The sequence below is a fragment of the Dipteris shenzhenensis genome, chromosome 13, assembly GCF_047967505.1.
Source record: "Dipteris shenzhenensis isolate YYH24624 ecotype China chromosome 13, Dip_SZ_1.0, whole genome shotgun sequence".
NCBI lineage: Eukaryota > Viridiplantae > Streptophyta > Polypodiopsida > Gleicheniales > Dipteridaceae > Dipteris > Dipteris shenzhenensis.
In genome coordinates this window covers 24,998,146-25,112,418 of record NC_141608.1, presented here as the reverse complement: position 1 = coordinate 25,112,418, position 114,273 = coordinate 24,998,146, and the positions used below count along the sequence as shown (strand labels likewise).

Genomic DNA, 114,273 nt, shown 5'->3' with positions numbered 1-114,273 from the left:
GAAGAAGATCTAGAAGAATAAAAATTAGAAACATAAAAAGCTTGCTCACATATTCTCCCAAGTGAAAAATCTCAAGGAGATCCTACCATCACTCTAAACTAAGAATCAAGCGTAAGGGTTGAAATCTCTCAAAGTTGACTAAGAGTAGATGTATATAGAAAAATCACAAATCTATTAAGGCACCATAAGTTAACAAGGAAACTCTATAGGATCACCAAGTGGAAGCCATCAATAATACCTACAAGGTGTAGGTAAACATCATTGAAATTTGTGAATTTTTAGGCTTCACATTTATGCTTTCATTTTCTCTCTCATAAAATTTTGTAAATATTCTTATGGGTATTGGTCTACATTAATCATGAAATGGTAGGCTCTTAAAAATTAAAAGTGAACATTTCTTGAATTTCAAGTGAAAGCATCCCTACACATGCCATTCCTACTTTGAGTTGGGTGTAGATAGATTCATAGATTGAAATGGCACTTTGCACACATATGTGTTATCATTACTAGTAGTATATAAATGATAGACCACTTTGAATGCAAAACTATCAAGAAGTTACTCAAGTTTTGGGTTAGACCTTTCATCTCAAAAAAATTTGACTCCTATCTTTAGTAACTTCTTTTCAAATATGACATGCTCATAGTATGAAAAGGACCAAGAGGAGATATCAAACGGTCAAAAGTGGAATTATGGTCAACTATTCAAAAGTACGCAAATTGACTTGTTTCTACTCGTACGAATCATAAATTCTTATGAATGCCACAAGACTTTTAGTTGTAATTTGGCAAAATTTTGTGGAATGAAAATGGTCTCAATGCACTTGAGTTATCAAACCTCTATAATTGATTTATAAATAATCAACACTTTTATCAAAAGAAAACAACATTAAAGAAACCATACTAATGCTCCCGATCTAAGTTTTGGAAAACAGAGTCATGCTTGAAACTCTGGTAATGTGGAGAATGCATTGAAGAAATCTTATAGGACAATGTAGCAATATATATTCTTTTCATGTGTTTATGTAAATGATAGCCAATCAAAGATTGCAAACACTTTTAGAGGGCTCAGACACACGCATGGCACACTTTAAGAATTCAATTTTTCTTCATAGATAACTAAGGGGATTAGAAGAACTCCTGGAGGCCAGCTACCAAGTATAATGGTAGGGTTAATCCCATAAGATTCACATTGATGTTTGTCATGATACTCGAATATAGCAGTGATGTAAGGAACACATTAAAGGTAGCTTAGCTACCTATGTCTTTTGTTGAAGAAGATTCAATTTGCTATCTATATCGTTACTTAAAGAAAGAATAAAGTATCCATATGATGGTTCAACAAGGTGGCCCTTCACCAACATTGCATCTATATTGCAACTAGCAAACATTGAAGGAGAAAGGAAAGAAACTTTAGAGCTTAACTTGGTAGAATTACAAGATCCATATCCGAATGTGATCCTTGTCCAAACAATATATGCATTTAATCATATTTTTATTAAAATATAACTACACAAACCAACTTACAAGGATATGAAAAAGCTGAGTTACTTTCATAGCTACATGCATTTGGATGATGCGCACCATTCACATAGAAGCATTCACATAGAAGACATAGTGTTAACGTTAACATGAGCAACGATCATGAAAATTCAAATACCTGATGACAAAATCATTCAGACAATCATGTAGTTTTAGCAAGGAAATAATATAGACAAATACTTAAAGAAGAAACAATCCAAGCCAAGGCAAATTTTGTAGGTTTGGATCCTTGAAATAAACATCATTTCTAAGCTGAGAAAATGTGTGCTCAGATTCCATTGCAAATTATATCACCAGTGGATGCCAAGTACTAAGATTAACACTAAATCCTCCACACTATTATGGAGAAACCAAAATTTATTTTGCCAATAGTGGCATCTATACTTGCAAATGTGATAACAAGAGCACATTTGGAGAAAGTTGGTAAGAGGCTTCTAGTGCATGTCAAACCAAGCTGCACTAATTGAGTTCATGAAGGAGATATTGTTTGAACATTGATTGACTTTGAGAATGTACCTTTGGCTACTTTTGGTGATACTTTATTGGGTGGGAATACCATAACATAGACACCAAGTAAGCAATTTTGTAGCACTTAAGAAGCCATTAAATCAAGAGCAAGCCAAGTACGATGTTGACAAATATGACCACAAATAATTTGAGGAGAATACAATGAAAATATAACAGAGGCAAATCCATATTGAAATCTTCAATCCAATGATTCCACAAGAGGTAAAAATTCCACTACTCTATGAAAAGAATTTGATGGAGCAACATGAGCAAGTATAATGAGTTTCCTAGTTCCCATACCCCCAAGAACATTGATGAGGCATTGTCCAAAAAGGATTTAGAGAATGAGCGGAGATTAGTACAACTCTACCTCAAGAGGAAGCCCCTAAGATACGAGTAGATTTGGTGACAAGGAGGATTTTGCAATGGTACAATAGTACAAACACAAAACAAAGTAATTGATCAAGTCTCAAGCATAGCCGATACATCCATCCATGTCAACATCCTATCAAATCAATTGTATGATGAGTAAGATTCAACCAGTTCTATTGTTGAGCTTCAATATCCAACTTGCCAATCAATCATGCAGATACTATTGGAAATTTGTGAATGACATACCAATCAATGTAGCAAGAGTAAATTCTCTATGTACTTCACAATTCTAAAATTATGAAGACCAACAGGCATGTATTAGGATATTTTGACAAGGAAATTAGTGGCGACATGTAAAGTCACACCATGATTGGGATATGGATACTAAATTCTACATCATAAAATGGAATAGTGATGAAGCAGCAAATCCTTGCAATCTAGACAACATGTCATCAATAACATCTTCTAGCAAGACATTAGTAGTAGATATCACAACGTTGTTTAAAGACACTATTGACATAAACAATTGCCTTCAGGCTTTGGAAAGCATTGATAATTGCAATATATAAATTCAATGTAAAGTGAGATCACCTTGAGAGACTAACATGGGATGTGAGAAGCAAATTTGCTTTTGATATGCTAAAAATATTAACATGGGATGTGAGAACCAAAAGAGGAAAATATCTTAATTTCATGATTGATGTGGAATGTGTTACATACATTGGATAACTTTGGGTTTCTAGTAGCTAGCCCTAGGTCTAGGAGAGACCCTAGAAGGTGATGCCATTAGCCTAGGATGGAAGGCCCTAAAGCCAAGGTTAAAAGAATATCGATTGGATTAGAGGTTAAGGGGTAAATATCATTCAAGGTGTATATAGCCATGGCCAAGGCTATCTATTGGCATTAATGTTTGGGCCATGACATTCACTACCCAGTACCTTGATTGTGGATCTTGCCCATAGTCATTGAGTGTATGCATATACAACTTCCACATGATAATAGCTTCACATTGCAAGTCTATGATGTTATACACTAGTCTTAAATCCATAAAGACATTAGATAAGTGCTTTAGCTTTCAAGCAAGTCATGAGTTGCAATAACAAGGTCCAGCAAAGGTAGATAATTTTTTACGTAGGGTCTAGAGTCTTTTAGGAGTCCTTAGACCATGAACCTTAGCATGTAATGAGAGCACTTCTCATAGTAGCATAGTAGCTTTTTTTTTTGGAAACTAGACTTGACCAACATGTGTAGCAATTCCTAAAGAGAAACAAAAGAAACCAAGGCCATAAAGTCCTATATCACATCACATCAATGCATGTCTACATAGCCACAAAATCATGAGCCAATGGAGAACTACAAAGGAGCTTAATAAAGATTTGCTAAGAGAGTGAGCAACTAAAACATGTTGTCAAGGCTCTTGCAATAATAGCTAGACTATACAAAAATGGTGGTGGAACATGCAAGGATGTACAATTGAGTCTCAACAAACCTTTTGAAATCTTCCCACAATGGATGCGATGGAGCACAAGTATGATGGTCAACTCTGAAGAAAATCATGCACAAACAATGCTGACGAATTCATAGGGTTGCACATAAGCTTCTTTGTGAGTGTTTTGCAGTCGTGCCAAACGTCATTGTGCCCATATTACAAGGCATCAAGGAGGCATAATTGGTCATGCTTCAAGGATACCATGAAAACTTGGACTTTCAACTGACACCAAAGAAACGATTACTTGCTACCATTACTATAAGAGGCTAGGGATATGCATAGCGACATGTGGGCATATGTGTATTATTCCATGCCACATGAAAAGGATATCACACATCTTATGATTCATGCCAATGATACCACAAACACTTTGTGAAACCCAGCACATCCAAGTTAATAATGGACAAAAGACCTAGTCTAGTCATTTGTCAATCATGGCAATTATATTGGTGCACAAACAAATGACAACCACAAGGGACATATTTGTGTCAAGCCTCTATAAAGGCAAGGTGTAAAAACTTAGAGAGAATATGAGAGTAAGAACTATTTCACATCCTAGAGGATCTTGTGTTCATGATAGAGAGTAAAAGGTGAGGCTCATTCCTATAAAATAATTATTTAAAGGATTGACTGTGGAATTTGTCTCTTACCCATTTGTTAAACACAACTTTTGAAGAAGGGTTAGTAGGTCTTAAACTTGAGTAGTTGAAAGCACACAAGGCCACAATAATGATTCGTAGTTGAATCAAGAATCCATCTGTGAAATTTTAATGGTAGCAAGTTTCTAGGCCAAGAGTTGCCTAAGGGTAAGCGCTTTGTCACAAAGATGTCCACAACGAGTTTTGCCTCTAAAGAAGGCCTTGTTAATAGGATGCAATGGAATGGAAGTGGACAATGTGATGAACTTGGGTCCAATCTAATCACATGAAACTCAAGACGGTTGGTTACCATGTGTATTATCCAAGGTAAGCTGTCTCCATTTTCAAAACTTTTTGATTTGTATGCCTTCTTGTAGTGGGGTCTGGGAAATGTCAAGTGCCCACATCTAGCTTGCAATAGCTACTTACTTTCCCTAGATGTGAAATGGATGAGACCAAGCAATCGTATGTGCTATTTTGGAAGATGTGGAATGAATGAATAGCATGAGTTGAGTATGATGATGTGATTGATGTCTTTGGACTTAAGGAAAACAAGGCACAAGATAATTGGAGTTCATTGCACACAGGGTTGTACAATGATGGTCTCATAGGGAGCATTCTTACATTTTCCACTGGGAGCAAATTTTGAAACTACACACATGAAGTACATAAGGAAAACAAATCAAGAAGAACACAATGGAAGAGGTGGTAGCAACAACAATGCATAGATCTCTAATAAGACTCTGGTGGATGGTACGTCGAATGTATGATAGGAACATCCCTATAGTGGACTCATGGTTGAACTGGTGGGAAGTGTGGATAGTGCATTGAGAAAACAATATGATAGCAGTAAAAGGTAGTCATTTTGTAAGAAACCAATTGGGAGGGAATGTTTGTGTGTGTTATAACAAGAAACTCTTTCTTCTAGGGTGAAAGGAGTGGGGATAAGGTGAACATATTATGCACTAACATGGCAGAGTCATAACATGAGAGCTTCATATAGTAGAGGATTTGGATTTAGGAGTTATATATTTTTATATGTGACTTGTTCTCAAACGTTGTGAATTTAGTGCTCAAAAGAGGAAAGCAATATGCTTACACCATAGGAAAACATATTGGAGAAGGACCTTCTTTGAAAGGAGTTCAAAGGCCTCGGGTAAGGCACCAACACATCCACACCTGTAGAGTAAGGACAATATAGCATGTTCTCAAGACTCCAATTTTCAGAGGTCCATCCACGTTAGAGGGGGATAGGGAGATCTCACAATGCACTAAATGTAATTGTTGATATGTACGGGATGAGATCGCATAGACGATAGTTTGTTATGCACATAGTCAAAACCGTAAACCAAGCTCAGATGAATATAATTCTAAGAAGAGGTGGGGAATGCAAGGAGAATGTGATCATGTATCCATTGTTGTGAATGAGGAGCCTATAATGGAGTAGTCCCTACACAAGTCATTTTGGGCATTGAGGAGGATTCACGTGAGAAGGCATTGAAATGCCACAATGGAATTGGAGACTTCATGTGGTTTTGTAGTGGGGAAGTGACAAGCACCTACAGCCTACGATAAAGCGATAGCCCCATACCCTTGCTCATAACCTCCAAATGCCTATGGCAAGTGATACTAACATCACACAAGGGGTGGTCAAATCATCACAAAGGGACACAAGGAGTCCCCTACAAGAGCAATCCTCCTAGAGAGAGAAGAATGAGCAAAAATCCTTTTAGATTTTCTCAAGATTTTACATTCTTGTTTGAGCCACCTAGATTAGCTTAGACCTAGCTTGAGCACCAAGATGCCACTAACAAAACAAATATATTTTGGGAGAGAAACATATCAAGGAAGCAAACACATCGAGGCTCATATAGATGCTCATATAAAGTCCTCATCTACGTAGTGGGAAACAAGGCATCCAAAAAGTCCTCATCTACATAGTGGGGCACAAGGCATCCAAAAAGTTTTCAACTATCCACATTCATTACTTGAGTCATGTGCCTTGATCTCAGCATACATATCTACATGCCTTAAGAATACAATTCATTTAGAGACCCAATTCATTGAAAGACCATGCATATTCATGCACTATAGAGCAATAAATGTGAGATAGATCAAACATTAAAGGAAGTATACTCATGTGGATGCAAAGAGCTACAAAAAAGAGTTAAACTCTAAAGATTCATTGCTCAAATCCTAGATCAACCCATTTCCCTTAAGTCATTGCATACGCTCCCACCTCATGTGCACTAGCATACATACCAAACTAAGTTAAAGTGCAATAAGGGCCAAGAAAAGCAAGCAGATTGCAAAACTTTCATGCTCATGCCATTCAAATCTTTGCTCCAATCATATGACTTCAGCTAGTATAATTACAAGGATAAATGCTCCAACCATCAACGACATAGCATAAAGTTGGTAGTAGAATCCAAATTGACTTGGTGTGGTGCATAAGGCAAAGGCACACATTCCAAACTTCTTCCATGGAATCCTTGCTTAGGTGACTCATACGCGTAAGAATATTGACCACCTTATGTGTATGGGGAGGAGAGATCTAATTGCAAACAAGCACTTTGGTAATTACACTCATAATGAAACTCTCAAAACTTTACCTAGTTATCATTTCAAAGAATAACAATACTATTACCCATGTATTGGAATAACTATATAGGAAACCCTATGATTCTCTTCTCTAATACTTTGGATTTGAGAGGCTATTTTCTTCTCTAATCTAAGCCCACCCCAAGGCCTATCCTAGAGATTAGTTCCTTGCTACTATGCTCACAAGGTAGGGGGCTAGATGGGGATTACCTCTTAGGTGCAAGTGCCTTCAATCTCCCAAAGGGAGATTTTTTAAAATTCTTTTACTTTACTCACATCCCTTGCATGTATAAAACGAATTATCATGTTGCATGCATGTACTTTGCATTCTTTGAGCTGTGTCCACTATTCTACATTCAAAACTTGAATCATTTCATAATTCATTCATGTTTCATATGTCATGCGTGCATAAAATCATGTGTTTATGTCATTATCATGTTAGAAGAAACTTGTCTAATGAGTAAATATGTAGATAGGGTATGGTAGTTTCGAGAATCATGGAGGATGTCCATTCAATAACAGTTGTATAGCACTAGTTTGCATTAACATGTGGGTATTGTGAATTGCCATATGCAAACATTCAATGCAATTTTCAAACTTCTATAAGCACGAGTTTTTGCAAGATTGCATCAAGTCAAATTTTTGCTAGCTCTAAGCACAAGCCTAGTGCTTTGTTAACAAAGGCTCAACAAAGCTATTGAACTGAAGAGTAGATAAACATGTCTAAAAGAGAGATGTAGGGCACCATAGAGATCATTGATAAGTTGCAAAATTTTAAGACCAAGTCTATAGAGCACACAAATAGGTTACTAGAAGTAGATGTGCAAAACAGTGAGCTTGTTAGTATAGTGAAATGGGAGTCTAATGGGTTAAATCTTACATGAATAATGTTATGACATGGCTCCTAGAGGCTTGTGGTGCAAGACTATCACTTACCAATGATGTTAGGGCATCATAGACGGAGCAATGGGATACACTATGGGCTTGCATAAGAGTGGAGTCGTACATACCAGGAAGAAAGCCCTCAATGTTGAAAGTTGAGAGAAAATTTATGTATCAAAGTTCACAAGGAGGCAGTGCAATATTGAAAGAAAAGATGCATCGAGGTCAAGCACAAAAGCTACAATAGCAGGCCAGCCATATATAACAAATAGAGTTTGTGAAATGCGTCATAGAGAAGGAGAGATCCATATTGGTGAAAAGATTGGATCTGAAACATACAGGATAGTACACTAAACCTGTTTGATAACACAACAAAGATGGTATGCTTGCAAGCAATACAAGGTGACGTTGGGGCTTGTAGTAAAAGAGAGACACGAAGAGAGGTAGCCATGTAGATAGCACACCTTACTCTCATTTGAATTATCATTTGAACCCAAGAGAAACCCATATTGGACCATAATGCCATCCTTGAATTGTAAGATTGTGCTTCATTTCTTCCTCATGCTACCATTTGCTTAAGGATCCTTTAGACATTACGTGGATATTTCATTGAAGGGAAGTGTAGAGATGAGGATAAAGGTAGAATGCAAGCTAGACGATGCAATCATAAGGGTCAAATTCTTTTGCACCAGTGTGCACCATTTCATTCAGGCTCTCCTATGCCTACACAAGGCTCAATGGTTCCATACCAAATTGCACCCTAAAACTATTGCAATAGATGGTGCATGTCAAGTGGGTATCATTGATTATGGAATGGTACAAGACATTTTGAGGACCTCAAGAAGGACTTTAGAAAATTGAAGCAGTAATCCTTAGAGAATGAGTATTTGGCAAAGTAGATCCTCAAAAACAAACAAGACCATGCTCAAAGGCACTAGCTCGCACCAAAGTTGTGTTTTTTTGAAATGCAAGGTGGATACATCCCACAATCCAACATATATATATATTTAGTTGGATTGTTCATGAAAGAGATGTATGCATGCTTGACCAATATCTTCTAAAGTCCATTGCACAAAATATTGGTGACAAAGATGACTGAAACCAACCATATGGAGAGGATGACCCCTTAAGTCACAATAGAAAATCTCAAAATGTTTGGTTGTGATGGGGAGCTAGCCATGCGGCCCATTAGAGAGATGGATCTTGCACTAAATCTAGAGAACTGATTTCTCCGTTTGCAATCACAATTCATGATGTAATATGATCCATTTTTTGCACTAAAGAGATGGATCTTGCACCAGAGTGTGTGGACTAATGTCTCCATTTTTAATCATGATTCATGATGTAAAATAATCCATTTTTGGCCTACCATGATTGGAGTAGATGTGGCATATTGAATAGTAACGTGTGAATATCATACGTCATATTTCATGTAATAACTTGTAAAAAATTGAATTTAATATACCACATATTGTCTAAAACTTGGTAGTTTGAAACATTATGCCTTTGGTTCTTATCGACTCTATAAAACTTGAAACATCATTGCATGCAATAATTTAATAAAACTAAAACTTGACATGTAATATGCCCAATGCCCACGACTTGAAAATGTACTTTATGCTTTTGTTAACTTCATGCAAATAGCTATCACATATATGTAACTTCATACAAGCCCTATCCATCCTTCTCGATCAACCACATGTCACAAGTCTAGGGGCCCCCACTTGACAAGAGAGCCCAAATTGTAGTTAAGAGAATTCTGACACAAGAGGAAGCATAGAAGGAAGAGACCCATGATTAAGTAGCTTGTGCATAATGTGAGCACCGACAAGCACCTCTATAACATTTGCAAGACACAATCCAATGCATGTCAAAGTGGGCTGATCCAAGTGTCCATTGGAAGGATATGAAAAATGTGGTGTCTTAGGAGGACATTCTTTCGATTTGAACCCTAGAAGTAAAGGTTGATCACAATGCAAAGGGAAGCCAAAGAAGATGTTGGTGCTCAAGGTGGGGTTTACACACGGGGGAAAGAAACAAAGTGTGGCCCAACTAGTTGAATTACATGCTAGATCGAAGATCACAAAATGTCAACATCCAAAGTTCCATGCTTTATGGCAATGAGCATTTAACTTTCAAAATATTTATCTCAATTGTCAAAGGAGTCCCAAATTTCATTGTATTTTCAAAAGTCATCAAGACTCAGACCATCAGAGTCATCACAGTCTGTGGTTTCGAAGGCCAACAAGGTCTTCCTCATTCACATCTTGTACATCGTTGTCATGAGTGGTGTCACCTTCTACCTCTTGCTCCTCATCTGATTAGATTCTTTTGATAGTTTTAATGATTATTGTCATACTAATCACTTTGCTCCTCATCTCAAACATCCATCTTTAAAGTATCTAACAATGGAATATCTCAATCAAAAAGTATTCTTTTTTCATCAATGATCGTATGTGTAAAAGCATGTTCAAAACCTTGTTGGTAAAAGCACTCGTCACACCATAGATCCAACCCTTGTAGTGTATATTGTCTCAAGTGGTTGGGGCGATCATACAAACTTAAAATTCTAGAAGCATCATGTAAAATCTCTGCAAGCCATGGCACATGCTTGTACTAGTGTTTCAAGCCCAAGTTCAAGGTGTAGGTGCAAAACACTGATGTATCGAATACCGAAACTCCCTTTGTAATAGTCTACCAAATTTTTTATTTAGGACACTTTACATAGTTCCTAATGATCTGTATAACTTTGTCTAGGCATATCTCCCTTATTGTTTTTACCAAATATACACATGCTTGTACTAGTGTTTCAAGCCCAAGTTCAAGGTGTAAGTGCAAAACACTTATGTATCGAATACCGAAACTCCCTTTGTAATAGTCTACCAAATTTTTTATTTAGGACACTTTACATAGTTCTTGATGATTTGTATAACTTTGTCTAGGCATATCTCCCTTATTGTTTTTACCAAATATACTTGTTGTGTAAGTCCCAAATGCTCATTTTCTAAAATCAATGGACTTATTTAAGGCCTCCCCTCTTGCTAATACAATCATTACATTCAATAACAATTGTCTTTTCATATTTGTCCATCCATAAGAAACAATTGTGCACTTGTGTTATGCAAGAGCTAAAAAATACTATGCATGATATGATCTTTTTGCTTGATGTATGCTTTATCTAGTATTGAATTTTGGAAAGCATTATAAGCAAGTATGAAACCTACTCTATACCTTGTGATGCAATTCCATGCATCTTGGTCTACAATGGATAACTAGAACTTAATCGACCAACCAAGAATGTATTGAGCAATCTCCAAGAAATGGGTTCGAATACTCTATAACTCATGCTTTGACTTTTACTCCCAAAAATAAACTTTGATTCTCTAGAGTATAGATACAAGTGTTTCTTAAGTCCTTAACTATAGGATGCTTGCACCAAGATTGCTAAAATGGGCTTGGATAGCCTCACTACTTGTATAAGGTAGTATTATCCGAGATTGTGCTAGAATGATGGGACATGTTTCGTTGGAACTATCACTCATAACATCTCGAATTGTTCTTTATGGCCTTTTCCATCTTCCACTAGTTTATCTGTTAATTGTCACATAGCTACAACTACCCTTGGAGCATGGCAAAGTGTAATATGTTTATTTGTGGAACTTAGCAACTAGCCCCGAATACAAGGGGCACCTCTAGATATCTCCCTATGAAAAAATTTGCGTTTCTATTCAGCATGGCATGCAATTTAATTGTTACAAATCCCATTCTAGCCCAATAGACTTATGTTTTTCACCCCCACCGCTTATTATGTCCCTTGCGCTACTCGAGAAGCCTCAACGAGTACACATGTTGGCTAGAAATCTCAGAATAGAAGAAGCCATCGAAAAACATAATGCAAGGATTGGTAAAATCCTCGGTGGTGACATTTTCAAAAAATCAAAGAGAGGAAGAACCTGCAAGGTTTTAGCTCCAAGTCATCGACATCAAGGGGCCCATTAGTGCCAATAGCCAACACAAAGGAAAGTACCAAAGCTAGATCAAGATTTGACAACAATTAATGTTGTCATGCCATATGAAGAATCTGAAAGCAACAACAAGAAAAAAAGAAAAAGAGATCCAATGGTAGGAAGTATTCCCAACTAACAAGTATTTTTTGTTTCAATCCCTAAGCTTACACACGAGGCGTAAGTAGTGGGGTCGACAACTTTCAAGAACATCAAGAGCCACCACCAGTGAAACTACAACTACCTAGCAACTGCCACGTTGAGTCTTGAGATGCATCATAGGGAGCAATGAAATAAATGGCCAAATCAAAAGATAGAAAAATTATAACTAATTAATGAATTTAAAAAGACATGAGCATTTGACTTAACTAAAAGTGCAACTGCAATATGGCTAAGAACAAAGAACAAAGCTCACCTATGCAAAACCATCTTATAGACCTGACATTTCTGAATTAGAAATTACAGACACTACATTACAAGATAACGCAAGACATATTGTCAGTCCAATTCAGATATAACCATAACCAAGATATAAATTGCCAAGGCAGGGTGAAAACTGCGTACGTGGTCCAATCAAAAGTAACTCGCTCTGCAGAATCTGAATCCAGATACTGACTGTATGAGAGGTGGATCATAGAGTCCACAGAAGAGGTGAAACCTTGGGTGGAGTTATTTTAGAGCAACAACAAGACCCAGTAATGAATAACAGCCTTGATATCAATGACTAGCAGCTTACCCCAGAGCCCAGCACCATGACCCTGGGCCTGACACTAACACTGAACCCCCTGGGATACGAATTCCAAATGGCGTGTGACCAAACCTAAACTAGCAAACCAAAACTTAAAATCAACCAGCCTAAACAGGAAACAAGTACCCAATGGGGTTCGTCAATGATAAGAATATCTGACAAGCTGCTGTGTAGTTTACTTTCAAAATGTAAATACCTGTCTCTTGGTGCAGAGAATGAATGTCAAATGTATCCTGTGCAAAATTTCTCTTGTCAAGTTTTGTTCTTTTGATGTTACAGGATGTGTACATTGCTAGTCACAAGGGCAGCCATGTCAGAATATCTAAATGCAATTGCTGGGTCTTACACAATCAAATGACACATGCATGGAATAACACTGCATTTGATAACACATTTCTTCTGTATAATCATCATATACCGCAGTACGATCCACGGACAACCATTACTGAAAAGAAGGAAAAAGGGTCTGCTGCAGGAAGGTTAATGGCATAATATGAATGAACAGTCATCTACGTAAGGCCTGCAAAGCATAGCTGGTATAAGATCAAGACAAATCATCAGAATGATAAACATTTATCATTCAAGCAGAGACCAAGGCAAAGTGCCCGTTGTCCAATCCCACCAGGTAGACGGACATGGGAGATTACCTCTTCAAAGAATAACCTCTTTTAACATTTACTAGCCCACAATAAACTACCACTGCCGAAGGGGCATTGTCTGCCTTGCACCCCCTCCCCCCCAAAAATGATAGCCCGCTACAAAATTTTCTTGCACTATACTAACTCCTCATCTGAGTTCTCAAACTTGACAGAATACGACTGCAAGTCAATAGATCCACCTCTGTATGTACCACGCTTCTTCTTGGTTTTTTCATGCCTGAAGTTCCTGCAAAGGAACAGACCTTTGATTACAAGCACAAACGTTCTTTTCAATTTCATAAGAACTACACTATGATACGTTACAATTATTACAATAAAGCCACTGTAAACATCAGTGAAATTCATGCTGTAGTACATAATCAAAAGATGCCCTTTGTTAAAAATACATAGAAAGGCATAAAGTTCCAAGTGTTACCTTCCTCGAACAAGCCCAAGCACCTCTTGTGCCTTAGCACCATAGCCCTCCTCAGCTCCATCCTGCATGATTGTACAAGATCTTCGTATTTATCCTCATTATCTTCTGAAATGACATAAAATGGTATAATGAACATGAATCACAACATCTACCCTTGCACACTACATATTGCTTTCCAATGCATTCAATTACCAACCTTGGCCCAGTATGAATTATTTTTCAAACGCGGATCAGAGAATGCCACCTGCAGCATTAATATGAGAGACTGAATCAAATCATTGCTCCCTGAACCAAACCATGTCACTTCCCTTAAGTGTGTAAACCACATTCTGAAAATTTGTTACCAAAGGAAAGCATTTAAAAGACAGGACTCATAGGAGCCTCACCTTCTTAATATCCACTCTTTTGAAAGCCAAAGCCCCAGTAGGCTGCAAGACAATAAACATCATTCCTTTGATAGCTTGTCATAAAAGTAGAGGTCAATTTTCTACACCTCTCTCTCTCTCTCTCTCTCTCTCTCTCTCTCTCTCTCTCCAGACACTGTATCCCATCTTACTGGCTGAGACCAGTGGAGGGGGAAGCATTATGCCAATTCATGGGGTACCTCAACAAACTTGAGAAGATAGATGCAAGTTGGATACCACACACAGCCATGGAAGGCTACAAAGACCGTGGGCTGGTACAGAGATGGGGAGGAATGCATGGAGCTACCAGAAGACTCAAGTGGAATCAGAGAACTAGTAACACGGAAAATGCTAGTAAGTGTGTTTGTGTGTGTGTGTGTGTGTCTCCAGCTGTTTGCCGTAGATGTTTGTCTCCGCGGGAGTCTGTGCCTCATCTTCTTTGGCATTGCCACCAAAGTTCCAATAAAAGGGTATCAGAGAATAGATCAATACAATAAAAAGGAAAAAATAGGGGGAAGCAAGGGTATGTTTGTGTTTAAAAGGGAACCCAATAATCCAATACCCAATACTTTTTAGGGATGCAAAGGAATGCTTTAAAATACAAGCCAGTAATCCAATACCTAGCTTAATAAAATTGTAGACACGTTTGAAAACCAATTCATGCAGATTGTCAATGATATAAAGAACCTTAAAAATTAGCCAATATAAGGTAGAGAAATTATGAAGCCAAAATAACTAGTTATCTTTACATATATTACAGCAAGACGACTCGCTTCCTTGGGCAGCATTTGAGAATTCGCTTTCCTAATGCTACCTTTGGGAAGTTTTTTTGGCTTTTTGGGTTTCATCCACCCAGACAGGAGTTTGATTTGTTTTTCACTTAGGTTCGTTACTGGGCACTATGGACTCTATGGAAGGATAGAAATCATAGAGTCTTTGGTGATCTTACATTTTCCACTTTCTCTTTTTTTAGGCACTTTTTGCAGCAATCTCTCTTTGATTGTCTGCAAACTCATTATATAGAGCCTCATGTATACTTGTCATATAGTGAGATTTTCTGTTGATGTAATTTGGCATATCTCGTTTTTGGGATAGCCAAACTGTAATATAAAGTATCAAAATTTTCACCCTGTGTGTGTGTGTGTGTGTGCATTCCTCCATCGTGGATGAGTCTTTGCACAAACATAGGCCAAGCTTATATCTTTGAGGGGCAATTACAATTATACAGGAAAAGCATGAGCACAGCTGCAGTCAAAGGTCTAGCCCATGCCTAATTAGTCTTTACTTCATGCTTGAGAAAATCCTCAAATACTGCTGGGATGCACCTAGTATGGCAGTTGAAGGGCCAACATAAGACAAGTACAAAACATTGGCTAGGTTAAAAACTTAAGCACCTCTAGCTGGACTCACCCAGACACTAACTGTTCTTCACTACATACCTATGCTTCAAAGATGAATACCTTCCCATGTGTGGCTACTTCAAATACTCGTTGCAGCATGTTAACATAGATGAAGAGATACGAATGCATCAAAGATCAGCCTCCCATCTCCATCATAGATGGGGCAGCATATGGCAGCCATTGCAATCTGTTTATGTGGCAGAACAGCCACATATGAAGGCAGCGATGCATCCAAGTGGCATATTAGCCACAAGGGGAAGTCAGCATATGACATGGCATCAGCCATCTGGCACTTGGCTGTCTAGTTGGCTCTAGGTCGGCCTGTGTTCAGCTCCAAGCCAGCTAGGTCAGCCATCTATCAAGGACTGCTCAGCCCTGGCCTAGCCCTTTCATGGCTTTACGTGGTACATCATATACACAAGTGACTCTTCATCACTTGTAGAGTGCAAGCGTGATCAGGTAGTGTGCGGTGTTGCATTTGGTTACTTCACTTCCTGTCTTAGGAGTTATGTAAGGAATATTTCCCCCCCCCCCCCAAAGAAAGCCATTTTCTATTAAACTTGGAAAAACAACCATACCAATCAACAATCTCTGAGGTGCTGATCATGAGAAAAGAAACTGGTTGAAAAGAAAACCAGTCTGTTTCCAGACAACCCAACTCACTGCCTACACAACCTCTAAAACAGGAGCTAACAACCAAGAAGGAGGACCATGCAACCAGTGAATCCCTCGCGGTGTGAGAGTAAATAATATGCATTCAGGCCAAGCCTTACAAAAACGCTCCCGTCTTTCGACAGTCGCTCTAGATCCCGTCATCCTGCACTCCCATGTGGCACATAGGGTTAAGATGATATCCTGCCAAATGGCGACCAAACAGTGCAACAAAGTGCTCACCAAACTATAGTGCGCAACCTAGACGTTCCACACCGTAATGCTGGCCAGTGTCTCCCAAACACTGTCCCCTGCAAAGGAGAGGGGACAATGCCAAGCTAGTGGGGTCGCCACATGTGGCTCAATCTGGAGGATGCTCTAACCATGTATCCTGTAAGCTGGGGAGACCTCGTGATGGCGAAGGCATGACCTCCATCTGTCAACCAGCCACCATGCCCCACGTGAAGTCCCTCTGAATCCTTTGCACCTGAGCCACAATCCGTAGGGACCCATCCAGAACCTTTGTGCGATAGGACAGCTCCATAAGCAATGAGGAATCGACTCAAGAACTTTGTCAATGCAGCAGTGACACCGGCCAATCCACACACATCTGCTCCAAGTATGGGCCGATGGAAAGACCCACATGGGCAAACAAACCAGGAGAAATAAGAGATCTTCCTTAACCACAATCACACCTAGAATCTAGCTCTAGCCTCGTGAGACACCTGCTGCTTTGCCTACTTTGGACGGCCAAAACCACTCTCTCCGATCCCATGAACCTCACGAAGGAGACGACCCTCCCAAAGCCACAAGCACCACCCATGTGAATCCTAATCCGAAATGCGAGAAGGGTCGATGGACCACTCCTTGCCCAAACGGCCCACTACCAGGTACAACAACAAGTACAATGTGGAGATGTGGTACGACATATATGCGCTCCCTCATGTCTTTCTCATTTGGGGCCAGGGAGGTGACTCTATTATTCCAACAGTAAGAGCCACCATCCATTTGATAGTAGTGTCCAGTCCCATAGATCTTGAACGGTCTCAAGCGGCATCTCTCTCTCGCGCTCTCTCTCTCTCTCTCTCAAGTGACAGGATACACGTGGGAGTCTGCCCACAAGGAATTGAGGAGGGATAGTGGGGTACGAGGATCCGAAGGTGTGGCTATTCTTTTCAGATCACATCTGAGGCCACTCCTTTCTATGATACGAAAGGAGGAGCATGCACGACACATGTGGATTCGGGTCCAGCTACCAGACAAACAGCCGACTTTCATTGCAGTATGTTACTTTCCTCCAGACACATCATCCTATGCACGCGAGAAGTCACCACTGACGGACACAACCCATATGAGACTATTCATGATGATATCACGGAGTTCTCTAGACACGGGGACACTCTCCTCCTTGGTGACTTCAATGCATGTACCGGGAACAGATAGGTGGGCCTGTTAGATTTCGACGAGGATTCCCTCATAGTACAGGAGATGGATGCAGCAGAGTTGGGGATTGTGAGATAGTCAGCAAATGCAGATGCACCAATGACAGCGTATGGGACACTTACTCGAGCTGGGGTCTATACATGACTTGATCATATATAGCGGTCTCCGAAGATGGCCATCATTTGGCGGACTCACCTGTTTCCCACATGAAGGGGGGGGAGTAGTACGATAGAATATCTGCTCGGTCCACTTGCACCAGCCCCACGGATACATGACTTTATTATGCCGCCCCCCCTCGGAGCCGACCACTCATATCTCACTTTTTGTATATCAATTGCCACGCCAACCATGAGGAGGGCCCCCCTGCCACCCACTCGTGTTCAGATCCATTTTGACCGTGCTCTTGACCCGATGTACGTGAGCAACCTGGCTTCTGAGCTTCCAGTACTACTTCATGATGGGATGGACCTCGCACATGCATCAGACACTTATATCGGTGATACAGGATGTTGCCGCCAGATCCTTTCCCACGACATGATATGCACGTGTTCCAGATGGGAAGATGCCCCAAAATTCATGGTTTGATTATGAGTGCAGAGAGATAAGAGCCCACCTTACACGTGAGATAGCATTGGGACATTTGACTCCGCCAGAGGCACACCGGGTCTCATGCCGAGTGACACGGTGTAAGAAGCGGGCTTTCCTCATGCACAGAATGGATGAGGTGATCAGTTCTTTTCGCGGAGGAGATCCTACCACGGGATGGGAACCGGAACTCCTATCAAAAGGGAAGTCACCCATTCCCATCACAGACCCCGCAGTCTGGCACACATACACTTACTATCAGTATGATGTCCCATCTCAAGCACCACTTGATGTCCTCCATGCCCAGACCCACTACATGTCATCTGTTTACTTCGCAAAATGTACAAGCTGCCCTTCTTCGGCTTCATAACCGACGATCACCGGATCATGAGGGAGTACGCACTGAGCATTTTGCGCATGGGCAAGAGATCCTAACCCCGATATTAGCACAGCTGTTCAATCATGCCGTATGCCATGGCTTCCCACCTACCTGGAGCACCACCACCATAGTACCCATACACAAGACAGGTGATCCGATGGACACTGGGAATTACCGTACTCTTATGATTGGCCACACCTTGGCTAAGATATATGGATCGGTCCTAGAGAGGGAGATCAGCCAGCCACACAGAGGGTCATGGAAAACGGGCACTTGGGCAAGCAGGATTTCGGAGATAGCACTCCACCTTGGATCACATTTTCACCCTGAGGGCTATTATTGAGGCGGCGAAGTCAAGGCATCAACATGTCCACACTTGCTTCGTAGATTTTTTGTAAGGCTTTTGACACAGTCCCATGCTCTCGCATGATTGCTATAGGAGTTACGGCTCCTAGACATCATGATTTGGGGCATCATGAGTCTATATGAGTCTGTCAGAGGGAGGATACGTGCCCCAGGAGGCTTATCAGATTGGATTGAAAGCACCATCGGAGTTAAGCAAGGCTGTCCCCTATCACCAACTCTCTTCGGGCTCTATATTGACGAGATCATTTCTTTGGTCAATTGACTAGGCGGAGAGTGTTCGCTCCTGGCTGACCTGATGGTGCAAATATTGTTGTATGCCGATGACATAGTCCTCATATCATCCTCAGCAGGAGGGCTGCAGAGACATCTAGAGGCTTTGGAGGTGTTCTGCAGGGAGAGATTTGACTGTTAACCTTGGGAAGACCAAGGTTATGGTCTTCAACACCTTGCAAGCAGCATCCCGTCATCATAGTTTCACATACCGTGGTGAGCCTGTGGAGATAGTGCAGTCCTACACATATTTGGGGATAGAGTTCACTAGACCAAGTTTCACGATGATCCATGCGGGTACGGCACGACTCACACGAGGACGGGGTACTCTGGCCTGACTAGAGAGGAGATGCTTCCAGGCACACTTCCAGGACCCCCCGACGAAGGGCTGGCTCTTCGACACGCTGGTGAGACCGACTGCCATGTACACAACACCTTTTTTTCAGCGACGGAGTGGACGAGATTTGAGAGATTGCAGGTGACCATGGGATGCAGGATGATTCAGAGTAAACCCTCAGTCCCCCATCAAATTATATAGGCAGAGTTCGACATGACCCCTCTCCAGGTTGATGCCATCTTCCAGACAGTGACATTCCTCCACAGAATTTGGACCCTAGCCCAAGGGAGACTACTGAGGTTAGCACTTGAATCCTCCAGGCGACTAGTAGAGAGTGGTGTTGATACGGCATGGTACGCACGGATATCCACATGGTTTGGTAGTCACGGCATTCAGATGGACAGACTTTCCCCCTTTCAGAGAACCTGGACGCACTACCCGAGATGATCCCACGAGATGAGATCAACCGTATCATACGGTTGGATCTCCTCCAGCTCCATACATCTAGGGCTTGGGGGGAGAGGATCTCTCCACCAAGCTCCAGTTCTACAATGATCACTTCATGAGGGTCTCAAAGCACAATCTTGTCATCAGACCTCAATATCTGGAGGATAGGAGAGTTTCACATGCACTGAGGATCGCCATTGGTCAGATACGAGTCTCATCACATCAACTGCGGATTGAGATGGGGAGAGCTGCAGGCATACCCAGAGAGCAGAGGACTTGCACACTATGCCAGATGGGGGAGATCAAGACGGAGGAGCATTTTCTATGTGTCTGTCCGGTCTACTGTGATATCCGAGGACGATATCATTGTCTCTTTCAGGAGGGGCATGGCTTTGGTCCACTCACACGGTTGATACATTTTCATGATCAGGTTTGTGTTGGGCTCTACTTGCTTGAGATGCGCCGACAGAGAGACACACTGATGCGACAGACCAGAGAGCAGCATGGACTGATGCCACAAGTCACCGTCGACAGATCACAGACTTTTGTCACAGACTTCTATGCATCGGAGTCAGCTGCCAGTGTAGCTGAGGGAGAGGAGCTTGATGAGATGAGAGCATCATGGATCAATAGTAGGACTATCCACCAGGATGCAGTCAAACGAGTGGCGCACACTTCACGTATGACACGAAGAGAGCCCAGAGTATGCACGATCGAGGTTCAGCCTATCTCCTCCCTTCTCAGAGGTGACCGCTAGAGACGAGGCATCATGCTTGACGTAGCCCACACCCTCCCCCACGTCGCGAGACAGCTCTACAGACACAGATACGAGAGCTTCTCACATCTCATCAGAGTGCCACCAGGTTACCTGTATATATGGAACCTGAGCACGTACTAGGAGTGCTAGCCCTGAGCGCCTGACAAGCTTATGTCACTTTGCTACTCTAGTGTCTTGCTTTGCTCACTAGATGAGCATGTTAGCTTTTGCTTTCAGTTTTTCAGTTTTCAGTTCTCAGCAAGGGTCTTAGTGAACCCTTTGCTTCAGCTCTCAGTGGCTTGTATGAGGTACTTCTTGGGTTCGCACTTTGTCTCATAGGCTGCGAGGCCTCTCGCAGACGTTAATATATCTTTCTTTTTTTCTCTCTCGCATTCATACTTTCAGGAGGACCCTCACGTCCAGCATGCATATAGAATCCAGGCTTCCACTAGATTGGAAGCAGTATCTAACACTCTTAAATTTTCAAAAAAGAAAAAGGAAAAAACACTGTTGAATTTGACCGTGTGCATGACACTATTTGCAAGCATTAGTTGACAGCAGTTTCTACACAGCTATTGCATCTATCTCATACAAAAAGCTCAACTTTATAAAGAAAAGAATAGGACACATGAATATAGGAAAGCTTCCATCTCAAACCAATTAGGTAAAAGTACACATTTTATGAACCAGTTACCGTATTCCTATCATGGCTTGCACCATCCTGCTTGTTTGCTTTCACAGAATCCTCTTTAGGCTTCCCCACCACCGAGTCTACCATCTCTGACTTCCCTTCATCAGCACCCTCTACTGAAGGTTCAGTTTCTCTCAAATGATTACTGTCATTTCTTGCAGCTGAAATCACGCTGGCTTCAACATTCATATCCTCATCGATTGCATCCCTCTCTTTTCCACTCTCTGTGTTTTTCTTCTTCTTCTTCTTCTCCTTCTTTGCAGACATGCCCAGAACTCCTTTGCATTTTGCAGATGCGTCAACTTCACCATTTTCTTGTGTACTTTCTGTAGTCATTTCCTTTGAATCAACAAGTATAGAGTCACCATCATCTGCCTTCAGAGAAGACTCTTTCCTATGCTTTTTTACCCTGGCATTCTTTCCATCTCTTCCTATATTTTCATGGATCTCCATCACTTTTGAATCATCCTCCTCATTTTGCAATATTGATTTAACAGAGGGGATCAAATCTACTGTAGATTTTTTCCGCTTCTCCTTTACTTTCTTCTCTTTGTTGGCTGACTCCTCCTCAGGCTTCTTTTGAAGAGCACAAGACTCATCCACATTCTTCGCTCTCAGTTTTCTCTCTGATACCCCACCATTTCTTGTGAATTCTTTCTTGCTCTTCTGCTCCAAGATTTCTGTGGTCTTCTCTCCTCCATCTAAAGCTCCACCAGGTCTTTCTGTATGCCAATGTTTCTTTCCTTTTTGCTTTTCCTCTGTAACCGTAGCTCTTTCAAGCTCCTTTATATCAGCTGCACTGGCATCAATTTTCATCTTCTCCTTCTTCGACTGCCTTTGTTTCCCATTACATGCCACACTCTCTACCGCAGCGGCTCCTTTCTCATATTCCTGCGAGACAAGTGTAGACTCATTTGCAGTAGCATCATCTTTCTTCTTCCGTTTCTTCTTCTGATGTACAGTTTCCTCAATTCCATGCTGCAAAATTTGCCCCTGCATGTTTCTTCCAGGCTCCTGTAGTCCATCTCCAATCACCTATATGCACAAACAAGAAGCTTAAATTTAGCAGTTCAACCCACAATATGCAGAGAAAACCCAACATTTACAATAGCCTTTACAAGTGTTTCCCATGTTACCAAGATAACACGAGCAAAAAGCACTGACTGACCAATTCATACCATGCTATGACCAATTAAGCACAACTCAAAAAATTTCCCCAGAAACAGGACAAACGTGGACAGTTTCTGTGCCATCCAAAGAAAAGCTCCATGAATCTCCAAATATCAAAACAGTAACCCAACATAAAGGTCGAACACCAACCATAATTAAGCAGCCTTTAGATATCAAATCCCAGGATGTACAGGCTCATATCTTTGTATCCATAGACTTTTATAGAAAAGGAATGGAATGTTCAGCCAACAGAAAAGTCTTTGATATCGACATGTCTGCAAACAAACTATGTGAAATTGAATGCTCACCTTGATCAACATACCACAAGATAGTTAGATCAAGCACTATACACAACATGGTAGTAAATAACCATGGACTACCACAGTTCTTTAAGTAAAATTGCAAATACCTCCAATAACCTACAGCTTTCCAACTACCGCCCTTCAGGCTTTCAAAGCAGATTATAACAGAGTTGCCACAAAACATGTTTCCGGAGTTTAGCAACCTTTGCAACGTTTCATCCAAACAGAAAAAAGGCAGCTTGCCTGTGGACGAAACACTGTACGGGCCACCAGGCCACTGATACCCACCAGTCCCAGCCCTTCTGCCACATCAGCCTCACTATTGCTCTTCCCTAGGTACTCCCTCAAGCCTTCGCCTTTGCTTCCACCTTCACCTCCCTTCAGATCCTCTTGGCCCAGCCCCAGCTCTACGAGTTTCAAAACAGCTCTTGGGTTGCCAAGCCGCCTTGGCTGTGTTTTTGGGCAGCAAGGTTATCACTGTGAGAAAACAAAATGGAAGCAAGAGTGAAAGAAAGAAAGAAAGAAAGTTTATTAAAGTCTTCAGAAGACCGATGGGTCTATGAGACTGTGAAAATCCTGATACAACAAGCTGTGGTAGTGGAGCTACTAAACGAGCATCCATACCAATGCAAAATGCAAAAATGCAGAATGGCAGTACTAAGTCCTAAGTACAACATAGTCAAGTCCATGGTTGACTATATATCAATCTCAGCATCATCATCAACATCATCATCATCAGCAGCAGCAGCAAGATATCAGGATGGATGAGGCAGTGGAGGCATGAAGTCAGCAATGGAGTGCCACTCAGAGGTGCGGTCCTGGCCGTCTCCTGGTCGTAGCTCCGCATCTGACCAAGGCTACTGTGACCCCCGTCGGTCGCGCTCCGACCCTAAACAAGGAGGGGATGTCTCCAAGTGTGATCTGTGTGTTGATTCTCTGACTGAGCTGTCGGGTCACAAGCTCCGGGTGACAGACATATCGAGGCCTCGTCTCGTGGGGATCTAGCTGAAAGAACTCCGTGATAGAGCTTTGAGAGGGATCAGCCGAGGAAGAAGTATGCTCCTATCTCCGTGCTCGGAGTATCCTCTCGCGGTGTCTAAGTGCCTCATGAATGAAACCTGCCAAACACCGCTGGTCTGGATAGGAGAGGAAACGGGCCAAAATCCCATAGCTATCCCTGAAGAGGCAGTGGAAACGCCCTCGGATCTCATAGTAAACAGGACACCTGAAGATGAAATGCTCCTCTGTCTCAACCTCCTGTATGTCACACAGTGTGCATATGCGCCTCTCCCTGGATAGTCGCTATGCTCTGCCGCTCTCGATGTGAAGTCTGTGTGAAGAGATCCAGAACTGCCCAAGAGAGACCCTCAACGAGTGGGGTAGGTGAATTTGCGTGTATCCTGGTGGGTCAATGAAACCCTCCGCTGTGATATGTAAGAAGTGATCTCTGTAGAAGCTAAGCTTCACTAGGAGTTCACTCGGTCCCAACCAGGTCCGAAACGTGTGTGGCTGTAGTAGATCCTCATGGATAACCTGGTTGACCTCATGTGATAGGAGGGGAGAAAACGGAGCATCCACGCGGAAGGGAGGTAGTCTATCCATGTGAAGCCCCCGTCACTCAAACCATCTCTCTGTACGTGCATACCATCACCTCTGGTCCCCTCCCGCTCCAAGTTCCATAGAAGAGGATAGAGCTATCCATGGTAGCCTGCTACGCCCCGAGGTGTAATCCCCATATTCCCTAACTCGGTACAGATACGTGATGACCTGAAATGCAGCATCTAGCTATAAAGGTGGTGACCTAAACTCAGCCTGAATGATCTGACGAGGAATAGATGGCCTACCACGAATCATCCGTGATAACATGAGAACCTGTAGCCGCTCTACACGGCATTGTTACTAGGGAACGTGAGCGGCAACGAAACGTCGATCCCTTGGGGAACGGGAACGCCCAAATCCTAGGGAATGTGAACGGAAAGGAAACGCCACGTCACCATACCCATAAACAAACATACTATTCTATACATTAGAAAGCTTAAACTTAGAATCCAAGACTCAAAAACATTGCAATTGCTTTTGGAGTAAGCCTTAAGGACTCAAGACTCAGGACATAGTTCACGAATAATCATTGATAATAGAATCTAGATTAATCATTATAGCTTGCCAATGGCATACAAAAGCAAAGTCCATCAGAGACAAGGCACAAACATATGAGATTATCTTGAGTCTTGGAATCTACTATTCTATACATTAGAAAGCTTAAACTTAGAATCCAAGACTCAAAAACATTGCAATTGATTTTGGAGTAAGCCTTAAGGACTCAAGACTCAGGACATAGTTCACGAATAATCATTGATAATAGAATCTAGATTAATCATTATAGCTTGCCAATGGCATACAAAAGCAAAGTCCATCAGAGACAAGGCACAAACATATGAAATTATCTTGAGTCTTGGAATCTTGAATCTGGATACAAGAAAAGGAGAGTGACACCTCCTACTACTGAGGCTCCTAGAACTTCAAAAACTAGCTGCTACATGCATGATCCACTCAACACTATCAACATCAATGATCAATCTAAATCTGCAACATTGTGGTTACTGCCCCCTTCCTCCTCTTCATCATCTCCATCATCTGGATGATCTCCATCTTCTTGGTCATCTCCAACATCATCCATGGATGCACCCACCACAGGAACAATTTGCTGGCATGTTGCCTTACCATTCTTCTCCTGCCATCCAATGAATTCCTCATGGCTGTACCTAGCATTCATCTTCTGGAGAAAACGTAAGTTTGCATGCACAAATACAAGGCCACTTGCCTTTTGTGTCCCAAGTCTGTTCCCTGTGTGTGTTGGAATGCTTGCATGCACTAGGCTAGCGTAGGCTAGCTGTGCGTAGGCTAGCTATAGCGTAGGTTGTAGCGTAGGCTGCGCGATCGTAGCGTAGGCTAGCGTAGCTTGATAGGCTATAGCGTTAGCAAGCTGCTAGGTGTTGCATGCAGCCTTGCAAGTCGAAGCAAGCTTGCAAGTGGCGAACACAGAGCATGGAGGCCGACTGCAAGCAAGGAACACATAGAGCAGCGAATCGCACCGATTAGATTAGGATTAGATAATTTGCCCCAAATCGTTACCTGCATGAAGGGAACGGCTTAGGAAACATTCCCTAGACGTTCCACAAGGGATATGGAACGTTCCATAGCCGTTCCAGAGGCCAGACGTTCTCTTCAAGCTGAGTGAAGAGAACGCCGTTCCACGTTCCATAGCTATGGAATGGCGTTCCCTGGTAACTATGCTACACGGGCCCACTTTGTATCCGACAAGTCTGGCCCCCAACAAGGGCTGCCGTACATCCCCGTTGGGCGAACCAAGGAGTCAAAAAGCAACCCCTTGGTGCGTGGATCCTGAAAGTGCGAGTGGAAGCACTGCCTCTCTAGTCTGGCCAATGAAGCATACCCTCTACTCAAGCGTGCCTGCATCGCGGGTCTGATAGTGAAGCTGGGTCCGAAAAAGATAACCCCAAGATAAGTGTATGATGAAACTATCTCAATAGGTGACCCCTTAAATGTGAATTGCTCCTGATGCACGATGACTCGAGATGTATTGAAGATCATGACCTTGGTTTTACCCAGGTTGACCTTCAAATCATGAGACTCACAAAAGGATTGTAGTGCGCCTCGGTGTCTCTGGAGCCCCTCTGTCGAGGAAGACGAGAGCCACGCTATCTGCGTAGAGCAATATCTGAATCAACGTGCCCGCAAGAGAGCAACCTACACCCCCCTGTGTCTGCATCACTGTCTCAAGCTCGTCAATGTAGAGGCCAAACAAGGTAGGCGACAAAGGACACCCTTGTTTGACCTGATGGTGCTCATGATCTCGTCTGTCTATCCAAATCTTGCCCGAACTCTGCCTGAAACTCTCTTGCAAAGTGCCCTGACAGCCCAAATGATCTCTTAGTCTTAATCCAAGTCCAATAGGCGCCGTATGAGGCGGGCTCTCGGAACCGTGTCAAATGCCTTGCGAAAATCCACAAAGCAACAATAAACCCTCTACTTCCGTGCCCTCGCCTCCTCGATGATACATTTGAGCGTGAAAATGTGGTCCATGGTTCCACGATCACGCCAGAATCCGACCTGTCTTGCTACTCAAAGTCCTCGACACTCTGCAAATCTGCTAACCTCGGAGCCAAGTACTGATGTATAAATCTTGGATATGACATGTCCAGTCATAATGGTCCTGTAGTTCTCCGGGCTCATGGGATCCCCTGCCTTGTGGATGGGTGAGATAGTGTTAATGGTCCAAGTGTGTGGAAACCCCAAACAAGCAGCTTCATTAGAAAGCTTTGCTAAGATTGGGACTAGGAGGTTAATCCCATATGCAATGAACTCAGTGCATAACCCCTCATGATTCTTCGCTCGGCCATTATGAAGTTTCATTACGACATCCTTTACCCCTCCTCTAGTGAAGAGGGTGCAGGATGTGGGGCGAGGCATGTGTGAGAGATTAGGGATTGGTTGATTTGGGATGTCATAAAGTGTAAGTGCATAATCAAACCAAATATGAGTGTCAGTGAGTGGCGGAGGGGACCGTCCTTCTAGAAATCTCTACTAGGAGTTGTTACTAAACAAAATGTTTAGTAGCTCCTCCTCGTTCCGACGAACGAAGTCTAGTTTCTTCCTCCGTACCAGTCTATGGTACTCATGTAGCGTATCTGATGCGCTCGGAAGACTGTTTTTTGTTTCGAATCTGAGATGACGGCGTAAAGCCTTACACTCATCATCATACCAACTATTACAGGGTATGGTCCCAGGGGGTGATGGGCGGGTGGAGCCGGTGGTGTGGGAGAAAGCGTGAATGGCAGCCTCGTGTATGACAAGGGTAGCACGATCCTCTAAAAGGGGTGAGCAAAGAGAGAGTGAGCTGAACGTAGTTCACTCCCCAATGTCAACTAAACTGAAGTGAATGAAGTGTGAGTACAAGGAAAGAGATAAGGGTTTTGTCTAAGTCTATCTAATCACTAACCGTAGTTAGAGATTAGACCGTGGTTAGGGGAAAAAACCTCTAAAAGGGAAAAGTGCCCTTACGCAGTTATTACATTACATTGGCCACTGCCTAGAATATATTAAAAATTCTATTCCCCTGCAGTGCCAATGTGGTGTACAACGTAGTGATCAAACACCAAAAGGAGATAAGTTTAGGGCACTGCGAAATGCCTCAAACTTCTCACGTGGAAGTGCTTTAGTGAAGATGTCTGCAACATTGTCATGTGTTGACACATAGATCATACTGATCTCCCTTGCATGCAACTTCTCTCTGACATAATGATAATGAACCTCAATGTGCTTCGTACGAGCATGAAACACAGGATTCTTTGCCACTGCAATAGCACTCTGACTATCAGTGAGAATAGGAGTAGGACCCTCCAATATGAGACGAAGATCAGCGAACAAACATCGCAGCCAAACACACTCAACTGTCGCTGTGAAAGCTGCCCCGTACTCAGCTTCACATGAGGAAGTAGCCACTGTAGATTGCTTCTTGCTCAGCTAAGAAATGCAAGCATTGCCCAAAAAGAAACAATTACCACTAGTGGACTGCTTGGTATCATAGTCTCCAGCCCAATCTGAATTACTGTAAGCATGCATCTGCAAGTCACCCCCCCTGGGAAACATCAAGCCAAAAGACTTTGTGCCTTGCAAATATCTGAAGATGTGTTTTACAACTTGCCAATGTGTTGTCTTTGGGCTTCGCATATATCTGCTCACCTGAGATACTGCATACTGAATATCAGGCCTAGTATTGCACAAGTATATAAGGCATCCAACAGTCTGGCTGTAAAGTGTGACATCCATTGATTCACCAGCATCATACATAGTAAGCTTCAGCCCCGGCTCCATGAGAGTGGCAATAGGCTTACAATCATGCATGTTGAACCTATCCAAGAGTTTCTACACATACTTGGATTGAGACATAACGATGCCACGCTTGTCTTGTATAAACTGGATCCCTAAATAAAAATTTAACATGCCCAAATCTGTCATGTCAAATTCAGCTTTCAACTCAGCTTTGAAATCTGCAATTATATCCTCATTTGACCCCATGAGTAGCATGTCATCTACATAAAGAATGATGACTAGAATATCCCCCTCATCCTTCTTGATATAGAGGGTGCTTTCCGTAGGACTATTGTGTAATCCCTTACTTGCAGCCCATATAAAGCTTTGTTAAGCTTGCATACCTGAAGTGCATTGCCAGAAAGTTCAAATCCAAGAGGTTGCTTGACATAAACCTCTTTCTGCAAGTCCCCATTAAGGAAAGCTGTTTTTATGTCCAACTGCTGAACATTCCACACAAAATTTGCAGCCATTGCAATAACTGGCCGTACGGTGGTCATCCGGGATGTAGGAGCAAATGTCTCCTCATAATCTATGCCCTTCTTCTGTGCACAACCTTTGGCAACCAGCCGTGCCTTGTACTTGTCAATAGACACATCTTGCTTTCTTTTTACCTTGAAAACCCACTTGGTACCAATGGCATGCTTACCTGGTGGCAAATCCACAACATCCCAAGTCTGATTTTTCTCTATGGACTACAACTCATTGTGCATGGCATGCATCCAATGCAAGAAAATCTGCCCACAGTGACAAATACTGTCACAGCTATCAAAGGGGCTCAAAATGCACTTCAATGCTCTGTTGAATGCCCAACAATCTGCAAACAGAATCTGCAAAAAATGGCAAAAGTCTGCAAATGGACTCGTACTGAGTCCAAAACTGCTTGCAAACTTCCAAACTCTTTTACCTGCAAAATTGCAACCAAAATGCAAAAGCCCCAATTTCTTGCGGGAAATTGCATACGAAAGAGGGCAATTGAAAGCCCCAAATGTTACACAAATTGCACTCTGCCTGCAAAAGCCCCAAATTTCACTGCTAGATTGCAATGCAATTGCAAAAGCCCCTAAAATTATTCAAAACTTGCAGATCTACTGCAATGTCTCCTACAGCTTCAAATGTGCTCCCAAAAGCGAAGCCAAACAATGGCTGATGCACTAGTGAGCATGCAAATGAACTCTGCCTGCAAATGACGGACACCGAACACCTTCAGCCTGCAAAAAATCTTGCAAGTATAGAACTGTACGAAATCGTACGGACGTTCTGAACGGACTGTACGGACAAAGCTGGCGCAAAAGTACGGAATTGTACGGACAAAAACTGTCGCGCAGTACAAAACTGTACGGATGTCCGTATGAAACTGTACGGATGGTCGTATGAAACTGTACAGACGAAATCTGACGCATAGTACGAAAATCCGTACGCCTGTACGGACGAACTGACGCGCATGTGTACGGACGAGAGCGGGCGTTGTGCAGACTGTGTGGACAGCACGTTGCGTCGAAGCTGTGCAGACATCTGGGAGCTGAAGCTTGGCAATGGAGCAGGAATGCGAGAGCTAGAAGCAAGAGGCTAGGAGTAGGGAGCAGGTCCGGGAAGGAAGTGCTCTGATACCAAATGTGAGAAAACAGAATGGAAGCAAGCGTGAGCAAAGACAGAGTGAGCTGAACGTAGTTCACTCCCGAATGTCAACTAAACTGAAGTGAATGAAGTGTGAGTACAAGGAAAGAGATAAGGGTTTTGTCTAAGTGACAAAACCCTATCTATTCACTAACCGTAGTTAGAGATTAGACCGCGGTTAGGGGAAAAAACCTCTAAGAGGGAAAACTGCCCCTAACTCACTTATTACATTACATTGGCCACTGCCTAGAATATATTAATAATTCTAACACTCACTCCAAGGCCATGGCTGATATGATTATGACAAATTACAAAGCCATTGTCTAGACTCCTTGTGCTTCCTACTCCCTATAAGGAAGGAGATTGGGAAGCTTCCCTAGGTAAGTGGTTTTCTTGAGCAAGCTCTACAAATCATATGGTTTTCACTTGGAAGCCCGCTATTTTTCACGTGGGATCTCCTAAAGCCAATAAAGTTCCACTTTTCTCCAAGTATGCTATGTAGTACCAAGTTCTTATCTCTTCTCTAGATTGTCTTTTGAAGGTTCAACTTTCAAGTCCTAAGTGTTGGGATATCTCAAGGTGTATGCCTCAGGCACACCTTGGTTTCTATGTGTGAGTGCTAGAGGCACAGTTAGGTGCCCATAAGCACAGTTAGGTGGTGGTAGAAGCCACATAGGATGATTGAGAGAATCTAGGAGCAGATTGAGGAGATGATTGTGGAGCTCTGAAGTCATCAGTGATGTCAGTGAGCATGTAAGAGGTGCCTACATAAGGACCTCACTCTTCTTCATTCTATATGCAAGTATTCTGAGTTTGTGTTCACTCTATGCTTTCCTTTCAGTTTACCAACATGGTATCAAAGCCCTTTGATCCCCCTTGATCCCACTTCTGCCACATCATCTTCTTCTTCTCCATCTCTTCCCCTTCTTCCCAAATCTTGCTAAAGCCTGTTCTCCTCCGTTTCTCTGCCATTCTCCAAGCCCTTCCTGCTGGAGATACATCTCGAAGGGGCTAACCTCTTCCTGCAACGAATTGAAGTATCATCGCCACTGCTAGACGACATTGCATGAAAATCGGCGACTCTCTTTCCTGCGTTTTCTCTGAGTCTCCTTCATATTTCTCTAATTCCTTTCAAGGGAAGATTCTCCATGTCTTGAGCTATCCTGTGCTGAAATCTGAGCAGCAATGGCTGCATATTCAAGGTGAAAACTGAGAAAAACCAGTCGAATTTGAAGAAGCGAGCTATGGCCATCTAACGCGGATTTGCGCTCCTCCTCCTCAGTGGACCTTCTGTGGTATATGAGCTTTCTTTTGCCTCAGAAAGCCCCTTTTTCTTTGCTTTGGAGAGTGAGATACAAGCCTCCAAGTTCAGGCCTTTGTTTTTGACAGTTTTGACAAGGTTTTGAAAGTGATGCTACATTAGATGCTACTTTAGCATTTCTGAGGTTTTGAAGTTTTGAAAAGCATTAGTACAACTGTGGCTACAACTTTCTTTTAAGTTGCTATACCTGGTTTTGATTGGAAAGCTTTCATTTAGCCACCTCTGTGAAGCATGTAAGTGAAAACATCATTGATTGAAATTTGGTCACAAGTCTTTGCTACATTAAATGCTTATATTTTGAAGCTTTTCAGTTATTTTTCTAGCCTTGTATGAGAGAAGACACTGCCCAATACCTGGGTTAGACCCTCTCATGGCTACCATATTGAATATAGATAAGTTCAATGGTAAGGGCTTCCACACATGGCAGATGAAGGTGAAATTTGCATTGATGAGAGAAAACCTCTGGGGACTTGTCAAACCGGCTTCAACTTCTTCTTCAACAGCCTCCAATGCTGGAGAATCCTCAGCTCCGACACGCCCGGCAAGGGATCCCGCTAGAGAGAAGAAAGCATATGGTATCATTGCTCTTGCTTTAGGAGAGGATTATATTCATCACATCTCTGACTTAGAGTCTCCTTCAGAAGCTTGTCAGAAGCTTGACATGATTTTTGGTGCTAGCTCTCACATCTCAAAATTATCACTTAAAATTTCTTTCTTTGAATTGAAGATGGTTAGTGGCACTCCTTTGGCTGCCCATGTCAATTACATGCGGAGTCTTATGACTCAACTTGCTTCTATCAACTCTCCTATCACTACAGATGATGCTATGGCAGTGTTGCTTAAGAGTATGCCTGAAGATTATGATCATATTGCTACCACTTTGAAAAATCTTCCTAATCCTAATCTGTAAGGTCTTATCTCTGCTCTCCAAGAAGAAGAAAGACACATGGAGCTCCGGAAAGGCAATGACACAGCCTATGCCATAAAAATCCAGAAGGGCAAGTTTTCACCTTGCAATCATTGTGGGAAGACTAATCACCTCTCAAAAGACTGCTTCAAAATCAATCCATGCAAACACTGTGGCAAAAACAATCATCATGAGAAGTTTTGCAGAACCAAAAAGGAAGCAACTTCAAAGAAAGAAAATGCCAATCTACTTTCAGTTGATGCGCCTCCACAAGATGAGGCATCCTTTGAAGATTATGCTTTTTAAATCATCTCTATGTATGCTCCAGATCTCTCTTTTTATGTTGAGTCAAGGTACTCAGCCTAGATAGTCCTCCAATGAATGAAATAAACTATTGTGTTTTGTGCATTTTGTAAACACCTCTGATCACCTTATGATGTAGGCCATGTGTATGTGTTTTGCTCCATGGTACCTCCTGCAGACATTGTGTGCATGTACATGCAGGGGAGATAACCATTGGAAGGTCTTTTGTATTCCTTTTGTTTACCTTACACCCATGGGAACCCTTGCTAGCTTGAGATCCTAGCCATTGATAGATCCATGACCACCATGAGATGGCATGAGACACCTTGTGCTAGCTGTATCCTTGACATAGCCTGAGGCATTCCCTTGAGGGGGGGTTTGTTGGGATATCTTAAGGTGTATGCCTCAGGCACACCTTGGTTTCTATGTGTGAGTGCTAGAGGCACAGTTAGGTGCCCACAAGCATAGTTAGGTGGTGGTAGAAGCCACATAGGATGATTGAGAGAATCTAGGAGCAGATTGAGGAGATAATTGTGGAGCTCTGAAGTCATCAGTGATGTCAGTAAGCATGTAAGAGGTGCCTACATAAAGACCTCACTCTTCTTCATTCTATATGCAAGTATTTTGAGTTTGTGTTCACTCTATGCTTTCCTTTCAGTTTACCAACACTAAGTCCAAACAGTCAAATCCAAAAATTTTTAGAAAACACTTTTCCAAGTAGTGCAATGCAAGGATCAACTCCAGCATAAAATGGTGAGTAGGGAGTGGTTTGATTGGCCCCACTAGCGATCTTGGTGGGGAAATTATTGAGGCCATTTTGTTTCACAATAGGTTTAGCATTACTCTATTAAAGTCAAAGTCGATGTCTGACTCTATTAAAGTCAAAGTCGATGTCCCGACCTTGTTCAATTATGTGAAAGTGCAACCTCTTCCTCCATACAAGTAAACCTATTACCTGTGGCTTGAAAGATCTTGAAGTGGGCACAGTAAATATTAGTTTTGCATTTTGCAATTAGTTATTATCATTTAGACATGATGATTCGAATTGCATGTAGCAAAACAATGAGATTGCTATTGTAAACCACAATCCATGCGGTGGCCCACGTGCAACATCCCATATGAAAGGAGGAATTACAATTTAACAATCTACTGCTCGTTACAGACTCTATCTATCATAACTTTGATTCTTCATGTCAAAATAGGTAAATGGTCTAAAGTTAAAGATTGAAGTTAAACTCGAGAACCAACATGTCATCCTAAGCCTTTTCTCTTACTGTTAATTTGGATTCCACCTTAAACTAGACTATTTCAGCATTGCGGATGACATGGTGGATCTTTGCAATGGCATGGGTCGATATTACCAAGGAGAGAAAGAACGCGTATTTGCTCTGACATGGTGAAGATTTCGCAGTCTTAACACCGACTCCCAAAAGGTAGTGCTCCAAATCTTCTCACAAGCTCTACATCTCAAGTATATCCAAGATAGTTTGGCATGTTTAGAAAGAAAAGGAATATATAAGCAATGATTGATGAGCATGTTTTTCACTTTCAAGTCTATCGCCAAATCATAAATGTTGTAAATGATCATTGATCATTTTTAACATTACTTCTTGAATCTTACATTATTTCCCCTAGCAGCTACAAAGCTCTAGATGGTTCTAACTCCATTGAGTGAAAGGCAAAGCATGCTAACCTGTACAAGCTCTCCATTTGTAGCAACTGATGAGTCAGATCTTCAACAACACGCAAGAGAAAAGGGTGTTGATTATTTCTTAAGAGATGGTGGCTTTCGAGCATGGTGTACAACTTGATCCATGATGAGAGGATGTATCCCTACGGCAAATGATGTTGACATGCATCATCTCAAGCGTTCATGACACTATATTAATGAGGGTGAGCATAAGTAGCAAGAATACAAGGTGGGGACCGTCAACATCAATGCAAGTTGAGCAAAGATTGAGCATCAAGATTATGTTGAGGATCACAAAGAAGGATAGGCATAAGGAGAAGGCATTGACAGGTTGGCTCCTTGACGACTTAGACTCACGCTGAAATGAGATGGCGAGAATGAGAACCAAGAGGTGCTAGGACAAAAGTGGGGATCGAGAAGCACATGATGAAATTGCTATTATACACTCAATAATGCACAAGCATCAAGCTATAGATCATTCTAGAATCTAGATTTTGGGTGAATTGTCACATGTTAGCCTTATCATTTGTCACTTCAATTTTACATCTTCAGTATTGGCATCTACGTCAGAGACTTTGACATTGAGACTCGAGTCCTACATTTTGACCTTGGAAGAATATTTGAGTATCTTATGTTCATTTTGCTTCAAGATTTGACTTTGAATCTAGTAGTGGAATTCAATGTACTTTATGTTCATTTAAAGAAACAATAACGGAAAAGAAGCAATGCAATCATCATTATGGTAATATGCAGGTCCAACAACAACAATGGGGTGGATGTGTGTGCTTTTTTTTTTCCTTTTTTGGGAGAAGGGAAGGGGGAGGGGGGAGAGAGTTTAGTAAAAAATCTTCAATAAGACTAAAAGAACCAGATACAATGAGTTGAATGGGTGAAGCCTCTAAGCAGGTATCTACACCCAAGGCAAATACAACATAATATTAGAAACATTAATACATAAGAAAATGTTTGAGGATGGAATGACAAGTTTTTGATAGAGAATGTGGCTGTGTATAGCTCCATGCATAGCTTTTAAAGATGTAGTGCATGATTGGCAATAGCAACAAGTCGAGTGCTTGTTGAAGATTATGGAAAGAGACCTTGTTGTGACGACAAGACTATGGGCAGCAGTTGGCTTAAAATACTGGGCTTCATGGAGTCCAAAGGTGCAATTCCACAATGAAGATGACATACTGTTGGTTGAAGAAATGGCTCTATGATTGTCACCAACTTGATCGTGGATCTCGCAAGAAGAAGACTGGCCGATTGCAGTCTGGTATCATAGGAAGGACTTGTGTGGAATTCTTGGCTGCTTATGTTGCTCTCAGTGTGGGTTCTCTCACAGAGTTGTGGCGGGTTTTAATATAGCATGTTGTTCATGAAGTTTGCTCATAGGCTATGCGGTAGTAGTGTTTGATGGCTATGTGCGAATTGAAGAACTCTTAGTAGTGTTTGATGGCATAGAAGAGGGGTGATGGCTTTGAGTATATGAGGCAGATGATTGACTTGAAGTCAAAGAGATCCAGGATTGTTCATGGATTTTGTCAGGGAAGATATGAGCATGGTTGTTATACCTTGAGCTATCAGGATGTGTTCATGGTAGTTATGCAGTCCTGAAGTTGTCATTTTCTGGAGTTTTATGGTTCATGGGTCATCTAAATGTAACCAAAATGTGAGATCTGTCCGGAGGTATGTAAAGAGACGAGGATCTTGAATGAATGCCTTTTACCTTGTGATTGTGTTGTTCGGTTGTTTTAAACGTGGATGAGGGTGGCTGTGAAGGCGGATTGGGCTCTACTGCTTTTGTCCATCCAACGTTTAGCCGAAACGCGTGAAACGTGGCTGCCTCAGGCGAAACACCCGGCACAAAAGTTGACGCGATGGGCTTGTGACTTGTCACCTGTAGGCTATAGGCTACTAGGTTGCCTCTTGAATTTTCAGAGTGCCCACTGTGTATGTGTGTATCTAAGGTATGTATGCACTGTGTTTATGTAATATATATATGTTTTATATAAAATACATATTTATAGGCGTTTCTAGACGAAACGCCTGTAAAATTCTAGAAACGCGTTTCTAGAAATGTTTCTTGTGACACTGGCAGAGGTACATAATACCTTGGAATGCTGCATCAAGCTGTAGTGAAGATGCCCCAAACTCAGCTAGAACCATCTGATGTGGAATTGATGGCTTACTATGGATCATCTATGACAGCAAGGGAGAACCAAGAGCTGTTCCACTTAGGCCCAATCTGTCTCTGATAGGTCAAGGCCCCAATAAGAACTGCCATAAGAAAACGATATTAAACGTCTACAAAAGGCTAGAGGTCATTTGGCATTCAGCCAAGAGCAAGTCAGGGCACTCCATCGTGCAGACCAAGTTCCAAGACATGGTTGGAGAGCAACTGGGCTATATATGAGCAGCAGAGCTCTTCCTTGAGTAGGGTAGTCAAGCCTTTGGAGGCACACCGCAGTAGGGAGAGTTCCAACAGAAGTTGCTGCAGCATACTCAGCTTGTGGTGATCCCTTACCTCAGCTGAGATTTGCTGCAGGTGTTGGTACACTTTTGGAATAGGTTTTGTACTTCATCTACAAGAACAACTTGGTAAAGGTAAGCAGAAGATCGTTGAGGAGCAACCTCCCCCTTCTACTATGCAATATGGTACATGGACATAATAAAAGATTCTGAAATACAAGAAACTCCAAAAACACCAACAAAGGGACCTAGAAGGTGTGAAAAATCTCATTGATGGATATTCTAGTTATTCCAACATAGCATGCATCATTTGTGGGAGATATGCGATTGGACAAGCAAGTGCGCCAAGAACCTGAGTCATTTATAGAAGTTGTGAAAAGCCAAGAATGGCAGGACGCTATGCAGTGTGAATTTAACTCCATCATGAAGAATCAAACATGCGAGTTTTTAGAGGTACCAAATGGTAAACCAGCAAGCTATACAGAAGCGCATGACCAGATCCAGGGCTGGAAAAGAGGCTGAACAGAGATCAGAATTGCGCTTGGTTTGTAGAGGCTATGGGCCTGAAAGCACGCCTGGGACAGGTCGGGGTATGGGCAGGACTGCCTTGGCCAGTGGCAGCCTGCCATGTGGCCAGGCGGGGCCTGCAAAGGCCTTGGAAAAGGCTGCCCCCCAGTCGGTTTGTCAAAAAAAGCCCACAGGAGGCTGCACACTTAGGCTGACATTCAGGGCAATAAGGTGCAGGGATCAAGGTACAGAGACTAGGACAGAGGACCACGCTCTGGGGGGACTCTGCATTCTTTTGTATTGTGTCCATTGAACGGAAATATATCTTTTTGTTAGTTCTATATATCTCTTGAGCATCGTTATTTACTGGCTTGCACATATGGATGTTGAGTACACAAAGTAAAGAAGTTTTGGAGTCCGTAATTATGTGAATTCCTGGGCTATCTATCAATCTTCCACTGCGTAATACCCTCTGTTAGAGGATTAACATAACATGAGCCTTGTCATCATCTCCATCATCAGACATCTTGTCTCCGGCTTCCTTCTACTACTACAAAGGACCTGTCTCCTCAAAATTGAGAAACATGGAGTATTCTGTAGTTGTAATGGCTGTAGAGAAAACCTCGAAGCTCCTTGGAAGCATGTTGAGCCAATCGTGACAGACTGATGTGTGTCCACCTGGTAACCCCATGCTTGCAGCTGCTCCCTAATGATCTCCACCCTCACGAGATCTCTTGTTCCTCCATCCTCATTATGAGCAGCTGATTTTGGGGGGTAAGGATTCCTGCTGTGGTTAAAGTGTCATACAAGTCCTTAACATTGACTTTGCCTCAAAAGCCAAACTTCAAGCTAAATGTGCAAAATGACTGAGTCTGCTGTCAAGTGCCTTGATGCCTTCATCCTCCCACTCTTTGACAGCAACTCAATTCACAGGCGTAGTTAACCGCTGTGGCATCCACCTGAAGGAAATGGAGAGAGTGAGAGCTAGAGAGAGTGAGAGAGTCGAAAGCTTAGAAGCTGTAGTTGCAAAAATAGAGTGTAAAAGAGTACAACGCAAAGTGAGTAGGATAAGGTTTTGTCATAGTGACAAAACCTTAGTAGTCACTAACCGTAGTTAGTGAACTAACTGCAGTTAGGGGGAAAAACCTCTAAATGAGGGAAAAGTGCCCCTAACTAACTTATTATATTACATTGGTCACTGCTGAATTATATCTATAATTCCAACACCCCCCTGCAGTGCCAATGTCATGTACAAGGCTGATCAATCACCAAACGGATATAAGTTCAGGGCACTGCGAAATGCCTCAAACTTCTCACGTGGTAGTGCTTTGGTGAAAATATCTGCAACGTTGTCATGTGTGGACACAAAGATCATACTGATCTCTCCTGCATGCAACTTCTCTCTGACGTAGTGATAGTGAACCTCAATGTGCTTCGTGCGAGCATGAAACACTGGATTCTTTGCCACTGCAATGGCACTCTGACTATCAGTGAGAATTGGAGAAGGACCCTCCAAAGACAGATGAAGATCAGCAAATAAACGTCTCAGCCAGACACATTCAACTGTTGCTGTGAAAGCTGCCCTGTACTCAGCTTCACATGATGAGGTAGCCACTGTAGATTGTTTCTTGCTCAGCCATGAAATGCAAGATTTTCCCAAAAAGAAACAATTGCCACTAGTGGACTGCCTAGTGTCATAATCACCAGCCCAATCTGAATCACTGTAGGCATGCATCTGCAAGTCACCCCCCCTGGGAAATAGTAAGCCAAAAGACTTGGTGCCTTGCAAATAACGGAAGATGCGCTTAACTGCCTGCCAATGCATAGTTTTGGGGCTGTGCATGTACCTGCTCACCTGAGATACTGCAAATTGAATATCAGGCCTAGTATTGCAGAGATATATGAGGCATCCAACAGCTTGACTGTAAAGTGTGGCATCAACTGATTCTCCTGCATCATGCATTGTGAGTTTCAGCCCCGGTTCCATAGGAGTAGATATGGGCTTACACTCTTGCATGTTAAATCTGTCCAAAAGTTTCTGAACATACTTGGACTGAGACATAACAGTGCCACGTCTCTCATGAGAGAACTGGATCCCCAAATAAAAGTGAAGCAGCCCCAAATCTGACATATCAAAGTGGGTCTGCAAATCAGTTTTGAAATCTGCAATTTTGTCGTCATTGGACCCTGTGAGCAGTAAGTCATCAACATAAAGAAGGATGACTAATATTTCCCCCCCATCCATCTTGATGTAGAGGGTGCTCTCAGTAGGACTATTGTGCAGCCCCTTGCTGTTCAAAAAGGCATGTATCTTGGCATACCATGCACGAGGGGCCTGTTTCAGCCCATATAAAGCTTTATTAAGCTTGCAGACTTGAAGTGCATTTGCTGTAATTCCAAAACCCGGAGGTGGTTTGACATACACCTCTTCCAGCAAGTCCCCATTTAAGAAGGCTGTTTTGATGTCCAACTGATGAACATTCCACTCAAAATGTGCAGCCATTGCAATTACTGATCGGATGGTAGTCATCCGGGATGTAGGAGCAAAAGTCTCCTCATAATCTATGCCCTTTTTCTGAGCATAGCCTTTAGCAACCAGCCTGGCTTTATATCTGTCAATGGAGCCATCTGGCTTCCGTTTGACTTTAAATACCCATCGTGTGCCAATAGCATGTTTACCCTGTGGCAAGTCCACAGCATCCCAAGTCTGATTTTTGGCAATGGACTGCAACTCATCGTGCATGGCATTCATCCAATGCACATTACCTTGTGCCTCTTCAAATGTGGCAGGCTCCTCTTCATCAAGGAGAGTACCTGCATATGCTGATTCCACTGAATTAGCACCTTCCATGTGCCTTGCTGCACTGCGAGTCCTGCCAGGTAACGGAGCATCAAGTTTACTCTCCCGGAGAGTCTGTAACAGCCAGTTTGGGACTGTTTTTGCTGCATGTATGTCTGCAATTTCTTGCTGCACCACTTGTTCCACTGCCTGTGGAGGAGGCATGACATCCTGTGGCGGAACTGAAGCATTTGAAGGTTGCTGTAAATTCTGATTTGGATCAGAAAAATCAGCAGGGGAACCCAAAGCAATGGGTAGCAACCCTTGAAAGACATCTTCTGAAGGTGAAGGCATTTGAAAATCAGCCTGAGTGTGAGCTGAATTTTCAGAAAATATCACATCTCTACTTACAATGATTTTGCGTGTAGCAGGATTGTAGAGACGATACCCCTTGCTTTCTGCACTGTATCCAACAAATATGCATTTGATGGCTTTATCTGACAATTTGTGCCTAAATTCAACTGGCACATGTGCATAGGCAAGGCATCCAAAGACTCGGAAGTGTTCCACTGAAGGCTTCCTGTCATTCCAGACCTCAAAAGGAGTTTTTGTTTTTAAAGCCTTAGTGGGAGCCCTGTTCAAAATGTAATTGGCACACATCAAACCCTCTAACCAGAATTTATGAGGCATGTGTTTGCTTTTCAGCATACATCTGTCCATCTCCATGAGGGTTCTATTTTTCCTCTCAGCTTTGCCATTTTGCTGAGGGGTTAGCCTGACTGTGAGCTGATGCACAATACCCTTTTGTTTGAGGAAAGCATCAAATTCTGCAGATAGGTATTCCCCACCTCTATCCGTGCGTAATGTCTGGATCTTGAGCCCGGTTTCATTTTCAACCATGGCTGAAAAGTGTTTAAACACTGTGAACACTTCAGATTTCTTTTTCAGCCCATAAACCCAAGTAAAATTGGAGTAGTCATCAATAAATGTGACAAAGTAGAGATGACCACCCAATGAAGGAGTCCTCATGGGACCACAGACATCACTGTGTATAAGCTGCAATTTGCGAACAGCTTTAACTGAACCATCCTTCTTGAAGGGAAATCTATGCATTTTACCTAAAATGCACCCTTCACAGGCATGTGGAGGAGGTATCTCAAGAGGTGGCAATGCATCAACCATTGAAAATTTCTGAAGTGTCATTAAGCTGTTGTAATGCATGTGGCCATATCTGGCATGCCATAATTCTGCATTTTGCATGGCAACTGTAGGGGTAGAAATTGCCAAAGCATGAGCTGCTCTTTTCTGAAAAATATCAAGCTGAAAAAGCCCACGCAGCAGAGTACCAGATAACATTAAGGCATAGTTAGCTTCCCTGTCCCGGACAGCACATTTGTCATCCTCAAAGATGACCTGAAATCCCCCTCTGTTAAGAGTGGACACTGAAAGGAGATTTTTGGTTATGCCAGGCACATATAAGACATCAGAAAGTCTGAAAATTGAGCCATCAATTGCAGTGAGCTCAACTTCTCCTGTGCCACGTACTGAATATGAGGAGTTGTTGGCACAAGTGACTTTCTTACCAACAGGAGGTGGATGCAAGGAAGTAAAGAGAGACTTCCTCGAAGTGATGTGCTTGGATGCACCGCTGTCAAAATACCATGTGTTCAGTGTTTCATCAACACTGAAAGCAGATGCATCTGAAGGAGAGTCAAAACTGCAAGTCAAAAATGCATATGTATCATCACTGCAAGAAGCTGTACTATCCCGAGCATCTGGAACAGCCAACCTAGAATCAGAAATGCAAGATAAAAAGGCATAATCTTGACCAACAAAGTTGGCTGCAGCATCCCCACTGTCAGATGCACAAGGGGCTGAATCTGAAACAGCCATTCCTGAGCTGTTTTTCTTTTCCTTTGCAATCCTTTTCCTGCATTCTGCTATGTGATGACCTGGCTTTTTGCAGTAGTGACAAAAACCCTTCTTTTTGGGCTTGCTTGCATCACTTTTAGCCTTTTGTGAAGGCTGTCCTGACCCACTGGAAGGCTGATTTGCTGCTGTTTTTGCCTGTCCCTTTGTTTTTTATTTGAATTTTGAGAGCATGGCTTGTTCACCTGCACGTGAAGCCAAATTTTTCCTGGTCTGCTCTTCCTGAAGCAGAAGTCCTATCAGCTCATGAAAAGAAAGAGGATTTGCACCCCCCCTCAATGATAAATTCAGCGAAGTGTGAAAGCTGAGATAAGACTCAGGAAGAGAATTCAGAGTGGTTGTAATCATCTCTGAATCAGGAATAATTTCATCTATGTTCAACAACTGCTCTCTGAGATCCTGTAGCTTAGTGAGATGGGCTGACATGGAGTCACCCTCCTCCATATGTGTATTGCTCAACTCTCTTTTTAAAAAGGATACCCTGGCATCATTCCGTGCTGCATACATGCTTTCCAAAATATCCCACGCTGCCCTGGAGGTCTTACACGACCGGATATGCGGAATGATTGATCTTTTCACTGAAAGAGAGATGCATGACAAGGCTAAGGCATCCCGTGAATCCCATCTCTTTTGCTCAGGAGTATTGACTGTAGCTGCACCAACAACTTGTCCTGCAGCTGCACCTTGTGCACGACCTCTTCCACCTCCTTGCTGAGGAGGGGTAGCAGGTGCAATATCTGCTGGTCGGATTTCATCCCCATTGACATAATCCCATAAATTGCGAGAAATCAGAATATTACGTACCATGAAACTCCAGAGGGAGTAGTTGGTACCATCCAATTTGTCTTCCTGTGAAAGACCACCGAACTGGAACTCATTCTGATTTGATGGGCCATATCTGAAAAAGAGATTGAAGCAGATACAAAGCTGAATTCCCTTACTGGGAATAAAATGCACGACTCCCAAAAACACAGCCAAGCACGGGCTGTATATGCAACTTAGATTTCTGCAGTTGAGCTGTCAGAAATCTGTCCAAGCATAAAACACTCTCCAAAATCTGCCAAAAGTGTTCCAAACACTCCAAGAAAGGCAGTATGTACTGAATACTCCAAAAAATGCTCTCCAAACACAAAAGCCTTAATTTGTGGCTAGAAATTGCAGCCAGAAAGGGGTAAAAATGCTAAAAGCCCCAAATCTGCAATTTTAATACAAAAGCCCCAAATTTCAGACTATATCTCCAATTTTTCTCCAGATGTAGCTCCAAAATTGCACAGTGATTGCAATGTCTGCAATATGCAAAATGCCCCAAATATACTCGCAGAATACTTAGCCAAACAATGGCTGTCTGCAAAATTAGCCTGCCAAAGATCACCTGCTAGTTCTCTTGTACAAACCAAGGAGGTACCTGCTGCTGTACTGAAGCAGATTCAGTACAGATTTACTGTACTGAATACTGTACGGAAATGCCGTACAGTTTGTACGGCACTGTACGGCTAGTACGTCGACAGGTACGTAGACTATACAGAAATGATAACCTGTACGAAAAACAGGTACAAATACGATACGGCGTCGATGTACGGGAGTTGTACGGCGACGGTGTACGGTACTTCACGGAACTGTACGGCCTTCACGATGTACGGCGACGATGTACGGTGAACAGGTATGTACGACGGCGTACGGTGTACGGCACTTCACGGACGACGGTACGAATGTGGTACGTCGATGTACGGAAGCTCGGAGCTGTACGGCAGGCGAAATTGTACGGCGAGCTCGTGTACGGCGATGTACGTCAATGGACGACACTTGTACGGCGTCAGAATTCCGTACAGTCGTACGGACTGTACGGACAGATTGGCGCAGGCTGAAAGTCGAGGCTGAGTGTTGGAACTGAAGGGAGCAAGGAGCACCAAGCTCTTGGACCTGCTCTGATACCAAATGAAGGAAATGGAGAGAGTGAGAGCTAGAGAGAGTGAGAGAGTCGAAAGCTTAGAAGCTGTAGTTGCAAAAATAGAGTGTAAAAGAGTACAACGCAAAGTGAGTAGGATAAGGTTTTGTCATAGTGACAAAACCTTAGTAGTCACTAACCGTAGTTAGTGAACTAACTGCAGTTAGGGGGAAAAACCTCTAAATGAGGGAAAAGTGCCCCTAACTAACTTATTATATTACATTGGTCACTGCTGAATTATATCTATAATTCCAACACCACCGTCCTTGGGCTTAAGTTCCCTTCCTTCTATCACCTTCCATATCTTTCTTGCCACCAGATGGCTTCGAATCTTAACCTGGTTGCACGACTGTTCCATAAATAATTAGAATTCACAGGCTACTTCTCCTTCTATGCCTTTAGAGTGTGCATTAACAACAAAGGGTCACCCTTCCTCATCACGGGTACATACAGCATATTTGTTGTCTTAATGTTTTGCATCAAATCGTGCATGCACTTATTGCTAAACCAAAAGAGTAGCATGTATGAATAGAATCTATACGACTAAAACAGCCAGAAGATTTTACTAAGTCCATAGTCTGAATCCACAGACAGTATATTAACTAGAAAGATTCCAATTCAGCTCTGCAAGCATATGACAGGGCCAAAAGAAAATCCAAAAGCAGACTTAAAGGACATATCAAGATTCCACCTTCACTACACAAGTTTTCCAGGCAAAAAAGGTTTTGACAAAATTTCTGCACTGCACAAAGTAGAGAAACATGTAGTCCTTAAGAACATAAAAAAGAGTTTGTCCGTCAAGAACTTATACCCTTAGGTTACACTAATAGAGCTAGGCTCCCTTCATAACTGTGATGAATTGCAGAATCATAAAGTTTGATGCCTCACACAGAGCTTATCTTTACCTCAACTGAGAAGGCTAAACTTTGAAATCCCTGGTTGTTCTCTTCATTGAGCTCATCTGTCGAGTTGATTACTCTCTCAGATAACTTATCGGCAGTTTCTGATTTCCTTTTCTTCTTTTTTGAGGTTCCACTGCCAACAAGTTCAAGGCAAGTCTACTCAATTCCAAAGATGAACACTGTCCAGAAGTTAGAATGGCTGATCTAAATTTAGTTTGGATAACAAAATTACACTTAAAAGCTATCAGACTGCAATTTGATCCAAAGAAAACAATCAGCAAGTAATCTGGTACAATGAACATCAGTCAATAATCAACAAATTCCATTACTTAAAAATTAAAGTCACTTGAAAAACATTATTTAGCAAGCATGGCCCTGCATGGTCCACAGGATGCCATAGATCAAAAGCTCCAAATGTTATGATCAAGTTAAGATAACAGGACCTTGGAAGGGTCAGTTGGCATTTTCCCTTTAGAGGACAGACAATTCTAAATAATCTGCATTGCATTTTATGTATATGGCCGAAGGGATTTAATGTCAAGGTCATCGATGAGGGCAGTTTGCATTCTGGAAATTGTTAGGCCGTTTATCAGTTGGTATCAGACACGCAGAGTTTGAATTTGCGTTAAGGTTGAGAGGAAGTTCACATTTGTTGGGAGATTTTACGTTGAAAGGCTCAAAAGATTCAAATAAGAACCATAGTGGTCGAGAAACCACATACAAGTTTCTTCACGAAGGCAAAGATTGCTTGGGTTGAAGCGATGTGAGCAATAGCAGAAAATTACTACGGACAAAGGATCTCAAGTTAGCACTAGACTAAGTGCAAGGTTATGTATTTGTTGATGTAGATTTTCAGCCGAAGCCAGATTTCCTGAGACACATAGTCTCCTATCTCAAGACTCGATTGAACCTTCTAAGTTTATGTCAGAAGGAATACCTTAATCACCTGATCTCTGGATATGACAGCATATGGGAGATACAACCACGGAATCACATGACTCTTTGCAGAATCTACTCGCTATTTTTATCAACTTTACAGGTGACGATCATATGGTTCAGAGTGAAATATGCAATCATACTGCACATAAGGATCCACGAGGGTTGAAGAGAATGCAGCTATGTGACCGGATATGATCAGTGGAAAATAGGTGATTGTTGTCGAGTCTCCATCAACATTATACGCTTATACTCACCTCAGTGTTCAACGATTAAATTGTAGCTCAAATTCCTAAGGCTCCGGAACATGTGAAGAATCAAACTTGTTGCCTACTTTAGAATAGTTCGTGGCTTTGTTGGCGAGTTTAGAGTCTAGTGACCAGAACCTACACAGGAGAAATTGGAACTGGGGAGCTCTCTATTTTTTCTGTTTAGTTTGTTTTAGTTTGGTTGTGTTGCAAAAATTTGCAAATCCTCCAGCAGGGTGAAATTAGAGTTGCAGAGTTTGGCACATGTTGGTATATAGGGCTATTTTTGCAGATATTTCCCTAGCATGGGGAAAGAATAATTGGTTTAGTGGACGTAAATATTTCAGAGTATGCATGTATAGCTATGAAATTGGGATTCAAGGCAAAGCAATTCCAATGGAAGTTGAGGAAGAAGGTTCATGGGTGGATCCCGTAGAATCGGGAGTCCCGCCGACACAACTAGTGTCGCGCCCTATGGCCCATACATTGTCAGGTAGGATTGCTTTGTTGGAGGATGCCTTGCAACAAATTTTGACTCAACAACTACATGCTAATGTAGTGCAATCCGAACTTAGAAGGGTGGTTCAAAGTATATCCACGAGACCATCCAAGGAAGAAAAAGGAAAGGCTCTTATAGAGCTTGAGACTAGATACATACGGTCGAGTCTGGGAAGGCTGAAATACCAGATATCGCCAATTATAGACCAAAAAAGTATTCTGGTCGGATCACAGACCGTAGTTCAAATATCATAGACAGCCGGTTGCATGAATGGGATGAAGCATTTGCCATTTGTGAAATCAGGAAATGATATGACGAAAATCTGTGAGACCGAGACAATGGATAGGTAGTGGATCAAACAACAAAAGGATAATGTGGCATCCACTACCTGGGAAGGGTTCAAGAAACAGTTTAAAAAACTTTTCTTGCCACTTGACAAAGCATCTCAAGCTTGGGCTCAATAGAGGTACCTTTGTCAAAGAAATTTGTCAGTGTCTGAATATATTGACAAATTTAGGGAACCTCTTCCTCAGTCGGTGCAAGTAAAGGATTTTATTTTTTGACTGAATGATAGAATTAAAATGGAAGTTCGAACTAAGTATATGCAAACACATTTAATGAAGCAATAGATATAGCCCTGAACTACGAAGATGCCAAAAGCAAGCCAAGTGGGTATTTGCGGAAAGGGACTCGGTATGAGTACCCGAAAAAGAGTGGGTCTAAAAAGAGGTGGATTAGAAAGTCTGGTGCCCCACAATTAAGTGGACAAGCCAGGGAGGTAAAGCCGACTGGGGCTCGTTCAAAACCAAGTACCACCGTTGAAATGAAGAAAAGCGACTCCTATGGCAGCCCAAGCTTTGTCAAAATCTTCTTTACCTAAAAAACAAAGGCATATGCTTTGGATGCCTTCAGCCTCATCAGTGGAAAGATTATCCACGAAACAAGGATTGTCGGATGGCTCAGATGGTGGTCTTAGAATGCGACATGGAATGGAGGTAAGTCCCAAAGCCGACTACATGCAGATTTAGCTAGCGGGATCTTCTTAGAGGTTAAAAGTTAAAACATGTGTTATCATGTGTGTATGTTGCTAAGTTGGTGAATAGTGTATCCTGTCCAAGCCCATAGCAACGGGGGATACAACTTTTAGTGATACAGATTTATTAAAATGAAGGAGCCAGTGGTCAATCATGATGTTATTGTGTTGCTTGACTCAGCGTCAACACACAATGTAATTAACTCCAAACTCGTGAAGAGGACAAAACTAAAAACTACTCCATCTAACTATCGGTGTACAGTCAGAATGGTAGATGGGAGTTCTACCGAAATATGAGACCAAAGGATTACCTAGTTAGACCTTTTGATTCAGGGCTACGCAGACAAGCTGGATTTTGAATTGACCAAGCTTGCTCATGCAGATATAGCCCTAGGAAAGACATGGCATTCCAGGAAGAATCCAAACATTGATTGAAAAAAACAAATTTACCAATTTATGATGAATGATGTGCAATACGTTTTGCGAAGTGAAAGGATTTGTCTCAAGTACTGTTGGTTTCCATGATGGAAGTTCGAAAAACTTAGAGAGATTTGTCGTTTCTTTGTATGGCATCGGTAGAGTCGATTAACGATCCATCGACTAGCACTGATGCTACCCAAGATGGGAGATGGCCAAGTTGGCTTATCAGATCACAGAGAAGTTCTCTACTTGTTTTAAAAATGAGTTACCTTATGGTTTACCTCCAGAGCGGAATGCTCAACATAAGATTGAACTTATGCCAGTTAGGGACAGAACCCGTAAATAGGCCCCCCTATTCCCACCTTTCGCTTCACCAGTGATATTGAAGAAGGACAAAGATGATATCTTTCATCTCTAAATTTATTATCGAGGATTAGACAATATCACTATTAAGCACAGGTATCCAATGGCTCGGATTGATCATTTGCTAGATGCATTACATAGAACCACAATTTTCAGCAAGATAGATCTTAAGAGTGGCTACCATTAAATCCGGATTCGATCCGAGGATGTGCATAGAACCGCTTTCAGAAGCAAGTTTGGACATTACGAGTTTCTGATAATGTGATTTGGGCTTACCAATGCCCCGGCTACTTTTGTCATGCTTGGGAATGACCTACTACGCCCATATATAGGGAAGTTCATAGTATATTTTATTGACAATATTCTTGTTTACAACAAGAGTATTACTGAGCATCTTGAACACTTATGAAAAGTGTTCAATACTTTGAAGAAAGCCAATCTTTATGTGAATAGAAAGACAACCGTGCTATAGATGGTGAAGCCTGAGTATTTGGGATTCATTATTACACCTGATGGGTGAAAATGGCTCCAAAGAAAGTGATTGCGATATTAGCGTGGCCCATTCCTCAAAGTCAGACCGCATTGCAATCATTCTTAGGATTTGTCCAGTTTTAACAAAGGCATATCAAAGGATATTCCAAAATAGTGTAGTATCGCCTTTGACTGCGCTGACCTCAGATAAAGTGCCATTTGTGTGGAGAAAAAATCAATAGGAGAGTTTTAATGCCATGAAGAAGGCCGTAGTCTCTGGTCCGTTGTTAAATATTATTGATTTCCAAAAACCGATGCAAGTGGCATTGCAATAGGTGTGGTTCTTCTCCAAACGGGAAAGCCAGCAGTCTTTAAAAGCAAGGAGCTTTCTCCTTCTCAACGAAATTGGCAAACTCATGAATTAGAGTTCTACGCTATTATACATGCTTTGAAAACATGGACGCACTATTTGTATGGATCAAAGTTTTTCGTGGATGTATGCCACGACACTTCAAAGAATTTTTGTAAACAACTTGACTTAAGAGCCGCCAAGCTAGGTGGGCAAAGCTCATGCATGAGTCTAATATGAAGATTCGGCTTCGAAAAAGGGAAGGAGAACAAAGTTGCTAATACATTATCCTGCATAATGCATAATGTGAGTTTCACTGTATTAGAGAGTGCTCTAATGACCAAGATTAAGAAAACTCAGAAAGTGGACGAGTTTGTCTAGAGCCTTTGGACTAAGGCTCATGTAATTAAACCCGGGGAAAAAGATGACCTCGCATCTAGAAAGTCAAACTTACGCAAGATATACCATAGCGGGGTATGGTATGATAAAATGTAATAGCAAGGTAGTTGTACCTAATCAAAATGATTTCAGGCAACGGGCCATTCAACAATGACATGATAGTCCATTTGCGAGACATCCATGTGTCGAAAAAACATATGATCTTGCGAGATTTATTTTGTCCAAAGATGATTCTTGTGTCAAGTAGGTAAAGTAGAGCGAGCGAAGCTATCTAGCCTTTTACAACCCTTGGAGATACCATCAAGCAGATGGGATAGTATTGTTGGAAAGGTCACCTCCCCATCTGCAAGCCCCCATATGAGGAGAGCATGGGGGGGGTGAACCTAGGGTTCGAGGGAGTGCCACATGGGCAGCATCCTGGCTGCCATGTGGCTGCGTCAGAAGACACCTTAGTGAAAGGGAGATGGCAGGGACAGGATGTCTTGGATCTGCCCTGGCAGAAAGGATCTGATGAGGAGCATGATTGCACGGTGATCCAGAAGAAGAGGCGCTTGCATGACGGAGTCCTTGGCAAGGTCTATGGCCTGCAAGCAGGGCTGGCAGGTGGCGGGGTAAGCAGTCCTAAGGGGCTGGGCCCTGCATGGAACAAAGGGCCAGCAAATGGCCCTAGATAGGGCTGGATAGGCAGCCAACCAGCCAACCAACTGGTCAGTTGGTAAGGGCTGCTACAGACCAGCCAGTCGGCCCAATTAGGGCTGGCTGGTCGGTTGGTTCAAGGGGGACTTGAGCCCTATAAAAGGAGAGGCCCTGGGCCTCATTTCATAACATTCAGCAAGAAAAGGAGCAGACAGGAGCAGCCAGAAGCCACTCCCTTGGGCCTCACACTAGGGGTGAAGGAGAGTGGAAGGTGTGCTGCAGACTGAGTTCCCTAGAGGCTGGACCTTGGCTGTCTTCTAGGGCAGCAAGGTGTTGTGATCATCATATTCTCTCGAGCAGCCCTCTGACAGCAAACAGGAGCAGCAAGAAGGCAAGCCTTGGGCCTATCCACAGGAGGTGAAGGTGACCCTGAAGGAGCTGCAGGCTGAGCTTGAGTGGCAGCCCAGTTAGGCTGGTTTCCAGACAGCAAGGTGGAGAGGATCGTTCTGGACGGAAAGTCTACAGACGCTCGAGGTGGAGCACGCGGGCTCGAGTCTAGAGATAACTGGCAGATAGGAGAAGGACCTTGTGGTAAGATCAGAGGACCACACCGTTGGTGGGACTCTAGATCTATCTCTTTTGTATTGTGTCCATAGCTTTGGACAGAAATATATTATTTTCGTGGTTTCTCTATCTGGCTGGTTCATTGTCTATTGATGAGTCTACACATGTATTTTATGCACATAAGTTAAGAAGTTTGTGATTCCACACCCCACACGCACACTGTGTGAGCTCCTGGGCATTACTATCAGTCTTCCGCTGTGCATACCCTCTATTGGGTCATTTCTAACATGGTATCAAAGCCCAAGTAGGAGGCTCACAAGTGTGGGAGCCTGAAGGTAGGGATCTTGCTGAAGGACGACCCTGATTCAGAAGCTCTTGGGAATCGACTTCCACAACTAGAGGATTGTGCCCTTGCGAGAAGGAGGGTGACTCAAGTTCAGTCAGGTGCGTTTAAAGTTCACGGTCCAGGTTATCTGGAGATGTACTTCTGTTGCAGACCTTGCCAAAGGACGGATGGGTTGAAACAGACCCTCAGAGCATGGTGCCTGGAAGACTGCAGGTTGTTCACTCATTATGAGGGGGACAATTGGAAGATTGTAGAGGCTGGGCTGCTCAAGTTTGAAGGCGGGAACGTGACTGAAGGAGGTGGTGCCAGGAGGTGGTACCAAAGATGGACCTGTGTACGAGGATGGTATGCAGAAGCAGAACCAGACCTGGTGGAGCAGGAGCCACTGGATGGAAAGCCAAGAAGAGAACATCGTCATCGACGTGTTGGCATTGGGCCGAGATGTGTCGGTGAGAGGGGGTGTTGAAAAGGCCACCTCCCCATCTGTAAGTCCCCATATGAGGAGAGCATGGGAGGGGTGAACCTAGGGTTTGAGGGAGTGCCACATGGGCAGCATCCTGGCTACCATGTGGGTGCTAGTCAAACAACAAAGAGTGTCCTCATTGGGCCACAGACACCATTGTGCACTAGCTGCAATTTCCTTTGTGAGAATTTTGGACAATTCTTTTGAAAAGGAAACCGATGTATCTTACCCAAAAGACAACCCTCACACACATGTTTAGAAACTGTGTGAGTTTGAGGTACATCATTTGCCATGCCTTGTGAATGTAACTTGGCAAGAGCTCTGTAATTGAGATGACCCATTCTCTCATGCCAAAGATGAGTTTCAACAAGCTGTGAATCTGAAATAGCAAATGCTTCAATAGAGAGTGCAGCTGAGTGATCATCAAGGTGATAAAGCCTCTTTTTCAAAGTGCCAGTGAGAACTATGGAATTGTCATCACGAAGATCATATACTAGGCATTTGTATCCATCAAAAATCACTCTGAAACCTGAAGTGGCAATTGCTGAAATTGAAATCAAGTTGACTTCAATTCCGGGCACAAAAATAACATTAGTCAGAGTGATAGGATGGCTAAGGGGGGGCTTGAAATGGATGTGAGCACAGCATAGGAAGCATTATTAGCACATGTGACGGTCCCCCCTCGAGGTGCATTAGCTAAGGAATGAAACAACTGTCTGCAAGATGTGACGTGCTTGGAAGCACCACTATCAAAATACCAAGACTGAGAAGCATTAGCAGTAAAGAATGCATCAACTTGGGAGGGATCAAAGGAGCAATGGACAGCCCATGCCCAATCATCTTGGAGAGCATGTGCATGTGAAGCATCTGCTGGCTCGTGTTATTCAATTGCATGTGAGGCATTAACTGTCCACCTGCTTTCTTTTTCTCCGAGGCAATGCGCTTCTTGCATTCTGAAATTTCATGCCCTGGCTTGCGACAATAGTTGCATCTTTTCTTCTTTGACTTATTTGCTGTATTTTTAGATGCATGGGAGGAATTGCCACTGTTAGGCGCATATTTAGGCTTGCCCATAGGCTTGGAAGCCTTGCCTTTTCCTGTCTGCTGTGAAGCAAATGCATGATTAGGAATAATAGCTTGCCTATTAGCACGACTTTGCTCTTCCTGCAAAAGCAAAGTGACTAGCTGATCAAAAGAGTAGTGCTCTGGATCACCCATGGCCACTAATCGAAGGGTTGCTCCTTGATATGTATCTGGCAGTCCATTCAATGTGGTACTGACAAGCTGAGAATTTGGCAAGTTGTCCCATGAGGTCCTTGATCTTTGTCAGGTATGCATCCATAGAGTCACCTTCATTCATACTGACTTCCTGCAATTGCCTTCTTAAATATGCAACACGTGCCTCATTGTGAATCTGATAAAGAGAAGCCAATTTGTCCCAAGCATCCTTTGCTGTCCTGCAAGACCGGATGTATGGAATAATGATTCTCTTGCATGATAAAGCAATACATGAATGTGCATTTGCATCTCTTGCATCCCATCTTGTTTGTTCTTGAGTTGGAGGAGCAGTAGCAGGTGTGCTAGAGGATAAAGCATCAGCAGGAGTACCCTCTGCAGAGGGACCAGCAGTAGGAGCAGCCACTGTAGCATTGGCTGGCCTCAAGTCAACCCCAGAAACAATATTCCAAAAGTGCCTTGCAACAAGAATATGTTTCATGAGATAAGACCACATCGGATATGTCATGTGCACGGATTGGTATCTGACGTGTACTGGGTACACAAGACTAGCTCAGGTAGCCTGGGGAGGCTTAGAGCTAGGCAGGCTTGATTCTCTGGTTGAGTGGCAAGGGTACGAACCAGTTAGGGGTCTTTGATATTTTTGGCGCTTGGGGCCCGAGTCTATAAAAGGGGCCCAGAGGTTCGATTCTCAAGGAGCCGATGGGAGCAAGTTTTGTTCCCAGGTGCTAGGTCTGATCCTGGATTGAGTCACGGACGCGCGCCTGCATCATAGCGTAGCCCAAGGCCCAGTAGCACATCCCAGGCTTCACAGCACCACCTGGTGGTATGGGACACCAGGCTGGTTAGGATCTGGTTGGGAGTTCGTGCCAGTAACTCAGCTCGTGGCTCAGAGGGACATCTCTTGATTCGGGAACGCATCCCGTAGATGTCATGGTTGGGTGGTGAGCAGCCTGCTCAGTTTCTCACATTGTGTGTGTTCTTGTGTTTGTTTGCAGATCAGAGGTTTCAGGAGTGCTGGGGCGTGTCAGTTGGTATCAGAGCCAGCTCCTGAGGTAGGAACTTCTGTTCCAAGAATTTTAGACGATTTGTTCCTCCAGGTATGCCCTAATTTCAAAATTGGTGCTGCAAGTTCTTGTTTGGTTCATCGGTTATGGAAAGTGGTCAGGATTTAGGGAAAAGGTAGGAAGAAGAGAGTGAGTGATGAATTCGAGATTGCTGAAGGGTTTAGGTGAGAGAGGGTGTGAGGTGTAGCTAGGAGAGAGTGGAGAGGATTGGAAAGGCGTGAGAGGGGCTGTTGGGTAGGCGAAGGGTTGAGGGGAACCCTAGGGGATTCCGTGTATTGGTCAGGGCTGCGCAGTGGTTAGGTGATGCAGGTAGGTACGTGTAGAGGGGTGCGCCATAGGCTGGAGAAGGATTCGGCCAGGCTGCTGTTCGGGGAGGCTGATGCGAGAAAAGCACCAACCCTCCAAGTTTGGGAGGGTGGGCATGCTAAAAAAAGCATCGACCCTCCAAGTTGGGAGGGTGGGCTTTTTTGGAAAGCATAGCTTTCTAAAATAGCTGCACCTTCTCCTTTATAGCCTGGCTAGATCCTAAGCTCAGCCACAGCTTATGCTAGTGTGCGCAAGAAGACCCCTCCACACCCCTAGCGGATTTTCGTCACCTAGGTACGGCTTGCAGCAGATTTCTGTACGGTACAGCCAGCAGCGGAACCAGCAGGGGGAGTCTCCGGGTTCACCTACTCGAGCTGATCGTCAGCTTTGTACCCCTTCTCTTCGGTCAGCTTCTCTTCTTTCGTCACCTCCTCTTGGGACAGTTTTTCCCTCTGCTCTACTCTCCTTCAAGCTTCGATTCCACCTATCACTTCTCTAAGTCCACTACTTTTCAGATCAGATTTCAGACATGGCTGATTCTGTAAATCCCGAGTTTGCGATGGGTGACCAGGATTTGAACTACCCTACGGGGGATGACCAAGGTCTCTACGACGGTCTGATTACGAAGAAAGCCTTCAGTGAATTCACCACTGCTCTTGATGGAAAGTTTGAGCAAGTTAACGTGAATCAAACGGGTTTGACGCAGCAACTCCAAGGGATTCAGACTACCCTCACACTTCTAACTAGCACTGTTCAGGCACTCACGCATGTGGATGCCATGGCTTCAGTGTTAGGTCCGAACATCACTCCAAATCCTTTTCCCGGAGATCAAAAGTCTCGTACCAAGGAGGTTGTTGACACTTGGTTGTGAAAGGGACTGAAAGGGGAAGAAGAGCAAGAGGGAGAGAGTGAGAGAGAGAGAAGACTCAAGGTGTGCGGGTGTGAAGTGATGAGCCACACCACAAACTCATTAGTTTTATTAGGGTTAGGTTTTGCCCTATGACTGTCTTAAGACAGTCATAGGTGTCCTATCTTTAATAAAGGGGTGGCAATGTGCCTTTACCCCAACAACCTCCCACCTAAAGGCCAATGTGCCAAAAGGGGAGAAAAGAATAAAAATTACAGCAATATACAGTTACTGTATACAAGACCATAAAATAAGAATGGTCTTATCCTAATCCCATGATGTGGCGGCAATGTGCAAACCGCTCTGTTGGCAAGCTCTTAGTGAGCAAATCTGCAGGATTATCATCAGTGTGCACTTTCACAAGCTCAAGTTGCTTGTCTTCCAGTACCTCCCTGATGAAATGATATTTCACATCAATGTGCTTGGTCTTTTGATGAAAGACCGGATTCTTTGCCAACATGATAGCACTCTGACTATCACAATGCAAAACTGGCATATCTCCTGTAATGCCCAAATCTCCCACCAGCCGAGTAAGCCATATTGCTTCCTTGCAAGCCTCAGTGGCTGCAACATATTCAGCTTCAGTAGTTGACAGTGCAACGCATTTTTGCAACCGAGACACCCATGATATAGCACCTCCTGCAAATGTGAAAATATAACCGGTAGTAGACTTCCGGTTATCTGCATTCCCTGCATAGTCTGAATCTGTAAAACCATGCACCAATGCATCCTCCCTACCATAGCATATGCACAAGTCTTTGGTACCCTTGAGATACCTCAAGACACCTTTCACTGCTTCCCAGTGCCGCTTGCCTGGATTTGCCATATACCTGCTGATGACTCCCACCGCAAAAGCAATATCCGGACGAGTGGCAACCATGGCATACATCAAAGAGCCAACTGCAGATGCATACGGAACCTTGGCCATTTCAGCCTTATCATCATCTGATCTGGGGCTGTCCTTACTGCTGAGTTTTAAATGTGGAGGCAACGGGGTATTAATAGACTTCCCCCCCTCCATTTTAAAGCGCTGCAGTACTTTGTCAATATACTCTTTCTGTGACGGAAACAAAAGTCCCTTGGACCTGTCACGAGTAATCCGCATGCCAAGAATATGATTTGCATCACCCAAGTCTTTCATGTCAAAAGACTTATGCAGTTGTTTCTTCAAACCACTAATCTCATGTTGAGATTTACTGGCAATAAGCATGTCATCCACATATAGAATGAGTAGCATCAAACTGCTATCCTTTGCCCGTTTGGTGTACAAGCAATGATCGGTCTCACACCTATGATACCCTTGGGACTGCATGAAGGCATCAAACTTCTTGTACCATTCTCTTGGCGCCTGCTTGAGTCCATACAAGCTCCTCTTGAGCTTACACACAAGCTGCTCTTTCCCTTTACCAGCATATCCCTCTGGCTGACTCATATAGATCTCATCATGGAGATCTCCGTGAAGAAAGGCTGTCTTCACATCCATCTGACATAAATCCATGTCGTCATGAGCAACAAGAGCTAACACTGCTCTCAAAGTAGTCATCTTGACTACAGGGGAAAAGATCTCATCAAAGTCAATGCCCTTCTCCTGCTTAAATCCCTTGGCAACCAATCTGGCCTTATACCTAGGTAAAGCATTTGAATCCACTTTGACTTTGTAAACCCACTTGCATGGCAAAACCTTTCTGCCTGCAGGTAACTGCACCAAGTCCCATGTATCATTCTGAAGTAGGGAGTCCATTTCTGACTGCATGGCTTTCTCCCACTTCTTTTTCTCCGTTCTTCCCATAGCTTCCTTGAAGCTGGAAGGCTCACCACAATCTGTCAACATGATAAAATCAGCCACATTATTGGCTCCTGGAACAAACCTGGCAGGAGGCCGTTGTACACAGGTGCTCCTCCTAACAAAATGTTCCGGATTAGGCTGCTGTTCAGCCTGTTCGTCATGCATGACGGGTGGCCATACCACCATATCTGGCTGTTCTACAGCCCCATCTGCTGGCATATCCAGTGGTGCATCATTGGCAAAATTATCTGGCTGATTTTCAGCCTGTATACCCTCTTGAACAGGGTTATCTGCAGCAGCCTGCTGCTGCATATAAATGGGCATTCTTTGCTGTCCAACATCATCATAAATAACCCTCCTGTATTCCACAGGTTGCACGGGTTCCTTGTGTACACAATCCTCTTTAAAGATGACATCATTGCTGCGTATAATCTTCCGTTTAACGGGATCCCATAACCTGTACCCCATTTCACCTTCGTCACCATAACCCATAAAGATGCATCTGATAGACTTTGGATCCAGTTTGGTGCGTAGTTCTTTGCGTACATGAGCAAAGCACTCGCAGCCAAATACACGTAAGTGCTTATATGAAGGTGGCTTGCCAGACCACACCTCTTCTGGCACTTTCAACTCCAAAGCCTTGTTTGGCGACCTGTTAATAATGTGAACTGCTGTTTGCACGGCTTCTGCCCAAAAGCCATGGGGTAATGCAGCATAAGACAACATACATCGAACCTTCTCCTGAATAGTTCGATTCATACGCTCACTTGCACCATTTTGAGGTGCATTATGAGGAGCTGTGAGTTCCTGTTTGATGCCCTTAGCTTGGCAAAACTGCACAAAAGCATGTGACACATACTCACCCCCATTATCGGATCTGAGGCATTTCAGCCTGTAACCTGTCCGATTCTCAACCTGAGCGACAAACTTCTTGAAAGCATCTAAGGCATCGCCCTTATGCTTCAAGAAATAGACCCACACTTTGCGTGTGGCATCATCAATGAAAGTAATAAAATATTTTGCACCCCCTAGTAATAACTGTGGCATCTCACACAAATCAGTGTGCACTAGATCAAGTGGTGCTCTATTCTGGGGAGTTCTCCTCTTATGAGGAGTCACAAAATGCTTGCCAAATATACAATGATCACAAGTAGGCAAATCTGAAAAAGAAAGAGGCGGCAGATAACCCAAACGTGACAGTTCTTGCATTCCTTTAACAGACATGTGTCCCAACCGGCTATGCCACAATGAAACCTTTGGCAGCTCGGTTATGGCAACAACATGATTACCCACACTGGAAACATAAAGAGGGTACAAGGTATCACTCTTAAAACCCTCAGCCACTACAGTCTGGCCATCAGTAATCACCCATTTGGAATCCCCAAATGTGGTGTGGTAACCACTGTCATCCAATAAGTCAGTGCTAATCAGATTTTTCTTGATTTGCGGCACATGGCGGACACCATCAAGCATGAATATGCGTCCATCAGGAAATACTATCTGTATACTGCCAATCCCTGCAATCTGACATGCATAGTTGTTCCCAAGATGAACAACTCCATGAGTACCTGTGTGGGAAGTAAACCACTCCCTATGAGGAGTAACATGAAAAGAGGCACCTGAATCCAAGAGCCAGGTGTGCATGTCGTGACCATCAATAACCAAGGCATGTGCTATTACAACAGAAGAGCATAAAACATCATGTATGTCACTGTCACTGTCCTCTGCTGCAACATTCACTGCATCCAAGTCATCTGCCTTGGCCTTGCCTTTGCCTTTGCTTGCATTTCCTGCATCCTTTGTTTCAGCCTTCTTGGCTTTCTGATCCCGTATGAACTTGAAGCACTTAGACTTCACATGTCCCTTCTTGCCACAATAAAAGCATTCAATTTCCTTTTTACCACGGGACTGACTTCGGGATTTGGACTTACTAGCAGATCTCCCCTTCTGCTGAGTCCTGCCTCTATCCTGTACCTGCAAAGCATTTGAAGACTTGCTGCCCGCATTATTCTTCCTGCTCATCTCCTCCATAAGGAGAGAGCTCTCTACATCAGCATATATAAGAGTGACATTTGAATTAGACAGGGTGGTCTTGAAAGTGTCCCAACTCTCAGGGAGGGTACACAACAAGAAAGTAGCCTTGAACTCCTCATCAAGGTTCAACCCCTGTGCAATCAGCTGTGTTAAGATGGCATTGAACTCACTCAAGTGTGAGGTCATAGCTGTACCTTCCTTCATGCGAAGATCAACCAGCTTCTTCAACCAATAAACCTTACTGGCTGAGCTCTTTTGGGCATACAATTCTTCTAGCCTTTGCCATAGACCATAAGAGGTCTTTTCAGCCTGAACATTGAACACAAGAGTGTCTGAAATAGTGAGCATGATAGCTGCCCTTGCGGACAAATCAAGCTCTTCCCAGTCATCAGCTGCCATGTCAGATGGCTTGACACCCTTCACCCTTATAGGCTTAGCAATCTTCTTTAACAGAAGTACATTCAAGCACTGTCCTGCCCATAATGCATAGTTGTGTGCTCCTTCCAGTTTCTTTATGTTCAGAATTGAAGAATCACTTCCCCCTGATGCCATATCAGATAAGGAGAGTACCTGACTCCCTTCTGACACACTGTACCGTGCTCAAAGAGGCATAAAAAACAGTAATTTCAAACTGCTGCAGCTGCTCAACAAGTGCTTAACAGTGCAAAGTGCTTAACAGTGCATAATCATCTGACAAAGCAGAAACACTGCTGTAAACCCTGCTGTACTGACTGTACTGATCACTTCTCCCACCTCAGATGAGGTATTGCACTGAGTTAATATGCATAAACCGCTTGGCAAACACCCAAAAAAAAAAGGCACTTCAGCCTGTCACACAACCTGCAACAGAAAATGGGATAAATCCCAAGCAATCACCCTTATACCAAGGGGATAAAACGCATCTGAAGATCTCTGTCGGTGACCCAAGTGCTATCAAACAAAGTCTGGGCAAAAGCCCCGTGATCTGACACCTGAATCAAGTGGAGAACACCTCAACACTGAGGTAGCATGCAATATGAAAATCTCTCTGATAAAATCATCCACCAGTGTAATGCATATACTGCCCTGTGTAGAAATGACATACACAGATCCCAACGTACAAACACTCAATGAGGAACCTTTTGAGCACTGTCAACGATGGACAGTTAGGGACCGAGTAAACTCGATGCGCCCTGGCCAAGCGTGGCTCAACTGAGGTTCTCTGAGTGTGGCACAAGAAATGTGACCTGCAAGAAAATGTCACCTCGACACTGCGGAAATCAAGACAAATGTGTGCTCTCTGGCACCACACTGCCTCAAGGCATACAATGCATCACCTTCCGGGCAAAAGCCCTATGATCTGCTCACCTGTAAACTGAGATTCAAACCCAGTAAAAGCATATGTCCTCTTGCAAAATCAAGGCATTACCTTCCCAGAACAAAATAGCTGTGTAATCAACCACACACTGTGGTTCTCTCCACCTCAAGCACAAGATGAATGAAAGTACTTGCTGTACTGTCAAGATAACACAGTTTTGTGAACTGAAAAATGACCCTGAATCAAGAGGAATGAAGAGCAGAATGCGCTTTCACCTCTCTTTCTTCCCCAAACAAAGAAAATGTACTCCCTGCTGCAAAAATAGGAAGCAGCTCCCTGTACCTGCGCTGTGGAGATCCGTACAGATGTACGGCTCCTGTACGGAATCCCAGAAGAGGGAAAAACAAAAAAATGTCGAAAGGTGTGTCCTGATGTGACTCCCTGCAGGTGTGGCGGCGTCGTCCGTACAGCTGTACGGCAGTCCGTACGACTGTACGACAGTCCGTACGGTGTGGTCTGTGCGACGCCTCGAAACAGCTAGCAGCAGCTGCTGGCTGCTGGCGTGATGCGACGCTGCTGTGCTGCAGCTAGCAGCTGCTATACGAAAAAGCCCGCGCCCGCCCGCGCCCGCCCGATGACCGCGCCCGCTCCCGCGCCCGCTCTGCTCCCGTGTCCTGCTCGATACCCGTGCCCACACCCGCGCCCTGATTCGTGCCAACGCCCGAACCCACGATGCAGTGCCGTCGCGCGATGCCCGTCCGTACGGATGTACGGACGACGTACGTCCGTACGGGCCTGTCAGTACTGCGTTGTACAGAGGGGGGTGGGTAGGCTGGTCAAGGGTAGAAGGCTCTGATACCAGGTGAAAGGGACTGAAAGGGGAAGAAGAGCAAGAGGGAGAGAGTGAGAGAGAGAGAAGACTCAAGGTGTGCGGGTGTGAAGTGATGAGCCACACCACAAACTCATTAGTTTTATTAGGATTAGGTTTTGCCCTATGACTGTCTTAAGACAGTCATAGGTGTCCTATCTTTAATAAAGGGGTGGCAATGTGCCTTTACCCCAACAGGTTGCACAAGTGGCAAGTACACTTCCAGTTTCACCCTTATCCAGATGACAAGAAAATACAGCTTGCAGCCGGGTTCATGTCAGGAAAGGCTTTATTGTGGTGGAAGGAACTCCAACCCAAGCCTGCAACATGGATAGATTTCGAAGGGGTCTTTAGGAAAGAGTTTCTGAAGACGGAGGAAGATTATGATATCGTAGGCAAGCTCAAAGCCCTCGATATGTCCAAGCTGAACTTGACTTTTGAGGTTTATCTTCAGAGGTTTCGGGATTTGCAGACCAGAGCTACAAAGATGGATCCAGTGACCTTGTTAGGTTTCTTTGTGGATGGTTTGCCTGACTACTACAAGTTACAAATCAAGAACAACAAGTGTACCACATTGCAAGAGGCCATGAATTACACGCGTATTTATGATGATACCATGGCCAGTGCAAAGGGAACCACAGTTTCCGACACGAGTGGGAAGAACAAACGGAAGTTCTTCCAATCTACCACTGGTACCGGGGAGACGAAGTCTTTCGACAACGCCTCTAAGAAACACTTGACTCAGGCAAAGAATGCTCGAGCCCGTTTCCTTCGTACCTTGAAGCTAAAGAAGGAAGGACGTTGCTTCTTCTGCGAGGACACACTAAGAATGATTGTCCTAAGCGCAAGAACCAAAAGCAAGCGTTGGGACCGAAGCTCCAGGCGGGTCCGGATACCAAAGCCAAGGGAGCTAATCAAGCCGCAATGACAGGTATTTCTGTAAATGTCATTACCTGCCCACTTTCTTGTAATTGCACTTATTCATGGTGTTCAAACATACTTAAATCATTCTTGTTATTTACAGAGACAACAAATGAAGAAAGCGGAATTAAAACACACTGATAGACATCATAATGAGAAGTGTTTAATATATTCCGAAGTTGCATCGCAGATACAATAGGTCCCTGAAAAGAGGGAATATTATCACACTGAATACAAAATTGGGTGTCCTTATCCAAAAAAGAAAGAGTATGGTCCTTCCATCCAATCCGAATATCGTGGGTTTTAAACCACTCTATTCTGATCAACAAGTCCACATGCTCCAAGTGCATGACATAGCATGTAAGAGCCGCTGTGTATTCTTGAATCCGGATAGAAAGGGCTTCAATCTTGCGATCCCAAAACTGCTTTCCAGCTGGAAGCTACACCTCATAGGTGTGATCGCTAGGTATCGTGGACAGCCCCATCTTCTGCACAAATTTGTAATTAACAAAGTTGTGAGAGCTGCCCGGGTCAAAGAGAATGTGAACTCTTTGGTCCCTAACTTCTCCATAAACTCGGAAAAGATCATGGGAACCAAATAAGTATCAGGTTACTAAGGCAGAATGCCTTAGAAGCGCGGGTTTATTACAGCCATTGCAAATTCCAGGTAATAAATGGGAAAGCATTTCCATGGATTTTATTACTGGTTTGCCTCAAACGCGCAAGGGTCATGACTCCATTTGGGTCATAGTCAACCGTCTGACAAAAATGGCTAGATTCTTACCTACTAGAACAACTATTTCAGCTGTTCAGCTGGCTCACGAGTTTGTGGACCACTTGTTTAAGCTGTATGGTTTACCCTCTGACATAGTCAGTGATAGGGACTCAAAGTTTACAAGTAACTTTTGGACACTTGTTTTTGAGAAGTTAGAAACTACTCTAAGTATGAGTTCCTCAGATCATGCACAATCCGATGGCAGTACAGAGAAGGTTAACCAATTGGTTGAAGATATGCTTCGGGCATATGTATCTAAGAGACAGTCTTCATGGGAAGATTATCTACCTATGATAGAATTTGCTTATAACAGTGCAAAGCATTCGAGTACTGGTTACAGTCCTTTTATGCTTATGTACGGGTTTCAACCTACGTCACCAGTTATGGTTGGGTTAAAGGGAATCCAAAATGATGCTGCAAAGACCTTCTTGCAAGACATGCAGGAAATGTTACAGTTTGCCAAGGAGTCTATTAGAAGTGCCTAAGATCGGGACAGATTTTATGCTAATAGACATCGTTCACCTAGAGAGTTCTCTGAAGGAACGATGGTATATTTGCGAATTCCCAAGGAATCCAAGAGCCTAAGTACTGGTTTGGTTCCGAAGTTATCCCCCACATATTGTGGTCCGTTCAAGGTCATTAAAAGAATTGGACCAGTTGCATATCGACTAGAATTGCCTCCTGATGTTAAAGTACATCCAGTCTTTCATGTCAGTAGACTGAAAGAAGTCTTGGGTGCGGATGATCAACTTGTTTCTCCTCACGAGATAATAGAAGTTACAGATTTGACTCTTATTCCACACGAACCTGAGTGTATTCTTGGATTTCGTGAAAGATAGATTCGAAATAGATCTATCACGGAATACAAGATCAAGTGGAAGGATCGTGTTGAGGAGGATGCAACATGGGAGACATTACAAAACCTCCAGAGAACATTTCCGGGTTTTTTAGCGAACTCAGGAGTGAGTTCTTAGAGGAGGGGAAGTATGTCATGTGCACGGATTGGTATCTGACGTGTACTGGGTACACAAGACTAGCTCAGGTAGCCTGGGGAGGGTTAGAGCTAGGCAGGCTTGATTCTCGGGTTGAGTGGCAAGGGTACGAACCAGTTAGGGGTCTTCGCTATTTTTGGCGCTTGGGGCCCGAGTCTATAAAAGGGGCCCAGAGGTTCAGTTCTCAAGGAGCCGATGGGAGCAAGTTTTGTTCCCAGGTGCTAGGTTTGATCCTAGATTGAGTCGTGGACACGCGCCTGCATCATAGCGTAGCCCAAGGCCCAGTAGCAGATCCCAGGCTTCACAGCACCACCTGGTGGTATGGGACACCAGGTTGGTTAGGATCTGGTTGGGAGTTCGTGCCAATAGCTCAGCTCGTGGCTCGGAGGGGACATCTCTTGATTCGGGATCACATCCCGTAGATGTCATGGTTGCGTGCTGAGCAGCCTGCTCAGTTTCTCACGTTGTGTGTGTTCTTGTGTTTGTTTGCAGATCAGAGGTTTCAGGAGTGCTGGGACGTGTCAGGATAGTTGGTGCCATCCAACTTATCATCTTCACGAAGAATGCCAAATAAGTTGTGATTGTTCCCAGCCATTGTAGATAGTACAAGTAGAAATGCACTGACAAAGTGACCAAAGAATAGCCTCAAGGCTTTCGACTGCAAAAATATATCTTGCTGTCCCAAATACCTGTAAGCCAACAATAGATATTTCTAGGAGGCTGCACTGGGCCTCAAGGCAACACAGTGCCTTTTCTTGCTCAGATGATAAAATAGAGAGAACAAATAGACTGAAAATATGTGCAGCAAGGTATAGGAACAGAGTTACCAGCTGAAATTGAGCTCCCAACACAAAAGCCCCAAATTTGGAAACCTTGAGTGATGACGTGGCACAATGTGACAGTCTTGAACCTGAATTTGACTGAAAACTTCAATTTTCGGAAGGATGTCAGTTGCCAAGCTTGTGTAATGTGTTGTATTGACAAGTTGAAGGTCCAAATGTCAAAAGCCCTAAATTTTCCTGTTGGAAATTAGGGTTTGACAGTCAAAAACTGTCAAAATGCAGTAGGTTCAGCAAAGGGGGCTGAAACTTAGCAGATCTTGTTGAGAACAGGCTGGACAACCCGAGAGAGACTCTTGGAGAACTCACGTGGAGTAGACGCCTGCTGTAGATGAGGATTCGTCTCCTGGAGGTGCCACGAGGTAGAGCTTTGGGCAGATTGCGAACTGGAAAAGTGTATCCAATTAGTTGCCTAGCTGGGAGAGGTACCTAGGATGGAAATAGAGTCTCCAAAAGGGCAGCAGCAGCAAGTCGAGATGAAGGAGCAGCTACAGGGTGGCTGGAACTGCCTTAAAAGGCTTCGAACTGAAGATGTAGCTGCTGGAGAGCCCTGGAGAGTGCACTAGACAGGTCGCGATTTGCATACGCTTGCTGTAGAAGTGACCCGAGTTGAAAGGACAGCCGTACAAGGCCTAAACCAGCTGATGGAGATCTTTGAAGTGCTTTAAACAGCCGCCTGTGAAGTCACCTATCAAGAGAAAGCTGGAGAAGCCAAGTTACTGCGATGAAAAGCTCCTGGAGGTCCCTAGAACTGCTCACGAACCCAAAAACGAGCTGTTGAAACAGTCGACCAGCAAGTGACTAGCTCCCAAAGAGCAATGGAGGGGCTTGGGAAGGCTGGAGAGTGCTGGGGAGGTGAGTAATGCCCGCTCTGATACCACTGTAGGTGCGGTGAGCGTGGGAGCCAGCACACGAGTTGAGGCTGGAAGACCATCACGTCAACCAAATAGAAGAAATGAAAATACAAGGTACATAAAGATAGACCCTAGGACTAAGTGTCCTAGGTGTCACATGGGACTAAATGTCATATGTGGCATAAAAGGCACTAAAACACTAAAGTGCCTATAACTATGCCTACAAGGCACATATCAGGGTCCATAGGGCATCACTACGACCGGGAGAAGATGGCCTACATCAATGATACCATATGTTCTAAGCATATCCTCTAAAGTTTGGTTGACTATCTGTGTCTTACCATCCGTTTTAGGATGATCCCCATTAGTCATTCGCAACTCAATCCTTAGCGCCTCAAATAATGTAGTATAAAAATGACTGGTAAATTTAACATCACTGTCTGACACTATTGATCTAGGCAGTCCATGGAGACGAAATAAATGCGTAAGCAATAATCCGCAACTTGTGGGGCATTAATAGACGCTCTACTCGGAACGACAGTGAGCCATCTTGGTAACATGGTCAGCTACTATAAGGATAGAATCATATCCACCCTTTGTCATAGTCAGACCAACAATAAAGTCCATGGAAATACTTGTTAGAAATGACCCAACAGAGGGTACGCAGAGCGAAAGACTGATAGTAATGCCCAGGAGCTCACACACTGTGCGTGTGGGCTGTGGAATCACAAGCTTCTTAACTTATGTGCATAAAATAGATGTGCAGACTCATCAATAGACAATGAACCAACTAGATAGAGAAACCACGAAAATAATATATTTCCGTCCAAAGCTATGGACACAATACAAAAGAGATAGATCCAGAGTCCCACAAACGGTGTGGTCCTCTGATCTTACCACAAGGTCCTTCTCCTATCTGCCAGTTATCTCTAGACTCAAGCCCGCGTGCTCCACCTTGAGCATCTGTAGACTTTCCGTCCAGAACAATCCTCTCCACCTTGCTGTCTGGAAACCAGCCTAGGTGGGCTGCCACTCAAGCTCAGTCTACAGCTCCTTCAGGGTCACCTTCACTTCCTGTGGATAGGCCCAAGACTTGCCTTCTTGTTGCTCCTGTCTGCTGTCAGAGGGCTGCTCCAGAGAATATGATGATCACAACACCTTGCTGCCCTAGAAGACAGCCAAGGTCCAGCCTCTAGGGAACTCAGTCTGCAGCACACCTTCCACTCTCCTTCACCCCCAGTGTGAGGCCCAAGGCAGTGGCTTCTGGCTGCTCCTGTCTGCTCCTTTTCTTGCTGAATGTTGGATATGAAATGAGGCCCAGGGCCTCTCCTTTTATAGGGCTCAAGGCCCCCTTGAACCAACCAACCAGCCAGCCCTAATTGCGCCGACTGGCTGGTCTGTAGCAGCCCTAACCAACCGACCAGTTGGTTGCTGGTTGGCTGCCTATCCAGCCCTATTTAGGGCCATTTGCTGGCCCTTTGTTCCATGCAGGGCACAGCCCCTTAGGACTGCTTACCCCGCCACCTGCTTGCCCTGCTTGCAGGCCATAGACCTGCCCATATACCTTGCCAAGGACCCCGTCATGCAAGCGCCTCTTCTTCTGGATCACCACACAATCATGCTCCTCATCAGATCCTTTCTGCCAGGGCAGATCCAAGACATCTTGTCCCCGCCATCTCCCTTTCACAAAGGTGTCTTCTGACACAGCCATGCTGATGTCTCCAAGTACTGTCACGATCTGTGACGTATTCCTTTCTCTATTCCTCAAACTTCACAAGAGACATTCTATTGAAGAGACACTATTATTGTAATGTACCCTCTCATCAAGGGTCACACCCTTCACAAGGGGTACACACCTCTTCATGCACATACACTTTGGAGTACACCCCTTTTCATGTGTGACTCTTCACTCTCTATATAAGAGAGGCCCAACTGTATGGATGACACACTACAAACATTCAAGCAATACAAATATTCCTTGTTCTCTGCTATTTCAGTCTCCTTTCTGTTCCTTAGCACATTTCTAAATATAGTAAATCTAGGATTTCTTACAGTGGTATTAGAGCAAATTTCGCTCTTGCTTGTAGGAAATGCCCCCCACCTTCTAGCGCCTATCTGATACATCTTTTTCCGCTAGAAGGATATCCACGCACATTGTGCATGGAAGAGATGGAGAGAATGAGCGTAAAATTTTTTAGCGCCAACCCCACCTAAGGTCATCAGTGGCCTCTCCATCTCCCTCACATCACGAGTTGATGTGAATGACACGACAAAAATCGTGTCTTTTGATGTGCTTGGGCTGTCCCAAAACCAAGGGACGCACCTTTTCCACCATCGGACACACTCCTCACCCAAGGGACACACCCCATCATGGAAAAAAGGACACATCTTTTCGTGTTGGGACACCCCTCTTTAAAACAGGGTTACACCCCTTCATGAAAAGGTACACCTATTCCAAGGGTCACACCCCTTAGAATAGGCACACCCTTTGGCACCAAGCACCACCCTACAAAAGGGTACCTAGAGAGCCTAAAAAGAACAACCAGCCCTAAACCTAAGGCCCAACCCAAGATTACCCTTGCGTTCAAGTAACCCAGGCTTTAATTTTTTGGGAAAAGCAAGGCCTAGCAATTATTGCAGCCTTCGCAAATCGGCCTTTAGCGTCTCGAAAGTCACGCCCTCTTCTCGAAAGTCGCACCTGCTGCTCCGTACAGTCTATCATGCCGATTCTGCCCCTCCGTTGCCGATTTATGCTTGCCAGTCCACGCCAAGCCCACGCCAAGCTTGCCGTTTTCTGTTTCCAGGCTTTGTTCAGCCTTTGGCGGCCTTCCATAGTCACGCCAATCATGCCCTCAGCCTTTTGAATCTGTTCGCCAACCTTTGCTCAGCCATGGATGTGTTCCATCGCCTCTGAAGAGTGACAGCCTGACGCCAATCTCTGCACAGCCTACTCTATCTCTTCACCTCGCCATCTCAGCCTGCGAATAGAGGCCTTGCTGTCCAGCAAATCCCCTCAGCCAGCCCCTCTTGTACAAGAAAATCTCGCCTCTACACAACATATCGAGACCCTAGGTGGTTTGTGGTTTTTGCTGGCAACATATTCTGCCCACCACCGGACTGTTTCGTCGCTGAATCGCCTCCCTCTACAACAAACCCTAATTTCAAAATTTGAACTTTGAAGCCTAACATCAGGACCTCCTTCAACTCGCAATTGATGCTGTACTTTTTCCAGCCCGAAGGCCACTGCTGCTACACGCTTTTCAGCACAGCCTGGCAGCTCTAATCTATGCCAGGTGGATTCTGTCCATTCTATTTCTAAGGATTCTCTTTCATATTGTTATTTGCTGCTCATTATCAAATTACAGCAAATGAAAGCCCCCCTCCTTAAAGCATGAAAACACCTGGTAATGCTTCAGTCCCTTCAAGGACACCTCAGGCATCATCTATCACACAATATTGTGTTCAGATTGCACAACCAGCCCATTTCGGAGCTTTTGCATCGTGGGTCTTCTGTGTCACATGCCCTTCCAGTGACTTGGACCACATCCTTTATCTTCTGCGTGAGGCACCTCAATTACATTACTTCCTCAGCACAGTCCAGATTGTGTTTCACGAGACACGTAGATACCCAGAACCCGATATTCCTCACGAGTTTGTTGTCCATATTTGGAGAGACTTTTACCCCTCAGCTTCAGCATCTCCAAGGTACGGGTCACACCCTTCACAAGGGGTACACACCTCTTCATGCACATACACTTTGGAGTACACACCTTTTCATGTGTGACTCTTCACTCTCTATATAAGAGAGGCCCAATTGTATGGATGACACACTACAAACATTCAAGCAATACAAATATTCCTTGTTCTCTGCTATTTCGGCCTCCTTTCTGTTCCTTAGCACATTTCTAAATATAGTAAATCTAGGATTTCTTATAGGTAATTCAATTGCCATTGGGGGATACAAATATTTCATGACTCTCATTGATGACTTCACAAGATATTGCTGGGTATATGCTTTAAAAGCCAAATCTGAAGTGTTCTCATGCTTTCAGAGGTGGCTGAATATGGTTGAGAATGAATCAGGATGCAAGCTTGTCACCCTCAACAGATAGGGGGGGAGAGTATATGTCAAAGGAGTTTGATGCATTCTTGTCTTCACGGGGCATTGTTCACTCATGCACTACTCCTTACACTCCTCAGCATAATCATGTTCCTAAAAGGAAGAACAGGTCCACTATGGAGATGGCCAGATGCATGCTTAAGGCCAAGTCCTTGCTAAATAAATTTTGGCTTGATGCAGTGATGTGTGCCAACTATGTGCTGAATAGATCACCTACAAGGGCATTGAGGACTGTTACACCTTATGACGCATGGAAAGGCAGGAAGCCTTCACTTTCACACATGAGAGTTTTTGGGTCTCTTGCATATGTTCATGTACCATCTTGTAGAGAAGCGGTAGGGTTTGCAGTGGAGCGATCAAAATAGACGATACTCAGACACAACTGAAGAACGGAACTCAGAAAACATAGTGCCCGCCGGTAATATGAAAAACTGAATACAAGAACCTCAAGCCGTCGTGTCTCAAGGCCGTGGCTGAGGCGAATCAGAAAGATGATACCATGTAGAGAAACGGTAGAAAAGATAGCAGCAGAGGGAGCGAAACGCAGTCCTCCGTGTAGCTCGATGATGACGAAGATGATGAAGGGCTGGAGCTGCACTGAAATGGCTGGAAACAGTGGAAGGAACCTTCAGGCTATTTGGAATAGCAACATGACGAAGAAAAGGAGCTCATCTGGCTGTAGATTTGGAGGTGTATGGCAGCAGATGAAGAGGAGAAGTGGAAGCTCGTCGACAACCACTCAAGAGCAGATCTAGAGCAGCAGCTGGAGGTCCAGGGCTAGATTTGGAGGAGAGGAATAGAGGGGCAGAGGATGGAGCAGGCCTGTCGCATGAGAGTGAGGGGGGTAGGGACTGTTTTATAGGCCTGACCCAGGAGGTCCGCCAGCTGGTCGGCCAGTTCTAGGTTGGCCAGACCCGCTGGTCAACCTGATTCTGGCCGACAGTTTATAGGCCAAAATCTAGGTCGGTCAAATCTGGCCCAAATCTGGCCGACAGCCTGGCCCTGCTGGCTGTCCTTTTGGCTGCCCTGTTTGGTGCCTTTTGTGCCTTTGGCTGGCCTTAATGCCCCTAAAATAGGGATTGCTGATAGCTGGTATGTTTGCCCCTAAAGTGGGGATTGTAGTTGCTTAACACATCTCAGCTGAGACATAAGCTTGATGACAAGGCAATCAAATGCATATTTATTGGTTACAGCCAAGAGAGCAGAGGGTATCGATTATACCAACCAAATATTGGGAAGATTGTTGTCAGTAGAGATGTAATCTTTGCTGAACATTCGGCTTCTCCTCTTGTGGACTGCAAAGCCAAGCCGGAAATTGACATGTTTGATGCCTTTGACTCTTGGTTACCTTTGCTTCCCTCAGAAGGAGACTTTGACCAGCAACATGAGCCTCCTGCAAGCCCTCCAACAAGCAATGATCAGCCAGTACCCCACGCTTCCAGCACAGAATGATCCCACTATTCATGATGCAGTGATTGAAGAAAGAGCTATCAATAGACAACAAAGGCAAGTTCCCAAATGGCTTTTTGACACGTTGAGGGACAGCAAACAAGATCAACCTCTTGCTGCCCGGACAAGATCAGGGAATAGACAGATGCATGGTCACTTTCTTGAGTTTGCACTCCTTGCTACAGCTTGCAATGAAGAACCTTTATGCCATAAAGATGCTTTTGACAGCAACGAGTGGATGGATGCAATGAGAGCTGAGTTACAATCCATTGCCAAAAATGATACATGGGAATTAGTAGATCTCCCTCCCAGCAAGCATGCCATTGGTACCCGGTGGGTCTACAAGTTAAAAAGGAAATCTAATGGCAGCATAGATCGACACAAAGCCCGTCTTGTTGCAAAAGGGTATGCCAAACAACAAGGCATTGACTTTGAGGAGACCTTTGCTCCCACTTCCAAGATTACTACTATTAGATGTGTTATTGCCATTGCAGCCCATCACCATTGGCAAGTGCACCAGCTTGACATCAAGACTGCCTTTCTTCATGGGGATCTACAGGAAGAAGTTTATGTGACACAACCTCCCAACTTTGAGGTTGTTGGTTCTGAAAGCTTAAGGGGCTTTGACCAAGGGTCGAGGCACCTTAATTATAGTCAAGTCTCTCCAACCGAAGTTGGCACATCTTGGTTAACCGTAGTTAACCCCTTGGCGCATGCCAAGTCTCGTTGACCGAAGTCAACACTCTCTGACCGTAGTCAGCTCTGTGGTTCTCTAATTAACCGCAGTTAATCCTCTTGGTAATAAACCAAGTCTTCCTGACCGAAGTTAGGCTTACTTGACTGAAGTCAAGTATCTTTGAACGTAGTCAATTCTTTGACCAATAGAAAAACTCATTTGACCATAATTAACCCAGATGGAAAACTCTTTAATTATGATCAAATAAATGGTCAACTGTACTTTGACTTAGGATATTTACATTGCGGTGACATCCCCTCGGCTTCTATTCAATTGACCTCAACTGAAAAGCTTTCTTGTAAACATCCAAAAGCTGTGGATGATCGGACAACATGTCTTCATCCATCCACTTAGGCATACCATGGTACTTAAAAATCTGTGCCATAAAAAGCTTAGCCATATGATCTGCCTTTATGGTTTTACGAACTAGAATGAAATGAGCTTGCTTACTGAATCTATCAATGATAGTCCAAATCCCATCATTCCCTGACTTTGATCTTGGCAAATTAAAAATGAAGTCCATTGTAATACTTTCCCACAGTGCCTGAGGCACAAGAAGAGGCATAAGTAGGCCAGGTGCCTTCCGTCTATCATACTTCACTTTCTGACACGTAAGGCATTCAGTAACAAACTGATGTATATCTTTCCGCATCCCTGGCCAAAAGAAATACCTCTCTAGTGCTAGAGTTGTTGTTGTAATTCCTCTTTGTCTAGCATAGGGAGATGCATGGCATTCCTCCAAAATCTTTTTCCTCATCTCCTGGGTGATGCATAGGCAGTTATCTTTCATTAAATACCCATCTTTCAGGGAATAGTGACTGGTGGATTGCCCCTCTTGCATTTGCTGTAAAATCTCGCCAAAGTCTACATCATTAGCATATTGCTCCCTCATGCCTTCCAGGTCCTAATGATAAGCAATAGTCACATTATTGACTTGGGGTCTTCGGGACAAGGCATCTGCCACTCTGTTCCGAATTCCTAGGGTATGGACAATCTGAAAATGATACATTGACAGCATATTTGCCCATTTCATATGCTTCTCGGGAAGTTTTGTTTGAGTTAAAAAATATCTCAAACTTTGGTGATCTGTTTTAACTGTAAAATCTACACCCAAAAGATAATGCTTCCATGTATGGATGGCATGGATTACAGCCAATAACTCTTTCTCATAGATTCCCAGATATCTCTCTCCATCCCGGAGTCTCCTACTCTCATAGACCACTACATGACCATTCTAATGCAATGCAGCCCCAACACATTCCCCACAAGCATTGTTAGAAATTACCCAACAGAGGATACGCACAGCGGAAGACTGATAGTAATGCCCAGGAGCTCACACGGTATGTGGAATCACAAACTTCTTAACTTATGTGCATAAAATAGATGTGCAGACTCATTAATAGACAATGAACCAGCCAGATAGAGAAACCACCAAAATAATATATTTCCGTCCAAAACTATGGACACAATACAAAAGAGATAGATCCAGAGTCCCACCAATGGTGTGGTCCTCTGATCTTACCACAAGATACTTCTCCTATCTGCTGGCTATCTCTAGACTCAAGCCCGCGTGCTCCACCTCAAGCGTCTGTAGACTTTCCGTCCAGAATGGTTCTCTCTACCTTACTGCCTGTACATCAGCCTAGGTAGGCTTCTCAGCTTTGTCTGCAGCTTCTATGTGCCTCCTTCACCTCCTCTGGATGTAGGCCCAAGGAAGGTCCTCCTGCTGCTTCAATCTGCTGGTGGTTGGCTGCTCCAGAGAATATGATGATCACAACACCTTGCTGCCCTAGATGTCAGCCTAGGTGTGCAGCCCTAACTTTGCTTGCCTGTAGCCCTTCAGCCTCCTATACACCTCCTGGATGTAGGCCCTATAGGTACTGATCTGCTGCTCCAATCTGCTGAGGCTCTGCTGCTCTAGACGATACCTTGCTGCCCTAGATGTCAGCCTAGGTGTGCAGCCATAACTCAGCTTGTCTGCAGCTCTTCAGCCTCCTAAACACCTCCTGGATGTAGGCCCTATAGGTACTGATCTGCTGCTCCAGTCTGCTGAGGCTCTGCTGCTCCAGATGATGATCAAATGAGGGCTGGTGGCCCTCCTTTTATAGGCCCCAAGGGGGCTGACAAAAAACCGACCAGCCTGCAGCAAACTGGCCGACCAGTCTATGGCTGGTCCAGCCCTATAAGGGCTCACAACCCGAGGCCTTTTGGGCCCACACTTCTAGGCCCTTGGCCCTCTTATCAAGGCAAGGGCCCAGCTTATATAAAGGCAGGTCCCTGCCTCATGGCAACCTCGTTCTCTTCTCTGGCTCCTTAACACTCGACTGGATCTCGGCTTCTCTGTCGGCACCCTCAGTACCTTCATGCAAACCCCTTCGCTTTCTCATTGGCAGGCTGCTCGACGTCTCCTCCGCTATCTTCAGGGGACCTCTACTTTCGGGCTCCTATATACTGCCGGTGGTTCCTCTCCTTCCCCGCTCACTCTCCGAGGTTGGAGTGACTCCGATTGGGCTAGCGACCCCGATTCTCGCCGCTCTACCACGGGCTATGTTTTCTCCTTTGGCTCTGCGGCTATCTCCTGGTCCAGTAAACGCCAACCCACGGTCGCCCTATCTTCCACCGAGGCTGAGTATCGGGCTATGTGTAGTGCCACCTGTGAGGCTGTGTGGCTTCGGCGCCTTTTCTCGATTGTGGTTTTCAGCAACCCGCTCCTACCACACTTTTTTGTGACAATCAAAGCTGTATTGCCCTTGCTCGCAATCCGGTTTTCCATGCTCGGACAAAACACATTGAAATTCAGTACCACTACACGCGAGAGAAGGTTCTTGACGGTACCATTTTGCTCCTATTCAGCACCACTTCCGACAACGTCGCCGACATATTTACCAAACCTGTTTCCCCTCCCCTTCTCCAACGTCATACCAGCTCTCTGGGTCTTGTGCCACACCCTGGAGCTGAGAGGGGGTGTTGAGACTAGGCTTCTCCAGGGGTGGCTGGCCGACCAGCTCCCACGCAGCAAGGGGGGCCAGAGGGGGTAGGTTGGCCAACCAGCCAGGCTTTGGCCGACCAGCTGGTCGGCCCAGTTGGCTAACCGACCAGGCTGGTCGGTCTAGGCCATCTGGCCGACCCCCCCCTGGCCTTCCCTATAAAAGGGACTCCCTCCCTTTCACATCCCTCACTTCTCCCTGCAGCTCCTCAAGGCCCTGGTACACAGCCTGCTCCTGACCATCCCCTTCAGAGCCTCCTCTCAGCTGCTCAGTTGGCTGCCCACGCTCCCGCAGCAGATCTTCCCTCTTCGGGGCTCCTGCCTCTTCGCTCCAGGCCTCTACAGCTCCCTTTGTTCCAAGGTTCCTGCCTCTTCACCCAGGCTCCTTCAGCCTCCTCTTTTCTAGGCTCCTGCCTCCTCGGTTCAGGCTCCTCTAGCCTCTTCGCTCCCAGGCCCCTGCCTCTTCGCTTCAGGCTTCTCCTGCCTCCGTGCTCGCAGGCTGCAGCCTTCTTGTGCCCCCTTCTTCTGCTTCAGCTCAGCCTCTTCTGCAGCCTGCTTGTGCTCCCTTTCCTCTGCTTCAGTACAGCCTCTCCTGCAGCTCCTGTTTCTTATCTTATTCAAGATACCTTGTATTTCAGTTGCTGCCTTGGTTTAGGGGCTGAATTACAGCAGATCAGTTGTGGCACATTTTGTTATCTCTGTGTGGTTCTTTAATTTCAGTTTGTTTGCATCTTCCGCTGCCATTTTAATACTCCGGATCTCCCTCGGCCAGTTTAGGGTCTCGTCACACCGATTACGGATCGAGAGCGGACGCGCAGAGGGTATCCCACGAGAGGACCGCCTTTGCCCATTTTGCGACTTGCAAGAGATCGAGTCGGAGGAGCACTTTGCTTTCAGATGTCCTATCTATTATGCCATTCGAGACCGGTACCGCTGCCTCTTCCGCGACGGATTCGGCCCCCTCCCACACATGCTGCAGTTCCCGGATCAGCGATGCCTAGCCGCTTTCTTACATGAGATGACTCGCCACCGAGATACCTCTCTCCGAGCACGACGACACGAGCAGCACACATAGCGTGAGGACACCCAACGGCCTATCACTGATTTCTTCCAGTCACAGGATACCTCTCCTCAGTCTAGCCGACGACGCAGACGTGAGCCAGAGCTAGAGCCACAACAGCTGCGCCAGCGGACAAACTCACACATCCGGGTCCTGTTGGGGTAAAGGCACATTGCCTACCCTTAATTAAAGAATTAAAAGTTAGGACACCTATGACTGTCTTAAGACAGTCATAGGGTAAACCTAATCCTAATAAAACTTAAGTGAGTTTGTGGTGTGGCTCACTCATCACTTCACACCCGCACTAGTGTGTCTCTCTCACTCTCACTCTCTTGCTCCCTTCCTTCTCTCTTCCCCCCTCTCAACTGGTATCAGAGCCTACTTTGCTCCCCCCTTCCCTACCCAGCCCTCTCTACCTCGACCTAATCCGTACCGTACGGACGTACGGACAGTTCCGTACTGCCGTACTTCGTCCGTACGACCGTACGGACCAGGGCGCAGAGCCGTACGGCAGTCGCGAACTGCAGGGCGGCCAGATCTGCGCGGGCATCGTCAGTTTGCAGGCGGCGTGTTTTTCCGAGGGCTTCAAAACGGCGGCGCATTTTTGCAGCTAGGGCACGCAAGGCGGCGTTTTTTCGCAGCTAGGGCACGGACTGCGACAGCAGCAGCAGGCGGCGCAGCAGTCAACGGCGCGGGAGCAGACCAGGGCGACGGTGCGGGAGCAGCTAGGGCACGGGCTGTGTCGAGGGCAGCTCCAGGGCGGCGGCGCATTTCTCAGCTCCTCTTAGCAGCTGGGCGAAGCTGCATCAGGCAGCTGTACAGCAGCTGCTATAGTTGCAGAGCAGCTGCATAGCTGCTCAGCGACGCTGCGCAGCGGCGCACCTACTCCAAGGGCAGCCGTACGGTCGACAGTCGTACGGACTGCCGTACAGTCGTACGGATTTTCGTACAGCTGTACGGACGACGCCGCCACACCCACAGGAAGTTACACAGATTTTTTTTCGATCTGTGTGCAGCAGGGAGGTACATTTTCTCGGGATCTGTGTCCAAAGTTTTTTTTTCTTTGGATCTGGCTGTTGCAAAAGTACAGCAAGTACGAAAGTACAGAAAGAGTACATTTATTGTTTGGGGAAGAAAGAGAGGAGAAAGAGCATTCTGCTCTTCATTCCTCTTGATTCAAGTCATTTTCAGTTCACAAAACTGTCTTATCTTGAAAGTACAGCAAGTACTTTTCATTCATCTCGTGCTTGAGGTGAAGGAACCACAGTGTGTGGTTGATTGCACAGTTATTCTGTTCTGGGAATGTAATGCCTTGATTTTGCAAGAGGACATATGCTTTTACTGGGTTTGAATCTCAGTTTACAGGTGAGCAGATCATAGGGCTTTTGCCCGGAAGGTGATGCATTGTATGCCTTGAGGCAGTGTGGTGCCAGAGAGCACACTTTTGTCTTGATTTCCGCAGTGTTGAGGAGACATTTTCTTGCAGATCACATTTCTTGTGCAACACTCAGAGAACCTCAGTTGAGCCACGCTTGGCCAGGGCGCATCGAGTTTACTCGGTCCCTAACTGTCCATCGTTGACAGTGCTCAAAAGGTTCCTCATTGAGTGTTTGTACGTTGGGATCTGTGTATGTCATTTCTACACAGGGCAGTATATGCATTACACTAGTGGATGATTTTGTCAGAGAGATTTTCATATTGCATGCTACCTCAGTGTTGAGGTGTTCTCCACTTGATTCAGGTGTCAGATCAAGGGGCTTTTGCCCAGACTTTGTTTGACAGCAATTGGGTTACCGACAGAGATCTTCAGATGCATTTTCTCCCCTTGGTATAAGGGTGATTGCTTGGGATTTATCCCATTTACTGTTGCAGATTTTGTGACAGGCTGAAGGATCATTTACTGTTTTTGGGGTGTTTGTCAAGTGGTTTCTGCAATTTGAGTCAGTGACATACCTCATCTGAGGTGGGAGAAGTGATCAGTACAGTCAGTACAGCAGAGTTTACAGCAGTGTTGGTGGTTTTGTCAGATAATTATGCACTGTTAAGCTCTTGTTGAGCAGCAGCAGCAGTCTGAAATTACTGTTTTTATGCCTCTTTGAGCTCAGAACAGTTTGTCAGAAGGTACAGTATTTGCAGGGACATTTACTGTTTTGCTGCAGATTTTACTGACAGTAAAAACAGCACTTTTGAGAGTGCTTCTGGCTCTTGAATAGAGCAGGCTTTTTCTGAGAAATCAGAACTTTTATTCAGTCTTTTTTACTTCCAGGGAGTCGGGTACTTTCCTCATCTGATATGGCATCAGGGGGAAGTGATTCTTCAATTCTGAACATAAAGAAACTGGAAGGAGCACACAACTATGCATTATGGGCAGAACAGTGCTTAAATGTACTTCTGTTAAAGAAGATTGCTAAGCCCATAAGGGTAAAGGGTGTCAAGCCATCTGACATGGCAGCTGATGATTGGGAAGAGCTTGATCTGTCTGCGAGGGCAGCTATCATGCTCACTATTTCAGACACTCTTGTGTTCAATGTACAGGCTGAAAAGACCTCTTATGGTCTATGGCAAAGACTAGAAGAACTGTATGCCCAAAAGAGCTCAGCCAGTAAGGTTTATTGGCTGAAGAAGCTGGTCGATCTTCGCATGAAGGAAGGTACAGCTATGACCTCACACTTGAGTGAGTTCAATGCTATCTTTACACAGCTGATTGCACAGGGGTTGAACCTTGATGAGGAGTTCAAGGCTACTTTCTTGTTGTGTACTCTTCCTGAGAGTTGGGACACTTTCAAGACCACCCTGTCAAACTCAAATGCCACTCTTATGTATGTTGATGTAGAGAGCTCTCTCCTTATGGAGGAGATGAGCAGGAAAAATAATGCGGGCAGCAAGTCTTCAAATGCTTTGCAGGTACAGGATAGAGGCAGGACTCAGCAGAAGGGGAGATCTGCTAGTAAGTCCAAATCCCGCAGTCAGTCCCGCGGCAAAAAGGACATTGAATGTTTTTATTGTGGCAAGAAGGGACATGTGAAGTCGAAGTGCTTCAAGTTCATACGGGATCAGAAAGCCAAGAAGGCTGAAACGAAGGATGCAGGAAATGCAAGCAAAGGCAAAGGCAAGGCCAAGGCAGATGACTTGGATGCAGTGAATGTTGCAGCAGAGGATAGTGACAGTGACATACATGATGTTTTATGCTCTTCTGCTGTAATAGCACATGCTTTGGTTATTGATGGCCATGACATGCATACCTGGCTCTTGGATTCAGGTGCCTCTTTTCATGTTACACCTCATAGGGAGTGGTTTACTTCCTACACAGGTACTCATGGAGTTGTTCATCTTGGGAACAACTATGCATGTCAGATTGCAGGGATTGGCAGTATACAGATAGTACTTCCTGATGGACAGTCATTTATGCTTGATGGTGTTCGCCATGTGCCGCAAATCAAGAAAAATCTGATTAGCACTGGCTTATTGGATGACAGTGGTTACCACACCACCTTTGGGGATTCCAAATGGGTGATTACTGATGGCCATACTGTAGTGGCTGAGGGTTTTAAGAGTGATACCTTGTACCCTCTTTATGTTTCCAGTGTGGGTAATCATGTTGTTGCCATAACCGAGCTGCCAAAGGTTTCATTGTGGCATAGCCGGTTGGGACACATGTCTGTTAAGGGAATGCAAGAACTGTCACGTTTGGGTTATCTGCCGCCTCTCTCTTTTTCAGATTTGCCTACTTGTGATCATTGTATATTTGGCAAGCATTCTGTGACTCCTCATAGGAGGAGAACTCCTCAGAATAGAGCACCACTTGATCTAGTGCACACTGATTTGTGTGAGATGCCACAGTTATCACTAGGGGGTGCCAAATATTTTATTACTTTCATTGATGATGCCACACGTAAGGTGTGGGTCTATTTCTTGAAGCATAAGGGAGATGCCCTAGATGCTTTCAAGAGATTTGTCGCTCAGGTGGAGAATCGGACAGGTCGTAGGCTGAAATGCCTCAGATCCGATAATGGGGGTGAGTATGTGTCACATGCTTTTGTGCAGTTTTGCCAAGCTAAGGGCATCAAACAGGAACTCACAGCCCCTCATAATGCATCTCAAAATGGTGCAAGTGAGCGGATGAATCGAACTGTTCAGGAGAAGGTTCGATGTATGTTGTCTTATGCTGCATTACCCCATGGCTTTTGGGCAGAAGCCGTGCAAACAGCAATTCACATTATTAACAGGTCACCAAATAAGGCTTTGGAGTTGAAAGTGCCAGAGGAGGTGTGGTCTGGCAAGCCACCCTCATATAAGCACTTACGGGTATTTGGCTGCGAGTGCTTTGCTCATGTACGCAAAGATCTACGCACCAAGCTGGATCCAAAGTCTATCAGATGCATCTTTATGGGATATGGTGATGAAGGTGAAATGGGGTACAGGTTATGGGATCCCGTTAAACGGAAGATTATACGCAGCAATGATGTCATCTTTAAAGAAGATAGTGTACACAAGGAACCCGTGCAACCTGTGGAATACAGGAGGGTTATTTATGATGATGTTGGACAGCAAAGAATGCCCATTTATATGCAGCAGCAGCCTGCTGCAGATCACCCTGTTCAAGAGGGTATACAGGCTGGAAATCAGCCAGATAATTTTGCCAATGATGTACCACTGGATATGCCAGCAGATGAAGCTGTAGCACAGCCAGATATGGTGGTACCGCCACCTGTCATTCATGAAGAACAGGCTGGACAGCAGCCTAATCCGGAACATTTTGTTAGGAGGAGCTCCCGTGCACAACGGCCTCCTGTCAGGTTTGTTCCAGGAGCCAATAATGTGGCTGATTTTATCATGTTGACAGATTGTGGTGAGCCTTCCAGCTTCAAGGAAGCTATGGGAAGAGCAGAGAAAAAGAAGTGGGAGAAAGCCATGCAATCAGAAATGGACTCCCTACTTCAGAATGATACATGGGACTTGGTGCAGTTACCTGCAGGCAGAAAGGTTTTGCCATGCAAGTGGGTTTACAAAGTCAAAGTGGATTCAAATGCTTTACCTCGGTATAGGGCCAGATTGGTTGCCAAGGGATTTAAGCACGAGAAGGGCATTGATTTTGATGAGATTTTTTCCCCTGTAGTCAAGATGACTACTTTGAGAGCAGTGTTAGCTCTTGTTGCTCATGATGACATGGATTTATGTCAGATGGATGTGAAGACAGCTTTTCTTCACGGAGATCTCCATGATGAGATCTATATGAGTCAGCCAGAGGGATATGCTGTTAAAGGGAAAGAGCAGCTTGTGTGTAAGCTCAAAAGGAGCTTGTATGGACTCAAGCAGGCGCCAAGAGAATGGTACAAGAAGTTTGATGCATTCATGCAGTCCCAAGGGTATCATAGGTGTGAGACCGATCATTGCTTGTACACCAAACGGGCAAAGGATGGCAGTTTGATGCTACTCATTCTATATGTGGATGACATGCTTATTGCCAGTAAATCTCAGCATGAGATTAGTGCTTTGAAGAAACAACTGCATAAGTCTTTTGACATGAAAGACTTGGGTGATGCAAATCATATTCTTGGCATGCGTATTACTCGTGACAGGTCCAAGGGACTTTTGTTTCTGTCACAGAAAGAGTACATTGACAAAGTACTGCAGAGGTTTAAAATGGAGGGGGGGAAGTCCATTAGTACCCCGTTGCCTCCACATTTAAAACTCAGCAGTAAGGACAGCCCCAGATCAGATGATGATAAGGCTGAAATGGCCAAGGTTCCGTATGCATCTGCAGTTGGATCTTTGATGTATGCCATGGTTGCCACTCGTCCGGATATTGCTTTTGCGGTGGGAGTCATCAGCAGGTATATGGCAAATCCAGGCAAGCGGCATTGGGAAGCAGTGAAAGGTGTCTTGAGGTATCTCAAAGGTACCAAAGACTTGTGCATATGCTATGGTAGGCAGGATGCATTGGTGCATGGTTTTACAGATTCAGACTATGCAGGGAATGCAGATAACCGGAAGTCTACTACCGGTTATATTTTTACATTTGCAGGAGGTGCTATATCATGGGTGTCTCGGTTGCAGAAATGCGTTGCACTGTCAACCACAGAAGCTGAATATGTTGCAGCCACTGAGGCTTGCAAGGAAGCAATATGGCTTACTCGGCTGGTGGGAGATTTGGGCATTACAGGTGACATACCAGTTTTGCATTGTGATAGTCAGAGTGCTATCATGTTGGCAAAGAATCCGGTCTTTCATCAGAAGACCAAGCACATAGAAGTGAAATATCATTTCATCAGGGAGGTACTGGAAGACAAGCGTCTTGAGCTTGTGAAAGTACATACTGATGATAATCCTGCAGATTTGCTCACTAAGAGCTTGCCTACAGAGCGGTTTGCACATTGCCGCCACATCATGGGATTAGGATGAGACCATTCTTACTTTATGGTCTAGTATACAGTAACTGTATATTGCTGTAATTTTTATTCTTTTCTCCCCTTTAGGCACATTGGCCTTTAGGTGGGAGGTTGTTGGGGTAAAGGCACATTGCCTACCCTTAATTAAAGAATTAAAAGTTAGGACACCTATGACTGTCTTAAGACAGTCATAGGGTAAACCTAATCCTAATAAAACTTAAGTGAGTTTGTGGTGTGGCTCACTCATCACTTCACACCCGCACTAGTGTGTCTCTCTCACTCTCACTCTCTTGCTCCCTTCCTTCTCTCTTCCCCCCTCTCAGGTCCATGACATCTCGTCTCTGCTCTCTGCCTGCCCCACCGAGGTTACCGTTGCCCTCATCCATAGGGCCACATGCCGCCCGACTAGGCCGCGTGACGTCAGAGGCCAATCATCTATCGCAGGGTTTTTTCCGACATCTCGCAGGGTTTTTTCCGACCTCCCATTTGGCGGCCCCTCTATGATTGGTCTCTGATGATCACCACCTGCACATATATATTGTATCTCCCCCCTCTGCCCCATTTTTGGTGCCCCCCCCTTCTTTTTTGTATCATCTGGAGGTAGACACATATTTTTTGTATCAGGACTAGACACACCGTCCTTCATAACCTCTTTTTTGTAGAACGGTTGGCTGGCCCGTTTTGAGACCGCCACCGTTATGCTCATTGTATCAGTTATCTTTAGTCTCATAGACCTTCACGGTCTCCTGAAGACTTTAATAAACTTTCTTTCTTTCTTTCTTTCTCTCAACAGAGACACTAGGGCCCAGGACAATCATCGGGCTGGACCCCCCCGAAGGTATTTTATTACTTGAGAGAAAACTGAATACACAGATCAGCGTGGAAGCTGTTTATACATAAATCCAAACGAAAATATGAATCATTACATGAGCTCTTAGGCTCCCTTTCTTGGCAACAAGCCACTTGTCAAATTTTACATTACTTTCCTAATTACATGCCACTAAGGGCAACTCTGGAGTCTTTGAAGCACTTGGTCACGCGAACCGCCTCCTAGACTCTTGTTAGGCTCCCGTAGCGCTTAGGAAAATAACTCTTCCTAGTACCTGCAATAATTAATTAAAGCGCACCACCATGGTACCCATTAATTGTTAGCGCTTTGCATGCAAATAACACACTGTGGACTAATTCTAGTCACGGTGGGCATCCCCACTGTACACATGTGCACACATAACAAATATAAAAATATATATTTATTCTCTAGTTGACCGAAGTCAACGCTCTTGATCATAATTAAGGGGCTTTGACCAAGGGTCGAGGCACCTTAATTATAGTCAAGTCTCTCCAACCGAAGTTGGCACATCTTGGTTAACCGTAGTTAACCCTCTTGGCGCATGCCAAGTCTCGTTGACCGAAGTCAACACTCTCTGACCGTAGTCAGCTCTGTGGTTCTCTGGTTAACCGCAGTTAACCCTTGTGGTAATAAACCAAGTCTTCCTGACCGAAGTCAGGCTTACTTGACTGAAGTCAAGTGTCTTTGACCGTAGTCAATTCTTTCACCAATAGAAAAACTCATTTGACCATAATTAACCCAGATGGAAAACTCTTTAATTATGATCAAATAAATGATCAACTGTACTTTGACTTAGGATATTTACATTACGGTGACACACCGCACCTACAATTGAGGCAACATACATGGGACAAGTGGTTACCATTATTAGAGTTTGTCTACAATGATAGAAAACATTCCTCTATAGGAATGAGTCTGTTCGAGTTAAACTATGGTTATAGACCAACAAATCCAACCACGGTTGGAATACCTCTGAAAGTGCCTAGCACTGCGAACTATGTTGTTCAAATGCAAGAGATGCTAGAATGTGCAAGAGCTAGCATCTGCCAAGCTATGGGTAGAGTGTTGGAATAGTACTGGCACCTTCCCACTTAAAAACACTCTCTGCTTTTCAACACTTTAAACCAAGGAATTTATATGATGTTTTTACAAACTTTTCAAGATGCACATAGATGCAAGTTGGAATGGGAGATTGCATGAATAAGAACTTGCATAACTAAAATGAACTTTAGAACATCATATGAGAGAGATACACAGCTGCAATTGGGTTGAGGGGCTAAGACACCCCCCCCTTATCCAAGCTCTTTTGTTGCTCAAATGGAGATACAAGACCAAGGTGCAATGCACCTCATAAATTTAGACTCGGACTCTTAAGAGAGAGAAGCCATAGACACAACTGCAGAGAAGAATGCTCAAGTTGAGTTATATACAAGAGATGTCTCAAAGGCTGGAGCTTAGTGAGAACTGAACTCCAGAGGCACCACAATCAACAAGGAAGATGCCTGCATGATCACCACTTCAACCCACATTAGTTGCACAATGTAGATCTCTTCTCTCTTGCTGCAGGTTCTCTCTCCTGCTGCAGTCTTTCATCTAGGAACATTCCCAAACTCATCCTCTAAAAGCATAACATAGTGCAGTTTCAATCTCACGATGGTCACTCATAAGATTGAAAATCATAAAACTCCATCAGGGACTAGGTACTATGACATCCCCACTGACGTCATCAGCACCCAACAGTGGGTGTAGAGTATAAAAATATGCTCTCACACATACAAGTCCACACACCCAACATAATACTCGGAAACTTATTATTAACCATTAGTCATGGAGACATCTTGAAATGAGAATGAGGATTAGAAAAGTGCTTGAGAACAGTGATATACGTTGTCGAGGCTTTTCTGTGCGTGCCTTGATTGAGTTTCCTTCTTCAACTGTTGGGTTTAGTCTCTATACACCCTTTCCATTTTTTAAAATTTTCCGGGTTTATTCTCCGTGCACCTTCTATTTGTTTATTGAATTTCCTTCTTTAACTGTTGGGTTTATTCTCGGTACACCTTCCTATTTTTAAAGATTTTTTACATCTAACTATACTTTTTTTCTACACCTCTCTAAATGAGCCTAAAGACAAAATGATCCTGATCATATCGAGGTCTAGTATTCCGTGCATAAAACACAATTCCCTTTGTGATCAATCACACTAGTTAGCTTATGTAAAAGTTCCACAATAGGGGAAGAAGCATACTTGGTCTGCATTGATGAGTAAAAGGTATAGAGAGACTCCAAATCCACTTCTCCCATCTCATTGTTGATTTTCTGTGCAAAACAGATCACAATGCATTAATTTCTCTCTGACTTACTGAACCTAAAGCAATAATACATTAAAAAATGAAAAAACGCTTATGCCCTACACAGTAACTGTCAAGACTGCAGGCAGGACTAAAGTCTAAAAGCACTTCCATAAAAGAAAATTTCAGAAGTAAAACCCAAACTACTTGGCCCATGTTGGTAGTAGAGGTAAGTATGCTACTTTGCAGGGAGAGGCACTTGCCAATAGCGGTGAATACTGAAAAAGGGGGTTGGAAAAAGAGAAATTTCAAGTTGCCAGGAAAAGCAATGGAGCCTACAGGAAAAAGGCTGATACAAAATGGTGTTGGGATAAACAGGTCAGCTCCCCACTTATGAGCCCCAGATGAGGTGTGTATGAGGGAGGGTCACCTTCTAAAGTTATTGGACAAAGAGGCCTGCCACATTGGCAGGACAGTAAGCCAGCCATGTGGGGAGATTTGGTAGCACAAGACAAGCAAAATGGACAGCAGTATGCCTGCCATGTAGATATATATATACCTTTGTAAGACTAGAATAAGTCCAATCATACAAATTTAGAATTTTTGTTGTTCTAAAGATCAAAAATCTACAAAGAAAATAAAAGAGAAAATGAAAGAGAAGAAAAAAGAGGTAAACAAAAACATTTATGAAAGACATACTTAGCAAGCAAAGCAACACTTATGTCGTCATCAGTGCCCAAGCATAAGCAGCTATACTGGGTTTCTAAAGACCCGCGGTTTCTAAACAGCAGTATGCCTGCCATGTAGATGCATCCACACCTCCCATGTGGAGCAAATGAGGCTGCCACATGGGCAGAGGATTGGGACGCTTCTTAAATTTGATGGGCTCAACTCATTAGGCCAGAAGAATTTACATGGGACTGCCATTGAGCAAGCCCACCTTTGGACTGCTCATGAACCCAATGTAAAGAGGCATAGAAGGCCCTCACAAAGGAGCTGAGAGAGGTGACAGCAATCCAGTATATAGGATGGGGGATAGGAGTTTAAAAGGCCCCCAAGGGCTGGCAAGTCAGCATGCAGTAGGGCTGGTCGGCCAGCCTACAGACAGGGGTTGGCCAGGCTACAGACCTTCGTCGTCCATGGGTCAGGTTGGCTGATCTAGAGGGGCCAGTCCACCACCTCTTGAGGGGGGAGAGCTCAGCATTTCCCTATATAATGTCAAAGAAGAGAGCTGTTTGCTGTAGTAAACTTCCATGCAGCGGAAAGAGATCACACAACCTCACACCAGCGACCAACTCACTCTGTGTGCATGCATGTATGAAAAGACACTTCAGATCTAGAGAGAGAATACTCATATATATAGCCAAGAGAATATTTTTTAATAAGAAGAAACAAAAGCAAAATATGCCAATAAGCGTATCAACACCTTTAGCACACTGTGTAAGGTACCAAAACTGGCTCCAAATGCTGTCCTACTGAGGTAGACGACTCCTTTCTGCCTTACTGTAGGCTTCAGGAACTACAGATGTGAGTCCTCCTGCTTACCCTCTTGGACACCCACTCTGGCTCTCTACCTGAGTGTGGATATGCCTCTGATGTGTGTTTGCGAAAGGCTGAAGTCCCTGCAGACTACTGCCTGGACTGCTTACAGAATGACCTGCCTGGAGAGGGCAATACCTCTCCTTTTATAGGGGCTGATTGCCCAGGACTGGCTCACCTGGCCAGTCTTGTGAATCTGACCAGGCCAACCTGGCCCCTACTGCCAGCCAGCCTGGCAAATTTCCAACCTGGCCCCTACTAGCCAACCTGACAAATTGCCAACCTGGCATCTGCAAGTTTGCCAGCCCTATGTGGGCCCCTACTCCTGCTGCTGGCTGACCTGTCTGACCGACAAGACTGGTCCTTGGAGCCTATAGAAGGCTCCCTACTCTGCCTTCTGTCGCTGGCAGCTCTCCAGCCCAATGGCCAGTTCTAGGGCACATGGCTGGACTGTTTACAGCCCCACAGACAGACTTAACTGAGGGGATCACGTCAGCCATCCATGCTGACCAGGGCAGCATGTGGATGACCTAAAATGAATACAACAAGGAGATCCATTGCCCAAGTGGCAGCCAGATTGCTGGCCACATGGCAGCTCTAATTTATCGCCCATCTAAACCTCTGCTCTATGTCACCCCCCCCCCCATGTCCTCTTCATATGGGGGCTCACAGTGGATTCCGAAATATAGGGGCATAAAGCAGTTGTGTAGAGCATTTCCAAGGGTGTATGGACAGACAACAGGAGTGCTGAGAACTTTTGGACTACTCCCAAAGTCACTGAAGCCCTCTATCTAGAGGCAAACATAAGCAGGAGAGAACTGCAGATAGGGCAACATTCTCGAGGCCTTTTTCAAAAATCAGTGGAGCAGCATCCCACTGTCCATGTGGTGGTAATTAATTGGAGACTGTGTACTGATGAGATGCCCTAGAGATTCGAAATTGATATCACTACTACTTTGAGAAAGGTTTCTAGATTTGATCATATCTACGATTACCCTACAGAGCACTGCGCTCCTCTCTGTGTTAGAGAGCATGATACACAAAAACATAATGATGAGGCGTATAGCCAGTCACTGAACCAGACAGCAGAAATCACTTTTTCTTTTCACAAAAAATTCCATTTAAGTGGACATCACAATGCCAAACCTGTTCTCTAGAGCGCCAGACTTGCAAGAGGTTGGACACAAGACCTGCAATATCATAGCCTGAAGCTACCTCACAACACCCTGCTAAGCCGAGCAAAGGAAGACAGCAGACACCAAAAAACCTCTGACATGTTTCAGGGACACCAAGAACCCTGGAGGCACCCCAGCTAGACCCACACTGAGCTCAGCTCACCTATAGAAAGTACCTAACAAAACGACTTTTATGGATTCCACACACATTCAGTGTATGTTTTTGTTATTTGTTTCTATTTCAGTTTGCATGAGATCTTTATGCACAAGCTTGTGTTTCATGCCAGGATTGGTGTCCTTAATGTTTATGCACCTGCATGTCGAGCAATAGAGGGCCCTTTTGGTGTCAACGTATGGACAGTCTACCAAAGGTGGACTCTTGGATTGTTGAAGGTTTGCAGAGGATAAGCTGGGAGGGGCTTTGTTCTCTGGACGCAGGAGCAGTTCATTTTCTCCATCAGTGCAGGATTCTTGATCGTACTTCCGACGGGGGCATAGGCTAGATGGAAGGCCAAGGCCATTCATAGGAGCAGTACAGAGCTTCAAAGCATATGCAATTCAGTGCAAACAAACCTTCAGGAGTTTGAGCAAGCACTCATGTGTGATTTGGCCTCCATCAAGCAGCTTAGAGAGCAGGAGCCAGGCTCACAGTGGCTAGCAGATAGAAAAGAGAATGCCAGACTTGGACTGTCATGGGCATCCTCAGCCCGTGGCATGCTGGACTGCCACATGGGCTGCCCAGTCAGCACGCAGCAGCCACACAAGCAACCACGTTAGCCGGTGTGGACTACCACACAAGCAGCAGCCAGATCAGCAAACCATATAGCCAGCGTCAGCAGGGCGCCACGTCGACAATGACGTTAGTAGGTCGGCTGCCATGTCAGCAACAGCAGGTCAGTGAACAAGAGCAATCTGGTCGGTGGGCAGAAATATGCCTGGTCGGTCAGTTTAAGGCCCAAGGGGGGCCTATAAAAGCAGGCCTTCTTGGCCTTCATTTCTCATCCACTCCTCAGGCCTTCAAGCCTTCACAGCAGCAGAGCCAGGCTTCCCCTTAGCAGACCAGCAGGGTGCCTCAGTCTCTCCAGGAATCTAGTGAGGATTCACCTCCTCTAGTCAGCTTAGTCTTTCCAGTCTGCAGTTGAGAGTTTCAGCTGCTCCATACAGTTGTGTTCAGCCCTTTGGGCATTCATACATGTCAGTCATATATTCCTCTTTGGAGGTCCACTACATTTCTCTCCTTCTGATTCTCTCATTCCCACAGGATCTCCATGTCTGTCGGAAGCTCCAGCCAGATCCTCATTGGTGGACACATGGGGGAGGCTTTCTCAATCTCTCATTCCATGAGCCAGGCCACTCACTCCTTTACTACTGATATTGCCCAATTTACATCAGTAAAGCCCTGAACCTCAACATCTACACATCACGGAACCCTTTAGATACTTCAAACATTCTTGCTTCCCTTGGTTGTTGCATAAATTGACATGGACTGCCTAAGATACGTTTGACCTCATAATTGTCAAAACTTGTCATGTTCATCTATGAACAGCTGAGATTTATCTTTTGCACAAGCAACAGAATGTCATTTTCCCTCTTTGCCTGGACTCTTGGGAACCCGTCTCTATGTTGTCTTCCATAACAGAATGCCTGACACACCTTTTCGACTTTAGCGGAAATGAGGTCGCCCATTAACCAATACATTGCCATGCCTCACTCTCCCAGTAATAATAATCACATTATTTGCTTTGTCCAAAGACAAGCATTCCTTGTCATCAAATTCTAATCTCTTTTGCTCTTCTAAAGTTTAACTTACAGATCTGGCGCATCATGTCACCATCTGGAAAAGACGTAGGAAATATCACCAACTCCCATAATCAGCAATTTCTTGTCCATAACCTTGGTATTGTCCAGCTGAATATCCATATTCAAATGACTGAACCAATAGTTTCTAAGTGTAATGTGACATGAGGCTCTTTAATTCACTGCTCAGCAATAAAATCAGAGTGATTTGCAAACTGGGACGTCTTATGATTACGTCCAGAAGAGGACTTGTCTAACATGAAAAAGGTTTCAGTCCGTGCTTTAAGCATGCTCATCTCTGGCAATCAGACCCTGGCCGTCTTGGGTTTCCTCTGCCATAAGACTATCTAAGAGACCTTTCCCTGAATGTCGAAGCCTTTCTCTTCTGCTTCTTCTGCCTTTGTCTCTGCCTCTTGCTCTCCCTCTTGCAAAAGTGCTTTCAGTCATAGCAGCCTTTTTCTTCTAGCATTCTAAAACCCCATAATAAGAGTTGTCCCTTTATTATCCTGGCCTTCATCAGTTTTCTTGAATAGCATGGAATAGCATGAACTTGTTGCCATGAGCGGCACTTGCCTTATTCTCGGTACCCATTTCCAATGGCATGGACTAGCAACAAGTGCCTAATCCTCACTACCTCATTTCCAGCTGAGCACGCCTTTGCTTCATGTTTCCTCTTGAAGCAAATAATCCATTTCCAAGAGAGGGGTTTCTCGTATGCAGCAAGACTCCTCGCATAGAAATAAAACGTACGTATCAAGGGGAATGTCCAGAAAAATCTTAATCAACAACGAAGTATCTTTGGCGGGTGACAGGATCGAATGAAGAAGATACCTCCACAATATTCAACTTTGGCAATGAGAATACACGCAACGGAACAACCAGTGAGACAGTCAACATATCATCTCTCTCTCTCTCTCTCTCTGTGTGCGAAGGTTCACTTACGCCTTCACTTTCATCGAGGAGGGTGTCAATGGTCCTAGTAAAACCACACTTTCCGAGATACGATGTGATGATTGAGAGGAGGTGGGCAGCATTTTCCGCCGCCATGATGCGGTGCTGTGAACGGGAAGGAGCTTGAAGAGTGGCAATGCGGAAGGATTCACGAGCGGGTTTGAGCAGGTGCTATAGGTGGGCAGCAGCCATAGGTAGAAGCACAGCCCTTCTTTCGAATGTTGTCAATCTACGTGAAGCTTTATTTAGCCCCTTCAAACCGACCCTTCCATGCATATTTGTCCTAAAAGGTGTGGGTGTGTATTTGCCAATCCTCAGTCCCTTGGGCACCCAGGATTCTATCTTGGGCATTGTTGGCACTTTCAATTTTAGTACAATGCAAAAACAAGAGGCACAAAGTGCCGGGCGCACTACCCTCGAAAAAATAGGTTTTCCTGCTCAAAAGAGGGAGATGGGGCAAGAAGGGAGAGGAGAGGGAGACAAGGGGCGAGGCGGGACTAAGTGGAGGGAGAGAGGGTGGGGCTAAAGGGAGGAAATTCTACTAAGGTTAAAATCACTTTAAGACGTCCACTTTAGACGGGTATCCAAAATGGCAAGTTTGTGGTTGCTATAGCCTGCCCCTAGTGGGGCAGTGCTAACAAAAAAAGATCTCTTTGTACACCATGTTAGATATGCTTGTAAGAATCTCTTTATACACCAACATGTCCACATAAGATACGAGACATTAGAGCAATACAAGATGGAAGTGCTTTGCAAGCACTATAGAATGGTACTCCATCACATTAGAGCACTACAATCGTTCCACTCGTTTAGGTGAAGATGGGGTGCGTGCTCCCAAGATGGAAGTGCTTACACTATTGAATGGTACTCAATCATCAACTCTAAGACAAGTTAAGAAAAGGGCAACAACTAAGTTTGACATAGAGAACATTAAGTCCTTCCCAAACACATTTTAAAAAGTTATATGTGGTCCATGAACCTCTGATAAGAAAAGGTGGTCAATTTTCATGAGCATCCTTACTAACCCATAAACTTACATCTCCAATTATTGAGACCTTGATGCACATTAAAAAACCATTCATAGAATTTGAAGTTGTGAGACAAGAGTGCACAAGTGCATATGGACATTGCCTCATAGTTGTTCAAGGTTGATCCAGCCCTGAACATTTGTAAACTAAACCTTTCTCACCATTGACGTGAATCAAACACAGCTATACACAGTCAAAAGACAATCGGAAGATGAACAGTAATCAAAATACAAGTTTCATCAGAGACCAATAGTGAACAACAGAACTGCAGCAAAGATAATTCCTTTCATTCAGGAACATATACAATAGTGCATAGCATCAACATAGAAGTTGTCCAAAAAAGGTATATACAGTCTTCATACTCCCAAACTACACTCCGAATACCATAATTCAAAATGCAAGATCTAAGGCATCTATGACTTAGGCTAAGTGCCAAAATACCCCTCAACACCTGGCACTTCCAATGGAGAGGATCTTCCAAAAGTCCAAAGACTCAAACCCTTTAAATTAAGTATTCTTTCACGCATTTTAGGTCGATGGTTTGAGAACACTTGAAGTCGATGCTCTCTTTGACCGCTATCAAATTAGCAAATTTAGAGCTAAACATTGGAGCTTGTTGGTCTACTACACCACCGGCTTCACTAGTTACTTTGGATTGTTGAGTGTCTTCAACCTCAACTACAACATCAGCTTTGACCTATTCTAGTTCTTCTTTTTCTATGATTGTCTATAGATCTACATCCTCCTAGTGAGCATTAGCATCATCCTCATTTGTCTCCCTTGCTTCCTGCACAAAATAAAAATGAGTGGTGAAAACATCAGCTGTTTCTTCAGCTTGCTGCAAGCTTTCTCCTATAACATTTTTCAGCTTGTTCTACAATTGTTGAATCTCCTTTGCCATAATCTCATAAGTGTATGCTAGAGAAGCAAAAGCTTCATAGGATCTTTTTGCAACAATCTATAGTCGATTCTTTATATTCATCCATGATGTTTCCATCAGCTGCATTTTTAAATCTTGTATGTCTGTACTAGACATAAAGGTTCCATCCACTTCCTCAACCATTGACTACAATTGCTCTTCAACATTCTCCAGTGCTTTGATTCTCTCTTTAAGTATAATATTGCCCACCTGCAACATGACCTATCCCTCTGTAATCCTTTGTGGGTCACTAAAGAATTCCGATTTCATCTCTTCCAGCCATTTTTGAATGGTAGGTAAACATGTATGTTGGACAAACACACTTTTCTACAATTTCTCAAACTGATCCTCTTTTTGAGACTTGTGTTCATCATAATCTATCTTCACTGCTTCCAATTTTTTCTTCATCACTCTAAATTGTTTGTGCTTCTCTTTGTGCATAGCAACCTGGTGCATCAATTCCTCTTTGTCCTTCTTCAATTCCTGCAATCGAAAAACAAACTTTTTCGTATCCCACTTTGTTGATCATGAATGAGTGAATGATTCCCATAGCATGCTCCACCTCCTTAATTGAAACAGTCCTAAACAGGCGTGCACTCAAACCTGCCCCCGTAGATGAAGATGATATATTCTATTTTTGTAGAACTGGCAAAAAAGGGTCTTTTGTAGCAAATGAATCCTCCTGTACTTCAGCAGTAGATTTATTCACCTTCAATTTTACCTTCTTATTTATTTTATCATCCATACTCATCCTCAGTAACTCGACACCCCCAATCGGTGTATCCCACAAGGCATCAAACAATGGTGTTCCAAACGTTGCCATATAAGCCTCATATGTGCTAGACTTAGCTACCTTGTAATCGTTGAAAGGGTGCCACTTCTACTCCTCTTCAGTGATATCATATTTTGTTTTTGTTCTAGTCTCCTCATTCGGATCTGGAATTTCTCAAATCAACACTGAAGATCTTTTACTGTAATTATAGAGAGCAGATATGAACAGACCCACCTTGGAGTGGTTGTTTGTGAGTGACAGATCCTTTCTACTGACCATTGCCATCAAATTTTCATAGAGCCAATTCACCCATGATATCTTGCATCCCTTTACTATAGCCCTAAGAATTGCATAGATTTCCCTAGACATGAAATTAGTCTTCACCAACAACTGTACCCGTTCAAGATACCATTCAAGTTACTACCTACAATATACATCATTGACATTGTACAGTAGAAAACAATTATTTGATGTTGCCAAAGGCCCAAATTCCCGAACCATGTCGGCTTCAACATCCTTCTCATAGGAGATTTCCTCCTCGATTAAGGGAAGCTTGAAAACATGAGAGTTCAATCCTAGATTCACTACCAAACCAGATAGGAGAATGCCCTTGTTTGTTGAAAGTGCCCATACTATTCCAGCACATCAGGTTAAGCTTTCTACATATTCCATGGCAAGCTGGCATAGCTTAGAACTCCTATCATTTTTAACCAATGGATATTTTTTTGCAAATCAAGTGAAATTCAAAAAGTTTTAAAGGGACCTTGTACCAATTACTTCTTATAGGGTGGCGCTACTATCTCCTCCCCCAATTCTTCATCAGGCAATGCATGTGCAACAAGAGTTGCATCCTATAGCTCTTTCTTCCTGAGGCTTTTGCAAAGTGACTGTTGATGAACTCGCTTATGATCCATCTCACGATGTTGTTGCATTGTTTTCCCTTGTAATGGCACCTCTGAATGACGCGCAAGCTCCAAACTATTAAGTGCATGTGGGGATGGTACTGAACCCTTGCCTATGTAAGCATTGAGAAGTGAGGAACACAACGCTTGAACAATTTGTTCGAAGCGAATCATAGCTTGAGTGAAGTGGTAGAATGGGGATATGCATGGAGAGCTTGGCACACTCCACCGTTCAAAGTCATCGCGCACAAGTACCAATTGAAGGACAACACTCGCTACACTCACTTGGCGATGCAAAAATTGATGGTTCTGATTGAAAGTAGACAAATACCTCGTACCAGCTTGCACTTCAATAGATAGAATCGGCATGCATGATATATAATGGAATGGTTCGATAGTCGGACTATTCAAGTCGGATAGTCAGATACTAGTCCGGATTGCTGTAGGACTTCGCCCAATAGTTGAACTAAGTCAGACAAACATTGGACCCCACTAGACCAAATCAGATTACATTGAACCTTTCCAAAAGAAGATTGGAGTGAGTTTGGATTTGCATCCAATACAAAACCTACTTTTATCGAACCTACTTAGACTGTGGTCGGACATTATTAGAAAAAGAAAATTCTTCCCCGTGTAATCAGATACTACTGAAAAGTGCTGAAGAAAATTGGACTCCATTAGACGACATCATATCAAACTTGGATCTACCTGGAATTAGATCTGACAGAAGTCGCCTTTGCAAATACGTCAATTCTTATTATGTGGAACCCAATCGGATTGTGGTCGGACTTGACTCTGGCTCCTTTTTTCCACCTGGATCTTATAAATCATAACCACACCTATAGTGGTGCTATGGGAACCTTTTATGCTCACAACTTTTGGACTTGGTTGGGATGGATCAGGTCCAACATTAGGCTTTAAGAAAAATCCATTCACAGGCATATTAAAAATATTTCCATGCAAATCATTGAGTTGAAAAGTTCCCTACTCAAACACTTCTACCACTTTGAAAGGACTATCATACCTCAACTTAAACTTGCCTAGCATTTTCCCCAATTTGGTATTGAACATGAGAACTAAATCTCCCTTCCAGAACAACTTCAATGTAATATTTCTATTTATCCAAGTTATTTTTCTCTTCTGAATTATGTCAGAAGTGTATGAACTCAACACCCTATCTTCATTTAATTTCAACAATTGCTCAAGTCGATAATTAGCTGAATCCTTGAGAGAAAGCCTATGCTCCACAACTACCCGAAGACTAACAGTAAAATAAATTCCATAAGTACAACAGCCTCACACACACACACAAATTGGAAAGGGGTCATACCTGTAGTGACCTTGTAAGCTGTTCTTAGAGCCCATAAAGCTGAATCCAATTTTTGATCCCAATCACTTGGATTATCTGCCACTATTCTCATGAAAATCTTATTTTGATCCCAATCACTTGGATTATCTTCCATTGTTCTCGTGAAAATCTTTGTCACAATTTTATTGGAGCTTTCTGCTTGACCATTCTGTTGTGGATAATAGGCTACTGATTTCTTGTGTAATACCATATCTCTTGGGAATCAACCATTAGTGACGAAAAATAAGATCTTATCATACTAGTTTGTAGGATCTTCAAGCCATACCATAAACACATTTGCATTAGGTAAATGATTTGGAATTTCAATTGGATCTTCACCAGAAGTCAGTTTGCTCAAATAATCTACAACTAAATGTTGTTTTCCAAGTATATGGACCACTGTGTAATCAAACTCCTGTAAAAGAAGCATCCATCTAGCAAGCCTACTATTAGTTGGGGCTGACTCATCAAATAAATCAATGCTTGGTGATCTACATGAAATACCACCTTGTTTCCAAGAAGGTAATGCCCGCATTTGTGCAAAGCATAAATCATTCACAATGCCTCCCTTTCAGTGACAACATAGTTCTTTTCTGCTTTTGATAGGACTCTACTAGCATAGTAGACTGGTCGAAACTATTGCATAGTAGACTGGTCGAAACTATTTTTTATGTTTAGGTTGCATTAAAACTGCTCCCATAGGTACCTCTGATGCATCCACAAATACATCAAAAGGGAAAGACTAATCTGGAAGCTGGAGAATAGGAGCTATCACCAACATTTTCTTAAGAACATTAAAAGCTTGCTGCTACTCCAATCCCCACACATATTTCTCCGATTCTCTTGTTAACTTTGTGAGTGGCGAACAAACCTCAAAAAGATACCTCAAAAATTGACTATGCCATTTAACTTGACCCATAAACCCATAATTGCTTCACATTCTTTGGAGGTAAAGCTTGTTGTATCGCATACACCTTTCTAAGGTCAATTTCCATATCTTCCTCTAAAATAATATGCCCCAATACAACTCCTCTTTTGACAACAAATGCACACTTTGCTAGATTTAGGCTCAACCAGGCCATCTAACACTTCTTGAAGCATAATCTGAGTTGGTCAAGATGCTCAATCCTCTTACCAAAAGTTGAAAATTTGTCAAGAAAAGACACTCATAAAAGAAGTGAGATACTCTGCAAATACCTCTTGAATCCACTTCTGGAAGGTTGGTGGAGCATTCTTTAATCCAAAGGTAATCACATTTCTTGCCAAGAACCCCCACTCAGTTACAAATGCTATTTTGTCCTCATCTTCTGGAGCCATCCTGATTTGATTGTAACCATTAAAGCCATCAAAAAAACTATATATTTCATGGCCTGCAACAACATCCAACATAGTATCATAGAAAGGTAATGGAAAAGGATCAGTGATGGTGGCTGCATTTAGCTTTCTATAATCAACACAAATTCGCAGCTTTCCATTTTTCTTGGAAACTATTACAATTGGATGTAGCTAAGTAACATGATCCAAGGGATAGATAAACCCCACTTTCAGGAGCTTGTCTAACTCCTCTTTCACTTGCTTTGCATAGTTGGGATTCATCCTATACCTCTGTTGGACTATTAGAACTGCATCCTTTTGTAGATTTATTTTATGTTGACAAAATGAAGGATCCACTCCTTTCATGTTAGTGTAATGCCATGCAAATATGTCTTTAAACTTTATCAACAACTTATTCATATGCTCCTTAAATGGTTCTTGAAGTTCCGTACTGACAAACACCATCTTTGGATTATTTGGTTCTCTAAGATTCATATGTTGCAAATCATCCTCCTTAACACAAGCAATTCTAGTCATGTTTTCTTTGAAAACTTTTTTTGCTTGAATAACAACTTGAACATGTGTTTTAAGATTCTCCTCTAATAAGTCATCATCACTATTTGACTCCTTGGTCTACTGGTTTTCTGATTTGTTAGTAAGTGCATCTGACTTTTGTCTGTGACACTGTCTACCTAGTCACTTTGCACAATCTGTTCTGAAGCAGTAAACTTGTGCTTATCATTTGTGTACTCTTTCACAATGCTTGCTACATCCACTTTGAACAAAGGGACCATGGAAGGATTTCTTTTGAGAAATAAATCTTCCTCATCCTCCTCGAATTGGGCTACCATGTTTACTCCTTCAGCGTCCAAAGGTTGCATGTGCCGAGGAAGACTTTTCTTTGCAGTTAAATAAATTTTGAATTTCTTCCTACCTTTCCTTATAATAATCCTCTCAGCTCCCCAATCTTGCTTGACTTTTGAAGCTGTGAGCCAAGGTCTTCCCAGAAGCATGGGGTAAGAGCTATCTTTTTCTTCCACTTTGAGGACCACAAAACTAACTGTAATGGTGAGTCCCCATATGCTATTCTCCTGTCCTCTAATTATACCCAATGGTTGTATCCTTCTTTGGTCAACCATCCTCACTTGGAAAGGTGTTGGGATCAACTCATTAGAACAAAATATTTTATATAGTTCCTCAGACAAAATATTTACTCTAGAGCCCTGATCAATGAGTACCTCAGGGATTAACTGCCTCTTATATTCGATATCAATGGAGGTACTTTGTAATCAACATCTTCAATAGTAGAGGTATAAATTTTGGCAATATCCTCCTCTCCTTGTTCCACCATTTTGAGTGGTATAGAAGGCTAATCCTCTTGCAAACCTTGAAACAACTGCTCCTTGAATGCAGGAACCAAATTCAGCAACAACTGATCCAATATTATATGCACTTTAGAATGTAAAAATTCTCGAAAGAACTCATCTGGCCAACCATGAGGCTTTGGCTTGTTAGAACTCTCCTCCTTCACAGCCACAGGTTTCTTTTGCATACCTAGGGTTTCCCCTTCTTTGAAAACAGGTTTTGAATGCTTCATGGTGTTGCTTACCACTTGCGGGACACTGTCCAACCCAATATTGACAAGAACCCAAACATCTACATCTAAAGACTCAAATGGAATTGACATATCCTGTACTTGTGCTTATTGATAGTTGGATTCATTCACTTCATCTTGCTTATTAGGAACATCTTTAGTATCATCCTTCGTTTGCATATGACTCCCATGAGACTGCAACAAAGTTGTGTATAGATTGAAATCCGCCGGTAGTCGAGTCGAGTTACTTTATCCTTACCCAATTTATGCTCTTTCCTTGGCTGCATTCATTTCCAAAATAGCTTCTAGGGCTTTATTTCAAATAACCTCCTATTCAACCCAATTAATTGCTTGTTTAGCACCCCTAGGCGACTCCCGAAAACCTAAAAGTGGCTCTTTACCCTTTGATCTTGTCACTACTAGTGATTCCACATCAGCTTGAGTTACATGCAAATCTGCCTCCTTTTCCCATGCTGTATAATCACATTTCACATTTGGAAATAGATTATTATGCTTATGCTTATGAATCGTTGTTACTGTCCGAACAATCTCCTCATGTAGAGTCTCCTCGGAATCTTCCATGATTGTCTCCAATACCACAACATTCACCCCAGTTGGTGGTTGTGCTTGAGGGTTTGGATCAGGGCAGGCATTACAATGCACTATAGGAATGCCTCTCTCCCCCCTATGTTTACACCACAACTCACATTGCGGACCCTACCTATGCCCTTCCATTCCACATAGGTACAAGCCTGATTCATATTCTCTCTGGGCTTAGCTCCCCAATTTGGATTCTATTGTCTTCTAGGTGCTACATTGTTGAACCTTGGATTTACTGGTGCTAGTACTCCCACTTGATTGACCACTAGCAGTGGGGTTGGATGATTTGCTCCTTGCAATTGAGGGGGTAACCTCTCTAAATTTTGGATTATACCAACGCTTCTCCTTGTCATGATTGTCCTTTAAACAGTATTCACAGGGAACCTTATCCTTTTGTGGTGAAACTCCCAAGTTTTGCAATTGCTCCCTAATGAGCTACTCGAATCTTGAGTCTACTTTAGAGCTCTTTTCCTCATGCTTGTTGTGCTTAAATTTGTCTTTTGACTTAGACTTTTTGTCTTTAGCCTTGTTCTTTCTGGCTCCTTATCATTGAAGTCTTCTTTAGAACTATCTGACTTAGATTCCTCACTTTCCTCATCCTCTGTATCGGACTCGCTTTCTTCATCAAATTCCGTATAGAGTAATGGGATTTCTTATTTTTTCCTTTCTTGTCTTTCGTTTTGTTGTCAAAACGTCTTTCCGCTCTTTGGGCTGCTCCTACCAAGTTGTTAAAATCACTGGCTTCAACCAATTATGACGGCATGCGACTATGGTCCACAATTTTGTGTTCAGTCCTTAGTAAAAATAATCACCTAATTGCTCTTCAAAAGGCCTCTGTGGGGCCGCTAATCTCTGTTTCAAATTCCCAAACTTCTAAGCATAGTCCTCCGATAACAAGTGCTTTTGTTTCATATTTCAACGTCATTTAAGCGCTGCTTCCAGTGTCTTATCCTTTCGAAATCTACTAAGGAATGACTACTTCAATTCATCATGAGTTAGAAAATGTGCCAGCCCATATTGCATGAACTAACTCATTGCTTTCCCCTCCATTGTAGCAGCAAACTGTTCCTTCTTCACCACATCATTCAATTGCCCTTGGAATCCACTAGCAATCCAACAGGTCTCGAACTCCCCGACATGGCTGTCTGGTTCTTGTCCTTTCTTCCCATCAAATTTTGGTAGCCTCACCAATGGATTCTACATTTTGATAGGTGGTGGAACAAGAGCTCTCCTTTGTGGTTGAGGTGGCAAAGGGTTGAACAAACATCTACAAGCAGCAATATATAAACTAGTAGTCAAATGCATACCATATGTAATTTGGATAAAGGTTTTGGGACGAGTGAAAGAAGTTAACACCCAAAGTTCATTCACAACATCTTGATATTCAAGAACTATCAATCAAGTTCGTAGAAGAACTCGGCTCACTTGGAACATAATCCGGACTTTCATTAGTCTTCTACTATCAATGGTTCCCCATCTGTCTAGATTTTTGCTTCAACTCTTGCTCTATTTCTTGTGAAGTAAAGCATGCCAACTCGATTAGGCGAAGGTGGTTGATCCCCATCGTTTGGGATTTGTCATAGCTTTCCCCATGAAAATGAAGAAAAGTGTCAGAATTACTTCCACGTGCATATTCAGCATACCACCCAACACAAGTTGGAAAGTTGGGTTGGAATGATTCTGGCCATCCTCCACCACCTTTTGTTTTCTTGTTCTACTTTCTTCTTAAAGTAGATGTCCAGAATAGTGGTTGCAGCAGCAGAGCTAATGACCTACTTGCACCACATTGCAACACAAAATGAACAAGATGATGATGCGTTCTTAGTTGAAGAAACTGAGCATAGTCTTCCCTTCTTCTTGTTTATGACCTCTGTCATAACTTCAGATTGACGAACCTCAATGCAATAGTGCTAGAATCTCCATCCAATCATTGTCGACCTCCTTTAAGAAGAAATCTACAAACGGAGAATCCAACTCTCCACTCTTCTAAGAAGGCAATGCTAACAAATTGTGTAATCGTTGCCCAATGTTGGATTACTCTAGTTTCATGAAGGTTTATGATTATGATGAGTACATATCTAGATCATACCAAGTGCCTATGTATTACTTGTCCCATGGATCCAATTGACTCTCTAAGGAATATTCCTACTCTCTCTCTCTCTCTCTCTCTCTCTCTCTCTCTCTCTCTTTCTCTCTCTCTCTGATGGACACTCACATGAGGACTGTAGATATCTCCTCTCTACTCTTTGATGTAGGGAGATAGACCATGGGAGTGACTGTGGCACTTGCCAAACAATGAGCTTCCTCTTAAAGGCTACAAAGGAGGGTAGAGGGACCCAGATGGTCTCGACATGTTGATCAATAGCAGTGATCCATCACTAATTTTGATCTTTGACAACTATCACCCCCACCAAATCTAGAGCCACCATTAGATGAGATCATCTTTTCTATCCTCAATAGATCGGGGGAGTTGGTCCCACAAATAGCATACATAGGCCCGGTCACCCAAATAGATAGTTGATCTAGCAGCCAGCCAATGGCCTTCCATCGTTACCCTTTACATTTTGGGTTCTCTTGTCTTGCAAGTGATTATACACCACCTTGGGTTACCCTTAACTTTCATTGCATCTATTTTTTTCTATCATAGACCATGTGATCTTCTATAGAAGTTAATAAACTTTTCTCTCTCTCTCTCTCTCTCTCTCTCTCTCTCTCTCTCTCTCTCTCTCTCTCTCTCTTTCGTCGTATGCTTTAATGTAGCTACTTTCTTACCTATAGAGCCACCATTAGATGAGATCATCTTTTCTATCCTCAATAGATCGGGGGAGTTGGTCCCACAAATAGCATACATAGGCCCGGTCACCCAAATAGATAGTTGATCTAGCAGCCAGCCAATGGCCTTCCATCATTACCCTTTACATTTTGGGTTCTCTTGTCTTGCAAGTGATTATACACCACCTTGGGTTACCCTTAACTTTCATTGCATCTATTTTTTTCTATCATAGACCATGTGATCTTCTATAGAAGTTAATAAACTTCTCTCTCTCTCTCTCTCTCTCTCTCTCTCTCTCTCTCTCTCTCTCTCTCTCGTCGTATGCTTTAATGTAGCTACTTTCTTACCTATAGTTTCTCTCACAATAATTACTATCATATTAGAATTGAAAGAGTGCATTGAGTGTATGTATGGGTTTAATGCCCCATAATTTTATGGCTCATATATGGAGAAGCAACTTATCATAGTTGCTCTAAAGCACAATTGGTGGAAGGATAGGGATGACTTGGGCCAAGCCATTCCACATGGTTTGAGAAATACCTTGTTGCTCATTCAAAGAATAGAGTTGTGGTCTAACATGAACTTGTTTCGAATGGGTTTGAGATGCCATAACTAGGGGTGTGGTATGACATAACTATTTGTTGCAAGATTTTGTGTGGAAAGGGGCAATTTGGATAGAGTGTTCTACACAGTCTATAGCACCCTTTAAGTTTTTTGGGGCTACATGATTCTTGGGTTTTTTAGATTGATAATTTTGAGAAAATTTGAACAGGTAAGCATCCTCTTGTGGTTGATTGTGTATAGTAGTTTGGACTAATGCTTGTATTGCCATGGTAGCGGTTGAGGAAGGGTGGTAAGGAAGATATGAATTGGCCAAGGATGTGATTATTACAAAGTGGATCTAGCTTCCTTCAATTTTAGGTTGGTGGAAGCCCATCATCTTTGATTATGCATGGGACATGCAATGTGGAACAATATCTAGGACATGACATTATGGAGCATATGGATTATGAGAAATACTTTTGCATTAAAAATAAATGTCTTATCCACATTTGATTGTTGCTATTTAGAGTAATATGTGCATTCAAAATAAGTGTCTTCATCCACATTTGATTGTTGTTATTCAACGTTATAGGTGCATTCAAAAAAAGTGTCCATCCACATTTGATTGTTGTTATTCAAAGTTATAGGTGCATTCAAAATAAGTATCTTCATCCAGATTGATTTCTTTTTACTTTAAATGCACTAGAAGTTAGAGCACGTGATTTACAATGACTAAATCTTCAAAACATTTTTAAAAATATGGCTTGGTAAAGTAATCGCAATTCTAGGACAATATGTTTGTCTTAAAGCAACGTCTAGGAAGAGAGTTGAGCTATATAAGCAAGTTCTTGAGGAAATCATGTAGGCAATTAAAAACAACTATTCTTGGTATGTAAGACTTCTCCTTTGTCATAATAATGTTTTAAGTAGCAATAAAATATAGTAGCATGTAATAAGATGTAAATAAGCATGTTTAACCATTTTATATACACTCAACTTTACGCTCTTCTTATGAAGAACAAGAATCAATGGTCATGAAAAGGTGAGATTCCATGAATTTATGGTAGTGGATGAAGCTATGGAAAAGTCAAGCGGTGCAAAACTTGTTATGAAGAGGGGGAGGACTCCGAAGGTTAGTAAGATATACATTTCACTTGAGGGATAGATTAAGAAGCGACACAAACCAATGCATGTTAAAATAAAATGGACCCAACTGAGATGAAATTTTGTAGGGTGTGGAGGCAAGCAGAAACACTGGCAAGCTAGATAAAAAATAATACTGCAATGAAGATGCATCACATAAGTCTCATATTCATGTAATGAGCTCTTGGTTGCCACATCATATTTGGGATACTTCGGATGGCATCTATGATTAACAAATTGCATCACATAAATAGTTTCTATTCTTTTTTATAAGAAGATAAAACACATAAAGATATGCATTTGTTCTTAAGGCATTACATATAACATCAAAGGGAATTGATTACTATACAATGCTTGCTGAGCAAGAATATAAAAACTACTTTTTAATTTTGTCTCTTGACCTCCACTCGAATTCACATTGCAAATTCCCATGAGATGTGATTTTTTATGTATAGCCTTTAAATATGAATGTTTATGGTCCATTGTACCTTTGAGGTACTTGCATATCCTCTCACTAGTTTCCAATGATGCTCACATGGGTTGCCATAAATTAACTAACCAAGCCTACTCCATAATGGGTACATGGTTTGATTGCTATCATCAAGTAAATCAATATGCCAACTACTTGCTAATACATGTACCATCTTGGAACTATTCATTCTCAATCTAAAAATTATTATAGATTGATTCAATTGGAGTACTAACAAGTTTTCATTTGCCATATCAAACTATTTGAGCTGTTTCATAGATGTTTTTTGTCTTATTAAGAAAGATCTCATCTTTTGTCCTATTGAAGCCAATGCCCAAAAAATAGTGCAATTTAACAAATTCGTCATGTCAATATGCTTATATAAGTGTAGATTGACTCAATTGATCTTCTCACTACTATTGTCTATAATAATAAGATCATCTCATTGCTATTGTCAACAATAATAAGCTCATATACATATTGGAATAGTATTTATAATTCCACCTTGCTTCAAAGTGTATAGCTCATGATCATCTTCAATTTTGACAAAGTCTCTTGACTTGAAGTATGCATTGATCTTGTTGTACAAAGCTCTTGGGGCTTGTTTTAGACCATAAGGTGCTTTCTTCGATTTACATATCATATGAGTACTCAGACCCATCTACGATGGGCTTGTTCCCAATTTCATAATTCTGCAAGCACAACAACATCAGCCCTGGCAATCACTCCACTATGGTGAAGAGTCTACTGGAAATGCCTAAAATCTTCCTACAAAGTGTTTTTTGAGAGAGGAAGTTCAAGTCAAAGATGAAGCTTTTGACGCAAAAAGATGAAATCTAATTAAAAGCTAATGGATCGATTGATTGTCTTGATGTATAGATCATGAAGAATCCTCAGAAGAATTGCTCGAAGTTGAAGGGACATTGATCTTGTCGAGCAAAAGCTTCCGAAATAATCCTCTTCCTCGTGAATAACATCCAAAATGCATGTTGGCAAGGGACTTATTGTGGATAAAAATACAACATCAGCTCTGGCAATCATAGAAGAAAGGCCCTCTGCAGATAACACATTAAGAGACAGCAACCATGATCCATCCTCATTACCTTGAGTAGGAGGAAGAGCGGGATTCGAATGTTGAGGCAAAAAACATCATGAATTGGTGGCATAGGTGAGGGGCAAATCGGCAAACTGGGCAACCAAGTAGTCATAGAGGCTTTGAAATGCTTTTGCTAGGCTAAGGTAGAGCGGAGCACTTGGGGGATTCAAGGAGGGTGTGGCAGCGCCCATTGTGCTATTTGTGTGCCTTTTTGAGGGTAGTGATGACCTTGCCCATGTAAGTGAGTTACAAATTGTAGGCCTTGTAAGGGAACTTGACAGAAATGCCACTGATTTGGTAGATTCATTGAGGAGTGCAAGGATGGTTTGTTGAGGTGCTAGGAAGGGGGATTTCGGCAGCCATGGTGCTACCACAATGAAAAACGTTGTGCGATGAGAGAAACAGAAACAGATTGGAAGAAGGCTCTGCCTTCCTAAGTAGGTGTAGAACGAAACACCAAAGAGCTGAGACGTAAAGGGATAGAAACATATGTTTTTCTTCTCTACCTTACTCTTGTGCTCTGGTTCCTTGTTTGTCGCTATTGTTTTGCACTCCTGCTTTGCTTTCTTCTGCACTTCTCTATGTTTTGCTCTATTTTCTCTTGTTATTGCTGCAGATTCTGCAAAAGAGGAGGCAATGCAAAAGAGGTAGAAGGGAGGGTGAGCAGTGGCGATGGGGGAGGCAGAGGGGCCATGCAAGCATGGTGATGGCAATGATGAAGCATGGTGATGGCAGAGGGGTCGAAAGAGGGAAGGCCCCATTAAGCGTGAGCATAAAATCAAAACATTATAACTACAACATGAAAGAGAGAGCAAGGAGAGCTATATGAATGCCAAGTGGCAAGCTCCTTGATCGACACTTCAATCTCTAAAATAAGGAATATAAGAAGATAAGATGCTCTTTTCCTGCAACCACATTTTAACTATATCAAAATGCAACAATGTTCAAAACTATTTGCTAGCATGGCATGAGAAGAGCAGCACAAGAAAACCAAGTTGTAGAGTGTAGAGATCGAGATTTAAAATCTCAAAGAAAGCATGGTAGAGTAAATGCAATAACAAATTCTTGGAGAAAATGCACTAGAAGAAAGTACGAAGGATGCACTGCAACTACAATTTTCCTACAAGAAAAACACCTTCAACTTTCTAATGCCTTGAGCAAAAAGGAAGAGGTAGAGCATTCCCTCTACCAAATGAAAGTCTTTTGTGATGTGCACTTAAAAAAAATCTTGATGCTTAAATTTGATGAAATCCATGCCACAACTGACACAAACAATGAGTTGGAGAAAGTCCTCAAAGATTGGAAACATCAAGTTGAAGCACTAGAGCAAAAATGTAAATACTGAATGCCAGAGTAGAACTAAGATGCCCAAGAACAAGAGATAATCTAGTTCCGCATGCTCAATTGCCAGGATAGCCAAAAGCAGCTCAACAATTCAATAGTTTAAAGCTTGCCTACACCTCAACCCTTGGTAAGTATAAAGAAACATGCATAGAGATGCAAAATAATTTCCAAATTAAAACTTCAACTCTTGAATCAAGATGATGAGAATGCAGAGGAGTCAATACAAGATCTGTTGTTGCAAGGCACCACTACATTGTACCAAGATCTTATTGTAGTCCTTAAGTGAGAGTATCATCTCAAAGGATGAGCTCACATTCAATGGAGACCCTTGGAACTCAAGATGCTACATACAGTATCTGGTCTTGATTAGACCAGGCTAGTGAACACAAAGAATCTCTAGGATCTATGCTAGAAAATGGATGAGGATGATAAAAATGTGTTCTATCTCTCAGTGCATGCAAACCTCACAAGCACCATCAACCTCCATTGGCTATAATTCTACAATAAATCTAACATTGAAGCTGATAATAACATCCACCGTACCTTTCCTAAAATCCATGCTAACACATATTCTGTGCCATGCCTCTTTGCCCATGCCTCTCAACACTTCCTACTAATCCAAGAGTCTTAATCCTACCATCTAGTAACACCTAACTTTTTCCCATCGCTTGAAAACCCTTTCCTCAAGGATTATCAAGTCACTAAATCCATTTGCCCTACCCTTCCTCCACTTCCCACCAAAATCTCTCCTTCCCCTTCTCTAATTCACCACTTGCTTCCACATCATGTTTGTCCTCTATAACCTCGTCCTCTCCCCCAAGACCACATATTCCTCAGATCCCAATTGAACTTCCAATGGAAGGTGCCATCAATGATTCCAACAATGACCTACACAATTTGGATAATCCAAATCAAACACCAACATGGGAGTTGAATAAGGATACAGGTAGGATTTCGATGGTTGATAATCCCATAAGTGAATTTTGGATGGAAAATCTCCAAGATTTCCATGCACATTCACCAAGCGCAAATCACTCTAGACATAAGCGACAAATTGGAGCCACAATCTGCATGGTGTAGACCAAATCTTCTCAGAGAAAATTACCTCCTTAAGTATTTACAAGCTCCATCTTCCTTTTGAGCACATCCCACATTCTATGCGGTACTCCGTCGCTATAGGTGGGATGCCAATTGGTATGATCCAAAAAAGGAAGATGCACCTCACAATTGGCTCCTAATAAATAGATACTCAAAGGTCAAATGGACAAGCCAAGAAACACTTCAAACATGGATTACAGATGTGAGGTAGCTATGGCAAAACACTCAAGGAAAGCACCAAATATAGTGAAGCTCAAGCAATAATCTGGGTGGTGTCCCTCACCATTGATGACCATTTACCCACGCCTAGTTTCAACCCAAATGAACAAGTAGATGCTCCAACCACCAATTGCCTCTTTCAAAGAGCCATATCCCTTGAAGGGTGGTATGCATGTCTATTTGAAGAAATGGTTGATATTGGCTTCTTAAAAATTGAGCAAACAATCTACGGTGTTCATGGATTACAAGGAAAATATCGATAACAAGATCGATCCATCTATCACTGCTGCTGCAACATCATCTTTACCATACTCATTGGGTAAAAACAATAGTATGACAATGTCATCTGTAGACTCAACCATAACCCGAGGATGGGTAAACAAATTGGTTTGAGGGAGTTGTTAACACTGTGGCAACAAGGTTCAAAAGTTCTATCTAGAGCAACAAAGATGAGATCATTGTGTGTGCAGAGTAGCAGCGACAAAGCTCTGATTTGCAATATCTCGAGCTTGAAAGATGGTATGATGAAGGATTATATTCACAATCCTCTCTAGAAAAGATCCAATCATACTTGCAAAATCAGGATCTAGAGAGAGAAATACTAAAAGCCACACTTCTGAGGTCCCCCCAAAAAGTGTATAGACCCAAGACGTCCCCCAAAAAAGTGCAAGGACTCTTATTCAAGAGGTCTCCTACAAAAGAGGTCCTACCCTTGGGTTCCTATGAATTATATAGAGACCAACATGTATAAATCTCTCTCAATGGAATGAAGTTCCCACTCTTTGGGGTTTCGTGTTCAAGTTCACTATTGTGTTCATCTTATTGATCTCCATTACATCCATGCTCCCTTACACTACTGTGTTCTACCATGCCCTTACCCTCACACTTCCTACCATTGAGCTCGCATTGTCCATGTCCTCTTCCTCTTTCTCATCCCTCCTCCCAATCCTCCTCCTCCTCCTCCCTTCTCGTCCTTCCTCCCCCTTCTTCCTCCTCCCTCCCTTGACTCTCCTCCTCAACCCTTTACCCCTTGAAGTTGCAAAGGAGACTAGATCTCCACACCTCAACCTCAAACTCCTCCTAATGTCTACAACCCTCTCAAATTCCTTGTTAGAGCTCTCAACCTTAACCCCCTTTTGAACCTTTCAATCCCCTTCTAAACCCTTGAATTCCGATGGAGGCGAGAGCCTCCATCCATCATCGTGATCAAGCCATCGTTCTCACCCACGTGCTCATGAGGTCTACTTTCCATGCTTTAGTATACATCTCTCACTGGAATACAACCCGTGGACCTATGCTATACTTGTGAACACGTATGCTACAAAGAGAGGAAAGAGAGAATAAGAAGAGGAAAGAGAAGAGAAAAAGAAGGGAAGAGAGGGAATGATATAGAAAAAAAGAGGGAGAGAGGAGAAAAGGGAAGAATAAGAGAGCAGAAAAGAGAGTGAAATAATAAGAGGGGAGAAAAGAGAGGGAGAAAGGAGAAAAAGAGAGGATGAGAGGAGGAACAAGAAGAATAAGACTAGAGAAATGGGAAGAATGAGGGGAAAAGAGAGGGAAGGAGAAGGAAAAAAAGGGAAAAGAGAGGTAGAGAAGGGAAGAGAAGGAAAGGGAAGGGAAGAATAAGAGAAGAGAAGGGAAGAGAGGGGAAGAAAAGGAAGAATAAGGGAAAGTGAAAAGAGCAAAAAAGAGAGGAAATTAAGGGAAGGGAACAAGAAACAAGAGGAAAAGAGTGAAAAAGAGGGGGAATTGAGACAAGGGAAAAGAACAAAGGGGAAATGAGGAGAAAAGAGAGAAAGGAGACGAAGAAGGAGGGAGAAAAAGGGTTTTCCTATGCCCATCTCATTTGCTGTAGTACTTAAGGCACTAGCAAATGGCCAATGTAAAACATAAAAAAGAACAAAAAAGAGAGGAAGAGAGAAGGTCCTCACTTGGAGCTCAAAAAAGAGAGGTGAATGAGACATTACGATTCCAAACACAAAAACAAACCATTTTTTATAAGAACCTTTGGCAGAAGCAAGAACTAGTGAGCCACAAAGCAAGGCAAAGGAGCAAAGCCAAAGAAGAAGTAATAAACCAAGGCATAGAAGAAACCAAGGAGAAGTAAGAAACCAAGGCACATAAGAAAGCAAATCATAAGAGAAACAATGATATAAGAGGTATGATTCTTCTTGTTGCAAGAGGGAGCATCATGTCTAAAAGAAATCTAGTTTACATAGGAAACATGGGGAAAACTAGAGGGAAACATGCTAAAATACTTAGCAAAGAAACAAAAATGAAATCTAAAACTTAGATTAGAAAGAGAGATGCAAGAATAACTTACCTTCAGGGAGAGGGGAGAAGAAGCTTGGTGGAAGTCTTGAAAGTGGAGAGGGAGCTTGGTGGAGAGGAAATAAGGGTCGGGGAGGGAACTTGATGTAGAGGGAGCAAGGAGGATGGAAGGTGAAATGTAGATTTAGAAGAAGGCCTAAGATTAGAGGAGAGGAAACGCAAGATGAGAATGAGGCACCAAAACGTTGATTCGGGTTTTTTTGCTTCTCCCAGAATGGTTGGTATAGCTGTCCATATTTTTCTCAAAAAAGAATAACACACAAACTCGATATTTTCGTTGGTATATAACACACAAAGTCGATATTTCCATTGGTATATAACACACATAGTCGATATTTCCGTTGGTATATAACACATAGAGTCGATATTTTGGTTGGTATATAACAATGAAAATACTAATAGTGACAGCTATACTGATAGATTATGGGTTCTTATGGGTCTTCATCGGTGCTTTGGCAAGTTCTTATCTGTGGGGGTTTTGATTTTGTTATCTGTTGTGGTTTTGGAGGTGTGCAGATGGAGAGGATGAGTGGAAGCTCATCGAATGAGGGGCCAATTCCTAGGAGCATGGAGTGGCTTAGGTAGAGGTTGCCTTGTCCTTGCACATGTTGCAAGCGACAAGTTCAACATTAGTGTTGTATTGTCATATGCCATGTGCAAGCATATGGGGAGTTGCCGATGACAAGAAGCTCTTCGATTTTCAGATGTTGGTGATGCTAGATCATCGGAGAGTCAATGTGTTTAAGTTCATGATTAATATTAAATGCATATACAATAGCCCTCTTCTCCAACCCTATAGCGGGGGCGTACTTCCCTCCATATAGTACTTCTAATTGAGTTTTGCAGTGAGGGTTCACTCCTTGCATCCCTACAATACTTCTAATTGAGTTTTGCAGTGAGGGTTCACCCCCTTCGTGCATTCAGTTGTATTCAGCCCTATTGGGCAAATAGTTATTCTTTTCAGTTTCCCTCTTCATAGGCCCATTATATTTTCTCTCAGTTTCTCTCACTCACCACACTGTTTCACATGGGTTAGTGAGGTGCATTATTCTTTGAGTTTGATTAGTAGTGTGTAGGAGAGAGAGTGAGCTAGTACTCCTCCTCTTACAAATAGACAAGATGAGCTCCTCTGGATCTCACTGGATCTCATGAAGGTTGCTGATTACCATGCTACCATCACTCCCATGGTCTACTTCCCCACATCAAAGAGTAGAGAGGAGATGTTTTCGGTCCTCATGTGAGTGTCCACCCGAGGTTGAGTCTATCGTGCACTCTGACTCTCTAATGTCTAGTCCATACTGCCCTTGGCCGGGTCATTGGAGAAAAACTACATGAATGTTTGGACCATGAGTGGGCTCTGATGGTCCCTCTTGTGCTCTCCTCTACACTCATATGAGCTAATCTTTATGTCTCTAGGCCTTAGGTAGAAAAACTGTGATGCATCTTTGATCAATGTGTGCCAAAAAACTCTCTGAATGGATCAAAACAGCCTCTTGAAAAGAAAATGATGCCATTTATGGATATCATAGTACATAGGGAATCTCAATGCAAAGTGCTCCTCTGTCTCGGTCTCCTACATATCACATGAAGTGCAAATCCATTTCACGTGTGTTCCTCTGCCCACCCTATTCCAACTTGTAGCCTATGTGAAAATACTCAGAACTATCCAATGGAGATCCTCAATGCATGTGGGAGATGATTTTGGGTGTAGCTCGGCGGTTTGGTAAACCCTCCCTAACGTTTGTAAATGTAATGATCACTGAACTTAACCAAAAGCTCAGTAGGTGCTAACCAAGTCTTGTATGTGTGGAGTGGCAATAAATGGTCTCTAATGATTGAGTTTACCTCATGGTAGGTGCTAACCAAGTCCTGTATGTGGGGAGATGCAATAGATGCTCTCTAAAGACCTAGTTCACCTCAAGGCTATACTAGAAATAGTGGCAGTCTATCCATTTGTAGTCTATTAATATGTAGTCTCAAGACTGCAAACAATTTACAGTCTGTCCATATGTGGTCTCAAGACTATAAACCATCTGTATTTCTAGCTCCTCTTATCCCGCTCTAGATGAAGTCAATGTTAGCATGGCAATTTGCACCATTTGGATATCATGGTACCAAAGTCCATGACTCTATGAAGGTAAGTGACCACGTAGAAAACTGCATCGAGCTATAGAGGGGTACTCCCAAACTCTGCTAGTATGATCAGATGTGGAACCAATGGCTTGCTTTGGATCAGCCGAGTGAGAAGCAAAACATGTAGTCTCTCTATGCCAGACAAATCTATATTTGATAGGTCTGTTTCGAATGGACAAGCGAAAAAAAGAGAAGGGACTTGGTGCTGAGGTCCTAAAAATGCAAGTGAAAGCATTGTGTGACATAGCCTCTACTCAAATGAGCCTACATGGCTAGTTACATCGTGATGGTAGGGCCTGAGAAGACCTTATAAATGTATGGAATGAAATAATTTCCATTGATGCACCATCAAAGGTAAACTACTTTGGATTTGTGGTCATCGATCATATCTTGGTTTTACTCAGGTTGACCTTCAAATAACATGTAACAAAAAGACTAGAGTGCATTTAAATGTCACTGGAGACCCTTGATTGATGAGGAGCATAGAACCACATCACCATATATAGTAGAATTGGGATCAGGGAAGCAACTGAGGGTGAACGCACTCCTCCCAATGTCATGATGAAGTACTCGAGCTTGTTGTTGTATAGACCAAACAAGGTTGGTGATAGAGGACAAACTTGTGTGACCTTGGTCATTCTCATGATCTCCTCTGACCACCCATTCGAAGTCTTGACTCTCCCTCACACAATTGAGCTGAATGTCAAGTGTTGATGCATAGATCTTGGACACAACTATTCGATCATGATGGCTCTGTAGTTGTTTGAGGTCATGGTCCATCCCTTGCCTTATGGATCGGGATAATAGTGTAAAGCATCGGGGTGTGAGGAAAACTAGTGCAAACCACTTTGTTGAATAACTTTGCTAGGATTGGGACTAGGGTCTTAATCTCATTGCACTCAAGGGTAAATCAAAGTGTGCCTGGTAAAATCATCCACAAAGGTGACAAGTAAAGAGCAGCCTCCGAAACATGCTGTCCACATCAGTCCACATACGTCACTATGAACCAAGTGCATCTTATAGGATGCACCAACAGTCCCATCCTTGGGAAAGGAGAACCAATACATCCCACTTTGAAAGAACATACATTTTTGAAAGATCTACCAAAAGGAGCTTTATTTCCACTCTCTCAACGGTGGATGGTCCAAAAGACATCATGGATTTCTTGCTCTTTCATAGTGAGATCTCCTTCACACCCTTAATTCTCGCTTAGAGATTTGTGGGTAGATGGCTTACCCTCTTGAAAGTCATCAAATTGCATTGCTCCACCTACAATTGTATGCCTCCTCTTCTTGGATGAACCATATACTCCCTCTTCTTGGATGAATGATATACTCATAATCATGGCGATGGGTGTCATTCATCCCAAACCCTTCTCCAA

At 43.3% G+C, this 114,273-nt stretch overlaps 1 protein-coding gene across 1 annotated transcript; it reads right to left on the bottom strand.

The window, feature by feature from the left end:
* Positions 1-13,511: 13,511 nt before the first annotated feature.
* On the bottom strand, positions 13,512-91,535 carry LOC147895210 (uncharacterized). The gene is made up of 8 exons (XM_087384327.1): positions 91,258-91,535; positions 85,762-85,832; positions 45,321-45,450; positions 21,588-22,619; positions 14,241-14,282; positions 14,051-14,098; positions 13,855-13,916; positions 13,512-13,665 (listed from the first exon to the last, which is right to left on the bottom strand). Exons 1-8 carry the CDS (start codon positions 91,360-91,362, stop codon positions 13,554-13,556), a joined length of 1,602 nt encoding a protein of 533 aa, XP_087240453.1. The 5' UTR covers positions 91,363-91,535; the 3' UTR covers positions 13,512-13,553.
* Between the last annotated feature and the right edge of the window lie 22,738 nt (positions 91,536-114,273).

Coding starts and splice junctions, on each gene's coding strand:
- LOC147895210 (XM_087384327.1), bottom strand. CDS start 91,362: ATGGCGGCGGAAAATGCTGCCCACCTCCTCTCAATCATCACATCGTAT. Junction 85,833..91,257: donor TCCTCGATGAAAGTGAAGGC/GTAAGTGAACCT, acceptor TGTTTTGCACAG/AAAATCAACAATGAGATGGG. Junction 14,283..21,587: donor CAAGCCATGATAGGAATACG/GTAACTGGTTCA, acceptor ATTGTCTTGCAG/CCTACTGGGGCTTTGGCTTT.